The sequence below is a fragment of the Passer montanus genome, unplaced genomic scaffold, assembly GCF_014805655.1.
Source record: "Passer montanus isolate IOZ18808 unplaced genomic scaffold, ASM1480565v1 scaffold6, whole genome shotgun sequence".
In the NCBI taxonomy this organism is placed as follows: Eukaryota; Metazoa; Chordata; class Aves; order Passeriformes; family Passeridae; genus Passer; species Passer montanus.
Window position 1 is genome coordinate 394,715 of NW_024371037.1, and position 143,791 is coordinate 538,505.

The 143,791-nt window shown below is 42.1% G+C and overlaps 2 protein-coding genes across 5 annotated transcripts; one reads left to right on the forward strand and one right to left on the reverse strand.

Annotated features, from left to right (window-relative positions):
* Positions 1-3,850: 3,850 nt before the first annotated feature.
* Positions 3,851-23,156, reverse strand: LOC120510673 (histone H2B 5-like). Of its 3 annotated transcripts, none has more exons than XM_039726683.1 (2): positions 22,745-23,156; positions 3,851-8,439 (listed from the first exon to the last, which is right to left on the reverse strand). In XM_039726683.1, the coding sequence occupies exon 2, from the start codon at positions 8,405-8,407 to the stop codon at positions 8,027-8,029; it is 381 nt and encodes a 126-aa protein (XP_039582617.1). In that variant the 5' UTR covers positions 8,408-8,439; positions 22,745-23,156; the 3' UTR covers positions 3,851-8,026. The 3 variants fall into 3 exon arrangements, with proteins under 3 accessions (XP_039582617.1, XP_039582615.1, XP_039582616.1); XM_039726681.1 differs by having other exon boundaries at positions 3,851-8,436; positions 22,745-22,876; XM_039726682.1 differs by lacking the exon at positions 22,745-23,156 and adding an exon at positions 22,119-22,135 and having other exon boundaries at positions 3,851-8,436.
* On the forward strand, positions 22,504-97,663 carry GRAMD4 (GRAM domain containing 4). 2 transcript variants are annotated; one of them, XM_039726679.1, is made up of 19 exons: positions 22,504-22,653; positions 46,404-46,614; positions 54,996-55,116; positions 68,339-68,459; positions 75,879-75,940; positions 77,843-77,975; positions 78,478-78,503; positions 80,308-80,399; positions 81,922-82,013; positions 82,943-82,991; positions 83,822-83,893; positions 85,187-85,230; positions 85,329-85,438; positions 86,669-86,823; positions 89,651-89,798; positions 90,271-90,364; positions 91,434-91,518; positions 93,147-93,215; positions 93,759-97,663. In XM_039726679.1, the coding sequence occupies exons 1-19, from the start codon at positions 22,625-22,627 to the stop codon at positions 93,858-93,860; spliced, it is 1,815 nt and encodes a 604-aa protein (XP_039582613.1). In that variant the 5' UTR covers positions 22,504-22,624; the 3' UTR covers positions 93,861-97,663. The 2 variants fall into 2 exon arrangements, with proteins under 2 accessions (XP_039582613.1, XP_039582614.1); XM_039726680.1 differs by having other exon boundaries at positions 22,636-22,692.
* Positions 97,664-143,791: the final 46,128 nt, after the last annotated feature.

Below are 143,791 nucleotides of genomic sequence, written 5' to 3' on the forward strand. Positions count from 1 at the left end.
CTGTCTAATCCCTTCAAAACACGGCTGAGCTTCCTGGGGCAGGGAGGCCCCTGCTCACCCTGCATGCACACAGCTGCTGGCCCTGGCTCTGCTGCAGCTCAGGGCTCAGCATCCTCCTGCAGCCAGCAGGTACCACAAGAGGGGACCCATCAGCCAAGCAGGCTCTGAAAGAGATGGTGGATGGTGCATGCAGTCCTGAGCTCTCTCTTTTCCATCTAAAGACACTGAAATGCCAGAAAGAGCATTTCAGGCCTATGTTCAGGGCATTGACAGAATCAGGGGTTTGTAAGGAATTTTTCCCCCTTGTATTTAAAACCTGAGGAGATCCGTGATGCCAGAGGAGCTGAGCTGGGAACGCTTCTTTGTGCCGAACCGTCCGCGCCCGGGGAGCTCGGGCTCTCTCCTGCTGAGTGAGGGCCAGTGCCTGCTGGCAGACCCGCTGAGACAGCTTCTGTCAGCCAAGATCAGCTGCAGCGTGAGGTGTCTCCGTCCTTTCACTACAAAACAAGCTGCAAGAGGCACTGGGGGGTGAATTCTGATTTTATGCTTTTGCTCTACCGTGGAGTTTTCCATTTCAAGCTGCAGTTGTTTGGCTCTAACCCAGGGCCAGAGTGCAAGTCAGCACGGGAGCAGTGTGGACTCAGTGTGAGCACAGTGGATGCAGCATTTGCAGGGTGTTTGGGGAAGAGATGGGAGGATCCTGCATCTCTGAAGTCAATAGTCAGATATGACTTTTTATTACCTTGATGACAGGAGAAATTAGTTGTGAGATACATGCTCGTCCCAAAAAAGCAACCTCCCAATAAAGCAACCATCTTCCTCTCAGCATGCTCAGGCAGCCCTTACTGTCACAGGCTTCCCACTTTGCTATAACTTAGTCATGCCTCAGAAAGCTTTGTGCAAGGGCAGGTTTTATTGGGATGGAGCAGTTCAATAGCTTCTTTCCATCTCTGCCTGCAAGACCAGGTTTCCTTGAATCCCTTGAATACTATGGCAACCCAAACAAACCAAAAGCCTACCAAAAAAAAAAAAAAGTTTTCAATACCCTTACATTTCCTTCACTTTAGTGAAATTCAGTGTGGTGCACTTACGTTCCCTCCTTTTTTTGTTTTTTACTTCCAGGCAGTGTCAGGCAAAGATTGGACACTGGGTGCTTGTATCAGCTGCACTCGTAGCTCTCCTGCCCAGAGCAAGTTTTTCAGAGGCAGGCATGGTATTCATCAGAATGTGTGGAGTCCATGGGGCAGATCAGGTCAGAAACACCTCCTGGTTTATTTGAAAAGTGGTACTGGACATTTTTCTGAGTCTTGGCAAATAGGGCTGTACTTTGTATAAAGAATGCTCTCCACATCTTATCAGGAGGAGGTTTAATGGCCCGTAAATGGGAGCGGTGCCCAGAGGATGAGAAAGTTTTCCTGCCCCAAGGCTGGATGTACCCAAAAGATTGATGAGCAGCTGGAGTGTAGCAAACTGATCACAAATCCCTGCAGGAGGTGACTTTGTCTCCATAGAGGCAGACACAGTTATTTTACAGCAGCAGCACCCTCCTGAGATGGCTGTATCCAAGCTGTCTGACCAGCACACAGGATACCTGTGCCCAACTTTGCAATCTGAGCATGAGGGATGATGCCCTCATGTCTCTCATGTCTGCATCACATTTCCTGTGTTGCTCTTGAATTGGTGACATGTGCTGGCTCTGGATGTGCCTTTTGTACCTTTTGTACCTTTTCTACCTTGAAGGAGACCAGCTACACTGTCCATCCTGCTCCAGCCCTGGGAGTTACCAGGATTACTCCCTGTCCTTCATTTCCTGCCTCCAAACAGCAGCACACACAGCATCTGCCAATCCTGCAGCATTCACTTACAGTCTCCTGCCTTTGGTCCCTTCTGGTGCCTCACATCCACCCATTGCCACTCCTTTCTCATTCCCACCAATCTTCCCATTTCTATTGCTATTGGAATATTCTTCTTTTATTAGAAGACAGTTAAATCTGTAGGAATTTTTTTTCTGAATGTATTCCTGTAAGAGATTTTTTTTTTTTTGACAGGGGATGGAATTAGCATTATGGACATTAAAAAGCAGGAAATGGTGTATTTTTTGTTAAAAATCAGCTGCTTCAAGGGAGAAAATGAGAAATGTTTTTGAGAACAGCTTTCCATTATATGAGAAAGCAGAAGCTCCATTCCTCATTCCCACAAATCTGTGTTTATTAACCCTAACTATTTTAGAAACAAAACATCTCTTACATCTTTTATGTAAGCCAGGGTAACAGAATCACATAACTATCAAAGCAAGTGCAGGAGCCACACAGAAAATTGAGATTAAAAACTTTCTTTCATGCTTAGATCTAAGCTCCATAGACCTAAGAAAACTGCCTGAAACTCTTTACAGTTCACGTGTGTACAGACCAGCCCTTTGGTGCATCCAACTCAAAATCTTGTTTCCAAAAATCTTGTCACAGCTGTAGCTGTGACAGGATAGGAAAGACAGACTGTGGGAATAGGACAGACACACACACAGTCTCTTCCTTTCTATATTCTCTTAGCCTATAACATTTTTCAGCACAGTTTATGTATTTAGCAAGACTTAAAAGACTTTTTCTCACGGTAGTTTGTCCTTGAGCCAATTCTAGCATCTTCAACAGCTGTTGACAAAGGCTCTACAGGTGGACTACTCATGGCATGACGGGCTGCTCAATTCAAACCTCATCCTCTCATCACTTCTTTTGATGTTCCTGAGTTCTTCTACTTGGTTCTGCCAACATTCATCTGGCACCTGAGTTCTCTTAATGGTCTTTGAATAACCAGTTAGTAATTATTAGATAATAACTGGATAATTAAAAAAAAAAAGCTATCTCCCAACATCCTGGAGAAGCATGACCATAGAGTTATACTCTACCTTTTATAACCTGGTTTGGGTCTTTGTGATACCTTGGTGTCAGCTCTGCTTTGAAAGTGTGCTGTGGGTGTGTCTCTGGAAAGGAGTATGAAAATAGAAATCACTACAAGCAGCAAAATTTATTTCCTTGGAAATAAATACTTCAGATCAGCTAGTTATAAGTTGGGGGTTTTTTTCTCTAAAAACTGATTTTCTCAATTACGTTATGCTTGTATTTCTTTAGAGACACCAGAAACATTTTTAGCTCTGTTATATGCCATATCTGAAGCCTTGTTTCTCCAGCAGACAGTGTCCAGCATGGCAGACACATTTCCCACTCCAGTGGATGCATTATGATGCTGATGTCCAGCAGGTAAGTGTTTCACTGGAGTGTATTCACCAATCATTCTTTAAAGGGAAGGTATTTTTTTTTTCTAGTGTTTTCAGATGCTATATCTCATGCCATGGCTGTTACCTATCTCAGAGTCCAAGAAAAGATGTTTCTAGTGTTAGCAATTGTTAATTCAGACCAACAGAAATTCTGAATGTGCATAAAACACTTCAGCCCCAGAATCTCACATTGCTCAATCCAGACTGTTCCTGCTTGCGGGTAAATGATGGGTGCCAGGCAGGGTACACCCCAAGCAGGAGTGTGGCAAGGACAGATTGCAGGCTCTGCTCTGCCGGGACAAGACCATTGGAAGGGCTTGAGAAGAACAGATGTTTATGTTGCACTCGTGTTTGGGTTGAGTGACACCCCATGAGGACTCCAGGGGCAGCCTGTGATACCCCTTCAGTGAGGGGCTCCTCTGGTTTTTGTCTGACCCTCTGTCAGGATCAGCTATGCTCCATCTCTGCTGGAAGGGTGGCTGCTGTCACCCCAGCTCTGGAGGAAATATCATGGAGAAGGAGAAATGCAGGGCTTGGGCGAACACTAGTGATAAGGCAGAAGCAAAGACACCCCAAGAGCTGGGTACCATTGACTTCCAGGTTGGAAGTTACATTTTATTTAGACACTTAACAGAAAGCAGGTAATTAGCACTAAAGTCATAACCCAGCAGCAATATAACATGGATCATACTTGATGTAACACTCATTGTCAGAAAAACTCTGTGTACATAAGCCCAAGAGATACCATGCATGGAGTAAGCATGAAAGATTGCTCCCCAGGTGGTGGTCCCAGGAAACTCTCCAAATTCTGTCAGTAAGTGATTTTTATTATTCGGTTCCCATTCTTCCTTTCCCTGTAAACAATTGGATCTGGATGTAAACTGTCAGGAAATGCTATGATGGAACAGATGCTCCGGGCTATGCAGAGGCCATGCCAAAATCTTCTCCAGGGGTTGGCAGGACTTGGGGCTACCCATAGGGCTGCCTCTTACAGAGTGAAGAGTGCACAGACCACACAGCCCCACTGGGCAGGACTCTTTAGTGTCCCCTTGAGGGGCACACACTTGTGTCCAGGACAGGCACTCATCCTCCACACTTCTTTTTGCTCGTTTCCCCCATGCTTGACTAAAAACCTGTCTGTCCTGAGCAGGAGCAAGCCTCCCTGCAGGTGGCCACTCAGCTCCTCTATAGGCTGAACTCTGCTGTGAAAGGCAGATGGACTTTAGGCCCTTCTGGGGAAGCAGGGTGGAAAATCAGAAGGTCTATAGCAGCTTGTTTTCTCTTTTAAATTGTACATTAAAACAAATAGCAAATAACAAATACAGTGATATCCTTGGGGTTAATATGAGGTTAGTATCAAGGCTGTATTACCTTTTTCATCTTCCTTTCCAACTTTCGATCTGTAGTTGATTTACTTTAATTGGCAAAACACAGGCACGGCCCAGAAATGCTTTTGGGACTGCGGTAGGAATCAGATAGGGACAGTGGGGCTTGGTATAGTATCTTCAGTTTTAAAACATTTTCTCAATTCCAGAGCTGGAAATATGTATTCTTTAAAAACACTGATCCTGTAGTGCAGAATCCATCTTCTGCAGCAAACCTCCTTACCAGGAAACTGTGAAGTATGTCACACCTCAGATTACTTAGTGGACAATCAATCCTTGAACTTTTAGACCACCTTCTGTTGCCTCTAATATTAAGGCTCAGCCCAAGCTGAGCACCACATGCAAACTAATTCCCATTTAACTGCTGTGGATGGTGTCCTGTACATTAACTTCCCAAATGCTTTCTGTGTCAGTCCTAGCTTATACCAGCCTTGCCTTTCCTGGATCATCCCTTCCCTTTGCTGGCACAACTGTCTGTACAACAGAGCAGCCACCAGAACAGGGTTAAAACAAAGCTTGAAAGAAAGGAAAAAAATAAAAAAGGTTTGTTTTAAAATGGATCAGTTCTTCAATCCTGTGCTTCACATTGTCAGGAGTGAGTGAAAAAAAACCAAACAAACAAATGGACAGTAAAGAGCAAATGATGCATAAAAAGACAACCTAAACTATAAATGCATGGACATGATCAGTCTCAGTCACTTGGCTTTAGACAATATAAAAATCTTCTTTAAGCCTTCAAGTATTTTTGTAGCTCTAAATCACTGGTTCTCCTCTCTGAAACAATCTCCAAAAATGGAGAATGACAATAGTGGCAGAAGAAAATGGACCAGTACTCTGAGTATGGAGTGAGCAGCTCTCATCTGAGTGCCCAGCTCATTCCTGGCTCCCTGAGCTGCTCAGGAGACCCTGGAGGGCCAATACCTCATTTTATTTTCCTGATTTCTTGCAGCCTGTGGAGACTCAAGTGGGCCTCTGCTCTGCTCAAAAGAGAGAGAGTTTAGAGGCTGTGCCAGGTGATCCTGGGAGATGTGTGTCCTGGCTCAAACACACTGCTTGGACTGCAGTGGGTTCATTCCACGCTGAATTCCTGACTTCAGGAGAGCTCCCCACAGGGATGAATTCTGGCCTGCAGCTCATAGGGACAGAAGAAAGCTCCAGCAATGCCATCCAGGCCTTCACTCCCAACAGTGCCCCGATGCACCATCCACTGCCCGCATTTCTTGAGGCAGAGGTGTCAAGGATGGTGGATCTAGGCCCACTGCAGGCCCAAGTTAATCTTTGGTATCTGATTTTGACTATTTGATGGGAAACAAAAGGAAGGACTGAGCTGTCACCTGCAAAGTGTCCTGGCCAAGAGGCCCCGGTTACCAATGCTACTGATACTGAATACAGGGGCTGCTGCTGCGACCTGCTCCCTGTGGGTGCTGGCACCCAGGGAGCTGGGCTTTGTCCTCTCTGAGAGCTGTCAGCAGAGATTCCTGCTGGCACCAGGCTGTGAAACAGCTGTGTGGAATCTCAGGGAGGAAAGCCCCCTCTCCAGCCCAGAGCAGGGGTGTGTGAGCAGCCCATGAACAAACTGACCTTCACTCCTGCACACAGACCACACCAGAGCCAGGCTGCTCTCAGGCTTCTGAGCAGGGCTATGCCTCAGACCAACTGGAAAAATGATTGCAATGCCAATCTTCTGGAGCTGCAGAATCCCACAGCTCCAAAAGCAACATAAATTTGCCAAAGGTCCCAATCACTCTCAAAGCGTAAAGAAACAGGACAGAGATAAATGCAGGGGAAAGACAGAAATGTACTACATGACTGCTATTTTGGCGTATGAATTTACCTTTTAATTAAAAACAAGGTAGGGAGAATCTGCACTTAGTTCTAGATCCTATTTCCTTGCTGCTCCTTTTATTTACAGAGTAAGTTGCAGAAAGCTGTTGTTATTTTAGACATGAATCTTTTTTATTTGAGTGTTACTGCCTACCAGAGGCTTTGATTTTTTTTAATGTTGGCTAATTTTGTGTTTTGAGTAGGAAGCTTCAACTTCACACCAGTTCTACACAGGCCCTTCTGCTATCCAGCAGTCTGGGCAAGATATCCCTGTAACTAAGACATTCCTCCCTTAACCTCTATGGCTTTATCATGATTTTATTATTGCTCACCTTACTGTGGACTTTGAAAAGATATGGGGAGTATCTGAAGTAGTTTAAAACTATTTAATATTTTAAATATCTGGGATGCAGGTAAGTGTCCCTATATATCCACCCAGCCCCCAATTTTGCTTTTGATTTCTAACTGCTGAATGAATTAGGGAGGGCAGAGCCAGGCAAGATGCCTGCAGTGGTCTGTGTGGGGAGCCAGCTTCCTCCCACCCCTCAAAATGCACTAACCACTGTGCTCCCACACCAGATGCCTTCCCAAATCCTCAGTCCCTGCCCAAAACTTCTGTGCTGTTTGTCCTGCACCACCCTATTGCTCACAGGAGAGGGGACCCCCTTGGGCACCACCCCATCTTGCCCACACTTATGGTGGAAGGGAAAAGCCAGGCATCAAGGCAGGAAAAGTCTCTGAAAAGCAGCAGAATTAGCAATGTCTTGCATGCCAAAGCAAGTCCTAAGGCAGGCAAAGCAGCAGCTAGGCAAGACAGAGACCCACTCCCAACATCCCACCTTGTCCATCCCTCCACCTCAGCACAAGGTGGGAGGTAGTGGGCAGCTCCAGCACCAGCACCCTCATCCTGCTCCATGGCTCATCCATCAGGAGCAAGGAGGAGGATTAGTGCTTGCTATCAACGTGGGCATCTGCCTGCCTGCCAGGCTTGCTCTTTAAAACAGGCTGTCAAGCACAGATAGCTGTTGAATCAATATGTGCCTGTAGCTGTTGATGCCACTTCTGCCAGCACAGGGTGGGCTGAGCCACTGCACACCAGGAGGGATTCAGGCTCTGAGAGAGAGGATGCAGCGCTGACTCTTCAGTACCCACATCAGATGACTGTGAGAAGCAGTCAAACAGGAAGACTTCAGTGATGGTGTCTCTGTGTTGCCGCTGCCAATCCCCCCTCCCAGTGCCAAACGTGAATGTTTGCCAAGCACAGAGGAGACTGGATATACCACGGCTGGTCAGTCCTTTGAATGAGATGTAAAAGCAGGGGCCTCCACTACCAGCCTCGGCAAATCCTTCCCACATCCTGAACAGATGATGAAAATCAGCTGACATCCAGATCGCTGTCTCCTCTTCCCCTGGGCAGCTTCTCATGCCCACGCCCAGGCTGCGAATTGCTGTGGATAATAGCTGGGACCATTCACCCAGACCATGGCTGCCTACCCGTGCTGGTGCGCAGGGCCCGGTGCTGGGTGTCCCGCTGCACAGGGGACGCTGGCTATTTGGAGCTGGTGTACTTGGTGACAGCCTTGGTGCCCTCTGAGACCGCGTGCTTGGCCAGCTCCCCGGGCAGCAGCAGGCGCACGGCGGTCTGAATCTCCCGGGACGTGATGGTGGAACGCTTGTTGTAATGGGCCAGGCGGGAGGCTTCCCCAGCAATGCGCTCAAAGATGTCATTGACGAAGGAGTTCATGATGCCCATGGCCTTGGAGGAGATGCCCGTGTCAGGGTGGACCTGCTTCAGCACCTTGTAGACATAGATGGAGTAGCTCTCTTTCCTGCTTTTGTGACGCTTCTTATCACCCTTCTTCTGGGTCTTTGTCACGGCTTTCTTGGAGCCCTTTTTGGGAGCTGAGGTTGACTTTGCTGGCTCTGGCATCCTGAGAGCTCTTTCGCTGCGTCTTGGAGCTGCTTGGAAAGAACATAAAAAAAAAAAATCTAATTATTTTTTGACCTTCTACAGAGTAATTGTACTGCAAGATGACAGAGTCTGAGTTGAAGGCAAGTAACAGCTCAGAATCTGAGACAAACACCCCACGACCCTGAGCGAGCATTTCTGAACTGCCAGCAAGAATTTCTCTGGGTTGTGTATGGCTTTTTTGTTGTTTTCTATTTAAATATCTACAACACTGGCCTTGTCAACATCTCTGGACAAAAGCCTAATTGGCATCTACTCAGAAAATATGAGATGGAGCCTGAACATCTTTCTGAGAAGAACACTGCAGTTACAAGGAATACACTAACTGCAGCATGGATTAAATCAAATCTTGCTGGAATGGGCCCAAGACTGTTGCAAGGTATCACTCCAGGCACCTGTACGTGAGACTGGTCAAAATTATTTTATGTAGTTTGCAATCTCCAATAAACTGTTTTTATTTGCATATAGACAGAAGTTCATTTTGAGGGCGCTTGCATTTCTGTGGCTATTGTTTGACACCATGTTTTCAGTGAAATACAGAAAATAATACAGTTTTAAGCTAGATGGCTGAGCTACAGGAATATATCAGTATTCACATTTGCTGTCAAAAAATACTAGAGAGTAGAACAGCTTAGAGGAGGTGGCAGGAATCACCTGGCTGAGAAACAGAAATGTGGATAGGAGTCAAAAAGCAAAGTGTTTTCAGGCTACATGTTGATGGAAAAAAATTATTTCCTGTTATTTGATGCTTTTTGCTTTCGAGAGAGCAAGCCTTTGCTGGACAGTTTACACCAAAGATGCCTCATCCTCCCTCTGAGTTTTTCTTCATTAGGTCACAACGTGCAGAGCCATGACAGGCAGCTGACTGCTCTCATCCACAAGTGCAGAAACAAAAAACCAGTATGTTAACCCATGAAAAAACTGTGCCTCTCCTACACTACAAATTTACATGTGTTTTACTTCATGGAGCAAGGGGAATAACTGTGTTGCAACCTGGTAAATGGTTTTGTGTTTCAGAGAACACTTCAAATGCTGCCTTGAAAGACAAGGCTCCTCCAGGTTTTGTGAGAGGAAAAGCTTACAGCATCACCCCAGGGCTTGGGTTTTACTGCTCTGCATCTCCTTTGAAGATGACCCAGGAATTACAGTTTGCTGGCCAAGAGAGACTAGTAGAGAAAAAAGAGCTTCAGGGCGATGGCACATGGGAAAATGGATAGAAGTAAACAGAAGAGAGAAAGCTGGGATGTAACATATGGTCTGCACACTCTGAGTATCAGAGAAGGACCTAAACAGTGCCTGTGCCAAGGCAATGGCTGCATGCTCAGCCCTGCCTCTCCTCCTTGGGAAAAGTGAGGGAGATGTCTGATTTCTCCATCTGCAATCACAGCCAGATGCAGCAGCACTGCTGCAAACAAACAAGCCTACACGAAGTTCCCGGTTGCTCCCTGTGGGAGGAGACACCTTTGATCCTGAGGCTGGATTTATGCGCCCACCCACACCTCAGTGGGTACCAGCTCCTGCTTCCAAATCACCTCCATGGCTCCAAATCAGCCTGTGGATGCTCCCGATGCTGTGGAGTGGGGAAGAGAGGTCTCCACCACAGCCCTCCAAAACTCCCTCCTGTCTAGAAGCTGAAGTCAGCACCAGTGTCCTTAGAGCTGGGTTTCTGCTCCAGAAAAGCAGCTCCTTCTCCAAAGATATGATTTTCACGTGCTAAGTTTTTGACTCTGCCACCTCATGTCCTTTCTTAATTTTTTCTGGCATTCTTCCCACTGGTGGCATTTGGGATGGCAAGTGCTGGACTGCCCCAAAAGTTTTGGATATCTTTCAAAACTGACACCTGCCTCCTTAAACACAACATTTTCTTCCTCTGGTGAAATCACAAGTTTTCTTCCTTTTTTTATCTACTTGGGGAACAGTATTGGGAAAAGAAATCCCCTGTTTGTAGACTTGAAAATATGCCTTTCAATGGAAAATGATTTTTCTACAGGAACAAATAACTGTGCACTTGCTCCTTTTTCTTTTTAGCTCACTTCCTGGCTGAAAAACACCACAACTGAAAAATGCAAATGAGTATTTCTTAAGCATTTTGAAAAGTATGTCCTTCTAAAATAAATATTAATTCTTAAGTGCACTTCTACTGCAGCTTGAAAAAAAAGAACAGAGAGCCCAACAGGGAGCAGAGTGATTTCACAGGGCTCCAGAACAGGTCACATCTACAGGACATCTCTGTCCATTTGATCAGCCAATACCCTCGGGTAGCACAGCCCAGCTCTCACTCCCCTCCCCTGTATGGGGGAAGCAATGATGCTGAAGTTCAGAGATCAGCACAAAAGCTTGTGCTCCTCTCTACCCATTTCTTTGCAGCTGACTGTTTTACAGGTGAATAACAGCTTCTTTGAAAACAGGTTGTGTTCTTGTGGTTTATTTGGGCAGTGCCTAGCAGGCAGAGCCTGAGTGCATTTGCCAGGTGCTAAATAAACAATGTTAATAATGGTCAACAGTATCACCAATCCTTCTGTCAACAGTGCAATGCAACCCACAGCAGGTGCTGCACTGGCACAAAGACAGAAGCAGTGGGCCTTATTCCCAAAGTGTCCTTGTAGAGAGTTTGTGGAGGAAAACAAAAATTGACCTTTAAAAGAATGGTTTCTTTTTATAAAATGAAGTTGCATATCTTTGTTTCCTCAAGGAAAAAAAAAATAAAAAGAAAAAAAAAGAAAGAGAGAGAGAGAGAGAGAGAGGTTTGGAGAGATGGAGAGAGAACCTGAAGAGGTTAATAATTATTGGTTTTTATTTTAGAAGTGTTGCCAGCATGACTGACTTCTCTACTGTGAGGCAGACCAAGCATTGGATACAGGTTGCTCAGAGAGTTTGTAGGATCTCCATCCTTAGAGATACTCAAAATCTAACTGGACACAGCTCTGAGAAACTCACAGTGCCTGACCCTGCTCTGAGCATGAACTGGACTTAGAAGTTTGCCAGAGGCACCTCCAACTTCATCCATTCTGTGACTTTTGGAGACTGAAACTGGGCAGAACAACTTCAAGAGCTGCGTTCCCTTGACTGACATCTCCCATGGGATACCGCAGCCCAAGATTCCCACATGGACCTCTAAGAAGAGATGGTGTTCATGTCCAGGCCACTGAGGTCCCTGGGATGCAGGGTATGGCCATGCAAGAGAAGGCACTTTAAAGCAGCACATTTAGAAAGTTTCAGGTTTTTGAGAAAAATTTCTGGGAACATTTTTTTCTTTATGGCTTTGTATGCTCTGAGTTAAATCAGTTATCAGTGCTGGCAGTTTTTTGCTTCCTCAGAAAACCAACAACAAAATCAACCACAGTAATTTTTCCAGCCAGCTCCAAGCAGCAGCCTGACTGCTGCCAGAAAGCAGTGCGGTGCTGAGTGACAGATACATCTTCCTTTGTGTTGACACTCCCTTCTTCAGCATCATTAAAAGGAAAGTGAACGGAAAAACACATTCAAAGATACAAATCACCACAGTCTCTCAGATCTGAAATGGGAGAGGAGCCCAGCTGAGAAATCCCACGTGGAACCTGATGCTGTCTCTTATCTCCAGGCTTGATACATCAGTGGAGAGAGACAAGCAGGGAAGCTCCTGCAAGATTTTTGTTCATTTTTGGCGTTGCTGCTGAGTCTGTAGGACCAGTGCCAAGCTGCTGCCAGCAGTGTGCATAGGTAATGGTGGGTGGACTACAAGCTGGCCTTTTGGACCTCTCCTCATGCAGGGTTGGAAACAGCACTTGGATTTTTTAAACTTTTTTTTTTTTTCTTTTTGAAAGCTGTCCTTGCTATGATGAGCTCTGGGGCGTCCACTGTATATCCCCATGCCCTTTCTGGAATTTCCTGGTCAACCATAAAAGTTACATTTCTAGAATCAGCATTTTGTTCTTAGAAGGTTTTGGTATCAAGTTAAACATTTGTAGGAAAAACTCAAGCTCTCATCTTTTGCACATCTGAAATTCTGATATTTGTTAATCTTCTGATGTTCTACTCTAATCCTTGCTAGAGCACATGAGAGCCAACAGGCACCTTCTGGTAATTCTGCCCCTTAAATAAGAATGTTCTGTCCATTCTGTCCAATTATTGCCCCTTTCCTTATTTTCTCCTACTATATAAAGGAAAGAATGCTTGGCTTTATTGCTGCATGACAAGAAATACTAAATGAAATTTGCTGTTGTTTTTTGTTTAATTTTCTTTGAGACACAAAGGGTAAAAAACTAGGGAATATTTCCACCAAAAGGAAAAGGCTTTCTAATGGATTCACCTGCTCTGAAATACTTCTGATATCTGGTAAATATAGGTAACAAATTACAATGTGTCAACAAATGACTGTTATTGAAAAAGATAATTTCTGCAAACTGCAAATCCTCTTCCTTTTATTGTGTATGGCCATCTACCATTATACAAGAACTTTTTCATCTGTCAGGTGTCAGTATATAGACATAGTTGAGAAAACAAACAATATTTGTGATTATTTGGTAGCAAGCTCTGCCTCAGGTATAAAGCGGATCAGCAGCATGATGAGTCATTGTGAGACATTGGTGATGTTGCCTCGTGCAAAAACTGATAGTTGTATTTTGGTCTGAAAAGAATTTTTCCCTTGGTATGTTGTCTAGCATGTGATGATGAGGTAATATTTGCTTTGAAGTAAGGAGGAGGAGAATTACCCAGAATAAGGTAAACTAATCTGAAATGTCTGATTTCTTCCAATGGTGGAGGGGTGCAGAAAACAGTTTTGAGATCCTAGGTTTTCTCCCAAGTAATCCAGTAACTACTAAGACCTCATCCTCAGTTCCACATGCTCTGCTGCACTTTATATCTCTGTTCTTGTAAGGTTTTCATTTCAATGGCTACCTTTCAAAGTTGGATATACACATGCAGTTTTCTAGTGAACAGAGGACTGTGACTATAAGTTAAAACTGAAGATGACCTCTACTCACTGACAAAGAAAGAAATGCCACAAACTCAGTCCCAGCCACAGCCCCATGATGCTCACAGAGATCTTCAGATTTCCTTAGAAAAAATACAAGCAGAACAGAGCACTGTGTCCAAGATCTTTGCCTGATACTTATCTTGCTTGTGTTACCCCATTGTTTGGGAGTCCTGCTCAGAATACTACAGGAATCTTTTCAGTTCTTTTCTGCAATTCCAATTTATGATTTTTAGAAAGCACATTTTTAATCACTAGTAACAGCTGTAATTTCTTGTGCTACTTCTGCCCAAGTTGCAAGTACTTCTCAGGGCTGCAGGGGTATCCACCAGAGATTTTGTATTATTACCTACAAAGTAAGGAGCAGGACCCTACATCAGAGTTCTCTGCAGAGAAGATACACTGAAATTTTAAAGAAAATAAAATCTTACCCATGAGTCAAGTAGAGCAATAGAGAGACAATGTTGCAAGAAGAACAACTGTCACGAGACTAAATACTGCAGTCCTTGTGCTGATTAAAAGAGTGTCTGAAGGCAATGGGGATTTAACACAGGTCTGAAAGCATATGTGAAATGTTCAGAGATGTTTAGCACCAGCAGCTGACATTGATTTCCACTGGAATCCAAAAGGCTCATTACTTCACAAAAATCAGACCTCATATTTTATCAAGGTTTTGTTACTCTTAATAAAGGAGTACTTAAAACGCTTTATTATCTGCTCTTTGAGTACTTGCTTTGGGATAGCTCCAATCCACACGCTTGAGCAAATATCCAATAAATACAAAAAGGAGAACGATGTTTTCTGTGGATCCATACCTGTTAAATGTATGTGGGGTGTTAATAAAGGAGTACTTAAAAAAACTTTATTATCTGCTCTTTGTAAGTGTACTCATTGTATACTTGCTTTGGAATAGCTCCAATCCACACGCTTGAGCAAGTATCCAATAAATACAAAAAGGAGAACGATGTTTTCTGTGGATCCATACCTGTTAAATGTATGTGGGGTACACCCAGTACCAGCACCTGCTACAATTACACTCCAGTCAGCTTTTCCACAGAGGGTCAGGGTTTCAGAGAAACCTGTGGGAGTTAGATTTGATGATCCTTGTAGGTCCCTTCCAACTTGGACCATCCTGTGATTCTGTATTATCACAACCATCCTCAGGAAGCCCCACAGACAACACAAGCATGCTCACTTCCTTCCTGATGTTTTATCAATAACTCAAACCTCACACATAAAATGCAGCATGAGCTTCCTCTCCAAGTTTTAGAATCATCAGGATGTTCTGCTTCTGCCATGAATTCTTTCCTCAAGCAACAGCCTTCTTTTCCCTTCATATCCCACTTCAAGTCAACTGGATCCACTGGGAGCCAACCTGTCAGCAGCAACCCCGTGTCCAGTTGCAGGGTTGAGCTCCCATCCTCAGACTAACTCAGAAAAACTGCTCTGGAGGTAGGGAGAGGTCAGAGCCTGCTAACCATGTAGGGGCAGCTGATGTCCAACTGACCTGGGGCAATCCTGCTGGGCAGAAGGAGCAAGACGTCACAGCAGCTCCACTGCTCAGAAGCATCACAAGCTCTACGTATCTTTTTGGTGGTGTGCAATGTAAACACTGGTGGAGATGGGTGTGAGAACCAAAATCACAGATGACTGGGGTCTGTAATAACAATGGAAGAAAGGTGCTTTAGTTATTCCATAACACTTTATGCTATTGAAAAGAAAAACTGCAGATTTGAAATAAATTGCTCTGTGCTGTATCAAAATAAAATCACTTGCTTTTTATCCACATAATTTCAATTTCTCTGGAAAAGGAGAAAAGCAAAAACTAAGGCTGCTATATCTAAATAACTCCTACAGTGGAACCATGGTCTCTAAACTAGTAATGACAACAAGCCTAAAGAACTGCTACCACATTTAAGCAAACTATTTTTATGCATTTTATGGAGTAATGGAGAATTATCTCCATTACTGGAAATTCTAGACTATTTTCATAAGTGCTGAAAAAGGCATCCATTAAAAATGTGCTAATTCAGCCATTCAGCCAAAAATAGGAGAGAAGCTACAGCCCAACACCTGCAGGCCATAGGGAGAGAGTGGGCGGAAGAGGGAGAAAAAGCTTCACCAAGAAATGAGAGCTGCTCTGAGTTAAGGTAGGAGTTACGTGGGAACCAATGCAGACACATGCAGCACCTCTTCCTCCTACACACCCCACACCCAGGCTGTAGCAGGTTCCTGTAACCTTTTTCCAGCACCACAGATAACTGGTGTGGCAAAAAAGAAACAAAAGCTGAGATTGTACCCCAAAATGTGTACTTTGGCCAAATCACACTGACTGAGAACAATAATTTGGACATAAACCCATGCTGGAGTGGAAAACTACGTGCCCATATTAGGCTGAAGACCAGACCAAGGTCATTAAGGGTTTTATGAGTGATGTGATAGGTACATCACAATGTAGTGATGTACCTGTGTAGTTACCACATATTCTCAATGCCATGGATAAAATAAACCCAGCAAAACCTTTTAACAACCTTCAAGGTATATATATGGGTCTAAGGCATGTATGCTCAACAGACCTGGACGTTACCACCACCAAATCTCCCCCTTCTTGGGAGAAAGTGTCAGGCAAGGGCATGATGTGTGCAGCTGTAATCAGTCATGACCGAATTCCTTCTAAATGAGTCTCTCACTTCAATCATCACTTCCCAGTTACATTACCCACATTTCAGCAAGTCCTGAAAATGGTTTTAGAAAAAATAGCAGAAAGCATGCAATCAGAAAAGTCAGGGATATGTGAAAGCTGCTTTATAATGGTGGTACAGCCTGGGAACACAGACTGTAAACACAGGAGGTGGGGTACCAGACAGGTATATCCAAAAGGACTGCATGCCATGCCACAAGCTAAAGGACAGCAAGTGGCACAGCATCTGATTTCATTTCTACAGGATACTGAAAATACTGTAATGTGTGTATTAATAATTAATTTGTCATGGTAAAAGCAATTTTACTGTAAATCGGAGATGTGTGACTATTACTGAAGCCTGCAGGGAAACAAAGATAAATGTCCTTCTCCAGATCTCGCATCATTCAATAACCAGATTGGGAACATGATCCAAACACTTTTTTCTGCTGCTGCCACCAGATCACATTACCACAGGCAGAGAGTCCTCTGAGCATTAGAGGTCATCTTCTGTAGGAAACAGGAAAATTGAGAGTCTGTTAGATGGAAGGAGAGGAGAGAAGTAGGGCTGGGACAGCCAGGTCTGGCAAAGGTCCCCTGAAGAGGCATGCTGGCTTTTCTCCAGAAACAGATAGGGGCAAGCAGTAAAGACACAAGAGATATTGAAGGTAAACTCTGAAACAAGAACTGACAATAAACCATTTTAAAATGTTCATGAATAAATTTACACTGGAGATGAAAGGGAACCTCACATCCTTACTTGGAAGTGGGGGGATAAAGGCAAGGGAGGAGGGGAGAAAGACAAAGAAATCCATTCCTTCCATATTTCAAAGACAAAACTTGATATTAAAAAAATTCTAGGAAACGGTTCCAGCATACCAAGTAACTGCTCTATATTAACCAGGCAACATTTTCTATGGTGCTGTGCTGAAGAATTGTTATCAAAATGCACAGATGTCCTTCACTTTGTACTTTTCTTTCCTTTATTCTTTTATTTATTGTTCCTTCCTCCTTTTTCTCACATCCACCACAAGTGCCAGGAGGTTCAAAGCCCCAGCAGGTCTGCTGCCACTTGGTGCTGTTTCACATGTGGTATTTGTACAGAGACTACCACAGTACTTTTGAACAGCCACAGGGTTGAAAAACTGGCAGCTCTCCAGAAACTTTAAAAGAAATGGCTGTCAGGTTAGCCTATGCCCAAATTCCACACCGTACAAATTGCTTGTGAACAGTGTTTTGATTTACCTCTAATTTGTGATAGCACCATTATTGCATGAATTCAGTGTGCTAGTCACTATGCTGATGCAAGCTAAAAAACACCATCTCCCTTTCAGAGAAATCAAGGTATAATTCAGGATGCACCAATATTTGCATCAGGCAAGGATGCAAAGAGCAATATGCTGAAGACTTGGTTGCAACCACTAGAACAGCAGTGAAGAAAATGGGGGCTGCTGGACAAAATGACAATGGTCCTGGATGGTCAGTAGCAATTAGAACAATTAAATGTAAAGTTCACTTTTCAAAACTCAGAAAGGCAGCAGGTTTAAAATGCCAGTGGAATGCCATATTAGCAGTACAAGACTCTTATCTTTAACCATCCTTGGCTCCATCCCCCCACATCCACTTTCCTCCTGAGCTTTCCATGCCCTTAGTTTCCCCACTGCTTTAGTCCAACAGTTTCCCAAGCTGTTTCTTCCTCAGATGAAGTGCTCACCCTGTGCTCTTCTCCCTCCCTGCTGGTGCCTCTCCCAGCAAATTCCTTCCACAGGGCTCATTAGTGCCTCTGCTTCCAGAAGAATATCTTTGCAGGTGACTGCTAAGTCCTTTTCTTGAGCTGTGTCCCAGTTATCAGGCAGCTGCAGTCGATAAGGAGGATGACTGGAGCTGGGCTGAGGACCCACAGTGCAGGAGAAGAGACAATATGGGGTTAATTCTGGCAAAAGGAGGGTGGTACTGGAAGGTCCAGACAGCTGCAGCCTCCCTACCTTCAGAGCAGAGCTGCTGCACCTGCAGTGCATTTTAGGACAAACAGATCCAGAATGAAAACAGCCTATATTTATATTAGGTATGGTCAGACAGCTCCTTCCCAACAGGATGTTCTCTGTCACCCATCTTGTAGAACCCACTTGTGACTCAGTCAATTTCCAGGTTCCCCAGAGGACCCAAAGAGGACTTCTGCCTTTGTGTCAACGTGGAAGCAACCTCCCTTCCGTACACTTCCTTCTTTGATATTTACCAATGGTTCACTTCAGTCCTTTCAATTTTCCCCCTTCCTTCCTGTTCCTTGATTCTGCCTGCTTTTGAGATAGAGAAATGAGGAGACTCTTACCAAATGCCTTCCCTGGCCTCTCTTCACACTAGATTTTATCTTTAAGTGCTGAGCTTCAGAATACCTGCCTTTCTGCCCTTCCCCCACATCATTTCAAGAATTTCTTCAGAAAAAATGTCACATGCTTTCTGCCCCAGCTTTCTAGTGTAACTCACGTCCTCTTTTTAACTCCCAACAACCTGGGGTGGCTCTGTTCTCCTACCCCTTCTTCCACTGCCTCCTGTACCCATTGCATCGCCACCAGTGTGTTTTATTTTCATTTCCACCTTGCAGTCTTCTCCCATGCAGTATTTTCTGCTTGACAAGTACAGTCTACTTCATATGATCTCTCTCCCCTCAAGAGACAGTCAGAGGTTACAGAAACAGGTTATAAGGAAAGATCTGATGTTCCCAAAGGCATGTCTGTCTTCCCTGACTCTGTCTAATACAGCCACTGCCTCTGACAAACTTTGCCCACTCACATCCTTGATCACTGTGGCTAAGAGCCCCCAGTTCACCCCTCAGCACACACCATCTGCAGTGAGAACCTGGGGGATGGTCCTCTACCTTCAGCTGATGGATTTCAACTCTCCAGGTGATGCATCTCATGTCAGAGTTATGTCCTTAGCAAATGGAAACTCTCTCTTCCATGGTCCTCAGGTAAAGGTTATCTTTTAAATAATAACACTGAAAACCTTGCTGCATTGGACCACCTATGTACTTTCACCAAATTCAGGAAAAAACCCTCACCCTGTTTTATAAGAACTTTTAAGGCTGGTTTGAAAGGGTCGATGAAATAATATGCCAAGGGTGGTGATTAAGTCTCACCACAAAGGAAAATGTTGAGTTGATGTAGGTGGCACAAAACCCCCCACTCTCTTTATGAGTCAGGTAAGCTGCCAGAAAGCAGAGGTGGAATCCGTGGGATGGAGCTGTTTTCATTCCAGGCAGTTAGTAGTAAGCTCTTTGAACGACAACAAAAAAAAGTAGTTTAAATAATAAATTATATTTTTTAAAACTGAGACTCTTATCTAAATAGCAAAATCTAACAATTGCCTTTGATTCCCAATGATGGTGTTTGTAGTCAGAGACAGTCAAAGGAAAAAAATATTAAACAACTCTTCCCCCCATCCTCTGAGGTTAATGTAGCATTTTTGGATTATGCATCTATTCTTCCATCTCCCACCCAATGCATATGATACTGCAGTCACAGCTCTCTTCTCTCCCTCTGGCTCCAGAAAAAAGGAAAGCTGACAAGCTGAAATCCCAGTCTCACCCCACACAGAACCCTTTTCAGAGGAAGAGCTTAGCTCTGCTGAGGAGAAAGCATTTCTCCACTTTTTGCATTTGTTAAGCCACTTTTGCGCAGCTATTTCTTCTAATAGCAGCACAAAAATGGCTTAACACATGCATAAAGCAAAACAATTGGGGGAAAAAAAAGAAAAACTTTTTGTGAGGTCTTATTTTGGGTCAGTCCAGCATCCAAGACATATTTCAAGGATATGGCAGTGTCCTTCACTTAAAATTTAAGTATTTTTATTTACAAAAAAACCCCAACCCTGAAAATGAGAAACATAAAAAGAATGTCATTAGGTTCTTGAGTTCAAGGGGCTTGAAGTCCTCCTCTGCTACTGTCAGTGGGAACACAACATCTGCTCTGTTCACAGTGCAGCCTCAGCAAGATGCTTTCTCAAGTACACATCTGAATTTAGGAACATTTCCCACACACTTAATTCTTCAGTCTACACAATACAGATGTTTGAGGATGGGCAGGAGCAGTGCACTTCAGGTGCTAAGAAAGGGATGAAATAGGACCAGACTATCAGCATGAGTAATTTCTTGTTTTCAGCTCGAGAGCAAAAGATGTGGAGTGGAAATATATGTATACCTATATATGCATAATATTAAAGTAAAATATATGTAAATGTAAGGGAGGAAAAGGGCAGTGACCAAAGGAACAGAAGAAATGGCAAGAGGAAGGTTGAGTTAGGCAGTGGACAGAAGTGAGATGTCAGAAAGAGAGACAGAAGGACAGGGTTTAAAAAGAATGACACAGAGGGGAAAAAAGATGTAAGAAGAAGATATATGAAAGGGAACAAAAATGAGAGAAAATATATGACTGGACAAAAAACAGAGAGGAGGAAGGTAAAGTAATGAGCACAATGTTTGGTAAGGCAGAAATACTTAAGTATAAATAAGACACAGAAAGGAGAAACTCATAGGAAGGGTCACAAGAAGAAAAAAAGAGCTTGTGCAGCAGAGATGGGAAATGAGCAGCGGGGGAAAAAAAAAAATCACCTGCTAGCACAGCACTTCTCAGTCACGGGTGAGAGGTGCTGCTGTCCCAACAAGGGACAGAGGCAAACCCTAGGAAGTGACAGGCTAAACCCAAGGAGAACAAAGGACAACGCTGAGAGAAGATAATGATAGCCTTGTACTAGGCCTTTTGTCTGAAACAGAAATCACAAAGGTCATTGAAATTGCTGCTTAAATCTTACATCTGATACTTGAAAAAAACCTCTTTCCCAATACAATGATTCTTCCTTCTCTCTCAACACTGGATTAAATTAATTACTCTACAGTTGTACCTCCCTGCTGGGGAAGTAAACCCCAGACACCATTCTGCTCAAAGCAGACCTTTGTCTCTGGCTCCCTTTGCCTATAAAGGCTTCTGCAGAAATGTTTCAGTAGACAAAGGTAAATTTCCTGCAGCTTCAAAATCACCAGCTGGATTTGGCTATCATTAGTAAAATGAGGAAAGAAAGAGGAAGAAAACAGGGGTAAGCATTCAGGAAAAAAAGCTTTTTTTTTTTTTTTTTGTTATTATAATTAGGAAATTTACCCAGTAGAGAGGGAAAGAAAGTGCTGCCTGTAAATAAACTGTCACTCCTTTGAACATCAAATAATAGGAACAAGAGGGAGTGTGTGGGAAGTACATTCATATTATCAAATTCTTTCTGACATTAACCTATTCAGTATAATGAAAACATAATCAAGAAAATAACATATTGTAACACAAATACTATGGTGGCTATAGAGAAAAAACACCAGGAAGATCAGTGTTCCCAGGGTAGCTCCAGTCTGAGAAACCAGAGCTTTATTAGTAGTAACAGGAGCAACATATGGAGATGAATGAAACCATGTTTGTAAATGTGATATGCAATTGCACACTCTCATTTGGCTTTCCTTTTCCACGATCTGACTCAGCCTCCACACTCCCCCATCTTTTGATTCATAAATTCTTGATATCAAAAAATGAAAGAGTTACAAAGCCAGCATGCAAAGGGCATGAGATGACGCGAGATCCAAGGATGCTGGTGAGCACAGAACGTGCCATCAATCACCACCCTGCAAAGGGACAAATCTGCTGGAGATAAGCAGTGGAGACAGGGCCACCCTGTCCAGGGGCTGGCTGGAGGATGCCGCACAGCAAACCCCAGCTCATCTCCACTGCGCTAGAGGCGCATGCTGAGGTAGACAAATCTATTACAAAATTGTATAATATTGCTTGTGCTGCACAGCAGCCACTCGGTTAGGCAGCCCCTGCATCACCAAACCCGTGAGACTGGAGGTGAGAGGAATGAGAAATAAAAGGGTTTCCTATGGCATATACTCCCTGCATTTTTTATAGCTATGGAAAAAACATCAGGGTTAACCACAAGCAACACAAAACACAACAAACAGTGCATGAGCAATGGTTTACAGCCCTATACACTCAACAATTAACAACCTCACAGAGTGTTGACACAGTGGGGGTCTGTACACAGGATATTCCCTTCCTTCCCTGGGGCCCGGGCTCCTCAGCATGTGTGCGGGCAGGCTGCAGGCGGCCAGCCCAGCCCGCGGGCAGCGCTGGCCCGCTGCAGGCGGTGCCGGCCGCGGCCCCCAGCCCTGCCTCGGCCGTGCCCCGGCCCAGGCTTCGCCTTCGGCCCCCGGATCAGCGGAGCGCACTGAGCTCCGGCGATACCATTCCCACCATCGCAGCAAAGCACTGGCAAGGCTGACACCGCTTCAGTGCGTTCGCCAAGCCCAGAGAACGAAGAAGCCCCGGCTGTGCGGGGCTCAGGGTCGAGCAGAAGGCAGGGCAGGGCAGGGCAGGGCAGGGCTGGGCGCGCGCTTTGTCCGGGCTGAGCGGGCGCGCCCGGCCCCGGCGGCGCCCGGCCCCGCTCAGCACAGCCGCGGCGGCTCTCGGGGCGTCGCCTGGCTCCGGCGGCCTGGGCACGGCGGGGAGCGTGAATGAGAGTTTGCTCCGATTTCCGAGCAGGGTGAGTGCCTCGCTGGCCGTCTCCGAGGAATAATAACAAGTAATAATAATAATAATAATAATATAAAAATAATATTTTTTGGTGTCCATACCTTTACCTACTAGCCCGGCGCCACCTCCCTGGGGCAGGGTTGCGTGCGGGACGCGGTGCCTCTCGCCACCCCCGGACGGGGACCCTTGGGAGGGGGTCGCTGTCCTTCGGTCCCTCCGCTCCCTTTTGTTCTGCTCTCCCGGGGCTGGGGGGAAGGGGCGGACCGGGAGGTTGCGGGGCAGCCAACGGAGGTCTCGGCCGGTGGCCCGGCTGTCCGGGCGGTTGCGGCACACGGGACGCTGTGCCCGTGCCCGCAGCGGGTGTCCGGCTGTTCCCTCCCCGCTTCCCCGGCGGAACAGTGGCCTTCTCCTCCCCCCCGCGCCCCTCCGGCACGGAGGAGCCGCCCTGGGCTGCGGGGACAGGCGGTGGCATCGCCGCCACCAGCCAGAAGGCAGCGGCTGTAGTAAACACAGCGCATGGGGCGGCGGTGAACCCGGTAAAGGTCACATCCTTGTGTGCACACGCAGCCCGACCTATGTGGGCTCCCCGGCTGCCGTCTCGGGCCGCTGTGGCGGCTGTCGCTGGCAGAGCCGCGCTCCCGGCCCTTGGCCGCGCTCGGCGGTGTTCCCCGGCTGCGAGCAGGGATCTCCCTTGGCGAGGCAGCAGCAGCCAGAGCTGCGTCACACCCTCCTTTGCCTCCTCCCGCCCCCGGCCGGGGTGGCAGCTGGGTGGCATCCGATTTAGCAATAAGAGCTGGGAGTGCAGGTTCTGCTGCGAGCTTTGATTCCTGAGCGGTGGCTGTGCCTAGCCGCGTTCAGGGCTAGGCACGCGTTGATGTTAAAGAGCAGCCGGCAATGTACTGATTCCTCAGAGCATGCAGTGTCTGGATGCATCTTGGTGTGGAGCAGTAGAAGCAGAGGAATGCTGCTGGAGAGCTTACTCGCGAGGAGACGGGGAGGATGGCATGGTAAATGGCTGTTTTGCAGTTCAGGCTGTCAGCCTGGACTCCTGCAGACAGGTCAATAGGTATGCGTAGATTTTGTGGCCTTCTGTGTGCTCCTGTGGATCATCGCTGGGCTTGTGTGCATAAATGGGAAATGACAGCTTTTTGTCATGTTTTTGTGTCTTGCCTTGTTGCTGCAGCTCAGGAGTTTTAGATTAGTAGATGTGGTACTGTTAAGCTTGTGTGATTATGGAATGAATGATGGACAAGTTCTCGGTATTACATTTCCAGTGGTGGTTGAGATGTGGGTGGGGAGAGGAAATATTTAATAAAGTAGGGCTCTCAGGTCCCTGTGCTTTGCATTATCTGGCAGTATCCTGCCTTTACTTTTAACATGTGATAGTTTCATTCCACAGAATTAGAAGTGTGAGCTGGGTCCCTGTGCTTTGCATTATTTGGCAGTATCCTGCCTTTACTTTTACCATGTGATAAATAGTTTCATTCCACAGAATTAGAAGTGTGAGATTAACTACTTTTTTTAATGCCATGTTTAGTTATCAAATACCACATCTAGTTGTTCAGAAAGGGAAGGCTTTTTTTAGTCCTAGTCTGTGCTCTTCAGAAGCTGACAGTTAAGCTACCAGCTCTGAAACTGATAAAATACAAAATTGGTGTTGTTATGGCACTGAATTGTGCAAAATTCCATGAAAGCCTGAGTTATGTTTCACTATTTTTCATATGGTGGCCACAAGAATGTTTGGCTCATCCCTCTGCCCTAATAAAGGTGGTTTTGGGCTGAGATGCCAGACTGAACTGAAATGAGCCATGTCGTGCATCCTGCTCTGCAGGTAAGCTCTTGGAGCTGGTTTCGGTGGTTGGTGGGACTAACCTGAGTTCAGGTATCAGACTGACAGGTTTGGTGTTGGGTTTTTTTCTCATATAACTGTGGCACTGTTGAGATGTGATCTGCTCAGCATGTCCTTGTTTGGGGGTGGCTCTCGAGCAGCCTGGGGTTGGCTGCTGCTCTTTGGATGTGCGTGTGCCACTCCTTGGCATGGCATGGCTTCTGCTCTGGGTGGAGGCATCACCCAGGCTTTGACCTGATGCCTTGCCAGCATTGCTGTGTCCTGGTGACCTGACATCAGTATCTGGGGGGGGCAAGGAATTAAGGGCAGCAGCTGGGAAAAGCCTGTCCCAGCTCTGCTCTTTCATGGGACCCGGTTTCAAAGAGACTGGTAGAAGGGGAAATGAAGAGGCAAAATCAGAGGGCTGACTGGCAGCCCTGCTGTCTTTCCAGCTGGAAACTAATTCCCAGTGATTTACAGCAGAAACTGTTCCCTGCCCCTACCCCTTCTCTTCCCATGAGTGATATTGAAAGGTTATAGGAATAGAAGTTCATTATAAGAATGAATGGCTGGAGCAGTATTATGTGCCAAAGAGATTCAGTGTTTGAGACCTGGGGGAAAAGCCCCAGCTGGAATACTTTATTTTGGCAAGGGAAACCTTTTAATGTCTGAGAAGTGATTAGTGCTTCCGTTAAAGGTCAGGTTTAGGTACTGTGTGTGAAACATTGTCTGTGGATACATACAAATACTAAGTACATACATGTGGTACTGCGTGTATGTGGTATGTTTTCAGCATCATTCTGGTACTTGAGTGTTTAATCCTTAATACAGAGACTTCAAAACTAGGGAGAGGCATTAGCTATTTAACCCCCACAGTTATGACAAATCTATTGGAAGAATAACAAAGATCCCGTTTCTCCTTATTTGTCTGCTGAAAATTCACATTTTATTTTTTGACTGTATCACCACCAAATGTATAAGGACTCTTGAACACCAGTCTGTGTTTTGTGTAACATATGATCCCATTAACAATTTTATAGTGAATAATTTTTTATTTAAGGAGTAGTGGATCACATTTCCTGATGTTTTGGTTTTTATAGGTCTGGGTAGTAAATACTGTTCAGGAAGGCTTGAGTCAAGGGCAATGTATACCTCACTGGTTTTTTTGGGTTAAAGTTATGTAGCTATTCAATGGTCTCTTCCTCCCTCTCTTACCCCCAGTATTTATCAGCCTCAGCAGAAATGCTCTCTAACTTCCAAGTCTTGAAAGCCCTGGCTATAACTAAAATACTCCAGTATTATGTTCAGAGAATTCTGTCATCTTGAATTGGAGGCTCTCTTGTCCAAACCTGTGTCAGGCCCGAATAAAGTACGCAATTTTCTAGCTTTGTCCTGTAACACTGGTTCTGTTTCTTTCCTACACAGACTTTTGCAGCATCCATGCTAGGAGGAGAGATCACTTTCTCTGATGTGTTATTTTTGTGACACAGAGTTTGATCAGAGGGAAAGCTTTTGACAGTAAGTGCTGAATCAGGGTTTTTCAAAACAGATTTTCTCTCTGCCCACTGCCCTTAACCTGGCAGGTTAATCCATGTAATAATCTGTGCACAGAAATACAGGCAACAAATGCAGTGCTTCAGTTGTAATCTTGGGTGCTTTGAGGTTTTCATGTTTTGGTCTTGGAAGTTTCTGAACCTGCAAGTTTCTTCTCTGCACCTTGTGTTCATTGCCGTTGCTATGGGACACACACTCCCAAACCAAAGAAATCAGGCCTTTTCCTAGAGGTCAGAATTTACTAAAAGAGTTATAGTTTAGTTGTGAAGTCCCCTTAAAATTTAATGACTTAGCACTGCTTTTTGTTATGACATAAGAAAAATGAAGTAAAGAGTCTTTGAAGCTACTTCAGACTTCATAAATATTAACAGGCTCTGCTGTCTTCAGAGAGAGTAGGTTCTGGATGTTTTTCTTCACCTTAATAGTATGGTTTCATTTGCACAGTAAATCTTCTTGTCTTGACTAAACTGAAAGAGCAGTTATCAGATGCAAATCAGAAATGCTGTATTTGTGGGTGGAAGCCTCTTGCTGTGTTTCACCTTCTCTCTTGAACACCCAGTCTTTCTCCTGGTGCATGCTCTGGGAGCAGTAAATTTAATTCCATGGCTTACAAGACCAGATCTTCAGAGGTACTTAAATGATTGAAAATGCAGATTTTTTTGCTTAGGAGGGTAATGGAATGTAAAGATTCACAGCTTGCATTGAAAAAAATACGTTCTATTTGCATCCTGGGTCACTATATGTGCCTAATATTTGCCTATGTTAATGAGGAAAAAAAACCCACAGGAAGTGTTCTCTAAACATGCCTTGAGTATACTCAAAATTGTCTTTAAGTTTAAAAACTAATTTGCATTTTAATAAAAAACTGAAATTCTCTTTGGTTGCAGCTTCCTATAAATCCCAGGTTAATACAGAAAACTTTCTGTGGTGGTCCATAAAGAACACTTCACCTGTAGATACGCTTTAGATGAAGTTTGATGTATTCTTTTAAAACTTGCTCTAGGTGTCTCATCAGTAATTGAAAAGAATTAGTCTTTTTATTTCACATCATCATGGAATGACTGAGGTTAGAAGGGACCTCTGGGGATGCCTGATCCAACCCTTGGCTCAAGCAGAGCCAGCTAAAGCAGGTTGCTCAGGGAAAAGTCCAGATGCTTTTGAGTGTCTCCAAGGATGGAGACTCCACAACCTTCCTGGGCAGCCTGTGCAAATTCTCAGTCACCCCCACAGTAAAAAAAGTGTTTCCTGATGTTCAGAGAGAACTTCCTTCGTTTCAGTTTGTGCCCCTTAGATGTGCTTCTGTCACAGCACCACCAAACAGAGCCCAGCTCTGTCACCTCTACACCCTCCCTCCAGCTTTTTATCTACATTTATAAAATCCTCCCCTTCAGCCTTTTCTTCTCCAAGCTGAACAGTCCCAGCTCTCCAGCCTCTCCTCACGGGAGAGATGCTCCAGTTCCTTTGCTGGACTGTCTCCAGTATGATCATTTATCTCTTGTGCTGGGGCCCTCTACTACAGTTGTGGCCTCATGTTTCCCAGTATGCTTTAAAAATAAGAAACTTCTAAAGTAAACTGTGCATTTTTTTTTGGATGCAGGTCACTTTGGTGCTGTAAATCACTGATGATTTGCTCTCTGAGTACACTCTGAGTACTTCTGCCGTTCCATAGGAGCTAATGTTCCTGGTTTAAAACACTTCAGCATTTTCCTGATCCAGGCTTTGACAACTCTTTTGACCTGTGATTAAGGGATTTGTGACTAGGTTTGCTGGCTGCACATGCCTAATAAGCGTAACCATTGGCTGCTGAGTCACATGGGGACATGTGTTTTTGGGGTGTGTTGGTGCAGACTCCTGTCTGAAACAGAGCTCATCACAGCTTGTAATGAACGTGTGCTTACATTTGTGAGGGCACATTCCTGCTGTGGGCTGGTTTGGTTCTCCAGCAGCCACCCTCTTGCTGCCCTGCCCAGCCCTGGGCACTTCTGCATGGCTGCATTTCCCCAGGGATGAGCCTGCAGGGGAGCAGCTGTCTGTAGTCTAAACCCAGGGAAGTTTGGATGCTGTGTGCGTATATGGGTGATTCTGTAGTTGATGTTAAATACAGAATTTATAAACAGGGGCTTTATTTTTAGGTCAGCAGGGTTTCTATTTTTAGGTGAACACTTCTAGGTGGAGAATAAAGATGTTGGTGTAATGCTGCTAACAGTGGTAATGGACAGGAGGGAGAGAGAAGAGCAAGAAAAATGCATAAAGCACAAAATACCACTTTATCCTTGGGTTTTGCATCAAGCTCCTTGAGAGGGGATGCTCATTTCGTTACCATTAAGTGTCCCTTCCTGTTAATGTTAGTATGTGTGGTTGGTTAAGATAGGATTTTTTGAAGGTTCTTAAAGAATATAGCAAAATCATGTGGAAGAACCAGTTGGTAGTTGCTTGCCTTCTCTATGTCTAAATACAATGGTTAATAGGCACCTTTCAAATTTTCTTAGTATCCCCGCAAAAGTAACTTCACAATATGAGAGGTCTGTACCTACCTTAATTGGAAAGAACAAAACCATACACTTCAGGCTGGCCTGATGCATGCAATTAATTGCTGAGTGCATTAGTTTCCAGCTGCTAAAACTGTTTTACCAGATCTCTTGACAGGACTATCAGCAGTTTGTATTGGTATCTAGCATTACTAATGCTTGGCATTTTACCATGTTGTAAAAGCCACTCGTTCCTTCAATATTCATGTCAGGTATCAGGGTTACTGACACACGAAACGCATCAGATTCACTGGTTTGGAAACTGACCAATATTCAGAGATCAACAATTAGTACCAGGTTTTTGAGTGAAGGATACACAAGCATCTTTAGATGCTCTCAAGGCAGGGTTTAATTCATAAACTAAAATTTATCATTAATGTAAATTTTGAAAACTGACTTCTTAAATTAGAAATGTGTATGAAAAAGATGACTTCTTGAGAGAATTTTAGCTTCAGAAGTACCTTCAGAAAAAAGTCCTCCAGCCTCTCACTATGTATTTTTACTATCTGAGGCTCTACATTCCTTCTACATTCGGAAAATGGTTTGCATATTTTCCTTTCTTTCTCTCTGGATCTCTTCTCTGCATTCCCAGATGTGCGCAAAAAACTGCTTTAAAATACCTTGCTGCACTTCCCAAGGTCAGAAGTGTGTTGTAATTCCTGGGGAAGTGTCACGGGGCTCCAGAGAGGTGTGCAGATTTCTAGCTGTCAGCAGTTTTCAGGAGTGTCACAGCCACACGGGTGGGGAGACATGAGGTGTCTGGGGAAGGATCTCTTAAAATCTCTTAAAATGCTTGAATTTTTTGCACTTCACCTTGAGTAGTCCCTGCTGCTGTGTTAGAAGCCTGATGAGGATATCTTTTTTTTCCTTGTTGTTTTTTAGAGCCAGGTGATGTCTGTAGCTGAACAGCTTCAGGGACCCGCCTAGTTATGTTAGGACTGACGAAGGTGTCTAAACCCTGTAATTTACTGTAATTTGCTCCAGATCACAATCCAGAGAACTGTATGGTTGTGTGCTTTGGGTAAAGCTGCTTCCCATGGCACTTCCCTAGTAGTGGGACCACTACCAGTGTCAGATTTTGTTCCAGGGATAACCCAGAAAATGGGTGAGTTTATGTTTTCTGTGTTGTCTGGAGAGAATGGGATGTCCAGTTTGAGCCTTAGAAATCTTTGCAGTAGAGACCAGTCTGAAAATACCTATAACTCCATTGTGGGAGTGCAGGGAACAATAGCCTGGGCTCTTGAGTGTTTTGTGAAATGCACAAGTATTTCAATGAGATACCAGGTTGGAACAGGAAAAAACAATGGCATTTTAACCACCCAAAGATGAAATGCTGTGTACCTTCAATGTGATATTCCTTGCAGTTACATGGCCCTTGATGAACACGACCTTGTCCTGCTTGAAGTCAAGTGCAAGATGATCTGTGATCCATGATCCTCTGAACTCATTTTTGTGTTGGGGGCTTTTGTGAGAGAGGGAGTAGTGCCAAAGCAGTTGCCTTCATGCCCCTTGCTGTGATGTTCATGCACCTTGCTGTCTTTAGCTGTGGTGTTTGATTCCCAGCAGCTGCCATCCCGTTTGTGTGGAACAAAGATAGCTGTGAAGTGTGGAACTTGGGAGCAGCAAAACATTCAAAGCATCCTCATGGGATTTACACTAGGGTGTCTTTGGACTGACTGGATCATCAGATAATAGTAAAAACCATCTCTGAAGACTACTAAGTCTTGCATTGCCCTGCAAGGATTGATTATGTCATTGGAAGGAGTAGGAAAAAGGGCAATCTGTCTGAATAGAGTCTTTATGTAGTCTGACTTTTCAAAGCATTTAAACCACTTGCAGGTGTTATTACAATTAGATTAAGTTTAAAATTCTTTGTACTGCTGCAGTTCTTTTATCCAGTATCTCATGCTTCTTTAAAAGTTAATCTGCAGAGTAACCCAGAGGATACCTCCAAGTGTTTGAGATCACTTTTTGTACAAAAATGTGGTGTGACTTGGTTTTGTGTGAAACCCTGCATGGTGTCAGCAGCTCTGTGGGATTACCTGTGGTTGTGCAGTGGGGAATGCCCTTCCCAACAAGCCATGAACAGTGTGGTTGAGCACGTTGATCCTTTAGGAGAACTTCCAGCTGCTACAAGGTGCTGCGCTTGCAAGATTTTCCTCAGATGTAAGAGCTTCCTGGAAACTTGCAGTAAGTAAAGCTAATGTCAAGAGTTTTCAAAACACTGCAGAAATGAGAGCTCTGTTCTCGTCCAGATTATCTGGAATAATAAGCAAGCCCTTTTCTATTTGGAAAAAATTGTTCTGAAAACAAAAGCTTTTCATACTTAAGAAGGGTTTTGCCCTATTTTGAGAAATTTTGTCTTCCCTCCCTGGCAGAGTTGTTTATGGGACTGGTGATTGTACATGCATTCAACAGCTCTTTACTTTCAGTCATGGGAGTAACCAGCCGAGGTAGAATACTTCTGACTTCCCCAGAAAACTATATTAGGCAATATTTTCACAGCAAATACACATTTTGTGAAGCTACTTCTGCTTCTTTCCTGTTTCTTCCAGTAGCAGTTCTTCCCCAGTTTGAGGGTTCTGCCAACAAAGATTCTCATGCTGGATCACTTATCCCTGTTGAAAATAAATGAGGCACAAGTACCATTTCTTGGAATATTATCCAGGAGGAATGTGGAGCTTACTTTGTTAGCAGTTGGAATGTGCTTGGTGAAGCTCTCTGGCCCTTGCAGTCCCCAGTTAAAGGAGAGCAAGGACAGTATATCTTTTTGAGTACAAAACAATGGCTGACATTTCCAGTCTGGTTTTCCTGGTGCAATGCAAGCCTGCCTGTGTCCAGTGTCCACTCTGAGTTTCACTTGGGTGGTTACAGCTAACCTGGTTTGAGACACTGCAGGGATCTATTCAAAACTCAGTTTGTGTTTTCTTGTTAATACTTCGAAATCACATAATATTTTTTTCTTTAGCAATAAGCTCTAAGTATTAAGCTGTTATCTGTGACTCATTAGTCTGTTGTTGGTGACAGTTAAATCATGGAAAATCCTTCCATGCAGTTTGTATTCCTTATTGTCTGAAGCAAACTACAGCTGTTTGTTTTACCCTGAAGGAGGCTTTCTTTTCATCTGGCTAAAAGTTCATAATAACATCTGAGAGCTAATATGAAAGTAAAGCAGACCTCATTCATTGAACAGAGTATTTCGTGTGGATATTTAACTGTTGAACATCTGTGTTAGATGAGTTTTGAAAACACTACATAGACTGACACAAAAACCAGTGTCTGTTTCCTTGGATTTTTTTACTTCTTCTCATTTCAAAAGCTCCTGCAGAACTAAGTGTTGGTGGTTACACAGAGTGATGTTTTCTAGAACTTTTTAAATCAGTAGTTTAGTTGCTATGGGTTAACACTGCATTCTTGCAAAAGTCATGTGAAAAGTCAGTTAAAGACCCATTTACTTACTGGAAATACTGTGAAGGGGTTTGACCTTGAAGATGACTGAACGACCACAGGTTGCTCATTATCTGACATGAGACATGGGAAACTGTTTAGGAAACAGATGCATTGCTGATGTTTCTGAACCACAGAGGAAGCACCAGACACGAGCTCTGGAGGTAGATTAGCTACAAGCATGCAGGTTTTCTTTCAGATGAGTTGATATTTGGAACAGCTTATTTTTATTCTTAAATAAGGACTTGCTAGTATTGAAAAATGCAGTCATAACTAGCAATGTGATCACAGTCCAGTGTGCACCCTTGTGTAAGAAGTGGTCTGACCTCTTCTGTATGTTTGTTAACTATATACCAAATCCAAAGACTTTCCATGTGCATATGTGAGCTCCTGGTCAAAGTTCTTAATGCTGGTTGTATACAAATCAGACCCAGCTTTCTCATCCCAGTGTCAGTTGTCATTCTTGGGCACTCAAAAGTCTTCACACTTACTAGAAAACAGTCTTCTCATTTGGAAAAAACTTGCTTTCATGTCTCTGGGTTGTGTGTCTCCCTCTTGTGAAGGAAGGTTTTTAGTAAGAAGAGGTTTTTATTTCGCTTGTTGCAATGCATCTTTTGAAAAGCCTGATGCCCCTGGTATGCTGTGGGGCATCAAAGTTGAGTGCAGCAATTGAAAGCTAGAATAGTCCCTGATTAAAACTCCTGTTTAGTTTCTGAAGCTTTTGTACTATCCAACAAATAGAATGGCTTGGCAGGGGTATCCACAGGAAAAGAACTATCCCTTCATTGTGTATTTACAGCTTTTCTTTTCACCCTAAAGACAGCCAGTCCCTGTTACTCATCAACTCTTCTTCCAAGACTAAGGTGTTGTTTAGAGCAGACTCCCATTTCCAGCCATCCAAGTCCCTGCTCAAGTTTAGTCTGCCTGCCTAGATCCTGCAGCTGGATGGAAGCTCCAGGTGTCTACAACAAAGAAATCTAAAGATATCATCTTCTTTTCCTTTTTCTTTCTCTTCACTAAATTTGATGTTTTGTAATTTGCTTTTGGACATATTTTGCTCTGGAGTTCCCTAATATATTCAAGAATAATATTGTGTAGCTTTTACTTTTTTCTTTTTTTTTAAACTTTTATGCCAATCATGTAAGCAAATCAGAGGCTAGTGGGATTTCAGTACTAGCTGGTGGTTCCATCATATTCTGCAGTCTTGAGTATACTTCTGACATTTATGCAGAAAGTCTCAGAATTCCGAGTTTCCATGAATTGGAGAGACTGTATCTGTTAAAACATTTGTGTAGTATAAACAAAAGGCTTGATATCCCTATACTGGAATTTGAGCCTGACTTGTAATTCAACTTTTGGAATCCTTCTTGAAAAGTGAAATCTATGGTTCATGTTTTAAAAATACAAGATTTAAATATGTGAATATTATTTAAGTAATTAGGAATAAGTTGGAGCTGTAAGAAATCCCAGTTAAGAAAGTGACAGAAGTGCCAAAAATGTCGCTCTCTGCTTTCCTTTATATCCATCCCCACATTCTTTAGAGAATTTTCTTGAGGTCTTTGGAGGTCTGTGGGTGGTCTGGGCTTCAGCTGGTGACGTGGCCTCTCAGTTTTAAAATGAGGCACCACTGGCTTCTCTCTGGCTTTGGCTTGGAAAAACACACTATTTTGTAGGAGTGGTTGTATGGAGAAAGGTGGGATCTCTCCAGAAATCTCCTGTGTGGACTGAGGAAGCTTTGAAATGGGCACTGCTGCAGTGGTTTTATGGTGGCAGGTGGTTTTATGGTGGCGAGGGCTGTGGCTCCCGGCTCCTTCCTTCCCCACTCCAGACGGGACTGCTTGGAGAGACACACTGTGTGTGTGTACATGGCTCTGAGCCTCACAGGACTTCAACCTCTGGACCTTTATCGCTGCCAGCTGAAGTGGCAGCATGGCATAAATAAGTCAGATCAAGGAGTGTAATTCTGGCCCTCATCCCAGCCTTGGAGGCAGACGTAAATGCCATCCTCCAGCTGCCTTTTAACTTGTTTGGGCTGATTGAAATGATGACTGATATAATCTTATTTCTTTTCCCTTGGTTTCTTCACTTTGTTACTAAACTCTCTCCTGCTATCTTTGTGTTAATTTAAATCTATTTTGAGTCTGAAGGCTCAACATGTGCCAGGTTGCTATTTGCTGTCATTGGCTTTGGATTATTTTAGCAGCCTGACAGGCTTTGCGTTGTATCTGTGACATTTTGAGACAAGAAAGTACTGGGGTTTTTTTTAATAATAGAGCATGCAAAAAGTATGGTAATTTAGAGTGCTTTTACAGGCTTGGTTATTAAACCAAAAAGCTGATCCATGAAGTGCAGACACCATTGGATTCATGTGTTAACCCGTGTTTGGGATCAAATGGACCAATCTGGCAGAGATTTTTTTTTTTCTTTTTCCAAATGTTCAGTACTTCTCATGTTGAAATCTGGTGGAAAACTTGCTAATGCTGCTGTTTTGAGAGAGCAGCTGGTTCTCTTGGGAGAAATGCCACTTAGCCTATGGATGGTGGTATATGGTGATGCTAACAGCAGGCTCCCTCTTTGCAGAGAAGTGGAGCTGGTTTGTTGACATGCCCTGCTTTATTTAAAGACTTGCTCTAAGATAATCTTGTTCCAGTTGTTTCAAGCAGCTTCAGAAATATTGTTGTTAACTCCTATGCATAACTTTTTGTCATCTGCAGTTATGAGGCAGTAGAATCTACGAGGCACCATTAAAACGTTAATTTTTTACAAATATGACCAAATTAGTATGAACTGGGCAAGCTTATGGTAATTACCTCTGCTGTTTGGTTTATTGTTAGGAGGAAGAGGCTTTGTATCTTCCTTACAGACTTAAGTAAAGCATAATTTCTGTTTCCTTGAAATTATGGAATTTTTTCTTTAGTTTTCCTTGGCTCTATTCTTGCTTTAAGGAAGCCTCAAAATTGCTCATAGAATGTGGCCATGCATCTCCATGTTTTGTCCCTGTTCCTGTGTCAGCCACGTGTGTGCCAGGCTGCTGGAGGTAGGGAGCTGAGCTGCCCTGTGTGTGTGTGTGTGTGTGTGTGTGTGGATGTGTTGGTTATGATCACTGCTGGAGCTCATTTCCAGCAGCGTTGAGTGTCTTGAGTGATGTGTTATTTTGGCTTTGTTTGCAAAATGAAATGGGTTTTGTCAATTAATAAAATTTGGGAGAAAATACAAGCATGCATAGGAAACCTGAGTAATGTCTTTTTTTTTTTCTTTCCCTCCCTGACTTCTCCATCATTCTTTCCAAGGTTATCCTACTTCCTCATAGGCTATGGTCCCCATCTGTAACTGTTGGTGGGGTGAGGGAATGTACTTTGCTCAGCCTCACCTTCATACTTCTCCATCAGTTGCCTGTTTATCTCTCACTAGTGCTCAGCATGTATGGCAGCCTTTTCCTGGGCTGCACTGGTGTCCGTCTTCAATCCTCTTCTTAGAGCAGTTAGTGGTATCACCAAATTGGCTTTTTTGACAGCAGTTGATATTACAGGCAGAGGTTGTTGGGAAAGAGCATGGAGGAGATACCCAGACAATAGCTGCTTCTTGGAAAAATCAGATTTAATAGCAAAGATTTCTACTGAGTTTTGCTGTCCAGAGCATGTTAAAATCAACACATGAAATGAAAGATCTGCAGTTATGGCAGAAGACCTAAGCAGTTTGCTGAGCAAAAGAATTAACTTGCAGGATTGTGGTTCTGTTCCTTAGGGATCTGGTTTCTCACAGGATTGTACCCTCTGCTCCCTGGTATGGCTTTACTAACTGGGGGTTTTGTTTAGGTTTTGTTTCTTTAAAAATTTAGGGTTTCTGCTGTAAGCATGGGGACAAAGAGCAGATATTCTGGCTGCTGTGGGAATGATGCAGTTTGAAATGTGAGAGAATAGAGGTTTGCTCCTGTAGGGAAGATTACCTTGAGCAGCAGGGCTTTTCAATCTGGAGCCTGCCATTTCACTAGGTTAATTATTTAAACAAGGAATTGTAGTTCAGATATCAAACCCATATTTCAGGTACAGTGATTTCTTTCTTTTTCCAGCAAATGTAACAGCAGTGCAGCTGGACTTAGATAAAGGGTTGCAGTCAGAAGAAATGCAGGAGGGTCTGTAATAACCAGAGATGAGGTTCGGTGCTTTCCTGTGTCACACAACTTCCTCTGCTATTTCCTAACTCTTCTACGTGGAGTAAAATATCTCTCTCATCTTTTGACAAGCTGCGTGGGTGGAATGAAGGAGGCTCTTTTCCAGAGTGCTGCTTTCCAGCAGAGCTGCTGTCAGTCTGGTGGGAACTTGACCTTGACTTTTTACTCCGTGGTAAGATTTCAAGGAATAGTTTACACGGCTTTTACAAGTGGCTGTGTAGTACAGACAGTGCCAGAAATTAAGCTGGTGTGTGAAGCCAGACTTATTGTATAAAACTTGGTCTTTCTGTGTTACTTCTTCATTTAACTTACTCTGATAAACCCTGTCTTTGTGTGTTGTGCCTGTCCTTTTATGCATTATTTATGCAAGTTTTTACACAATATGTTATGCCCCTTCATTTAGAGGTCGACATGATAAGTAATTATAATTCTGCAAATTTGTGTAATTCTGTGGTGTGTTTAAACTTTTTTTCCCCCCTTCCCTCTCTGTGTACTTTAGCACCAACTTCAGAAGCATTTTCAGGTTTTTGTTGGGAGAAAGAGACAGGGAATAGAGTGAGCAGCAGCTCTGCTTCTTGCGTGGAAATGTCCGTGATTTGGCGATTATACACATTCATTGCCAACTCAGGGCCAGTATATAGGAAGGAAATAAAAGATGCTGAATTACAGTGGTGGTTGTAATTGCCATGTGCTAGCTATGTCTTTATAGTTCTTCATGGAGCTGCAATGTTATATTTAACCACAAGGGGAGAAGTTAAAAATCTGTAATGGATTACCATTTTTTTATAACTGTGTGGCAGTTGGAGAGCTACTGGTATTTGGTAAAATGCTCAGTTCTTTTCCTCAGCCATGTCTGTCTTTTGATTTTTGTAGTCAGCATAACTGGAACACTTGATTTTTTTTTTTTGCAACATTCACATTTCAGAAGGTTAATGAATTCTCAGATCAGCAGTAGGATAGTTAAAACTTGGAGAAACAAGTTACAAAGTGTTGTACACAAAGTTACTGCATCTTCAGAATCTTTCACTGAAAACTTGCATGCGGATGGTTTCATGTTAACTGGATACTCACTAAGTTCTAGTGTTGGCTGCTACTGAATTGTCTCCCTAAATTGAGGGAAGACCCTCAAAGTAGACCATCTTGCTGTACTCTGGCCCTTGCTCTTGTTCTCAGTGAGGTACCTTGGCAGGTATGTGATGTGGGAGGTATGGACCTGAGCCTGTGGTTCCCTGTCAGCAAGGTCGGGGGCTCATTTTATCACTGCCCGTGTAACACAGCAGTTGCAGGCCTGTGGTCTTTTGCCCATTAGCTTGAGTAATTCTTTCTGTAGGACCTTGCCGTAAGTGAAATCGCAGTGCAGGGGAGGCTTGGCAGGGTGGCTCGGGAAGTGTCTCTCAGATGTGTGAGGTGCAGGGGTGGTGAGGGCTGGGGCAGGCTTCTCTTCAGCCCTGGCTTGTGCTCTCAGCCGTGCACGGCGCACATTGTTCATCCTTAGCTGTCAGCTGTGTCCTGCCTGGGTACATCCTTGTTTATACACACAGCAAACAGAAAGGAATGCACAGACATTCTTCAAAACTAGACAATGCTATGTACCTTTGCTCTGTTTTCATAGATTGCTGAGAGCTGTGATCAGACACCCCGAGCTGATGAGGTACTTGCTTCTGAGAGTCTTCTCTAAGAAATACCTGCTAGGGCCAAGGCAGTCTGTGTAGACCTTGGAAAGCTGCTCTCAAAGAATCTTTTTTTTAAGCTTGGATTGCACCTCATTTCTACAGTGTCTTTTTTTCTTAGCAGTACCTTCATTCTCTGATTTATCTGTAGTTCCTCTCTGAAGATGAACAGGCAGTTGAGATGATGAAAAACTTGGCATCAAAGAGGTGTCAATAACTTGCTCTTTTTTACCTTGAAGGGATATAATCAAAATTCTTCAAGGCTGGCAGGGCTCACAGTTTTTATAAACAGTCAGTGATTACCTTCTTAATAAACTTATTAGTCTGCATAAGATACTTCTGCCAGTATATGTACTTCTGAGTTTAAATATTTATTTTAAAGTAGGTTGCAAAAGACCAGCATTATTCTGAGTGTTGTGTCAAGTTAGACTTCTTACAGTTTCCATTTGAACAGCGGAAGAGGAGATAAATACAGTGATGACTTAATCTTGCCCTGTGTTAGTTGTGTCCTGTCCTTCTGCCCCATTTGTCACCCCCATGTCTCTGTTTTTATAGGCAGAAGCTGTGCTTGCTTAGGGCAGCACTTGTTGTGTGCCCCAGCTTCTTACCTGTTGGAAGTCCGTCCAGTTCTGAATTTTCTTTTATGCAGAGGCTCTTGCTAAGCTGCTGTTGCTCATTTTCCTGTCTTCACCCTCAGCTCTGCCCTGACTAGTAGACAAAATTCAGAGCAAGGAAGCAGAAAAAAGCCTTTGTCAGTGCCAAGCTGTGACAAACTCTTCCCTGTCCTTCAGAGTAGGGAATGAAGCTCTTGAGTCCAGTTTCTGAAATGCGCCTTGTGGTGGCTTCATAAACACTGTCTTTAGGGTGAAGCTTTGCAGTTGTTTAACCTCATTTAAGTGCAGGTGGCTCCTTTAAAAGGATGCTTTCTCCCTCTGCCCACCACCACAATCGTTTTCTGTGTGGGAGTAGCAGAATCTCCAATAGTCTGTGCTTCCCTGAGTGAGACTGCATGCCTGTCTGCTCTGATTAAACTGACCTTGCCAGAAAACAAACACAAAAATTAGTTGCTCAGCAATGAGCTGATAAACTGCATGAGTGATCAAATGACATAAAGGCTGTGGCAGAAATTAATGGGGTTGCTCCCTTTGGTGTCAGTCTGTGATCTAGTGGGCTTCAGGCTTGGCTGGGCTCCTCTGGGATTGGGAGGGGAGCACAGCAGGGGAGAAAGGAGGACCCAGTGGGTGACCTGGAAGGAAGAAGTTCATGTCAGCAATAGCCTTTGTCACGACATGCTAACCCTTCCACAGGCTATCTGCCATGGCTTGAACTGGTGGCTCCTCCAGTCCATGCATGCTGCTGGAGATGCTCTCTGCTGGCAAAGTCTTTATGCAGGGTTTTTTTGTGCAGCTTTTCTGGTGGTAAAATCATTGTCTCACTTTTATTGTCTCCCACACAGGTATCCTGAGGAAGAATGTGTTTTATTTTCCTGTTCAGGAGTTAAAATTCTCAGTTTACAGACAAATTAATTTAACAAAGTTTGTTAATTTTAGGTTTCACAGTGAGAGACAGAGGTCTCATGATGACAGACAGAAGAAGTGTATGTGGTGGCTCTCTGTTAGCAGAGCAGAAGAGATGTTAGGGTAAGTGGGGAGTTAAGGTTAAAGTACAACTCCCACAGATACTCAGTGGAAACAATTACCGCCTTTTGTTCTTTGACACAGTGGGGTGCAACGTGGATAGGTACATGTATGTGGTTGGGATTTTTATTTTTTTTTTGTGAACAGGTCCACCCACAATTTTCTAGTGGTGGTCAAGTCAAGGGCCCCAGTTTGAGCTGTCTTGGACATGGAGCAGCAGCTCCCCTTTCTCCATCCTTCTGTGGAGGGTCACTGGTGCTGCTGAAGGGCTGGTCCCCAGGTGCTTGAGGGATTAAGGTCTGCAACTCTGCAGGAGCTGAGCAGCTCATTTTGGGAATGTCTGCCTTAACATTTTTGCCAAATATGTATGAAGTACTGTCTGAGGAAGGTACAGAAGAGAGCCCTACAGCCCCAAGCCATCATGTTCTGGGTCTCCCCTCTTCCTCCAACCCTTTTGTTTGCAGCAGCCAAGCTGAAGGTTTTGAAGACAAGTTACTTTTACTGTGCAGTCCTGATTTGTCTCCCAGGGAGCTTCATGTTGTGAGCTGAATGACACGTTACTCCCTTTTGGGGAAAAAAAGATAGATTTTAGCATAATGCATATTCATGAAGCTGCATTATGGTTGCTGTGACAACCTCACCAGTGGTAGTCGAGATCTGTATGTTGAACTTCATCTCCAGTCCCCATATTGAACCATTGAAAATGTTACACAGCTTTCCACTTTTTTCTTCCTCCCCTCCTCCTCCCAGTGGACAATATAAATTGTTTGTGTTGATGCTTAATTAATAGCTGCATCTGTTTAAGTCTGCAACACCAAAGCACAGCTTCCTGTTGGTTTCCAAACTGTGTTAACTGAGTGTTGCTTCTGTTGGGAGTGTGTCACACAGAGGAAGTGATTCTGGTGGGATTTTTTTTGTTCATCTCCCTTCAAACTTACAGGCATAATAATCCTGATTTACTAAGCATAATGTTTCTTCAAAGGTAGCCTGATAATTTCATCTATTATGAAAAGAAACAATCCACCAGAGTCTATCCCCCGAGTCTATCCCTGTCTAGTCTAGTCTGTTCCTAGAGTTTTAAGGGCTCCTGACCCTGAAAGGAGCTTTTAATAGATGCTACTCAAAACCAGAAAGGAGTTTGTTCTGGATGTGTTATGGCCCTGAAGCCAAGGGTGATGTAATTCTAAGAAGACTTGACCAGACTGTGATGCTGAGGCAGTGAGTGTTATTTCAGGATGAACCTGTTGTGGTGAGTGTGGAGAGAGCTCAGTTGGAAGATATTTTTTCGTGTTTGTTGATGTCAGAAATTGAGGGCACTTGCACAATGCTTGTAATTTTCAGAGAGTGTTTGTAAGCTGCTCTTGGCCAATCCAACTGAATGTTTCGCCCAAAGTATTGCAGTCTTGGTTTCCAATGACAAGTGATGACATCCTATACTGAGAACCTAAAATGTTGTATTGTCCTGGATGAGCTGAATCTCATGTTGGGGCTGTTCATGAAAAGGCTGTGTTGAGTGTGAGTTGTGCCCCTTCTGTGTGCTAAATGTCTTTGTTGAGTCGAGCTTAATGCAAAGTTTTCTTGGAAGGTGCAGACTTCACCTTTACAAAACCACTCTCTGTTGTTCAAGAAGAACTGTGGATAAAGTTTGGCTTTCTTCACTGATGTGAGCGTTCTGGAGAGTAGTCTGGGAGAAGTCTATACACAGGGGGAAGAAAAGTGTCCTTTTCTTTTATCCTGTGCTCTAGGATGACCCTGCTTGAGTAGGGAGGTTGGACCAGATGACCCACTGTAGTTCCTTCCACTCTGACCCATTCTGGTTCTGTGAAAAGCTGAGCAGACAAGGAGCTCTAGTGCAATTGATCTTTCTCTGGTTAGTTTCTTAAATATTAATAAGTACAAAATGTTCGGAAAGTGACTTGAAATGAGATTCTGTTCATTAAAATGAAAAATTGGGGGGAATAATCATGTAGCAGGAGAGAACTTTTTGCACAGAACATTACACAGAGGACTCTGAATCTGTATTAGGCTTCGATAGTCTCACTGTTCCTTCTAGTTTTAGTTAGACATGTCTAGAAAAGAATACACCAAGCTTAATTTTCAGTGTATGTGGATGGATTGAGTTTGTCTTGTGTTGCTACTCTTCTGTCAACTCTCAGGGTATTACTAAGGAGCATTTCAGTGTAGAAGTAATGAATACCAAATGCAATCTTGATGCTTTCCGCTTGCTCAGTTTGCACATCCCTTCCTCATGATAAAGCCAAAATGCCCTGGTGTTGACAACAATGTCTGTATTTGTTCATCCACACACAGCCTGGCTTTTCTGAAGTACCAGGGCTCTTACATTGGACTTCTGCAGAAATGTATTTTGAGAATGAAAAGACAATATGAAGGAGATGCAATGTAAAGATGAGAACTAGGGGTATGCTAGATTTGCAGGTCATCTTCAGTTTCTGAAAAGCTATTTTTCTAGCAAAAGGAAGGAAGATTACTGTACTATGTCATAGTCTTGTAGGGCCTTTTTGACCTGGAATGAAATTCATCCATGATGTTTTAAGTGGTTTCTTTGTTTGTTTTCCCTCAGGCTCCAGACTAACACTTGCTGAGGCAATGCTGTTTGACTTTGTGTAGCAGGTTTGTGTTTTGTTAACAGCTAAGGAAAACTGACTGAACCCTCTGTTGAGAAGCAGAGTCCTTTCTCTGAAAAGTGCACATGAAGATTTAGCTGTTCAATCCCTGCTGGGTCTACCAGGCCACAGACTGTATATGTGTAAAAACTAAATGCAAAACAGAAAACCAAAACCTATGAACTTCTTGTAGGAGACTCTGGGGTGAGTTAAGGCAGGTTTCAGACAGCAGCGGTGCATTGGGTACTGCGCTTCCCGGAGTTCCCTCTGCCTCCCAACCTCTGCCACCTCCATGCAGGAGTAGAAATGGGGTAGCAGTGGCACGAAGGGGTGGGAGAGTTGTCCATTGAAACACGTCTCATGAATAAGTCCCTCCAGATGGCAGGGGTGGCTGTCAATGTTCCCTGGAAGCTGACTGTCTCCTTATTGAAGCGTCTCTGAAAGGGACATAGGCTGAAAGATTTCTTGCAGATCTCCTTATGATTTTCATGTGGAAGTTTGGGAAAACTTGATTTTCCTGTTCTTAGTATAAATTGTCTCCTTATTGAAGTGAAAGAGACGTAGGCTGAAGGATTTCTTGTAGATCTCCTTACGATTTTCATGTGGAAGTTTGGGAAAACTTGATTTTTCTGTTCTTAGTATAAATTTGGAATGTGAGTGTATGTTGTTTTTCGGTCTGATATATTCATTTGAAATAAAAGTCTGACAGTTGTTTGAGGGTTTTACATATTAGGTCAAAATAAAGGCATCTCTTCCCTGGCCCTCTCTAAAAGGGATAAAATAAAGGGCTTGAAGAATTTGTGTTAGCTGGTAGATATTAATGGCAATTAACAAGAAAATCTTTAAAGATTATTTTAGCTAGGAGGTTTTTTAAGCATAGAAAAAATGGACCTTTTTCACTTGGTTATTGTCACATGTATGACGGTGTTGGGAAATGCATGTTTGGCAGTGTTTAAAATGCATGGAGTTAAAATACTTGTATTTTTATTAGAGTGTTATAGTATTTGTTACTGCACTCTGAGCTCCTCATGTGCAGAGTTGCATGGTGGTTTTGAGGTAGTGGGTATGGGGAGTTAGTAGAAACAGCCTGAAACTCACAGCTGAACCAGCTGAGCTCAGAATGGGTGTGTGGGTAGGGATGGGTCTAGGATAGGTAGTTGGGAGAAGGTGAGGGATGAATAGCTATGATGGTGAAGAAAGTGTTTTGATATTTAGTTGCTGTATTTTACAGTAAATCTAATTCTAGATCAATTTCTGGTCTTTGATTTTGTAAAAGCTTCCCCAAGCTTGTCTAAATTTGACTCAAGTCAGTTGGAATACAGAATCTCCAAGAATCTTTTTTCCTAGTGAAACTGCTGAAATGTCAGCATAAAAAAAAAAAAAAGTTGCTGGTTGCAGGAACAGGCTGCTGACATAAAAAGCCTGTCTTAGATCCAGCATTTGGCTGGAGGCCAGATAATGAGTTTTCATAGGAGCTTGTTGGCAAGCTTACATCTCTGCTTAGGTTAATGTAATGTAACTGTAAGTAATTTGGGAACCTGGTACATGCAAAACAATTTTTAGACAAAAAGATCTTATAATTTTTAAATTTTAACTGAGAAGATACTTTTATAAACCAGCTTCTTGTACTTCAAGCACTTCAGAAATGCATTGGAGTGTGGTTCTTTACTATGTCCTCTTTTAATGATTAACCTACTGAATAATTCTTTAAAAATATTGACCCTCGTGACATACCTGTCAAATCAGAATTTGTGCTGACTTCATTCAGTGGAGTGATTTAAAGAACGGTTTGCATTTTTAAAAGGCTAGGTGGTAACATACATAGGGGTAAATAATCAGTTTTGTGAGTAAAAAAACACTGAAAATATGGTACTGGGTAATCTGTTGGCCAGGTTATTCTGTGACCTTGGACTGAAATGGATGAACCGTCCCAGGATGAGAAAGGAGCTCAGTTTCCCAAAATGATGCCCATCCCTGGCAGTTATGCCAGTGGGCCTCTTCACTGTCCTTGTGGCTTTTTTCAGTCTTCATTCGAAGGGTTGGAGATTTCTTTGTCTCAAGATGTTTTTGATGCTTCGAACATTTCTTACGCATGCAAGTGAATGTGCATTTGTGCTAAGGGGAAAGAAAGATGAATTCTGAACCATCTGTGGAAGTGTTGGATATACTAGACTATAAAAGATGTCCAGATCCAGCCCTGTCCTTTGAGGAGCAGTGGATAAATGTGATTTTAACAGGAGAATGCTGAGGACTGTTTCTGTCCAGGACAGCAATGCTCATCCGCAGTAACTGCTCCATCTCTAAGAGGGATAGAGAAGGCATGGGATGCATGCTTGTCCTCCATCGTTATGGGCTGCCAGCCACTCCAGAAAAGGAATATCACTCTTCCATGCTCTGTTATTTCCATGCACTGCTGTATCATTAGCAGTGACAGTGTGGATGATGAACAGACAGCTGTTTACAGCTGCTTTGCTGTAGGTCTGGTACATGGTATGTAAATCTGGTTCAACGTAGATGGAGATCATTGTGATGGGAGAGAGAACAATACAATTGCTGGTGCTTATCAGAGGTTTAAACCTCCCTCATACCATTTGTTCCCTAGATGCTATTAATAGTAGGGCCTAGAGATATTTCTGGTTGTGATAGCTGACAAGTTTCTTCATCAAATAGTCAATGAATGAGCAAGAAGTGTTTCTATTTTTAACACAGCTCTGACAAGTAAAAGAACTTCAAAGAAAAGCTGTTCTTAGAAAATAACCTTGGTGTGAGTTACCACAAGTGTTTCTCTATAAGTGATAGATTAAATGCAGGGTTGAAACTTTAAGTATCTCTGATGAAGGAAGAGTTTTGTGGGGTTTCTTTTGCCAGCTGTACTGTAAGGGGTTTGCATTGGTTTAAAACTTCTGTGTTTAATTGAAAGGGGCTAATAAACTTTGGCAGAGGTACAAACTAAGATATATTTGAAGGGAATGATCTGGTTTGAACTTGATGTGAATAGTCAATGCCAAAGTGTTAGGGTAAGTGGAGAATCCATAGGGAAAGTTGAGGAGCTCTGTTGAAAAGTGGTTTGTCCTAGGAGGTGAGAATTGCCTTAGGTACAAAGGCTGTGGTAGCAAAAGGTTTTCTATTTTGCTCTTTATTTTTACTCCTGAAGTGACATGTGTCTGAATTTACCTTTGTATTTTCATCTCACACCAGTGTCTGGGATGATGTGCCTTGAAGCTGAGCATGACTTCTAATGCAGAGGATGGTAGTGCTGACCAGAGAGGACAAAAGGGTAGTACCAGGAACAAATGCCTCAAACCAGATCTTTAAAAATCCATTTGTTAGAGCATGGCATCATCCTGCAGATGAATCTCTGTGTGCTGAGATAATTGTGGCTGTCTTGTTATAAACTGACAGAGCAGGAGCTTGCTGGAGTGACAGGATCAATGAACTAACTGTTGGGTTTGGCTTTTTTTAAAAAAAGATGAAGCTTGGCACCTGTGGTACAGAGTGTGATTCCTTGAATGGGACCAGTTTGGCAAGTCTGGATTAAATCAGAAACTATACAGTGCAGTGTCTTGAAAAGCTGCCATTACAATGAGTTTATGCACATAAAGTAAGCTTTCTTCTGTTGTCTTTTTAAAAGGAAAATGCTTCTCCTACTATAATTTCAGGGGTATACAAGATTGTCAAGTTGTGGTAATTTTAAGGATTTTGGCAGTATGTTTGAATATGATTTATGCTTTGTTTCAGCTGTCTAATTTTTGATGAAGTCTTCTTCATGGATCTGTCTGTGGCTTTTTTCAGTAAACCCTTGGCACTTTCTGTTTTGTTAGCCTGAGGTTGTAGTGAGATATGATTGCATCCTTACTCCTTTGTTCTAGTTTGTCTGGGAATTTAAAACTTGGTTGTGAAGCTTGGTGGATTTTCCTGTCTTTGATTAGAAGCATCACAAATTGAAGAATATTGACTTTTCAGCTAAACTTTTTTTTTTGTTTCAAGTAAGCTGTTAGGGACTGGCTTCCTAATCTTTCTTTGGAGTGCAGGTTGTTGCTTTCTGCCTATTCTGACTTGCTTTAAAAACTGCCAGGAGAGAGGGGCCATGATAGTCTGGGAAGAAGGTAAATGATCAACTACTGCAAACTAAATGATGCATGTTACCCTGTGCAAAAAACTCCTCTTAAGAAGCTAAGTGTGCTTTTCCTCCAGTGGCAGGAAGGCACTTGAAAGACGGTTGGGAGTAGTTAGTGATAAGAATGTGTGTATTTAGATTTATTGCAAGCTTTCTAAAATACTGTTGATTTCTTATCTTGCAGAGACTCCAACCGTCATGTTAAGGTAAAGCAGAAAAGTGCAGTGCTGAACATGCTAAAGAAGTTGGACAAAATAAGGTTCAGAGGTCACAAGAGAGATGAGTTCCTTGATTTAGCAGAGTCTCCAAATGCTTCAGACACTGAATGTGGAGATGAAATCCCGGTGAAGATACCTCGAACGTCAGCTCGAGACAATGAAGAGTTGAGAGACCCTGTAAGTACTCAATTCAGGTATCATTATATTATGTTATTTAGTTTTCAGGCAGAAAAATAATAGAAATTACTAATTCTTTATCCTTATATTATGGTTGTAAAACTTGAAGATTGTGGGCTAGGAAGTAACTTTCTAGTAATAGGCCTTCATTTTGTGGAAAGGTCAATTAATTTCTCAATACTAGAGTTTCCTGTCCCTACTTCTAATTTTAGATATTGTGAGTTGACAGGTTTGTTAACTTTGGATGTGCTTCTGAATGCTCTCTGGTTTTTATTTGTTTGGTTGAATTACTAGTGAACATGTGAAAGAGAAGAGGTAACTTTTCAGTTTGACTAGCTCAGATGTGCTCAAATGACATTGTCCAGGACTTCAAGGATAAGACTTCTGGTTGTTTCATGAGTTAGAGGGTCACACCAGCTCCTCCTCTACTGCAGTGTTACAAGCAGTAGTTCTTCCATGCAATTAGAGATGGTTTCAACCTTTGAAGGTGGTGCTAAAACATTTTGGTGCTTGTAAGCAGAAGCACCAAAGCAAAGCACACCTACCTTTTTCAAAGACACTGGTTCAGGAAAAGTTAACTATTTGTTAAAAAAGTAAAATGAAATTCTTCTTTAAGTGTTAAAAAATAGCTGTGGATCCATGAGCTTGGAGTGCTACAGTATTAGTTTAGATTTGTCTATATAATTGTATTGTGGAAGTGACTTGGAATTCAGAACTTGTATCACCCTATGAAAACTTCCTGTGTAGTTTTATCCCCAAAATGTAATCAGACTGTTGTCTAAAGGCTCATTTCTAGGAGCATGGAACTTGCTCACAGGAAGCTGTAAACTAAAAGATTTTAAACTGTATATGCTTATGCATCTCCTTTGGGGTTGGCAGTTTGTATCTAGTTCTGTAGCTCTTAGCTTTTTCTAATTGAAGTGGGCTTTCATGGTACTACATACAGTCCTGCTTATAGAGCGCTTTTTTACCAGAATGTTTTTCCTATGATCATGGAACCAACAGGTGGTAATGACAGAGCATGTTTTGGTCACAAAAAGTCTGTTACATGTAAATCCTCAAGCTTGTCAGACAAGGAAGTCTGTTAAATGCTATTCCTTTGCTCTTATTCTACTGAAGACATTTGTCATTTGTTAAGATGTAAGTATTGTGCATACTGGGACTAATCTCTGATGCTGCCCTTCCAGTGTGGTATTTTGTGAGTTATTCATAGGTAAATAGTGGCTTATTGTCATTAAACTTCAGGTTTTGTTTAGTGTTGGTATATATTAGATGCCTTTTGTATTTAATCAGTAGTATCTGGATGGCAGAGCTAGAGGCTACAGAAAGATCTGTCTTAAACTCCAGGTACCATTTTCTGTATTTCTTCAGGGAAATAGTAGCTTCTGGGTGCTATGGAGGGTAGCCAAGGGCTCAGCAAGGTAAACTTGTAGTTTTGAATAGTAATAAAGCCTTAACAGCTACACATCTGCAGTGGTGTCTGTTTTCTCAAAATGTTGAGCTCTGCATGCTGAGAAGGGAGCTCGGAGAAGCATTTGCTTTCTGGCTGATTACATGTTGCACTAGGCTGTTGTGGTCTAAGACCTTGGGATACAGTTGAGGGCAGTGCTTTAAAATCAGGGAGAAAGAAAGAGAGGAAAGCAGAAATGGCATCAGACGTGTTTTGCCCCACTCTTGATGTTTGGGAGCTCCAAGCCCAGTGTGATGCTGGACCAGCCTAAGAGCAGTAGCTGTGTTACAGATATGAGCAAAACAAGCAAATTGGTATGAGGAAAAAGGTCTGACATATAAGGGATAAATTTCAGATGGGAATTTTGAGAATTTTAACAGTTGGCCCTCACAGGCATCTGCGTACTCAGCGCTGTAGCCCATCTGTAAAATGAAGGAAGAAGAAATAATCCCCTGTGCTGCAGGGGTGGCAAGAGTAAAGAAAGTAATGCTTGTATATTTAAATCAATATTAAAGTAGTGGTATCTGAGGGTGTGGGAATAGTGAAATTCTGAATTATTTGTCTCTTTCTTATTGAGATTATATAGTTGAGTTGTGCCTGAATTGGTTTTAATTCAGTGTCTAAAACACATAATTTAAATTGCTTGTACAGGGTATTTTTCTTTTATAGGCTCTGTAAGCAATTTAGTATTATACTTATATTACACTGATCATGGGAAAACCAAGTCTTATGGTTTCTTCCTGTTTCATGCCTTTGGGAAGCTGTTGAAAACACACAAAAACCAATGCAAGTCTTCTGTGTAAATGGAAGTTAGGCTACATGTCTTTTCAGATAGATGTGGGCTGTACTGTGCTTCCAGTTCTGTTCCTTCATTGTTTCTATTGAAATCTGGGTACAGAAGTCATGGTCTTGAAAGAGCAAGGTTGGAACTTGGAACTGAGCATAGGCACCCAAAATTGGTGTCCTGGTCCCCTTATCTGCATCTTCACTGTCAGCCATTCCCTAGATAAAGACTGAATGTCTGCCCCTCTCTACTTCCCTCCCTCTGCCCCTGTCTGGTGTATTAAGCACTATGGAGGCATTAAGGAAAGATCTCTGTCTATAAGAACAGCACAGTGCAGTCATGCTGTCAGCCATTCCCTAGACTCAATCTCTGCCCCCTCTACTTCCCTCCCCCTGCCCCTGTCTGGTGTATGAAGCATTATGGAGGCATTAAGGAAAGATCTCTGTCTATAAGAACAGCACAGTGCAGTCATATGAATGAAGAACCCTTCTGTGCTTCTTGGGTTTACAGTGCTCTTAAAAATGTACTCTTCTTTAGGTATGTATCTGAACTTGACAAATGGGTGCAAAAGCTTGATACAAATGGAGGTTGCAGAGTAAAAAGCCTTGTCATAAAAGCTTGTGATTGCAAAGCCCTGACCATCTGCCAGCAAGAGCATCATCCTCTGTTGCACTTCCAGCAGATGAAGTGAATGTTCAGTCCCAGGCCACAGATTGTGCAGTGGCACTTAGTCCCAATGCTTCACATGCCTTACTGAAATCACACATGTAAAATTCATACCCTGTGAAAAAACAGAAAGGATGGCCAGATGAGGTAATTTCCTATTCTTTATCTTTAAATTGAGCTTTACCTATTTAGTTCAATAATAAACATTCTCACCTGTGTTTGGGTAAAGCACACAGCTAGCTCCTGGTCCGAGGACTCTAGAGGTGGAAGGATTTATATTTTCCTTTGAATTCTCAGTGGTTTCTGAGAGTTTTTGTTCAAAAGGTGTCTTTATTTGAGCTAGTTTGGATTCAGCTTACAGGCAGGCTGCTTGCTTGTGTGGGTTTCCCCCTCTCATGAAAGTGGCCCAGCTACCAGATATGCCTTGAATAGGAGATACTTTCTTAGGTCCCTGTGGGTGTTTGGATGCTGTGATCAGATCATTGCCAAGACAGCAGTACTGGCTAACAAATTTAACTCTCTGCTAAACATGTCTTTCAATTCCTGAATGCCTTCCTAGATTTCTTCCTTTGTTCCCTCTTTATCATAGCTGGTAGTTTTGTTTTTTTTAAGGCAAGGGTATTAGACACTCCATGCAGCACTGCTCTTTCTGCATAGTTTTGTAAAATCACCACAATTGCAAAATAGGTAGAGGGAGGAACCTGGTCCATTCCAAATCAATTAGCATGTGGTTTGTTGTGACATGAGAAATTGAGGTAATGTTGCTTGCTCAGTAATTAAAGTCCCCTTTATTCATTCCCCTTCCTGTTTGTACAGAAGGGGAGACAAGATCCAGTTCTACATGCAGGTGTATGAATGAACGTGTTGCAGAGATCTCACATCCCCTTCACAGAGCAGAGAAAGAACAAACTGTTTAAACCTGTAGAGGCTGGCACTAACCTGGCAGTGAGAATTACTAGTAAAGCCCTCTTGTATCTGGCATATTGTACTGAAAGCAGTCTAATCTACTTATGCAAGTTCCCTGCCAGTATGCTAGGATTAAATCTGAGTTATTGTGGTACAGAAAACATTACTTTAATTGCTCTTGTAGTACACCTTGGTTTTCCTGCCACATGTCAATTAAAACCTTAAATGCTTCTCTGTTGGTCATCTCATTTACAGTGATTGGAAGTTATAAAGCATGATGCAAACATTACAGTTAAGAAGTTAAAGTCTCTAAACCTGGCTAGCTCTAGATTTTTGAAAATGTATGTAGAATATAGCTGTGGTTTAGGAGCATGCCAGTATGGGTATGCTTCCATGAATAGCTACTAAGGATTAACTATTCATGCAGATGCTTTCATTCTTAAGCAATGTTGTTGAGTTTTTCCTTTTCTTACAGCAGGTAATTGCAGCATTCATGGGGAGCTCTTTCATAATTTGAAATAAGAAAATGCACATAAAGTGTCAGATGAAAAACTCAGGAGGCTAGAACTTCACCAGACAAGCTGTGTAGTTTGTTGTATTGCTGAAGACTTCCCCCCTCCTCTTTTTTCCTCAAATGAACACAAGTTAAAAAATTTTATTTTAAACTACCTCTTCCCTGTGTTGTGTCCCAGCCACATTCTGGGCTCTGAGGAGTGACTTGAGTGGATATTTTTCCCCTGGCATTGGCATGTTGTGTCCTTACTGCTCCCCATCCTTTGTGTTTTGAGAACTGCTCCTCTCCAAGGAAACGTGGAGATTAGGCCACCATTTTGTTAGATATTCCTAGACAAAAATCATCCACATACATATGATGCTGTGGAAGGAAATTAGAAGCATGGAGTTGGGCAGTTGTGTTTCTGTGTGATACTGCAGATGTGCTGTGCTGCAGGTGGAGAGGACAGATCCACATCCACTTAGCTGGGAGGTGACAGGGACCCTTCCTGTGGCTGTACAGCAGCAGTGGCAGAACAAAATCCCAGGGCTCGCAGGATGAAGGGGTTTTGGAGAGGGAGGGCAGAGAAGTCCTGGGCTGGAATTGCTGTTATGAAAAGCCTGAACTGCAGATGGCTTGAAAAACACTTTTGTGGGGAGATGTGAGTTTTAGATCTGGAGCTGGATGTGGCTTGGACAAGCAACCCTGAGCTCTGTTAAAGGATTTCAGGCAGTCTGTCATCATCAGAGATGTTCCTTTAACCCCTCTGTCTCTGTGTTCACCTCAGGCATTTCTCTGCCTTCCTAGGCACTGCCAGGCCTTCTTGCTCGTGGTCTGGGCTAAGTAATAACGATTGCCAGCCTTTTAAGAGGGCTCCTGTGTCAAATACTGTCAAAGCTAGAGAGGCAGAAGGAAAAGCAGAAATCTGTGGAAGCCTTCAAGGCTTTTACTGTGAGTCAGAAGCTAGAAAGGACATCTGTACAGTGCAGTAGGTTATCCAGCCTGAGTGCTAGTGCTGTCCTACAGAGGCAGCAGAGAGGAGAAACCTTTACCCAGAAAAAACTGGAATTAATAGAAGGATTTTGTTAACTTGTGAATTGAGCCAGATATGCTGGCTTCAGACAGAGGGACTTTTTTGAATTCAGAGGCAGGCAGTTGACTGTCAGCAAATGTAGAGGCCTTATTTCTTGTTTTCTTAGGTGTGTTGTTGTGGGGAAAAGCTTCGGTGACAGAGACATCTGCTTAAATGTTTCCCATATCACTGTCCTGGGTATCCTCAGTTTTTCTGAGTGTTTCTGAATGGTATTCATAAAATGTTGTGGTGATGCTAATTTTGGAAATTGGGTGCACCACCAAACTTGTGTCATTATGTATCTTAATAAACCATTTTACTATTACATTTTAATTACATTATCTTGCTCCTAGTATTCTAGTGAGCAGCCTTATGTTTCAACTCAGTGGATTTATTTATCTTCTTTTCTCCTCTCTAAGTTAGAAGGTAATTTTAACCATTTGTAGCTCGTTTAAAGATGTGTACCTTCTGATTTTTAACCTGTCTGTGCATGTCAGGCTGCTTGGGTCCAATGCTTTAGCAGATAAACATATTTGGAAACTCTAAGAATGAGGGTATCACTCTCCTCAGTGTTTCGCACCTCTTGCTCTTTCCTTCTTCCTTAGAGGTACAGTTAAGGTATCCTGGGCTTTAATTATTGACTCAACAGCTCTGAAGAAGCAAAAGCAGAGCTGGTTCTCTAGGCATATTTCTGAAATGTAGCACATCTTTGGGTAAAATATCATGAGTACCTTCAATGAGGATGAAAACTTAAATATGCTTGGGTGCTTGGCAGCCCTTTTCATTTTCCTGTCCTCCCTCACCTGGGTGGGGACCGGCTGCTGTCCAAGGTTGGGGCTGATGCCCAGAGTTCAGGCATGTTCCTTTTGAGTACAGCACCTTGCTCTTTGTCCTGTATGTGATTTTATTTATTTATCAATAAAATATTTAAGCAGTGGCACTGCTTCTTTGGACAGGTCCCTGTGAAATCCTGCATGCTGGGAGCAGAGATTTTTCCCGTGTGCTGGATGTGGATGTATATATCTATACAATACAGAAAGCCATGCATTAACACCTGGGCAGCAGTCTGTATTTTAATAACACTTCCCTTGTGCTGCCCATGGAGTGTGTTGTAAGGGTGCTGCTTTTCAGCTTCAGCCACGCCATCCTCCTTGGGGCTCTCCAAATATCTGGCAAGTGATAGCACTAAATCTTGCGGCGTAAATAAATACAGCCCAGCCCTGTAGATAAGAGATCAACACAGAGGTTCATTTGCATCCTGTGCTCATCTGAAAAGAGTCTCTGATAATCTGCAGTGGCTGGAGCAGTTGCAAATGGCATCTCTCCCTGCACCTCGATGGCTGAAGGCAGGAGTGCTGGGGAGCTGTGGGCACGGCGAGGAGGATGCTGTGCTGCAGCTCCGGGTGTGAGGACTGCCCTGGGGCCTGTCCCTCTCTGCTGTGGCGTGATTCGTGCCAGCTCCAAAATGGGAAGTAGCCCAAGGCTGCTGCTGAGCTAACAGCTTCTGCTCCTCATCAGGGCCAGCAGCGTTGACAGAGTGCTGTGTGGGTGGGTGCTGCTAGGGGACTGGAAATAGCATCTCTGCTTGGCACTGTATTGAGCAAGCCCAGGTGGGGAGTTGGTGCTAGGTAAATGCTGGGCAGAAACTGCCTACAGATTGCTAATATGCCTGTACAGACAAATTCTGAGGCTTAAACTCAGGATCTGTTCTTAAACTCAGGTTCAAACAAGAAAACAGATGTTTAATAGGCATTTCAACAGTGTTTGATCTTGAAAGTGCAAATCAATCCCAACTGTGAAAGTACTTTGCTGTCAGTAAGCTTTCTGCACATCTTTCCTAAGACACAGAAAATGTCTTAATTTAATGTCTCCTATGGATTACTTGAATTCATATCTGTATGTAATTTCAGCTGTCATGGTTAAATGTATACAGATGTTTGAAAGGAATATACTTCCTGTATGTTTTCAGGGCTCAAACAAGGAGTGGGGAATAGTCAGAATATGTAAATAAATTCCTTTTTGTCTTGAGATAATTTTTGATACGTAGGTGTCTGTAATCTATCCCTTTGGTTTTGAGTATCAGCTGCTAGAGAAACACCTGTAATTCTCATTGACAGATTTTTTCATACCTGGTGGGGACTGTACACAAGCAATGAGCAACCATTACCCAGGAGATGCCCTCATCCACCCTTTTCCCTACTGTCTGAAAATGCCCACTTTATGAGAGAAAGAAGGCATCACCTGCCTTCTGCTCTGTAGGCTTGGGGTTTTTCTGTGTTTACTTCATGGAGGTGGTGATTGTCAGTGGTCTCACTAATCAAATTGCTTTTTAATTCCTGCTTTCTACAGTATTTTCTATTCTGCTGAGTTCATTCAAGGGGTGCTGGTAAATCTGTTGAGGCATGCAATCTTCTGATTTCCCACTCTCCTAGCCTGCCAGGATGAGCTCCTGGACACCAAAATCCTTCTGCAGTAACTGGGCTGTGGGGGAGTGGGGAACCCCTTCCTTGCTGAGAGACTGTGATCTTGAAAATTACATTCCATAGGTGGATATTAAAATATACAATATGTGTTTCCCAGTATCTCAGTAATTATCTAGAAAAGTATTACTTTTGCCAGCTTCACAATTTTATGTTTAAAGTGTGTAGCGTTGACCATTCATTCTATGGGAAGAGGAGAGGGGTAGTATGAATATGGCTTTTCAGTCAGCAGAAGGAGGCATTAGTTGATGATGCAGTAGAACTGAGGTGAGGGTGGTGGTGGGAAATAATTGTTTTCTGTAGCTTCCCAAGGTTTGCAGAAGTGTGTTCTGTAAACTCACATTTGATTACTTTCATTCACTTATTTTGGTAATCTGATGCTGAAAGAGGCATGTCGAGTTGTTGATACTTGCATGTTTCTCACATACTTATTTCTTTACTGCCCCAGAAACCAATTGATGTACTTAAATGACATACCAAAAAAAAAAAAAGTCCTTCTGAACTTTGAGTATGTTCTGGCTTTCTTACAGGCTGGTCCAGGGACCATCATCATGGCTTCAGGAGTCCAGGATTTTAACAGAACGGAATCTGACAGACTGAATGAGATCAAAGGTCACCTGGAAATAGCCTTACTGGAAAAACACTTTTTACGTAAGTATGGAATGCTCTGTGGAGAGGAATAGTTTAGGACTTCTGAAATAGTGTTTCTCTAACTGTAGGAGTTGGCATCAGAATTTTGAGGTGTGCTGATGTGCAGATAGTACGTGGGTTTATGCTTCCCTAAGAAGAACTTAAAAGCATTCCCAGGGTTTCTGGGTCACTTGGGTATTTTTTCCTCATTGCATTCCTCACAACATACTCACTGTGTGACAAAAGCTGCATAGTTGAAGTCTTGATGTTGACATCTGCAGGTTGTCTTAGAACTAACAAAGTCAACCTTAATGTGCCTGCAATAGATGTTTTTCTTTCTAGTAGTAATTGCTAAGAAGAGATTTATGAAGGGGAGACCAGTTCATTTTCATGGCAGCTGTTTCAAGAAATAATGCACCTTAAAACACGTGTCTCTTAACATTATGTGTGTTATTGGTAAGTGGTGTAAGAAATACAGAGAACAGTGTCTGGAGATTTAAAGTGCTGGTTTTTTGGGTTTATGCTTATATATGTGTGCATATGTGTGTATAATAAGAAAAAGTTGTCATTCATGGCTGGAGGCAGCTGCAAGAATTTGGGGATTTTATCTCAGCAGGTCTGAAATTTTGGTTTTTAAGATGGGATAGTTAGAAACAGAAAAACAGAAAACAAAATAACTTGATAGAAGTAGAGATCTCTGTAATAAACCAATGAGAATTCTTGCTCAGTTGCTTCCCAGAATGGCCATTTAATTATTTTGGTTTTGAACTTCAGAGTATGAGGGCTGTTTTTATGTGTATGAGGGTTGTTTTTGTGTGTTCAAAGCTTGTCAGATACTTTCTAAGGAGTGGAAATAACAAGACTATAGATTCTGTTCAATTTCTAGGCTATAATCCAATGACAAGACTTAAGTTTTTATCTTCAGCATGTTTTCAAGGATTTGTCATTAATTTTCTGTGACTTGTTTTTCACTTGGCAATACTTCTTTGATATGTTTTTCCCCTGATGTGCGTAAGCGGGGGGCCTGATAAAGGAGATTGGGCAGGAATTTATAACAAGCTGCTGTCAACTTCCACCTGAAAGAGGTATCATGGTTGGAATGTCAGGCAAAAGCTGAAAGATCTGTTTGACTTGCCTTGTTGGTTTCGGTGATTTACTTGATTTTTATTTAACTATTTGTTACAGAGTTACCATGCACTCCTTCCATCCCCAAAGACACATTGCTTAAGCTCCTGTAATACAACTGTTTTTTAGGCTAGGTTGGGCACATGTCATTTCTCGATGCAATCCAATGTGCCACAGAAACAGTAGCACTTAGCAGAACTGATTTCTGATTTGAAGTAGGATGTGCTTTTTGATGTAAAAACATGATAAGGCTCCCAGGCACATCCGTGGCTGGTGAATTCATTCTCCTTCTTAGTATGTTCTTACAGTAACTAAATGGGGCACACAGGTTTGTGAATATTGGTAGTATTCAGGTTCCTACTGTAATTTGAAATCCTTCTGATCAACTGTTACTTGTAGCTGAATAATTTTTCTTTTGCACAGAGCTTTGTAGTGAACTACAAGGTGAAGGATAAGGAGGTAAAGTTTACCCTTTGTGTAAACTTTGAGCAGACATTTGGGGGCTCAGGCCAATGGGGTGGTTCAGCTGGGTGGCTTCAGTCAGCCAGGGGTGTCTCCAGCCCTCACCTCTTCACCACAGCCTGATGTATTTAGCTGTAGCTGAAATTACAGTATTGTCCTGACAAATTGGTTGCAACTCTGTTCATAAAAACAAGAGTAAGAATGATAAACTGGTTGAGAAATAAGTGAGATAAAGTTTATCCCTTATTTGGCCACTTTCCATTCAAAATTTTGGGATGAAATAGGTCACCATGTTTGGAGTGAAGGAGTAGTTCAGCTTTTGCATATGGCTGGAGTTCTTACCTTTCCTTTTTCCTCCTCTTTTGAGTTAGTTTGAGATTTTTTGATACTGGAAATGCTGCATTATTGTTTTCTTCCCAAAAGTGAACTAATGGTGTGCAGAAGAACATTCTTGAAATGTGCAGTTTGTTCACTTCAGTTTGCCCTTGAAAGAAAGCCTTGTCATTATTTTGTTTTAATCCTATTGCTGCAGTAGGTGTTTTTTAGGAAGCCTAGTTGCTCTGCAGTATTTCCATACTATTTTTAACTATGGAATCCCTTAAGGACACCTTGCTATGATTGTGGTTTTGCATAAACTCTTTGCCATGTCCACATACTCCATTTCCTCCAGCTGGGCATGCAAAAATCAGAGCAATTGCTAGTTGATGACGGAAATAACTAAATTTTCATGCATTTGCTTTTTAATGTGCTGTAGTTCTGTTTGTTATCAGCTTGATTCTGACTTTTTTTGATCTCTTCTATGCTTTTATTTACATTGGTGTCATCAGCCAGGAGGTTTAAGGAGAGATTTCCTCTCAGTTCTATGTTGTGTGTAATGTGCACACACAGTACACAGCTGCAGGTCAATCTGGGTCTGTAATCTGAGGTGCCTGGCTAAAGTTTTTCTCTAAACTCCATGCAACTCTTTGTGCCCATTGCTGGTGCCTACTGTTTGGCTGGGTAGTACATTCAGTGAAGCACATCCCAAACCTACCTGTAGCCTCTACAAGCTGCAGGGGAAATCCAGAGCAAGTAGGTATGGAGACAAGCTGTTGTCTCTAAGGGCAAAATATCTTCATCTGAGATGCCAGATGAATGTCTTGTTTAGAAAAGAGGTAATCTAAACACCCGGAGATGTGAAGATGGAGAGGAATTGCTTAGCATGTGCAGAGCTGTAAATGCAAATCAAATGTGTCTGGAAATGCAAGGGATTTAAGCTGCAGATTGACAGGAGGGTGAGGCACGCAGAGAATGGGATCTTGGATAATGTCTTAAGCAAAGGGGAGAGATCATCTGATTCTCCCAGCTAAAGGGGCTAAAGTTGCTTTTCCTGTCTCTGTGGGAATGGTCTTAATCTCTTTGATCTAATGGCTCATTCTGAGCCTTATTATAGGAATGCTGAAAATGTGCCTGTTGGGTTTGTGGTATTGGTGTGGGTTCCTTCAGAAAAAGTCTTGGAACAGCTGAATGAAGAGTGCAAAGGGCTTAGTCTGCTGGAGTTTCCAGTGCATGTGGTTGGAAAAAGCTTTGTCTTGGAGCTGGGACAATCAGAATCATTTATTTCTAAAGGACTTCCTGTTATTATAACCTAGATTTTAATACAAGTGAACACTGCTTTGGGCTAGTTGAGGGCTTGGTTTGGGAAGGCAAGTGCTGACCCAGGGCAGTTAGATTGATATGCTAAGATTAGTACTGATTTTAGTGTTTCCATTTCAAAACCTGGTTGTATCTTAACCAAAAATAAATTGTATTTGCTGCTGTTGCATTTGAAAGACAAAACAACCAACAAAACAATCTTTCTGCTTTTGCAGCTTTTTTGTTTGAGGTAAACACCTTGCTTCCTGTTACTTCCTGTGCCTGCTAATAGAGGGCAGTTTTAGAGATATCAGTGCTCTTGTCCTGGTGCCACAAGGTGCTTTGTAAGCACACATGCATCCTGTGGTTTACATGCAGTATTAGCTAATTCTGATTCAAGGGCGTTCAAGCCTTGTGCAATGCAGAATTCAGCAGCTCAGGAAAGAGGAGTTGGTAGCAGCAGCTGAGAGTGAATAATCCAGGTGACTCTTAGAGAAGAGGGTTAGTCATGAACTGGTAAATCAAAGGAACCTCACATGAGGATGAGGAGTACTAGAAGGAAATATAATCCTCTCCCACAAGGGTTTTTACATTCCACTCCATACAGCAGTCTGTGGCAGGAGGAGTCTTTAAGGTCTTACCAAATCAGTGGTCTCAGTCATGATGTTTGTACCACATGACAGAAGAAGTTGGGATTATATTGCTTTCCCATCGAAATTTCTGCTCTGGCACACTGTTCATCCTCCTGCCTTTTTGAACCATTTATGTGACTAACTCCACAGTATTTTCTCTGTCTCCCACTTCTTGATACGAATGGCTTGATGATTTTTTCTAAGAACAACCTAGAAGAATACTGACCTCATGGAAATAGAGCTCTAGAAAACTATACATCATTCTCAGGCAGAACTGGCATGTTAGAAAGTGTTAAACCTCAGAGGCCAAACATGTACTGACCAGCAAAAGACCTATGCTGAAAAGTCCAGTTCTGTGCAGAAATGCTAATACCTCCTCACACAGTCCTAGTCATTCTATGCAACAAAGAGACAGTGAAGCTGGGCCAGAGTCCAATAACCAACTGTGTCAGAATACCTTTGGTTTAATTTCTCCTGATATGAGGGTCACACCAGCTGCAGCAGCAGAGCTAGAGAAGAGCAGAAGAACAGATTCACTGCATTGGTTTTGCTGTTTTCCTACTGACCTAGCAGCCTGTAATCTGAACCTTATGTTCAGAAATCTTGAAGCAGAATCTAGAGCTGATTTGAGCTGATTTACATAGCAGGTGAAGACCCTGGCAAGAGACTAAGCAGCTGCTGTGTTTGTCTGAGAAACCCAAATACCAGCTGTGGGCCATAACAGCCATTCCTTGCTACATGGTCAACCCTTGGCCAAATGATCCTGATGCTGCACCGTAGGCTCTGAAATAAAGTGTGCCAGTGGTGGTGAGTGCTGAGGGTGCAGTGCTTACCTGTGTTTCTCACATCCTTTACTCCTTCCTCTAAACTTCCTTTCAGTTTAAAATGCGGGACTCCCTAGCACTGAAAATGTATCCCTGGAAGGTGTACGTGTCTCTTTTGAGATTGTGGCGTTCCTATGATGAAGACTGGTTTGCCTGTGCTTACTTTTGGGAAATCTTTAATGTTTATCCTGGGCACCCAGAGATGACACAGTAAAAATATGTGAGTCCAGGCTTAGCTATAGTGCTGTCTCTTTACTAGAGCTGCTCTTATTTGCTTACTAACAATTTGCCTACTAACATTTGCTTACTAGGTCTGACTTCTGACTGGGAGACTTTTCAAAAACTACGGAAAGTTTCTTAAGAGGTGTAGGAAAGGTTTTGCTTATACCCAAAGATACTTATATAGCGTGTTTGTCGAGTTCATTTCTAGTCTTTCTGGGCAAAAAACTGCAAACCCTCCAAAGCTCTGACTTAATTTTCCTGGAAATGCTGTTGGAGGATGCAGTTGTGAGCAGTGTAGAGCATTTGTTTGGGGGTCAAGAGGCCTCAATACAGACTAATGAACATTCAGATCTCCATTTCTCATTTTCAGGGACTCTGCTTAACTGGTGGAAGATTGGGCTTTTCCTCACTCTCAACTTGGCTTCCAAGAGCATGAGGTTACTGGGACCAGGGGAGAGGGAAAGGATGTGACTCCATCCCAGGGCAGCAGCAGGCAGGAGTCCTGGGCTGATTCTTGGTCTGAGCCTGGTTGTGCAGTCTGCCCTTGTCATTGTACAGAGCATGTACTTGATGATGTAGGTGATGGTGCTGTATGTGAAGATGCCCAAATGCTGCAGGCTCTCATATTGTCACACTGCCTTTTCATGAGACTGATGGACCACAAAAATGCAGCACAGTGCTCAGAGAGATGAATTGTTTGAGCTCCTGTGGAGCCTTGAGCAGATCCCACCTACACACTGTGTTATGTGTGTGGGCTGTGCCTGTTTCTGCCTTTTTTTGTGTGCCCAGCTTGGCAGAGATGGTGTGAAAACCCAGGAGGGCAATGGTCAGCACTGTTGTGCCTCTCCCTTTTGTATAACTGGGACAGAGATTTTGGGAACCCCATGTGGAACCTGCATTTCCCTGCTCAGCTTAGTAACACAAAAGCCTTGGAAGAGCCTGCTGCTATTCCTAAGCCAGACGTTATTTCAACATTTATAGACTGTTTCACTTCTGCCAAAACCACAGAGTGAAAACCATTCCTGCAATAATGACAACATTTTTGCAGCTCTGTTTATTTTAGGTGCGTTTTGCAACACTTCTGGCATTTTTATTCTCTGAAATTTCTGAAAATTCATAGAGGAGCAATATTTTTCATTACTTTTAAGCTGACCTTTTAAGTGTATCTAGCAATTGAAAACTTTCCACTTGATGTTTTGAGAAAGGGGTCTGTCTCAGTAAGCTATATTTTCAGGAAGTGTAATTTAAAATCCTTCCCTAATGAATGGGTAATGATCCAGGTCTGTGTCTATTACAACATGATAAAGCTCCCCTGAAAGCACTAGATGTAAATGTGAAGTTACTAATTGGTAGTTAGCATAATGATTTTGTACAAACCTTAGCAATGGCATCTTAGTTCTTTCTAACCTCACCCACTCCAAGTAGGACATACCAGGAATGGTGAGAGAGGAGGCTGGAAGCATCTGCACGGAGGAAGAAGACTTTGTCAAATATGATGTGTTTTGTCAGTCAATCTTCCTCGTCACATGGAAGAGAACACTTTACATGAAACTCTTGCTGTTCAGGTGAGGAGAAGAGTACCAGTGAATATTAACTGACTGAGAGAGGATGGTGGGAGAGGAGGCTGGAAGCATCTGCACGGAGGAAGAAGACTTTGTCAAATATGATGTGTTTTGTCAATCAGTCTTCCTCATCACATGGAAGAGAACACTTTATAGAAACTCTTGCTATTCAGGTGAGGAGAAGAGTACCAGTGAATATTAACTGACTGAGAGCGGATGGTGGTTCAGGCTCTGCCTTCCCTCCACTGTCTCTGGATCAGAGTTGGCTTATTTCTTTCCAGCAGAGCAGGACCCTGTCAGCATGCCGCTCCCCATCCTGTAGGCATATGCAGAGAGGCTCAAAAACTGCTCCTCTAGAGCTAGGCTTGATGTAAGTGCTGAGGCAGGAGCTCTGTCTGTGGAAGAGCAAAGGGAAGCACAAAGGAATGATGGAAACAAAACAAAGCAAAAAGCGATTGCTTAACTGCCAAACCTGTGTTAAAAGTTTTTAAAGGGAAATTGGCATGACTGGTTCTGAAAATGGCAGGTCACTTCTTTGTTTTGATGTGTGCAGACGTAGCTGGAGAAAGGTCATATTGACAGTGTGGGGTTTATATTTATCCATTTCGCTTTTCCACTCTACCAAAATGCCTATATAAAACAGGGTAGAGAGGAGGGAAGGATATACACTCAGTAAAGATACTTAATCTTTAATGAGTCTGTCTGCCTTTTGGCTTTTTATGACACCAGTATTCCTATTAGAAAATATTTTTTTCTGTATGAAAGATTCATGCAAACAAGCAAGAGGCCTGACCACAAGGGAAAGCCATTAAATTGACAAATCAAGGTGTTCACAAATGCCTAAAACAATAAAACCCCACAAAACAAAATGACAACACCGCCCCCCCCAAAAAAACCCAACAAACCCGAACCAAAAAAGAGGAGTTCTTCCAGACCAGTTGTTGTTCATCTCTGGAAGAGCTATGGAGAACAAGAATATTGGTATCCATTTTGACAAAGGACATTTTTAGGCTCTTCCTTCATAAAATCCTTGGAGTAATCCTCCTAAGCAGTGAGCTTTGGGATTCCCAAGTGAAGTGTAGAAATCCAAGCATGAAAGATGACATGACCTTAAGAGGTGACTTTAAAAAGAAAGGACAGTAAATAAAGTGGAGCTGCTAGAGTAATGGCTTAAATAAGCACTTTGCCAAGTATCTGGCATGCAGAGAAGTAGAATATCTCACAATGTCTGGGATCAAAAAGTAATGTTTTATCTGAAATCTTTTGGGTAGATTTATGATAAGTTCTTTGGCAGTCTCCATGGTTCTCAAATCACTGATGGAAAAAACATATGCCCTGGAGAAGGAGAATCATGGATTAGAAGAAGAACACATAACAAATAATGCACAATTAAGCTGTATCTAGTTATAGCTATGAATTGTGAACAGATATTCAGAGGAGTATGTAAATTGCAGAGTAAGTGCAAGCAGGAAAAAAACAGATTAGGGAATTCCATTGCAGATTCTTCCTCCATCACTGCTTGTTGGTCAGGCAATCTTTGTTTGTCTTTGCTTTATCAGAAATGATGGAGCTGCTCCGTGTCTTTCACAGCACTGCTATTTGCTGCTGGTTTTTACAGCAAAGACTAAAAGCTCTTCAGTGTCTGTGATGATAAAAATATCTGATGTTTTCAGACTCCTGACATTTTGTTAGTAGTGTCATATAGTGGTTTTACTTGGGACAAAGTTAACATATTAGCTCTCTGTAGGAGCTGGGAGTCTGGCAAGGGTGGAAGCTGCCTGCCCTGGAGGGAACTCCCAGTGTGTAGGTAGCTCCATCAGCACAACTGGTGAGATCCAGATTGAAAGTGTGTGCTTGGGATTTAATGTGTTTAGTAACAATTAAATAACATACTTGAACTCCAGTAATGTTCAAAGGGTTTTAAGGAGATTTACCATGATTAACATAGATGTAGAAGGGTTATTTTTGTCCTGTTAAGTACTGGTGTTTCCCCATGTAAATATGACAGGGTTGCACACATGCTATTTGCTGTTTCTAGTTTTTAACTCAGATTAAATTCCTTAGGTTTAACACTAGACTGAATGCAGGTAGCTAGAAACAGTGACTGTTGATCTCTAGCTCTGCTCTGAAATGGTCACTTTGTCCCAGAGGGGGATTTTGCAACATACCCGTAGGTCTAGGAAGAAATGGTATTATATAAAACAGCTACAAGGAGGCTCCCTAATCTACCTCCAATCCTGGGATTAAGGGAAACATCCGCTTTACTGCACAAGCAGTTTTGAATTAGAAATCCAGCATTCTGCCACGCCTTTCTAGCCTGATGTCTCATCCTTCTTTTCTAAACACTACTCACATTCTGTTCAGTCTCACCAGAACTAAATACTGAATACTAAATACTTGGGTGTTAAAGTGCTTTTTATCAGAACATTTCTTAGGTGTGAGTATTCTGAGGAGCAAAGTGAATTTTTTCACTTGCTGTAGTGGCTGATGCTGTAAAATGATGCAACAAAACACTGGGTGCTGCTGTCTTTTAGCAGTTGCCTGGTATCAGCTAAGCTTTTTGAAATGCTCAGTCTTTCAATTTCAGTTGTCAAATCCTAAGAGTTCAGGTCCCATTACACTTCATAGAGGATAAAATGCTGTAGAAAAACTAAAATTGATAAATTTTTTTTGTAACCTGTGAGATACATCACTGATGATGGTCTTTACTATTGGGTCAATTCTCCTAGGGTTTACAGTGCAGTAAGAAGTGTAATGATTACTGTCATTGAAACACCACTGTTGCCTTGTCTCACAGACTTTCATAGCTCATTTTAAAGGAGCAATAGCATCCAGATATTGTCCTGCTTTTCTACACAAGCTGACTTTGCTGGAGAGCTTCTAAAGCATTTTTTTCAGAGTCACACTTGCTGTCACAACCCAAACCCAGTGTGTAGGTATTTTAGCAGGTTGTGACTGGGTTTACAGGCTTCCCTAAGACTCAAGGGCATGGAGGTTTTTTTACTCTAAATTGTCTACTTTATTACAAAAAGATTATTTTGTAATAATATTTATTATGACAAAAATCATGGCTAGCAACTATACCTATGATTTGTAACGCAAATATACATATGTATAAATATATATTGAGCTGTTACAAATTCCTGGGAGCAGTCAGTAGTGTGGCAGCAACCGAGTAGGTATATACTATTACTGGCTTTTCACTAATGAAGCAAACTTTCCAGTAAAACCACAGAAAATGTAAGTATGATGGATTATTTATATGCACATAGACAAATGTTTGCATTAATACCAGTATCCATCTTATTGGACAGATGGCAGAATGGACCAAACCATCCCAGATGTTGGAGGAAACTGTCCTGGGTGAGGGTCCAAGATCTCTTAGAAAGTTTGTGTGAAGGGTTCATCCTGTTTAGGAAAGGAAAAGTATGTGCAGCATGCAAAGTTCTTGGAGAGAGAAGTTTTGTTTTGGATAAAAATTAAGTCACATCAGACAGAAATAAGGACGTGTAGGACCTTACCACTTCAGCAGCCAATAGATGCTCTCAGGCCAATTATTATTTTTCTTTTTCCTGCAGATAAAACAGCTAATGGCAATTACCAAGTCTTACTTCCTCAGCATGTTTTACCTGTTTTTGGACTACTTTTCACCTTTTCAGATCATAAGTGGCCACTGTGGTTCCTTGTTTTTGTGCTTATCAATGGTGTCTCAGGGTGTCTCAGGTTTCTAGGTACCAGGCTGTGCCTTTCAGAGAGGCCAGCTACACTTCTCAAGAATGCTTCTGGTTCCCAGGTCTAGTTCCCAGGCATACCAGCATTTTCTCTGTCAGTATTTCATCAGACACTTTCTTCTTTTAGTAATTTCCCCCCTCTAACCAGGTACCTTTATGGCTGCTCACTTCACCTGAGTGTCCAGCTAAGACATGCACTGAGCCACCAGCAATATTTTAATGTTTCTTGCCCTGGAGGAGGTAGTGAGCCATGATGGATGTGCCTGGGAAGGAAATTAGGGAAACTGATTAATCTGCAACCTTGAAGCTTGACATTTTATGTTTTATCCTTTTGTATGTGTGCAGACTGGGGAGGATGTTTGAATTTTGACTGACTGAAGATGAAATCCCAGGAGCCCTCCATTCTCATCCTCATGGAGGGTACTCATCTGTAAAGCTCAGCAGATAGATACCATAGTGAAATATTCTTATGTATTCTTCTCAGGGGTCAGTGACCTCTGCTCTCTGTAGACAACTTCAGTCATTCTGCAGGAGGGCTCTTCAGGGACAGAGAAATTTGCTTTAAAAGTGTAGTTCAGCTTGGCCAAGTGGTAGATTATTTCAGGGGAGAGAGCAAGGAAGAACTTCCCCCCCTTCCCCTCTCTGTGGCTTCTGTTACTTAGCAGACTTAGCAGTATTTAACTAACTGAACACGAAGGTTTTACACTGCCAGACCACACTGCTGCCAAAGTAGCAACAAATACTGCTTTAAGGACTTGATGAGGTGGATTTGAATTGCAGTCATGTATGGGAAAGTTAGGAAATGCTCTGAAATGTGAAGCTATGACAGTCCTTAAGGATTGGATGTTGTATTTTTTTTGTTTGTTTTATAGGAGTTCTACCTCTTTCACTGTGCACCATTTAACTCTGCCTCTTTCCATAAAGAATATTTGGCACTGCTTGTCCTCTTTGGAGGACAAGAGGTAAAAATTCTGGAGGTTTTGTTTTGGTTTTAGTAGTACAAGATGTAGCGCAATCAGAACAACTGGAATTTAGGAAGCTGGAAAATCTGACTTTCAAGGACACTGAGGTTAATTTATAATGTGTGTGGTTTTCTTATGTACACAAAATGCATAGTCACTTCCTCTTTAATAAAACAAAAAATGCGTAATGAAGACATGACAAATTTTTTCCCTTTAATGGTCTTGAGAAGATAACGTCTGTGTCAAGCTTTGGAACTTTCTGTGATATCTTCATGATATTGCACAAGCTCCAGTGCATTTGAAGTGCAACAGATGTTTCCCCTCAGCTGTGTGCAGGCTCTCGTTCTGGAACAAGGCAAGTCCTTTAAAGTAGGGTAAACTAATTATAAATGTAGTTTTCTTGTTGGATTTAAAATTCCTTGTGGATGCGTAATTAGGAACAGCTCCATGAAGAAGTCTACCCTTACATCCATACCTTTCCCTTTATTTACAGGAGAGACAATACCTTCTGCACCGGTGACATTTGCCTACCCCACCCTTGGGGATTCTCGGTTTTAGTTGCTGGGGGATAACGTGGTGGTTTCTGTGCTCCAGCTCTTCTTCCCAGGGTCACTGTCTCTCAGTGGGGAGATGGGTAACAGCATTCCTTTCTTTTTGGTGGAGTTCAGTCTGCAGCCTCACAGTGGCAGCCATAGTGCTGTCCCCTTGGCTCATGTATCTTCTTCCCATCTCTCCTAATTCCGTGCTCTGAAGCTCCTGCTCTGCTGCAGGAGTGCAGATGAAGTGACTGGACACCGTGCTCAGGGCTTCCTGCAGGGCACGGAGAGTGTCCAGTTCCTCTGGACATTTGCACTGTGGCTTCAGACCTTCTCAAGAAGCATGGTAATTGGAGTCAGTGAGGCTCAGATACCAAAATTCTCTGATTATCAAAGATTTAGAAGGCAATATGTGAGAAGAAACAGAAGACATTGTGTAACAACTCTCTGGAGGGTATAACATAGTATTCTAGTCTTTTAAAACAATGTAAAAAGCCTGAACCAGCTGTGTTTGTGATGGTAGTGGAAATAGGAAGTAGTTTCTGTTCTGTTTGCTGTAAACTTGAAATACACCTGCAGTTCTGCTCTTGATTGTTGTGGTTGAGCTTAAAAACCATCCCAGAGGGGAAAAAAAAAGTAAAGTAAATTTTGGTTTAAAAAGAAAAAGGAAAAAAAAAAAAAAAAGGGATGCCCAATCTTTATTTTTGCCATGTCTCATGTATGCCTATCTGGGAAAAGTTGTCAGTAATAGTGACCCCATTTTAGCTCTAGAGTAAAATAAGGTCATGAGCAAGGACACTGCCAGTGACAAAAAGCAGGGCTAATTAGCCACTAGAAAGCCTTATGCATACTTGATACTAACTTCTTGTGAAAAATACTGTGAGAGTGTGTATGTGTTTGTATAAGTAAATATGTGAGTATATTTATGTATTATAATTATTACATAGACTTAAGTAGGGTGCACAATAACCTTGGAAAAGTGTAAAAATTTTAACTTAGTGTCTTGTTTCACAACCCTTTCTTAAAATTAAAAGGTGCTGAGGCTCATAGAGGGACCATCTGGCTTGGTGCCAGAAATTGATGGGCATGGGTTTATATGGCATCATATAACTTCTTTTGAGTTTGTGGTTTTGTGTTTTCCCACCCACAGACATGAGGGAAGAAAGCAGATACTTTTTTTTTGTTGTTTCTTTGTTTTGTTATGACCACTGGATTTAGCAAGACAGCCTTTTCTGCTGATAATTTCTTTGGGGTATGAAGAGTATGTCATGTTTAAGTAAAGATAGCTTGTACCAAGGGCTTATTTTGCATCTAGAAAGGAAAACTTTGGAGTTGTTTTCCTCCTTGTTTAACAGTTGTAATGAAACATTTTGTACTTGATACAGCTGTGTGCTTTTTATGAAGTCTGTCCAGCCCTTGAATGCTTGTTTTTTTTTTCTGGTGAACATATTTGATATAGCACAGCTAAAAAAATCCCCCCTTACCCCCCACTGAATCTGTCATAATTAATTTTAAATTTCATATAGAAATACTTCAGGGTAACTAAATCTTTATCTTCTTCTTTAATTAACAGAGGAGGAGCTCAGGAAGCTGAGAGAAGAAACAAACGCTGAAACATTAAGGCAGGAGCTAGAAAAGGAACGGCAGAGGAGATTAGAACTAGAACAAAGAGTCAATGAAGTACTTAAAGCAAGGTAAGAGAAACATCCTCACTGTAGAGCTGAAAGCCACTTGAGATCTCTGACTGTCTCTGCAAGTGCTGGTAAAAGCATATGTTTGTAGCCCAGGTGCTCTTAAAATAAATTACTGGTCACAGAGAGGGCAGCTGTCTATGTTGTCCTGTAAAATGACATAATTAACATCCATGGCCATTCATGCTGCTGTAGCTACAGAAGTGCCATGACACTTTCTTGTTGAGATATTTTTCATTTCACCTCTTTTGGTGCTCTCCCTCTGGGATCTTACCTTCCTGGAGCTGCTGAATGCCAGAGCCTTTGCCAAGCCATTGCATATGCTTGCCCTTCTCAAAACCCGTGTCTTCTCCAGACTGCCCAGTCTTTGTTACTCTTACTCTAACAGCAGCAAGGATGTCCCAGTGCCACAGCAAAACCCTAAATGCATATGAGTAGCTGGAATTTGAGCCTTTCTTGCCACTGCAGTGACAGATGGAAACACCTCTCCATGCTCCTAGGTCCTTTCAGCCTCAAGGGCATCCATCTTGATATGCAAAGCATCACATTTGATGTTGTCTCTCCTTACTCTGCTTAACTACTGTTAAGTAGCTCTTAAGACCACAGCAGTTGCTTGGGGGCCTGGTTGTTCTAGACCCCTTGTGTAGCTGCCTGTTTTATCTTCCCCAGCTGAGATTACTCGGCTGAGAAGCAGGATCTGTGGCTTGCCACCAAGTGCTGTCATCAGGAGACAGTGCAGGCTGAGTTGGTGATCACATGCTAAGCACTGCCACTTTCTTAGAGGTGACAAGCAAGAGCAGACAGGCAAAATGTTTTGCTCAGATATGTGGTTTCCCGGTGCCATGCAAATTCTTCCCAGCCTCCCCCTTTATTCTGTACTCAGGTGTAAAAATACCTTCTTTCTCAGGCCAGTCCACATCCACTGGTAGCAATGGAAGAGCTATTTGTAGGAAACATGTGGGCCTAGTTTCTTTCTGTTACCTGTCTACCCTGCTCCCATGGAATCATAGAATTATTTAGTTTGGAGAAGACCTTTAAGACCATCAAGTCCACCCATTAACCCAGCACTGCTGAGGGCACCACTAAACCATGCAGTCCAGAGCCAAATCTACATGTCTCTTAAACACCTTCAGGGATGGTGACTCAACCACATCCCTTGCTAGCCTGTTCCAGTGCTGGAGAGCCTTTTTGGTGAAGGAATTTTTCCTAATACCAAGTCTAAAACTCTGTGGTGCAATTTGAGGTCATTTCTTCTTGTCCTATAGCTTGTTACCTGGGAGAAGAGGCTGACCCCCACCTGGCTACAGCCTCCTTTCAGGCAACTGTAGACAGCAATGAGATCTCCCCTGAGCCTCCTTTTTTCCAGGCTAAACAGCCCCTGTTCCCTCAACCACTCATTGTAAGCATACACACATACTTTATTTACGGGTGTCAGAAGGTGTATTGCTGTCTTTCACTTCACTCTCTGTTGGCAGACCTGTTATCCATGAATTTAACACTATGAATTGCTGGAGCTGTCTTCATCTGGAAACTAAGGAGACAACACATTACAGAAGTCCCCTCCTAACTCTAAAGAAGCATTTTATTTGCTTTCCTTTTTAACAGATGTTATAGTGCTTTCAAAAAGTGCCTCATAGTTACAGAATTGTAAGATTTGGTGAATTACTGTTCAGCATTCAGTTTATTTGCCATCCTTAATGAGTCCTTTCTTCTCTTACATTCTCTCCCGGCTAAAGAGTTTCCACTGTCTCTTTAAGAGTACTCCATCCCCTTCATCAATTCAGTTGCCATTCTTTAACTGTTTTGAGAGTTTGAACAGTATTCAGAGTATTGATGCACCAAGGCTTTAGATAATAAAAGATAGGTTAGGCCTTCCATCTTATTCTCAGTACCCCCTACAGTGGGATTTTTTTAGGTGATATTTCAGTGATGGCTTTCCAAAATCACTGGTTCTGTACAGAGTTGGTCTATGTGAAGTCTTTGGCCTGTGCTGCCAAGTCAGCTTAGAAGGGGCTCTCAAAGGTCCTTGTGGAAGAGTCTGGTTCTCAAGCCAGCACCACAACTGTGCAGTGGGAAGGTGTCCCAGACTGCTCTGACCTGGACTTCTTTTGAGTGGCATTTTAAAGTTGCTCTTACAGCTGGGATGTGAGAGTGCATTTTCACTGCCTGTGCTGGTTGCTCTGGCTGTGTGTCTGGGCTGCTGTTGCCTGTCAGAGTGGCCAGCTGAAGAGGAGAAGCTGGGGCCGGTTGGGTGCTGAGAGTATCAGCTGGCACAGTAGCAGCTGTACAAAGCACTGGGCATTGTTTCCTGCTCCTGGGAGATGAAACTGATGCTTAAGGAGAGGATACTTTCTCACCTGTGACTTGCTGCCTTGAAGAAGTTGCTTGAGATGCAAATTGCACATTCTTGTCTTTAGAGCTGGCACAGGCCTTCAGCTTTGACTCTAGGTCATGCACAGAGGAGGGGGAGAGGGATCTCCGCATGGCTGAGAGTCCTGGAGGAGGATGAGGAGCTCTCTTCTTCTGCAGGATAGCACTCATCATCCTGCAATGTTTCAGAATAATAAGGCTGACTCGGAGTCTGATCTGGCCCGCTGCAGCTTATCAGCACAGGTTTTACAGAGAATGGAAGGTCTTTGTTTAGCAATATTTGTGTTTGACATCTGTACCTTGTTGGGTTGTGAGCAACAGCAAGTCTCTAGCAGGAGTGACATGGCTAAATTAAGGTAGGATGACATGGCTCCCTGAGTGCTATTTAGACATCCTAAGGATTACATTAGTCCTGTCAGCTTGGGTATTGCACTTGGGGATTACATTCAGCCAATTATCCTCTCTACCAAAGTGTTTCTGTAACTGGTCTTACTACTATTTCAACCTCTTTGTGACAGACAGGATGCGTAAGGTGACAACAAAATAAGACTTTGAAATTTTTTTGGTTTCTACCCAGGAGGAGAATAATTTGTTTGTCCATGATTTTTCCTTAACTTGTGCTTCATTGTGTGAAATCTTCTCTGCTTACTATTTTGCACGTCATTGTGGACATTTAAAAATACTTTTATTAGGACTGTAGGGGAAATGTTGGCTTACACAGTCAGATACGTAATAGGCCATATTTATGCCTGATGGAAATTTAATTTTATTAAGCAAAGTAACTGCAGCAAGTTCTGTCTGGTTATATCAAATTCACCCCGCTTCTGAGGTAATTGTTTGCAGTTTTAAAATAGATAGTCATATGTCCCCTGGTAGGGGAGGGAGCAGCTTTGTGGTACGTAGTTGAAGGCTGGGGTTTGCATGTACAGTTCTTTTTGCTTGCAGAGGTAAACTGCTAATAAAAATCAAACTATGCCATGGTTTAAAAAAGAAATTATTTTAAAAGTTGCAGTATTCAAAAGTGTTTATGAGACAGATAATACATGTATCAATATAAAACATGATGAAAGATATTTGGCAAGGAGAAAACAAGTTCAAAATCTTAATTATTTTTTTTCTAGTGAAGAACATGGGCTTCCTTCATTGAGGTCACATTTGTGCACAGAAAAGAGGGTAGAGTGGAAGAGGAGGATTTTTGGTGCTTTCATTTGTCTTGGTGTTTATTGTTTGTATATCTGATTATTCAGAAATACAGTGGCCTCAGCTGAAGTTTTCCACAGATACAGTTCAGAACATCCCAGCATTTGGTATGGCAGCTGAAGCTTATGACATATTGTGAGCAGAATGATGCATAAATAATCTGGAATAGTTTGTGTGAGCTGTAACTGCCATATTTTGCAAATTGTGAGCTACAGTCATGCAGAAAAGAAAAATAACAAAAAGTTTTGCAACAACACTTACCAGCAGCTTCTGACTTACGCAGCACACCCTGTTATTATTGTGAACTATTGTATTATATTATATTATTAGTGTCATTGTGAACTATTTTTACAGGGACCAAATAGACAATGCTTCTGCATAAATCACGGTCCTTCATTGTAGATGAGAATAGCAAGGGCTTCTGAAATGCCTGGTGTATTTTAATGGAAAGAGTTGGAAAGCATGAAAATTATTTAACTTGGTTTTTTAACAGCTCTTCAGGGTAAGAAGCCATACATACCTGAGAGATATGTTTTTAAACTAGACTAAGAAAATACCTGCTTATTTTTGCATGTTTGAGGTTGGAATGTGCTTTTGATGGAAGTACACACGTATTCAGGTTGCTTTTAGCAGTAGGAAAAGTGTTAGCAGCCTTGAGTGTCTTCTACAGCAGTGGTTGAAAAACTAGTGGTGGGTTGCTTGTGAACTTGGAGTTAGCCTGTGGGAAAATTGCTTTGAATATATCTCAGAACATCGTGGCAGGGACTGCACCTGTTGTGTCCAGCAATTCTGGTCTGCATCCAGTTTTTTGGGGCAGTCTGTTGATTCACAGACATCTTTACTTGCAGCTGTATCCAGGGCCTAATATGCACAAACAAACATGTTTATTTTAGGGAAATGGTTTTCAGTGTCAAGGTTCCCTTAACTTTTGTGTTATGCTTGCAACTAAATAATTAAATAACACCTGGGAGCTGTTCTGTGGGGCAGCACTGAATGGGCACTGCATCAGAGTGTGCTAGTTGCTTTTGAGAGAGACGTGTCCTGGTCATGAACAGCTCTAATATTCATTAATATTGATGCTTCCCTGACATTGGTATATTAAAATAAAAGGGAGATAAACAAAACAGACAGTTTGTGTTTGTCTCCTGCACTGTCTGAGTTTGCTCTTATCTGTTTCAAGCAGCCTGTGCTTTAAATGGCTGCAATCTCTAGTTGCATAAAGATGACCCAGCTTCATGTTGGGGATGTGTTGGTGTTACCAGTTACACCCTTTTTCTGGGTGGAAAGTGTGTCCAAGAGGAATTAATGCAGCTTGTTATCTTAGGTTCAGGCTGCGGTTAGGAAGCCCACATAGGAACACAGTGTTGTTCTGGGGACTGTTTATGTTTTTCAGCCTTTTAAATCATCTCTGGCATAAAGGCTGGTTCAGAAACTTGGAAAGATAATTTCTTCCCTCTGTCAGTGGTCTTGATGAACTGGATGCTTTAACATGACCTGGTTTTGGAATTGAACTTCCCAGTAGGTGTGCAAGCCCAAACAATGAATTCTGAGCTTCCTGTCACAGATCTGTCTGAAGTGGCTAATTATAACCTGATTCACAGGTGCAGTAATGAGCTGTCATTAACCTGATGATTCGTAAAGGTCAGGTTCTTCATGGGGAAGAAGTAACAGGCAGATGGCAAGTAAGGCATTGCCAGAAGAATGAAACAAAAGCACCAAGAAGGGCCAAAGCTCACTGTCATGTGCTCCTGATGGAGCCCAGTAAAGCTGCTCTACAGAGCTACTTCTTGATGAGGTTTTCTTGATTTTTTGCCTAAGAAACGTGGGGAGTAATGACGCTGTGCTTTGACATGCTGGGATGTATTTTGAAAATACACCCCAGCATGTCAAAGGAAGACCCAGGCTGAAGGCTCTGACAGCTGACAGTGGTGGGATCTTGTCTTGGCTCTGTCCCAGGAGTTCTGGTGTGACACCACCCCAGTCAGTGCCTCTACACAGCTGGAACTGGCTCCTGCCTGATTTTAATGACCACCTCCTTTCCACCTAAATGTGGCTGCAGCTTCAATGAAGCACAGTCCCAATGACAGATTTCAGTTGAAAATGCTCAGTATATGGTGTAGCCATCTGGTGTGTGGCTGGTAGAGGAAAACAAGACACCACTGGATAAGAGTTGGTGCAAATTTGATCATGTTTATTGCTGTCTGTCTTGAGAGCTGGAAATGGAGGAGATGCAATGGTATGGGAGAAGAAGCAAGGATAGGGGGTGTTTTTAGGCAAGGAACCTGTGGCTTATATAGACACTGGGGTAAAATGGCATGGAAACCAAAGTCAAAGTTTAGCTGAAGAAAATAAACTGATGACATTTCAGATGACTTTTGAAAGGAAGAGTTGCTGCAAATACAGAAGCCATGGGGAAAAGTCCTGACGAATCATGAAAGCAAGTGTCTTCCAAAGTAAAAACCATTGATTTCATCTCTTTAATACCAGTAAATGTTGGGCTGTAATTCATAAATCAGTAAATTACTTCTAAATGTTCTTTTAGAAATGAACAAGGATGTGGAAAGCTCATTAAGGATCAAGAATGCTTAGGAAGGAAGGGAGGTAACAAGTTCTGTAGTTTCTCCATCATGTTCATTGATGTGTGGTAATGTTGAGCAGCACACAGCAGTAATGACCTTTTCCATGTGCAGGCAGTACAGTGACATCTTTTCCTAATGTCCTTTCTAGAGGAACAGCAGGAGAGAGCTGTATGTCCAGCTGTATTGCTGCAATCTGCCCAGTGCAGTGGGATTCCTCTTCTTGCTCTTCATTTGCTGACCATGTTTCACTTGGTTCCCTTTCTGAGGAGCAAAAGATGAAAGGAATATTTGAAAATGCTTACATTGCCTGATAAATGAGTGATCATGAAATTGCACAACTGACACATTTATTTCAAGAAATAATCTTTTCAATCATACAACTCCCTGTCAAGTAAAGTTTGCTGTGGCTGGTGTTATGTTGTCAAAGCTCCTGCTTGATTAGAAAAATCTTTCTGTATGATATCTGCATGGATGACTGAAGACTTTGGGACTGAAGCCTGAAGTATTCTCAACTCAGGCTGGCAGTTGGAGGCTGTGTACAAATGTAATTTGAAGCCTTGCACATGTACAGAAAGCCAAAAGCATTTGTGTTTCAAAAAATCTGTTAATTTTTAATGGATGAGAATATTCTTGAGTCATTTTGAAAGGTGAGACCAATGATGCCAGCTACTTGACATATATTTTTAGAACATTTTCGTTGCAGTTTCTCAGGCTATTTCAATTTCTCAAGTTATTTTTCAAATTGGTTGTGATCTGTGTATTTTGAGAATTTACAACATAACATTTTAAATAATTCTGAACACCTGTTCCTCTTGTGAACTTGTTTGACCCTAGTAGCAAATTCAAGATTTGTGTGTTAAATTGTGGTTTTGTTCTCATGCTGTGGTTATCAATTTGTGATATGGAATCCCTTTTAATATATTGCTGTGGGAAAAGTCGTGGCTCTGAAGAATTTTCCTGGCAGGCACTGCAATGAATATATCACACAAAGGCATAAATAATGCAAGAAATTTAATACTACATTGTTGAGCAGTTGTAAGATGAAATGGAGCTGTTGGTGACAGCAATGGCCAAACCCCACCTCGCTGTGGGTGGTGTTTCCCAGGATCCCAGTGCAATGAGTATTTTGAGTTTTGTGAAAGGGCGTAAGCTGGGTTTCTTTTGTCATGATTGTATAATCTCAGCTATGGAAACCGTGGAGGTTCTGGTGCTTCCTTTACCTAAAAAGGAATAAATTCTACCTCTGTAACATTTCAAATTGTTTTCTTTGTAGGGCAGAAGATGTGCCTGCAGCTCAGCAACCTGCAAAGCCACAGGCACAAGCCAATGGAACAGGTGAGCTTGGTCAGATCTCTAACAGCACTTCAATTGGATTTTTTACTCCTTTGTTTTTTTTTAGATCCTTAGAAGATCAAATCTTGCCTCTGAAGAAGCTGATTACAAATGACAATGCAAGGAACTTCTCTCTCTGTACATGGTTCTGCATTTACTTTTTGTAGTTAGCTTAGCATACCTGAGCAAGGAATTTATTGTGCATTGTAAGGCCTTTAGGTAGAGTTAAGTAATGAAACCTGTTGGCTCACTTCATCATTCTGGCATGCTTTGCTGATCCTTGACTTACCAGAAAACAGGTATAATACTTAGAAAAAATGTGCTCAATTGCAGAAGGTCTGTTATGCCACTAACCATATTACTATTTCCTTTGTCTAAAAGAAGAGACATTCTGGAGAAGGAGTAAGATTAAGAATTATTAATTTGTTGGGCGCCTACACGGCCATGTACATTTCTCAAGCTGATGCTAATTATGAATTCAATAATGTACTGATGTCTGAAAGAGCTAAGGCAGCAGTCAAATTCTCAGTTTTTCAGTACACTTTTACTTCCCTTCTTACAACTTGTGATTGAGACTTAGGCTTTAAAATCTGTGGACTAAATCTGAAATTTCCCTCCTGTACTTCCATAGTGTCAATGCTTTCTGTTATGTGAGCGACAACCTGACAGCTTTTTCCTCTTGTCAAAATTTCTTTCTCAGTATTTTCTGAAGTATTAGCGTGTGGGAAGCTTCATATTTTTATTCTCAAATGGAAATGTTGTCCCAGCTGTAAACAGTCACTAGATTCCTTGTTTTTCTAGATTTCATTGGAAATCATTAATAAATGGTTTGATTCTATTTCTGAGCACCACTGGATTTTTCTCATGAACTTAAATGCATAATTTTGACTGTTGTGATTGGCTGATGAATCTTCCATGCCTCTGTTTAATCATATATTAATTTAATGGAATTCTATACTGAATTTGGTCATGGAGTAATTATGACCAGTATCCTCTTGGTGCCATTGCTGTATTGAGCTATGTTTCCAAATAGTCTGTCTGTTCCTTCTAGACCACAATTTTGTGAGTTAAAGGTGATTGTTTTGTTCTCACTTGCAGTGGCTTAAGGCTTTTAGCCTGATTTTATTTCCATGTACCCCTATATTATGTTATATTTTTCCACTGAAACTGATGTACAGAAAGTGTGTATCACTTCATTATTTTGCTGTATAAGACTTCCCACGTAGTATTATGACTGTATATTCCACATACAGAAAGTGGTATATGCAGCATAGTTTCTGAAGGTTGACTTTAGAAGAAAAGAAACTGTGTGGTTTTTTTTTTGTATTGCTCTATAAAGATGCTCACTCACAATCTTGATGAACTATCAGTGGTTGGAAAGTGGAAGTAAAAATGCCTCTAGCAGAATCTTGCTTATGTTTCCACCTCCCTTTCCTGTCAAATCCCTGTGGCTGCAAGGTGGCTGTCCAGCTCTCTGCTCAGGAGTGTTTTGCTTTGCACTTGCTTTTCCCAAGGTGACCCTTCAGCACAACAGGGAGCACTGAGATTTACGTCAGTCTTGCATTTACAGGAGTCTCTTAACCAGAAAATGGTTTTATGTGTTTGCTAAATATTACTGTTTGTTAGGATGTTTTACTTTTTGTACTTTGGGTAATAAGATGCTTCCATGTGCTGTCCTAAGAGCAATGCAGGAGTCTCCTTTAGTCATATTTTACCAAATTAATGCAGTTGGGTTCCTGTGCAATGGCAGAAGTAAGTTGCAAGTTTCCACAAGGAGTGTTGGTGAAGGATGGGGAAGCTGTGCAAAGTGTGCTTCCCAGCAAAGCACAGTGTGTGGGAATGGGCTGGCATTGGAAAAAGATGTCTTCTAGCATTATCCTGATACCTAGTGCTTCCTTTTTATAGATAAGAGCTGTCACACAGTCTCCTCAAGACTCCAAAAGTGGTTTTGTGATAAATTTGGGGAGTATGTTGAGGACTTCAGATTTCAGCCAGAAGAGAATACAGTGGAAACAGAAGAGCCGCTTAGTGCTAGAAGGTAAATCCCTAATGTCATTTTGAGAAATTCTTGGTGCCTTTACAAGTTACTTTTCTCCTCCTTTTTTTTTTCTTCTTTTTTAACTAACCTTTTGTATGGTTTGAGCAAGTGTTTCAATAACAAATAATAACGCAGAATAGTGTTAGTACAGAGTAGTACAGAACTACCTCAACTACTACTGCTTTGGACAAAACAAAAGATTTTAAGTTTATCTGCTGCCTGAAATAAAATAAGATTTGTATTGTCTATCATGTTTTGTCATATGCCTCCCAGAAACAGTGAACAATGTCTTAGTTAGGCTGGAGAGCTTTTAAACTTCATTTTTCAGTCTGGTGCAAGGTAGACTGTATTAGTTACTGGAAACAAATTTTGTAACAGGCAAGAATGAAGCTTTATACACATATAGTTTATAACTGTGAAGAGTATTTCTAGGATCAAATGTGCACAAGTGTGCACTTATAGTTGTCTATTTAACAAGTTGCTTTTATCTATTATTTTTCAGGTTGACTGAAAATATGAGAAGATTAAGTAAGTACTTAGCAGTATTTTATTCATTGTGTTTGTTCTGGTTTCATTTGGGAGAATACTTGTGACTTGTTGTCAGTGGTGTACATGCATTGCCTTCAGAATACCTTTTAAAAAATAGTATTAAAGTTAAATTTTGGGTGGTTCCTAACTTTCACTAGGTTAGCCACAAAATCTAGATCCCTGTTGTCCGAGGAGCCTGACTCAGAGCTCTCCAGAAAGTTGTCACCAGTGATTTCCAGTCTTTCAGGTCTCAATCTTCTCTGTGTGCTTGGTGTGGGCTGCTGCAGCAGAGCAGATGGAAGGAGTCCATGAGCTCTTCCAGTGCCTTGGGTGTGCCCTTCCACTTACTTCATCTGCTGCTTTGCTTGTGCTGCTGATGCTTAAGAAATCTAAGTGCTAGTTGTTTAATTACTTCACCTAGGAAGTGTGTTCAGGATACCTCGGTGTCAAGCCAAACAAACTGGGACAGCAAGTCAGAGGCTGTCTTGAAGAAAGACTTAGAATGTTGTGAGTTCCCCTGCAAAAGAGAGTGAGAGCTTCTGAGACTCTCTGTGCAGGAGGTATCATCATTCTTCTCATCAGGAAAGGCAAAACTGGTGTGGTCCAACAGGGATCTTGGTGATCTTGCAGCAGCCCTCTCCTGTTTCCTTGTGTTCCCTAGCTAGTTTGCCCAAGAAGTGAAAGAGGGTAAAGGATAAGAGGGTTTTAGGGAGCAGAGGAAGAGCTCCTCATGCTCTTGCTGGCTGGATGTGTCTGTGTGTGGGCCTCTCCCAGCACAGTCAGTCTCCCATGCAGTGACAGCAGGAGCACAGGTCTGCAGAGGTGGCAGACAGAGTCATCTGCTGGATTGCTTGTCTTAGGAAGCATGAGCAGCAAAGTGCTACCAATGGGTAGAGTCCTGCCAAGAGATCTAGCCTGGCTTTAATGTGGCTGGTGAAGCAGCAGCAAGGGAGGGAAGGGCTCTGGATGTTGTCTGCCTAGAGTGTAGTGAAGCCTTTGATGCTGTTTCCCAGAGCATTTTCCTGCAGAAGGTGGCTGATTGTGGCTTGGAGAGGTGTGTGCTTTGTTGGGTAGAAAACTGGCTGATGGCCAGGCCTAGAGAGTGGTGGGGGATGGAGCTGCATCCACCTGGTCAAAAGTGGTGTTCCCCAGGGCACATTATTGGGGTCTGTCCTGTTCAGTATCTTTGTCTGCACAGCAGGATGGAGTGCTCTCTGTCAGTTTGCAGATGACACCAGCTTGGACAGGAGTGTTGATCTGATGGTGGGTAGGAAGGCTCTGCAGAGGAAATCATTTAGGGGCGTGGTTTAGTGGTGGATTTGGCAATGCTGGGTTAATGGTCAAATGCAATGATGGTCATAAAGGTCTTTTCCCACCTAAATGATTCTGTGGTTCTAAGTTGTTGCTTGGTGGCTTGTAATTCAGTCAGGTTAATGTACATTGTTTTACAGGGAGACAAACTGACCTTTACAGTGGTCTTTGGGGTCGTGTGAACATGGCTGAGAACAGGCTGCTTTTAGCATCTCGGGTACCCTTATAAATGATATTGATAGTTTTCCTTTGTCTATACTTAAAAGCCGAGACGTAATCTTTGTCTTGGGTAACACTTCAGTTTTTGGAAATGCATTCTTTAATTTTTCAGTTACATTGGTGGGTTTAATTCTTTTTCATTTGGATATGCCTTTTTATCATTACATGTCATGAATATTCCTGTAGTTTTCTAATTTGGTTGTTTGTAATTTACAAGTGATTTAACCACTACCAGCTAATTCTAATACTGTGGTTTTTCTCAACTTCCATTTAGAGAGAGGTGCCAAACCTGTTACAAATTTTGTGAAGAATCTTTCTGCCTTATTAGACTGGTATTCTATCTACACTTCTGCTATTGCCTTTATTGTAAGTTATCCTACTCCTCCAGGAGCAGTAAGAACTTGAAAAAATACATTGTTTGCTGAAATTCTTTGAAACTGCCATACCTGAGTAAGGGTTGTGCTACAGTTCAAGTCCATTCAAAAAGTGTAATTTCATTTGACACAAAATACCAGTAGTGGTGACTTCTGTAATATACAAAACCAGTTAAATTGTGTTTCCTGGGTCTCTTGTAGCGTAGCTTTGTAATTGTTAAAATAACTTAGAACTCTCTGGGTATTGTTCACTCCTTTCTTGTCTCCCAAACCTGGTAATTCAATGGTTACTTCAGCCCCTGTGACATTTCTTCTTGTCTAGGGCTGAAATGCTGATAGTGGTTACATTTGATGAGAAGCTATTGTCCCCATCAGGGCTCTTTGCCATTTGTTAGGATCATACTGATGAGAGGCAAAATGCCTTGATTTCAGTAGTGCAAACATCAGGTCTGTGAGCTAAGTTCAAGCACTTCTATGCTATCTTCATGAGGTTTGGATGCTGCAAAGAGACATAAGTATCTAGTGGAGTTTTGATTTGTTTTCCTTCCTCCTATTGTTAATTAAATTATCTAAATTCTTTTGGTCATAGTGTATATGAAATGAATTTCTGTCAGAGGAATTGGCAGTAGCTGTGTGGTGAAAATGTCACACACCTTTTTGTTAAATAATATCTCCCTGTAAGTTATAGACCTTGTGCTATTTTGCATGGCACAGCTGAATGAATATTGAGGAGGAGACTTCCCTCCCAGTGCCCTCTGTCTGTCCCTTTTCCATATCTGCTGATTTTTCTCTTGCCTCACCTGGTAAGCCCATATTTCAGATAAAAACTGAAAGAAGAAACTTGAGCTGTTTTTTTTTTTTTTTGAAAGCTCTGGGACCTGGGAGCCAGAGCAATGTTTCACTTTGGGGTTGTCAGTAAAAACCGTAGTGTCTCTCACAGAGAGACTGTAGTCTCTTTTTAGAAGCTGGATACAGAATACCTCTTGAAACTTTTTGTGTTTGTACTTTTTACATAAAATAAAACCTGTTTTCCTGCAATATTTTTAGTCTTGATAAAAATTTGGGATTTAATTGACCTGAAATAATAGAGTGAGAGTTTATCCTTTTGCCCAGTATGGGGCTAATTGCTGTAACCACTTCTATACCATGGCTTCTGTGCCATCCATATAATGGTCATGGAGCAGATTCACAGACTTGAGGATTTACCTCTTTTTTTTTTTCCTCCAGCCCCTTCAAGTAATTGTAGTGTTGAAAATACCCAGTACTCCCTCTGAGGCAGCTGAGAACTAGTTAAGTGTCATCTCTGGAGATCTGGTGCATTCTTAGTTTTGATTTTGCATTCCTGAGTGTGGGGCCATTGTCAATTACAGCGTGGCTAAAATTTATTAATTTTTTAAAATATGAATTGCATGGTTCTGAGCCCAACAACACAGTGGGAAGTGGTGTTTCATGTAACTCACTGTACCCCAGTTTGTAATCCGCATCTCTCTTTGTTTTTTCTTCTTAATCTGCAGATTTACATCAATGCTGTATGGCATGGCTGGGCCATTCCTATGTTCTTATTTTTAGCAATTTTGAGGTTATCCCTAAATTACCTCATAGCCAGGTATTTGCATAAATACTAGCTTACTCTCTTAAGTAATGTTTTGTTTGAAAGATGTTTTGTTCTCCTTGCACTGAGTTGTAAACTGCTACCTTTTCCAATATTGTGAGTTACATTTAACTCAGGGAAATTCAAACTCAAATATCCTAAGTGTCATTGCTCAGTTTCTGTAATCTTTTACTATTATTGGGAATTATCTTAGTATCCTGTGTCTTGGATTGTCATAAACAATGTTGCATGCTCCCAGACAAATCCCTCAGCACACTAAAATTCTAATATTTCTAATTCTGTGATGTTGAGAGTACTCCAAGAACATCACCTTCAATAGTGAAGCTTGCTGTTTTTCCCAGCCGAGAATGTTCACCTAGGCCTAAAATGGCAGTTTTGCCTTTTTCCATAGCTCTTGAAATACTTTATCCAAAGTAACTTGCAGTTGTAAAGTCAGTCTCTTCTAAAAATTAAAGCTGGGTTGTTTTTTTTTAATGCACCTTAAAATGGTGTAGAGGACCTTAACGTGCATATTGTAAACTACTTTTCTGACTTGTTAATTGATACTTTCTGTTTGACATTGTATTCCCTGGAAATTGCTGGTAGCAAATAGGCTTCTGAATAAGTTGAATGTAATTTTCTTCACATGGAAAAATAAGAGAAAAATATCCCTAATCCTTTACTCCATGCACACCATTAAGTTTTCTTGTAAAACCCACAAGTAGTGATTCTGTGTAGTATCTACTTAGCTAATATTATTAACTAGCTGTTGTTAGCCACTTGTGCTTCTGTTATGTTGTGGGTTCTTCATTAATTTGGGGATTATATTATTTGCTTTTAAGCCGTAAGTGCTTATTGCAGAAAACTGCTTTTTAACCTTTTACAAATAATCCGTGTTGATGGATGGAGTTCTTGCTCTCTTTAACTATTTCCATCATTCCTAGGGGTTGGAGAATACAGTGGAGCATTGTGCCTGAAGTTTCTGAACCAATGGTAGGTCTTTGATGAGCTTCACCTGTATCCCTGCAGAAAAAATTGCACCTTTAAACCCTCCCCTGTGTTTGTGTGGGTGGCTGGAAAGAAAGGGAAGAGCAAGCTGCAAGTGAAGACACCACATTTTTTTCTTTCTCTTGTAATTTAGAAGTCTTTAGTAGCAGCACTTTTGGGTTCAGATGCTTCACTCTAAAATATTCCAAACTTTAAACACATTTCTGAAATTAATTTTAATTTATCAGCTTGTGACAAATCAGGTCCTGTGGGATCTTCAAGAAGTCTTGCATTCTGTTTTCTTTAGGAACATAAAGTCCATCTGTTAGTTCAGCATTGCCAGCCCCATCACTGGGTCTGGGTACACATCCCTAAGTGACAGATCTAAGTGTCAATTAAATACGTCAAGGGATAGTGACTCCACTTTCCTGGGCAGCCTGTTTCAAGGCTTGACAGCCCTTTTAATGAACATTTTTTTCTGAATAGCTGATCTACATCTCCCCTGGCAAAGTTTGAGGCCATTTCTTCTTGGTCTGTCACTTGATACCTGGGAGAGAAGACTGACCCCCCACCTCATTACAACCTCCTTTCAGGTAGTTGTAGAGAATGATAAAGTCTCCCCTGAGCCCCCCAAAGCATTGAAAACTAAAAATAATCAGCACTGAAAGACATAAAAAATAGCTCTGAAACAAGGGAGGAAAATGGTAAATGCAGAGACTATTAAAAGTGAGATGAGTTTTGCTAAGAATGTTGAGGGGTCACCTTGTTCTGACAGGTTTTGTAAAATACATTTTATCTGAGCTGCAAATCAATGGATTGTCTCTTTCTTGCCTAAGGAGCACCCAAAAGAGGACCTGACCGTGTCTGAAAAGTTCCAGCTTGTTCTAGACGTGGCTCAGAAGGCTCAGGTACTGTGCTGCTCTCTGGCTCCTCCTTAGGAACAAGGGGGTTCATGCTCCAGTGGTCAAAGGAGGTTGTTAGGCAGCATGTGAAAACAAATGCTTAAAGAAGAAATACTTTTCTTGCAAAGAGAACTTTACCCGTGAGCAGTGGAGATCTCAGTAAGATTCCTGGAGTTTCTGAAGTGGCATGATGCTTCAGAGAAGGGGTTGAAGTTCTCTGACTGCAGCTCTGAGCAAGCTCTGGAGAGGAACAGAAGCAACTTCTCACAGTTTCCTACCTTATGTATCATATAAGCTTCTGATAATGTAGATTGGGTGGTGAATCTTCAAAATGTACTGGAGTGTGGATCCATATCACAAATCTAGTCATAAAACTGATGTAGGAGACTCTGTTCCTTTAAGATTTAGCTGAAGGCTGTGGTCTGTTTAGCTGTGTTAATTCAAGAGTTTGCACTTCATCTCTAAAACAGCATGTTTTAAAAACTCCACCCCCTCCAAGCCTTGAAATCTGCTGGTGATGGAGAGGCTGAAGGAAGGTTTTCTCCCCACTCTGAGTTGGATGAGGTAGCAGCTGAGTGACTGCAGCACCCAGTTGAGCTGCAGCCTTGTGCCATGCTTGGTGATGTGCTGCTGTCAGAAGGGGTTTAACCTTCCCTGCTAACTGGGACTGCTCAGCTCCTTCCTTCTGCTGGGGTGGTGCAGGTTTATTTATGTGAACACCTTTGGAAATTCATTGGGAAGGTGAAATTTTCAGGATTGGTCAGAGAATATGGCCTGAGTCCTGAGCAGGGATCAGTTGCCTCCCCATTTGTTGGAATTAGTTTAGATTTGCTGTCTCCAGTGGTTTATCATAAAACCTGATAATGTCTGTTTCCAAGAAGCTAGTAGTCCTTTTGATGAGCTAGTTACCACTTCCTGAAATTTCAGCACTCAAATTGTCTGAAGAGACCTTCAGTTTTGTTACCTACTAACAGAAGCTCTTTACTCTTAGATTGACAGCTTAATTTAAAATATTTGCAGTAATGTAAATGTTTTCCAGTCATGACAGTGGGATCAAATAGTTTCTTCACTTGTAAGGATCAATCACAAGTTACAGAACAAGGTTAAATGAGATGGAAATCGTCATGTATTTACTCAGTTGTGAAGTATATAAATGGCTAAAAATTAGTTTAAAAAAAAAATCAGTTCTGGGAATTGCTTACCAACAAAGTCAGAAAGCTGTTTGTTTCATTATGTGGACAAAAACCCCCAAAACAATGCAGAACTTAGTTTTAATTCTCTTGCTTGCTTCTTATGCAGAATCTTTTTGGCAAGATGGCAGACATACTGGAAAAATTTAAAAAGTAAGTTATCAGATGTGAGATATTCTTGCCTTTTAAAACAAGACCTGACCAATATCTGTAACACTGGTAATAAAATTTTGCCTCTTTTTTGTTTTCAGTTTGTTCATGTGGGTCCAGCCAGAAATAACACAGAAGCTCTACATTGCTCTATGGGCAGCTTTTATTGCATCCTGCTTTTTGCCCTACAGGATTCTTGGGCTTGCATTGGGTAAACACAATAAATAATTCACCTGTTACAGTCTAGACTTAATGGTTAAAACTTGCATGATCTTTAGAGGGAGAATTTTCAAGTTTAAGAGAGAAAACCTGCATTAATAAATCATGCAGTGTTTTAAAGTATTTTTATTGTGCTTGGCATCATTTGTCATGACCATTTTGAAAACCATCTCAGTGTATAATAGGAAAAGACTGGATAATGCTTTTGCTTCTTGAAGAGGAGAAGTCTAGATGAGCTGTTAGCAGAACTTCTCAGACTGTCAGCTCCAAGGCTTGTGGAAAATCCTGTATGTTGAGAGTTTTTTGCTCCTACATCCTTGTAGATGAAATATGTAGCATGACACAGGAGGTATGAAAATGACAATTTAGGAAAAAATAAAAATATTAGTGGGATTTCTGGTAAAACTTGGAGGATGGGATGGACAAAACGAACAGACTACTGTGGGTCTGTTACAGATACTCAGTCTCAGCTGGAAATTGAGAAAAGGGTTCTCACTACATCATGAGACTCTTTTTGCTAAGGTATGAAGCTCTGTACTGTGAATGAAGAACTCTCATTTTTTTCATTAAAGCAATGATGTAATCAAATGAGTATTACTTTTAGTGGCACTGATCTTCAAATTTTGTTAGCTTGAACATAAATGTAGGTATGCTTGACACAGCAATTGAATTTAGATGCATGAGGAGTAATTGTTTGACTCTTAGGAGATCTGAATTGCACTCAGTAAAGTTTTGAGAGGGTATTTTAAGCCCATTTTGAATGGCAGAATGCAAGGAAATAACTTGTGTAAGATAGGAGTTGGGACTGGAAGATAGAGTTTTATGTAGTACGTGAGAGCCCTCTGTTGCCATTAAAATTCTTGCAGGAGCTGCATAGTTGAATGCTCTGGTGTGTTTTTTGTTTTGGTAGTATATAATGTTTTCAGAATGCTTCTGGTAATAAGGAACATATGCTTGAATTATTCAAATGTTCTTCTGCATAATAGTGGCCATGTAGATGTTTAAAAGAAATGTTTAAAAGAACTGGGGATGGGAAGGAAAGAAAAATAATTTTCTGGTGTTGGAAGAAGAATAATAAAATAGTAAACCTAGGAGAATGATTTTAACACTGTGGCTGAATATACAGAATTCTGTTTCATTTGTGAACTTTTGAAAATATGATCAAAACAGTGATATTCTTAATTCCTCTTCAGCATTCAAACTGAAGTGACCTTTTTTTCAGGACTCTATGCTGGAGTCAAGTTTTTCCTTATTGATTTTATCTTCAAACGATGCCCCAGACTAAGAGCTAAGTATGATACTCCTTATATCATCTGGATAAGTCTCCTGACAGATCCTCAGCTCAAAGAAAGATCTAATGCTACAGTGTCGAGACGGGTAAGGGTAATGAATCTTTTTGTCCCTGTGTTCTCAGCCTCTGACAATCAGATCCCTTTCTCCCTTTTCCTTTTCTCCAGTGACTAGAGCACATTAAAGAGAAGGTTAATTAAATCCTTACAATCAATGTTAGTTGATTGTAATATCCCTTTTTTATTGTTTTCAAGATTTACAGTTCTATGGATTCTGTTTCTTGTGTGAAAGCAATCAGTTATCAAGAATGTGTATGTATATATAGATATACTGTGAATCATGAAGCTAAACACAAATATAACACCATCCATATTCATATCAATTTCTTTAATCTACATTCTGTGTAATTCTGTTGTCAAATAAAATCTTTTTGTATCCACCATCTCTATTCTTAGACATCCTTTTATCAGTGGAAATTTACATACTTACTTAAATTGAAGTGCAGTTCAAAAAATAGATAAAGGCTTGAGTATAATACGCAGTTTTCTAATGGGATAATCACTAACGAAGGTAGTAAGGTAGTTTACATATTTAGACATGATGTCTCATGGTTATTTATATTAGGTGACCTTTTCGCATAGTGGTGATAAATGACTTCATGTTCGTACTCCAGCCGTACATTTTTTAAAAAAATGTCATAGTTTAATCACTAAGTATTGTGTTTTGTGCATTGTGGTAAATTCTTTTGGGGCCTGACATGGTAACTGAGTCAGGGTTTTCCATATCCCTGGATTTGTTAATGTTTATTAGTTTAAAAATTAAAATAGTGTACAAGACAGAGTAAACTTAGACACCATGCAATATTAATTGCCTTTGCCACCACTCTGACCTTGTGTCCTCAGAGAACAGTCCTGACAGCAATATCTGATGGGTAAAGGTTGTATGTCAAAAGCTGATGACAGATCAGGTGAAAAGGAATACCTCCAGGTTGTTGGTGACGTTTTTAGACAATCAGGACTCTTCCAGCATTACAAATCCAATCCCTTCCAGTTAGATTTAAGGCTTATGGAAATGCTTTTCTCTTAGTAATTGACCACTGGTTGTCTCAAGCCTGAGTGGTAAGAGGAAACATTTGCATGTGTTAGGCAGGACTAGAAGTAAGGGCAGAACTACTCACATTTTCAGCCACCAGATGGGTAATGGTACTGAAGTTTCAACTCCATTTTTAAAATCTCTTTATATAACAGGTAGGTAGGAAGCAGTGTAGCAGAGAGCAGAAATAGTCCTTATTCCAGCACAAAAAGCGTTAGACCTCTTTCTTTGATAATTTTTATATTTTGGGGCATGGTGCTTCACCTGATTGTGTGCATGTGCAGCCGAATAGCTTGTCTAAGAAGGCCTTCAGAAAATTCTTTCATCTTCAGTTGCATACAGATTGTTGAAGAAGCTGTTATTTTCCTTGGTTCCAGAGACTCAGCACCGCAGAAGTGATATTAGTTACCATGAGCCATTTGCTTTCCATGTTAACTTTATTTTTTTCCCCTGAGGCATCATTGTCTTACAGATACCCTAAAAAGGCGGATGGCAAATGCCCTCTGCTGTGCTGTTTTGTCAGTCTGGTTTCTAGTTAGCAATTGCAGTTCACAAGTTTTCATTTGCTTTGGATTTCTTTTCCTGGTGTGTAAATCCTGTGAGGTGTTGAGTGCTGCCAGTTCAGTGCAAAGTAACAAAAAAGCAGCTGAAGGTTGCTTGGCCTTCAGCAGCATTGGGCCTTTACAGAGGAAGTCCTGAGCTTGGTGTTGTCATTTTGCCACTTGTTCAACTGCATGTGCATGGCAGGGCAAAGAGCAGAGCTGCTAGTGCCAGCTCTTGGAGTGATGTGGGGCCCCACCAAGATGAAAATGAAAGTGCAGGCGAGCTGTCCAAAGGAAACTGCCTGCTGTCCTTCCAGAAGCAAGGCTTGTTGCCAGAGCAGTCTCCAGTGACTTTTAATCTCTGTTTAAAGTAGATTTTACTCAAGTACTATGGTTTTAGGAGCTCCATACTATTTTTTTTCCTTCCCAAGGGTGCCAGCAACCATTCAGATTTTGTTTTATGTGTCAACACTCTCAAAATTCAGTGCAACTTCAAAGCACAGAAAAGATCACTGCTTCTAATGCAACCTGAATAAATTGAACTGGTGTGCTCTAACCACTCGTAACTCTTTTTTAATTGCATTCATTGTGTGTAGTCTCTTGGTTTGTGAGCAAAATCTTGCACTGCCAGTTCATGTTTTATTCTGTGTATTATACTGTTAAATAGATTTCACTTTTTTTCTTTTGTCACTGTCACATTTGTGTTTATTTCTTTTCCTGCTAGCTGTCAGGGCATGAAAAGGTATGGATCATAGTGTGGAAAACTTCCTTTCATTTCCAGCATCTGTATTCATAATGAGTTTATGTAGTTCTGTGTGGCTTTTTTCCCCTCTTTTTCTTTCTAAACTTCTTTTGTGCGGTAATACTTTGTTTATCTCTTGAAAACAACCCAAGTACTGATAATATATTGTCTGTTAGTAATCCCACTAGTTACAATCATTTGAGCTATTTGCAGTGACTTAGCTGTATCTAATGAGACATAGCCTTTACTGTGGAAAATGGTATTTTAAAGGTACATTTAGCACCATGTGCTTAACCCCAGCAAAGTGTGTCCATCAAAGGGCAGCACTTTGAAAGGTTATGTTCAGGTACCATATAAAGGCTTGTGCTCTAGCAGAAGCATAGTGCACTAGTCCAAAGTTAATGTATGGAAGTAGTTAATGAAAATTGTTGCATTATAGATTTTTTTTTTTTAGAAGGAGTAGTTAGCTAAATTATTTTTGAGAATGTAGCTTAAATGTTGCTGCTAAGATTTTGGAATTGTGTTTCTTTTTCTGTAGCTTCAAACAGCAGCTGCCAGGAGTTACGTGGGCTCGAGTGCCCCAACTGGAATAAGCAAAGATGAAGACACAAGTCGTTTTCATACCACCAAGAGAGGCAATTTCCATGAAGTTTTTAACCTGTCAGAGAATGAACGTCCTTTGCCAGGTATGATGCCACAGGAAGTCTACATTAGTAGAATATTTTATAAAAAGCCAGTGATAGTTTAAAGTTGAATTCCTTTTCTGTGCATTGTATAGGTGTAAGCTTTTGATTTAAAGGTCTTGCTTTAAATTAGGATGAATGGAGAAGGTCTCTTTCATTCCATACCCTTGCAGCTCTTGGAAAGAGTTCACAGCCTGGTGTTCCTTTTATGGTTATGCAAATCCAATAGTCAAAGAGCACAGTTGTGTGGGTGGTTTTATTTTGTTTTTGCTTTTTTGTTTTTCAAAATGAGTGTTAAAACAGATGTTATGGTGTCTGGAACACCTGATTTAGGCTTTTCTTTCTAAGCACTTTTGGTTTTAAGTATCTAAAGTTTAATATTCAGTGTTTTCTAATGTATAAGGAGACTGTTGGGGATAGTGCCAGTCTCTCTTTCTATTTTTTAAAGTCAGATTTCTTGTTATGACTTTTTCAGTGTGTGAAAATGGCTGGCGCTGTTGCTTGATTAACAGGGATCGGAAGATGCCCACAGACTACATCAGGAATGGAGTTCTCTATGTCACAGAAAAGTGAGTCATTGCACTCCACACCTTCCTTAGGAGGGAGATGCAAGACATTGAAGTGTTTGAATCTGAAAAGGGTCCTTTAATAATGCTTTGAAACAAAAATGCCATTTCAAGGTGCTGTGCAACCTCAAGGAAGCATCATAGGAGAGGGGAAGCTGAACCTGGTGTGTGACTATGCTTAACAGATGAGATTTTGCCTTGGAAAGCCTTCATAGGAATGCAAAGTAGCTCTGTACACACAGCTGTTAGAAGCTGCACTTCTTGATGTGGATAACATGCTAACTGTATAGATACTAGAAAAGAAACCTAAAACCTAAGTGGATGTTGAAAATTGTGATCAACATCTATTTGACAAATTTTCTAAGTTTGGAATTTTTTTCAAGCAAGCTGAATGCGTAGCTTCCTTGAAATAACAGCAACAAAAAAGAAAAGTAAAAAATAAGCCTTGGATTCAAATTGTTATGGGTGAGTGGTTGTTTTTTAAAATTTCCTTGCTTACCTCCCAGCCTCCCAGGACTGAATAGCTATGGTCATTACTGTTTGGGTCGTGCACTGAAATTCCTTTGGAGTGTAATGAAAGGAAGTAAAGCTCATCTGTATGCAATGTCACCTAGTGATGGAGGCTGCTCTCCAGTGTTTAGAAATCTGAGCTTTTGTCTGCAGCACAATAACATGAAACTAACACAGTGTTTCTCATTAATCTTCTTTTAGGATGGTGAAAGATGTATAAGCCTTTTGACATTTGGTATTTCAACTGTTTAAAGGATATATGTCCCTTGTGTGTCTTTAAAATGCTTGTCAGGTTTAACCATTCAATGCAATAATATAAATAAAGAATTCCTGTGTGTGTATGCATACTGTATGTTCTGGGCTTTCAGACACACCAGCCAGCTGCTAGAATTTATAAATATTTGTGCTAAATTAGAAGCCTTAACTGAACTGAATGTCTTTTTTTTTATTTTAAAAGTTGTTTTAAATTGTGAGATTTCAAACTCCAGAAGAGACAAGAGGATATTTGAGAAATTTATTTTAAAACACTGTCAAAATGAGCACTTTCTTCTCTTGTTTTCAGTTACTTGTGCTTTGAAAGTTCAAAATCTGGTTCATCAAAAAGAAATAAAGTTATAAAGCTGTCGGACATAACAGATATCCAGAAGGTATGTCTTGTTGGTGTTGTAAACAGGGGAGAAAACTGATTTTCTGTTCAGCTAGTCATGTTTTGCATTTGTGCTTTCGTTGTCTTGGAAAAGCATGCCACTGATAATTTGTATAAGTGAAATGTAATTCTTTGATTATGAATGTTTCACAGAACTGCTTTTTCAGACTCAGCACAAACAAACTTGCTATGAGCATGAAGACAAACTAGTTTACTAACCCCTTACAATCCTGCATTTTTTTTTTAGAAATTTAAGTTATGTTTTTTACAAACTCCAGTGTTGACCAGAGCTATGTAGGCCTTAAGATCTATTGGTAGCAGGAATTGTGTAATACTAACTTCAGTTTGGGTGTGGATATTGATAGATGTACAAAACTATATCTAAAAAGTAGGTGCCTCAGAGGGAGGCAGGATTGTTGTCAGTGGAGAAAGGTAGATCATTAGAATAGCCAGACTGGGATGGGCTGGAGTTCCATTCAGCTGGGACCCATCAGTAACAGAGGCAAGAAGTGGAAGGTTGGAAGCATAACAAGGGCAGTGTTGTCCTTCCTCTGGTTGAGGTTTATCAGCCTGTGGTTACTAATGGCTTTACTGGTGCCTTGCACCACTCTCTATGGCCTTTAACATCACTTTTTGTTACCATTTCTGAACTTGTCCCTGTCTTGAACGCAGATACCCTTGCTTTCTGCTACATCCTTACCACAGATTAAATCATGTTGAGCAAAGAAACACCTCAGCCTGGTGTCTATTACTGCATAAGTACCTCCAGATTTTCAAATTAATTCCTTCTATTTCTGTGACATGTCTATAAAGCAGACAGCTTATTCTCAAATTGAACATTCCTTCTGGAATTAATAATTCATATTAATGGATTTCAAACATCATACTTCAACTTACTTTGCTGTTCAGTAGGCCTTTACTGCCATAAAGTTTCTTTTGCATCTGTGTAGTGTTTTTAATGAAGATGAGACAGAGATCTTGCAGTCAAGCATAAAAAAATACTGTGATTTTATTTGGGAGGTAGGAAACCCAGGTCTGACTTGAATGTCACTTTCTCCCTGTGAATACTCCTAAGTTCAGCCAACTGTAGTCCTTCTTATCATTATGGACTTTGTAAAAAAACAAGCAAGCAGTCCATGTGTGGCACTGGGTGCTGTGGTTTAGTTGAGGTGATGGTGTTCAGTCAACACCTGTTTTCTATCTAATTTTGAAAAAGAAACCTTTTCTGGTCTGCTTGCTGTTCCTTAAAGAGTGGGTGGATGTCACCTGTGGGTGATGCGCTCAGGCCCATCTCACACGTGCCCTGCCCGCCCCATCTGGCTGCCCGCGTTCCCCGGGGGCTGGGGCAGGACTGGTGCTCACGGGGGGCTGGGGCTGCTTCCAGCAGCTCGGGAGGAAGTGGAGAGGAGGGTCCTGGCTGTCCAGGTGAGGCTGTGCCCAGCCTCAGAGAATGAGCCTCCAGAGATTGGCAGCTGGCTTCATCCTGGTTTTACTAGAGGTCTCTTAGTTGTGGCTGGGAGGACATGCCAGTGATGGATTGTGTAACCTCTGCAGCATCTTTTGCACTTGTTCAGTACAGAAGGTATCTTATGTCTTTGTGTGTGGCTTTTTTTTTTTTGCTTTTTTTAGTATAAAGTGCTCTCTGTTCTCCCGGGATCAGGGATGGGTATTGCTGTATCAACACCATCTACACAGAAAGTAAGTAGCTGGCTGTGTCTGTATTGCTGTGTTGGATTTCTTACCTTCTTTTCCTCCTCTGGTTAGCAACAGCATAAAGGCTTTTTTATCCCCTTATGCCAGTGGCTGGCTTTTTTTCTTTAAAAAAAAAAATTCACTTGTCTATTATTCAGTATGTCTGTCTTCAGAATTTTAATGATTTAAATATTCAGCTTGGTCTAGTGCATCTGGAGTGTTTTACTGTAACACTTCAGAAATCTTTTCCCCAGCAGTCTGCTATGCAGTCTGAAACAAAAAGCTGTTGGCTTGAGAGTATCCACGGGGGAGGAGGCTTTCAGGTGGGAGGGCCTGACCCTCAGATGAAGTTTTTAAGGAAGTGAAAAATATTAGAAAATATTAGAAAATACGTCACGTGGTCAGGGATTTAATAGAGAAAATTATTATTTTGTCTTTATCAATGCATTTCTACTACAATTAATCTGTTCCTAGTGACTTGACAAAAAATACACCTAGAGGAAACTCTTTTTCTGTGTGTGACATGATGTGTTTTTTTCTGTCATTTAGCCTTTGGTGTTTGGTGCCATGGTACACAGAGATGAAGCTTTTGAGGCAATTTTCAGCCAATACATGAAAATAACATCTGCATCATCCAACACTGAAAGCTAGTGTCTTATCTTGGAGGAGCTAAAGGAAACTTCCTTCTTGTATGACTTGGTAGTGAAATAATGAACATCCTCATCTATTTTGCAATAATTTTTCCTGTCTGGTGGTTTATATTCTATCTGTTACATAAACCAAGTGTATTTTATATATGCCTTCATGTTTGTTTTTAAGGTTTTTGTAAAAAAAAGACAAAAAACCAAATGAAAACAGTGAAAGTGCTATCATCACTATTAGCCTTGCACATTAAGCACTTTTAATGTTTATTTACTGACATTAAAAGCTGGGAAGATGCTCGGAGACCTGACTATATAACAGATTGATCCCTTTATTTCCAGTGATGTCACTAGGGATTCATTTGTCCCTTTATCTTAGTTGTTTTTCCCTGAGATGTGAGAATGATGACTGCAGCAGCCTGAAGTCACCTTCTTCAGCTTGGAGTTTTTAATTGGGTCCTTTATTAAAACTGATGGCAATACCAAGGAAGTATTAGCTTATTAGTATTTACATACATGTATATACATACAACTGCATTTAAAATAACTCCTCCTTGATAATTTTTGCATTGCAGAAGGATGTTTTACTGGTTTGGTTAACTTCAATTTTTCCTGCGTAGAGATGTTTAAATTACTTGTACAGTGAATTGGAGGAGAAAGTTTGTAACTATATCTTCCTTTCCTCATTAACAAAAGCAAGAGGAAGGAAGGCAGGCAGATACTTTTTATAAAAGAGGGCACCAAAATGTTGTTCCTAAAATGTTAGGCATCTTATAATTATATTTCTATAGGTACTTGTCCTAGAAGGGCTCAGCTGTTGTACATGTTGCATGTACAAGGCATTTGTATGTTAATGCATTAAGACTTGAAGGCTTTTTGTGCTGGGGAGGTGGGAACAATTAAGCTAAACTCAGATGTGATCTTTTTTAATTTGGCTCTTTTCTTGAGTTACCTTGTGATAAAATTATGCTACAATATAGCAACTGAAGGCACAAGTTCCTCTCAAAGCATAATTTGAGGAGCGTTGGTGTGCTTCTGTCTTCCCCCTTGCAGAACTAAATTTTAGTAACAATTAAACCCAACTGCCAGGTAAAACAGGAAGGCTGCACTCCTCTAAACTCTCTCAGGCCTGTCTAGCAGCAAAGCACATATTGACCTTTGTCTTTAATATTAGAGAGCTTTTATACTCTATATAATAGCACCCATCTGAGAGGTTTAGAGTTTTATTTGCATTTTCATGAAAGCACAGTAGGAGTTATGCCAAGCCTTCCAGAATGTCTTTTCCTTTGCTATGTCTTTTGAGTTGAGTAGTATAGATGTCTCCAGACATTATATGAATGGCCCTAAAAAAAAGCAATGGTGATGCAAATTCTTATGTAAAATGAGACTTAATTTCATGGGTTTTTTTCTCTGCTTTTTGAACAGGAATTTCCTTTCTTTGTAAGGAAAGGGGTAAAATGAAGGAAGGAGAGGGGTGTAGCAAACACCAAAGGGTGTTTATCTCTTAGCACAGTTTTAAATTGAAGTGTGTCAATAAGTGCAGAAGTAATGAAGAAGATGGAGGTCAAACTTATAAACCTTATTTTAGTCTGGCCATGAAAAGATAGGCTATGAGAACTTAATACAAATTTTATGTGAAGCAGTAGTGTTGAATATCATAATTTGAGTATTGTAAAGTGAAGCACTGATGGGGTATGCCCTGGGTGGAGATGCAAGCAAGAATAGGGAAGAAGCCACTGTAATGGTTAAAATGCAATTTTCAAGTTCTCACTTTAGAGTAGCACTGGAACATGTCTGTACATGACCTGAAAAATGGGTGCATTTCTAAGACCACCTTTGGCATGCTGAAACTCAGGGCCTGGAAAATTGAAATACAAGTGAACTGGTGGGAAATCCATTTTGCCACAGTTTTATAAAGTGGATGTAGCTTGACAGTTTATGGTATCATAACTTTACACATTCAGGTTATATGTTTAAGAAAAAATTATTGATCTTAAATATTTCTCATCAAAACTACTTTAAAATCAGTAATTTTCCTTTTTGTAATTGCTACATATTATAATTTGGCTTTTCTTTCTAGAATCTTCCTTGAATAGCAAGAGCAGCTAAAAAATAGGCATTAAAATAGCTTAATGTTATATAAATCTTAATCAGATTCATTCATTTTGTCTTAAGAAAAAAATCCCTTGGGTGTGTTTTAAGGTTATCCTTTTTTTTTTTTTGAAGAAACAGAAAACTATATTTTTTACAGAGAGCATGCTCTTTTTCTTATTTTTGTATCATTTTTCAAGTGTAATTTATACCTTCACTCTGATCATAACAGCAGTTTCAGTAGGAGATCAGTTGACTTGCACTTATTACCTCCTCCCCTCCCACCCTTCACTGGTGACCCTCGTGTACAGGGTTGTCCTGGATTCTGGTTCCTGGAGGAGCTGTAGGATCCATACTCCTGGTGCCAGGACAATTAACCATACCTAGGCTTCCGAGAGGGAGAAAAGAGCATTATCCTTTTCCCAGACTGAAATGCCTCATGTGTACAATATACTCTTAAAATTTATTTTCTGAATGAAGAAATTAGAAATGTCTTACGAAATCTAATGTGCTGATGTTTGAAATGAATCCACGCTTTAACAGTGTGAACTTAGAAGTTAGCAATCCTTAAAGCAGCAAACCTAGTGCAAACTGCAATGCAACATTGGTTCTAGTGTAGAGAAAACAGACTGGATTTCTTTGTTTTGGGGTTTTTTTTTAAATAGAGTTGTAATATAATTGACGGACATCTGTGTACATACTTTGCAAATTTCACTTTACATTGGGTTATCCGGTTTCCCTGCTGCACAGCTGCTCCTGTGGTGTCCCTGACTTCAGAGACTGAAGGTGACCTTTGGGTGTTTACTTGTGCTTTTCTCCCCTGCACCCTCCAGGGTCTGGAGGGCAGGAGGGGACAGGCAGTGAGTGAATGTATCCTTGACTTGTGTGATCACACTGAAGCTCCCACCTTAAATTCCAATCTTCCCACTTAGTTTTGCAGTACAGCCTGGTGCACTTCGGAAACAGGCTGGGTCGGAACACTTAATGTAAAGTGCTTCTAAATAGCTGAAAGTGATGTTCTTGTCATTCTGTCTGTCTGATGCTGTTTATATTTGCAGTTCTGTTCATGTCTGTGGATGTCTGGATCATTCACGTGTAATTGGATTTAACTTCTAAAGAAGTTCATTGGTTAGTTTGAGTCCCTTTTAAAGACAATAAAAAAGGGAGATGAAAACTGACTAATTCTTTATCACTGACCATTTAAATTCAAAAGCGAAACAAGCTGAAATATGAAATCATGCCTTTCTGTGCACTGTAGCTTTTGTGAGGCAAGATTGAATGAAACAAGCTATTTATTAGTAGCAACATCACACAGGATGCCAGCAGCAAAACTCTACCCTCATTCTGCAAAGAGAAAAGGAATTTTACCCGACTGTGAAGAGATGAAAGGATGTACCTGTTTTTTGGCTACTTAAACCTGTTTGAAAACATTGGTAGTTTTTATTGAACTCTGTACATTTTGGCAGATGTTTAATTTCTACTAATCATTGAAATATAATGGATGTTAAAATTTTTATGTCTGAAGTTTGAGTCTATATTTTGAAATTGTAAATAATTCATTATCAGTGTAACTTTTGTTCGACAGAAGACTTATACTGTATGAATAATTGAAATAATGAAATTATTTGCCCTGTACATTTTTTAAGAAAATCTTGTTTGTTTAAAAAGTCTTGTATAAATTATAATTTTTATTTAAATAAACCTAAAAATGCTTTGTGCTAATGCTTCTTGCAAACCTCATTTATTTATCTATCAAAAGTACATCTGATTTCTTGGAACAAAGTGAGTTAGTGCTTTTTGGCAGATTCACAGCCATCTCTGGGGGGAGGCGGGTGGGTATCATTGCTTTTGAAACCCAAGGAACTTGAATTTTATTTGAAATAACTCTATTACTTTATTGGAGAGTGTATGTATCTTTTTGGTTAGGTCTTTTCTGTGAGTACATCAGTCACTTGTAGTTACATGGTTGATTTAGTGAATGAAAAAGCAAGCAGTGATTTCTAAGATTCCACTGCGCTGCCAGTGGGCACCGGCGGTAGGGATCGACCTTTCCATCCCAAGGGTGTGCAGGAGGCGTGCTCAGCAGCAGCATTCCCTACTCAGGAGCAGCTGTTCTGCAGCCCCTGTGTCCCCTCAGCTCCCTGGTCACAGCAGCCCACCCTGCAGTGCTGTGCCTGCGTGTCCCCTGTGCCCCTGCTGGGGGTCAGTGGGCAGGCTCCCCCATCCCTGCTGTGTTCCAGGGAAGCTGTCCTGCTGCATTCTCAGACCTCTGTCTGCCCTCAGGAATGTAATCCTGGCACTGACCTGCCAGATCATCTAATCCAGACCTGCTTGTTCATCTCTACAATGCTCCAAGTGTTTGGCTTGGCTGAAATAGCTCAGTCTGGGACGGATCCTCCACACCTGAATGTGTGCTGCTCTCCTTATTTCAATATTTAGTTTTCTCCTGGTGGCAGCAATGCAGCTGGGGATATAATGTATTTTAGGCTGGTATTTTAAGTGTTCTGACAATACTTAACTTGTTCAGAGAATACTTAACTTCCCTGTTGTACTGGTTTAATGTGTTATTTGTTAAATGTTTGTACAAATGAGTTGTACCTGCAGCAGTACTCACACAGAGGCTGGATTCAATCCCACCTGCTGTGGAAGGAAAGTGTGGAGCCTGGGAGTCTGGTTTTGGCTATAGACAACATGGGGTGTGTGAGGGGACTTGGTCTTCCTGAAAACAGTGCTTGCTGTGTCAAGGTCACTTCAGCAGTCCATGAAAAACAGAATTGAGTTGAACGAGCTGTTCTGCTCTCCATGTAACTCCAGTTCCTACTGCAGAAAGGCATTCCAGCCACAGTCTGCAGTGTCACCCACACACGGTGACTTAGTGCATGTGAGCAAGGCATGGCCTTGGCCAGTCCTGGATCAGTGATAAAGTGCAGTTACAGCATTCAGCTTGGAGAACCTGAGGGGATTTTTGCTGCTACTTTCAAGTAATTTTCAAGTTAAGTCTGAGTTCTTCTACTGAATCCCTGAATTCGCTAAATTGCTCTTCTTAGTTTTAGGTTAGGCTAAGTGTTTAGTACATTAATTACTGGCTCATCTTAGACTTTTGAGTATTTTTATTTCAAAAGTAAGAAATACAGAAGATGTGAAAAGTTAATTTTGTTTGTCTTAGAGAGGTTGGAATACTGCAAAGGGATCAGTCCCTTGCAGCAACAGTGTCCTCACTGGGCTGTGGATGCTCCAGAAGTTAGGTGGGCGTAATGCAGTGCCTGAAGGGTGTAGTTATGAACATGTCTTTAATATTAGATTTAGCTTGAACTGATGCTGTATTTAGTCAAGTTGGCTTTGACTGGGAAGCAGAGAGATGAGGGGTAGATAAATACCTTTTTCTGTTTTTTAAATAGCTAGCACTTTACCTTGAAAGCTGGAAAGCCTAGTTGAGATGCGCATTAGGCAAAATTTCTGCTTTTATATTCTCTCTGAAGTTCCTTCCATCTTTGCCAATTTCTGTGACATATAGTTGCATATGGATAATGACCTCCTTCAGCTTTCCTTTTTTCACTATCCTTCCCTACTCAATAGCAAATATTGATAAAAGTTGCTCTTTTTTAATTCCTAATTTTCCCAAATTTCTCCTTTGCTGTCTGTGACAGTTTTGAATTCAGAACTTTTCCACTGGTTCCTCTGACCTTTGTTTTTCTCCTTCAGTGTCTTTCCAGTTTTCTTCCTCTCACAAAAATAACTCTGTAATTTCAGTTCTGATTATTTAGAGATACTGATGGACCATGTCCCGATGAACATGTCACAAGTTCACTAAAGCTGCCTTCACCTCTTACATCTTCCATTTAGTATAAATTGGAGCTAAATTGCTATATCTGCTGGTTTGGATTACTCAGTGGCTTCCCTTCTCTCAAGCTAATTTGTCATGTCTTTGCCCCTGATCATATACATGACTGGGAAAGAAGATGCTTCTTTAACTTGTTGAGTGAGCTCTTCAAAGCAAGCAATCTCTTCTTGAAAAAGCCAGTTTTACTGCTTGCAAGCATTGGTTGAGCAAAATGTGTATCTGCAGAGGAGCAAATATAGATATAGATGATTTTGCCTACTGCAAAATGGTTTTTGGGAAGGAATGTTTGAGCCTAAGCCATTTGCTGAGGCATCTTCATGCCATCTCTTGAGCACAGGGCATGAGGTTTTAACCCATCGTGGCTAAGTCAGTAAGAAATTCTGCAAATCCTCTCCCTAGGTTGTTTATGTCAGATGAGTATTTGGGAAGGATTCCTAGTATAAAGTCTGTAAACAAAGCAACTGTATTCAGTGTTGGTTTTGCTTTGTGAAAAAACGTTGCCCCTGACCAGAAATGTCTTTGATCAGTCACAAATATTAACCAGCCACTCAACAGGAATAAGAGTCATGAGTTGATTCTAAACCTAACAATCCTTGAAAATATAATGCAAATTACATATTTGTAGAAATGGGAACTCTACAAGAAGTATTTGGGTTGAAAAGAAGCTCTTTGCTAAAAAAGAAAAAAATGGAAAAAGGATTAAATCTTCTATATGTTATTTGGGAAAAAACTGTTGATGGGTCCTGGAGTGTGAGCTGACAGCAGCCTCATTTAGACATTTCTCATGAAGTGTGAAAACTTATATATCTTTACTCTCATAATGCAAGGCTTTCCTGTGTTTCAGATGCGTTTTTCTTGCAATACCCTGCATTTTGGATGCCTGCAGGAAGTATGTTGGTTAGTGGACATGCTCTAGAAGTTTCCAAAGCTACACAGGATGTCACCATTACTCCCAGCACTCGCCTGGCAGGGGAGATGCTTTAAAAAGCCCTTTTCAAGCTCATAGAGGAGCTTCACATTGCTCTCATGGGGTGCTGACCCCTATGGCTTACCAAAATAAGCAGTCCTGATGCACAGCTCATGGAGTGGTGGCAGCTGTGTCTGTGCTCAAATCCTTCTGCAAGATGAGTGGTGCTGGGCACTTTCCAAGGAAAGCAGAGCACAGCTAAGCCCTGAACTTTACCTGTGTGGTGCAGGGCTGAAATGCTGAAGGGAAGACAGATGGGATATGGGGGAGAGGCAGCTTTGAGTCCAAAACTGGACTTGTAATGACTGTGGGTGCCCCTCACACCATCTGTGGCTGAGCAGGGTTCAGGAGGGTTTTTGGAAAAAGGGGAGATACTGTCTTCAAAGCTGTAGAAATATGTTGAGACTCTTCATTTAAATATGCCAAAAAGTATATAAAGAGTGGCTATATGAAAAATCTAGCTTTACTGTATTGCTCTAATACAGACGTTTTCAAATATGACCACTGTGGTCATCATGCAAGGTCACTGTGTGGCAAATCCCAGTTGTATTTGGTGACTTCTCGGGAAAATAAACACAAAATAATCTAAACCTCAGCAAACATACTGAACTTGCTGCTCTACTAACTCCTGCTTAAGATTTATTTCTACTGTATGAGTAATTTTACTGTTTTATATTCCTGACAATGTGGACAGCTTAGTGAAGACTTACTGTGCATCTCCTGACTTGGACATGACAGGATACTGTCAACACTTGCTTACAAGTGTGCCAGGCTCCATGTCCAGCTGGGTAAACACCTTGAAAAACCTGAGCTCTGCTCAAGCAAACATTTTAAGGTGGCTGTAGTGTCATGCCAAACTAAGAGCTCCCTGCCTCCTGCTTCCCATCTTATGCCAATGCTGGCGCTCACCAAACCTTCCTGAAATGGCAGGAGCCCAGCACAGGATGAGAGCACTGAAAAGAGCAGTGCATTCCCACTTTTCCAGAAAGCACAGGAAGCTGTTACAGGCTGGCTTGGCTGCCCTGGATCTGTAGCCCAGGTATGGTTTTAGTGGCCATAAGGGATCTGACATACAATTACCTCTGTGTTCCCCTTTTCAAATTTGCAATGTCCCTCAGATTTCAGAGGTAACTTGAATAAGTGTTAAGGTCTAATCCTGAGCATATAGTATGAAAGAATAATGCAAAGAATCTGAGCTAAAATGTCTGTGTGTGCAATCTGCACAAAACCTGATTGTGCAAATATTTAAAGAGTTGAAATGCTGTTGTTAGAAGTATGTTTAATCTGCTAAATCCACTTCCTTCAAGCACTGGCTTTTGCCCCACTCCTTCCCTCAAAACTTCAACTACAGCAGGCAAAAAAAAAAACAAACGTGAGGGAGTGGCTGTTGCTCATCAAATTTTTGGGGCCATTGCAATAAGAGCAGGGATGGTTAGAGAGGAGGCAGGAAATATAGCCAGGAGAGGTCGTGGGCTTTTTTGTTTCAGCATGTTGTCTCGGGGCCTGTGTTGGGTTAGTCTCATCCCTCTTGGAAGCAGGAGCAAAGAGGGGATGGCTGTTTCACAGCCTCCATGCAGAAGAAGCAGAAGGCATGTTATCTGATGTGTGGCATGTTTTCATCCCAAAACTATTAATAAGGATCTTGGATGATGTTAAATTTAAATTTAAAAAGGTTTTGATTTAATTTGCATTTTTAGCCCATGTTACTCTTCAGTTTTACCACCTTTCTGCATGTGTGCCTGTGGACATGTAGCTGTGTACACTGAAAATATGGGCCAAAAGCTTAACCTCTCTGTGCACAGCAGATATGTTCACATGAAGGCTGGCAAAGCTTAGCCCTCTTTTTTGCAGACCCTTAGCCCCACCAGCCTGCTCCTGCTCCCTACCCAGTCCATCCTGCTCCTGCAGCTTTCCCACTTCAGCTCCCAAAGCTGCCTCCAGCCACATCATGCTCCCAGAAGCCAAGGGCCACTGTCTGCCTTGGTAGGTGGTGGCATAGCTGAGGTGGTATAAAATGCAGGTATATACAGGATTGTGTTGTTCAGCCATGTAAAAAAGTGCTGCTGTCCTGTATCTTTGCAAAAAAATCTCATCTTTAAGTTGTAAGATGTGCAGTGGGTTGTAGCAGCAGCAGTGGCTGCTGGGAGAGAGCTCAGGCTTCCCAGATCCCAGTCAACAAATGCTGAGTATAAATTTTTTGCAGGTATACAGAGTTTCTAACACTTGCTATTTTTAAAACCAAGATCGGACTAACTCACATTAGATGGGGGATGTCCTGCTCCTGCTACACCCCATATCCTCAGCCTGTAAAGAATGCTATCTTGCACTTAAACACTCCCCAATCTGCATCCTTGCACTGGTGCCAGAGATCCCAGCATCTGCTGTGTTTATCTGTCTTTATGATTTTGTCCCCTTGCTTTTTGAGAGCATGGGCTGCCCGAGCTGTGGAGCCCACCAGCACCAGACCAGGGTGGGGAATTTTGGGCTGACTTGTCTCTCAGTGCTGCTGAGGTTGAGGGGTTCCTCTGACAGCTCTGGGAACCTGATGTGTAAGCCCCACATGGAAACACATCACACTAAGTCCTTTCTAAGCTATTTCTATGGCTGAAATACTTTGTAACACTGTATTTTAATCCTCCTTGCTGCTAACATTTTTGGTGGGGAATATATTATCAAAATATAGGTGCCAGGTTTCAGTTACTTCTAAGTTTTTGTTCTTATATTTAGGAATTATGGTGTTTGGTTTCTTTGTTACTGCCAAGAAAGCCCTAATGCGAGACACTTTTCTCCTGCTTTCAGGAGTGTTATTTTGATGATTGCATCGGGTTGCTCAGGGTGGATGAGTTGATGAACAAAGACCTGAGCACCTGACAGGAGAAGACTCTCCTTGTGTGGAGATCGTGAGAGCAGCCATGGTGAAGAGAGAGGGACACCATTGTGAGGAGTGTCTCCCCTGTCCCATGTCTTTTATCCTCTTCTATTAGGTTAACTTTCTGTCTGGTTTCACACTGGTTTGTGTAGTTCCTGAAGTGCAGGCTCTCCTTTTGGGACCTAAGCTTGCAGATCTGAATTATGGCTGTCAGAGCCAGGGGACTGTGCTATCTGAGCCAGTCTGGGCTCAGGGGACCCTTGCTCTCCACTTGCTCTTACTATTGATGTGGTTGAGGTAATTTAAATGCCCTTTCCCTTTGCTAGTTTTTTTTTTTTTTTTTTTTCTGAAATAAGCTGCTGAGTGAGGTTTCTAACCAATTTAAAAGGAAGCCCCTGTGGGAAATGAAGCGTATTTATCAGATGTTGGTTTTGATGCTCTCTTTAGGAAAAGCAACATTGTGGTCTGTCTAATTTTACGTTTTTAATAAGCAGAGGCACTGTTGTCTGCTGTGGTGCGTAACATGCAGGAGCCTGCTGAGCTGTGGGGTGACGTGAATGGGGAAGAGCTGCTCATCCCCGTGGGGTGCAAGGATTGCACTGTGCTGAAGCTGGAGGTCTCCATCACCCACAATATTGCTCACCTGGGCACTTCTGAGGCTTCTGGGGTGGGTTTTTAAAGAATGTGTTTTCTTGTGACCTCTTCTGGTGGAAAGCATTCAGCTCATAGTTGAAGATAGACTGCATCCTCCCTGAGCCCTGGGCTGGTTCCCTCTGCTAGTATTTAAAAATGAAGGGAAGGAGCTTGGAGTAAGTGTGCTGCTTTAGATCTTTTTGGCAGTTTCTACTTGCTCATCAGCAATGAGGTGAAAATAGCATCTGGCTACAGATCAGTGTGCAGGTCTTGGAAAAGGTCAATCACTGTGCCTAGTGATTGCAGTGGCATTGAGATACAAGTTTTTGGCATGCACCTAAGTTCTTTATAAGCAGAAAATTCTGCATATTCCAAGAAAAGAAGCAATGTTGTTAATCCAACAATGTTGCTCTCTAACACTGGAATGCTTTTGTACCGAGGTGGAGGCTAAAGGCTGAAGTAAGCTGTTATCCCACACCCCCCAGCACAGCAGTCTGGGACAGGTGTAGGCAGGAGAGGGACGGAGAGGCCTCAGCTCCAGATGGATGTGTGCTGGTTCTTTAGGCTCCAACAAGGAAAACAAGTGGAAAATGTCTTGGAAAATGTCTTTACCCTCAAGAGTGCAATATCTGTTGTCTTTAATAGATAAGTTGATCAGCCCACGGGCTGGCCAGTGTGGCTGGAGGTAGCTGCCTGCTGCTACCCACAGCTCATCCTGGCTCTGAACCCCACCGGGGCTGCCTTGTGCTCTGGCTGGCAGGACATGGCTCTGAGCTGTGTGCCACCGTGGCACACCAAGGGGCAGCCCCTCCTGAGCAGAAAACACTGTGTTTTATAGGGCTGGAAGGAGCTGTGCACTGCCCAACCCTGTCCCCTAAGGCTGCTAAATGAGGCCTGCATGCAGGCAGGAGTGTTGCCTGGACCTGCTGTCTGTATTGCCTGTTTACTGATGTCAGGCATTCTGGGGAGGAAGAGCAAAATAAGGTAAGTAAGGGTAAATATCTGCCCAAGCAGAAACTGGCCTCTGGCTTCCCTCCTGCTTGCCAGTCCTGCTGCCATGCGCTGGTGAAGGGTGCATGGAACACCCCAGCACTCCAGCCTCAGGGGCAGGTGGGTTGATTTTCACAGAAGGGATTTTTATTGAGAGGGTTTGTCAGACATATATGCAGATCCGATTCAATATTTAAAAAAAAAATACAGTAACAATTTTGTTATATCTCTGACTCAATTTGCTTTTTCCTGAGACACATCACATCTTCCAGAAAACAGGAAAAGATAGGAAAGAGACAACAGATAATGTCATTATTGATCTAAAAATTTTTAGCCAGGCAGTAGCAAACATTTAAAAAAAATTATATCTTGTCTCTAATATAATTAGCTGTTGCTGTCAGTATCTAAGGAACAACTGAAATAACCATGTTAGACTGTGCTGTATACTGTAACAAGTAATTTTAAGAGTCTTTGAATGTTTAGCAATGGAAGGAAGAGGTAGAAGCAGGAAAGGTTATTTTTAAAAACTCTCTGAAGGCTGAGGCACAGCAAGACACTGTGGTCTTCTTGCAGACCTCAGTTATTTGCTTTCCCAGGTATGCTGTCTTTCTGCAACTGTAATGCATTTTTTATCCCAACACATACTTAAATCCTTCCCGGTGGACTAATTCCTACTTGCTTCCCTGTTCATGCCCCCTAAACTTTCCATCAATAAATAAGAATTGTAGATTTGGGGATATTCAGTGCTATTATGAGAATGTGCATATTTTCTTCCTGGTTGTTTCAGGTCTGTTGTCTGGTTCAAAGTCAGAAAAATCCTCCAGATTTCATTGAAAATATGTAAAAAAACCACATACCCTTTTAAGACATCAAATTCTCTTGGTAGTAGTCCCCCTGAGTGCTGCTTTGTTGCTATGGTGATTACTAGTCCATTTAAGCCATTTTAAAATTGTAATGATGAGCAAGAAAACCAAATTCATAGCAATGTCATTAGCATAGCTATTTTTGTGTGTTCCATGAGATGGGGAAATGACCAAAGTCTGGGGAATAGTAGCCTGATTTATTTTCAATTTTTATGGGCTGCTAATGATTTAATGGCAAACAGATCTGAGGCAAGCTGCTATCAAAGACATCAGCTCAGAGCTCTGAGATGATAAAGCTACAGGGCCTTTGTGATCCACTATGGCAGAATAGGCCAGCCTGAACTGATTAAAATCCCTTCAGGGGCATCCTCCACCATGGTGTGACATCAGACTCGTGCCCTGTGAGGAATCTGGTCCCGCTGAGGCGGTGCCAGGGAAGGGAAATCCAAACTTAACTTGGTTCCCAAACTTTCTGGGCTCTCAGGTCCTCCGAGGCAGTCAGCTGAATGGTGGTTCCATGAGCCAGCCACCAATTCCATGGTGATTCCATGCCCCTGGCACTTCAGCTGAAGAACAGCCGCGGTGATGGTGCCTGTGGGGCAGTGACTGAGCTGGAAGCCAGCTGGATCATCTGCAGGGGGCTGAGGGAGGCCTCGGCTCCGTGTGTGCTCTGAAGGGACAGGGAGCAAACCCCAGCACCCACCACAGGATGCCTCTCTGCCTGCCAGGACCTGCTTGGGCTGGGGGACTTTGGATGAATGAGTGACAGGCTCACCCATGCCGGCCTGTGAAGGGCCTGGGCAGCTTCCCTGGCGGTGGCTGTGGGGACATGGAGGAGGGCCCTGTGCAGGGGCTGGGGCAGCAGCACGACAGGGACCTTCAGGCAGCACTGATGAGGCTGTCCAGGCACACCTGCACTTCCTTCAGTCTTTTGGAGACTGTTTCACATTATGATTCACTGAAGTGTATTTAACTCTTCTGTGAATAAAGTCAATGTGTTTCTTATCCTTATATCCTTCTTATTCTTATCTCTAAGTATCATTGAGCAGGGCTATTTTGGTTTTTGGTGCCAGCAGGAGTTGTGATGCCCTCCAGCAGCAGGAAGGATGCTCCCACCCAGCTGACAGGTCGTGTGTGAAGAAAAAGGACACTGGATGCCATGCCAGAGAGGCACACAGGCAGGTGACATCACCCCTTGGCCAGCAGCAAGGTCTGATCCAGGGATGGGGGCACCTCCTTGCAAACTGGGTCGTTAAATATTTGTGCTTGCTAAAGTTATACATCAAGGGTGTAACTCCAAAATCTCCTGTTTAATGAAATATGCTCTGAAAGATATTTTAGTGATTGAAAACCTCAAAAATATTGGCCAGCTGGCAGAGGAGGGGAAGAGCTCAGATGAAATAATAAAAGAGATGAAATGGCAGACTCTGTGCTGCTGGTGTCGCTGATGCTCCTTTGGTTTAACACTTGTATGAGGCAAGAGGAGTCTGAAGTCCCAGATATGACAGACAGGACTTATCAAAGTAAAGTTACTGTGACTATTTTTATAAGGCTCCCAGAAAATTAAAAGCCTCTCCTTTCCCTGTTAAGAAAAAAAGTTCGAGCTGAAATACAAAAATATCACCTGCTGTTCAAGGCCGAATTCTTTTTCTCTTCTGAAAATGTGGAACTTGTTATATCCTTAGTCACCCAACAAGTGATGAAACTCTAATTTCAGAGGCAAGAGGCTGGTGCTTACAGGCAGGAGGCACAACAGGCACAACTGGAAATAGTCTTGTCTCAGCACCTGGCTTTAGAGTCTCTCTGCCACTGGTTCCAGCTACAAGGAGTTGTAAAATAAAATAAAATTACATTAAATTTAGAAAAATTGAGGTATTGATTTTATGATATTTTTGCCTGATCTTCCCTTTACCTAGGGGTAACTGTGTTACTTGTTGATTCACATACAGTGCTGAGAGCCTGTGTCAGTGTGTGATGTGTAGTGAGCAGTCCCTCTCCAGAACACTGGCTCTGAGAAGCTGGGAGGTGGGCAGCATGTTCCTGAAAAACTCTCTGGTGTCATCATGGCCCAGCCTTGCCTTGCTAGTGCAACACTTGCTCCTTGGTCCACCTTCTGTGAGAAAGATGCTTGAAGTAAATCCAAAATTTTAGTAAATCCAAAATTGAGACTGCCACTCTTTCCTTATTTTATACATATACACATATATGCATTATTTTTATATAACACCTAGTTTGACTGGTTTGAAGAAGGTAAGCAAAGGTACCCAAAAAATGCTGAACCTAATATATGCTTATAATTTGGTATCAGTTTCTGCCTACTGCAGCAGGCTGCTGATGACCCTGGTGAACCAGAGATCTCTGTTCTGGCTCCCACTTGTTGGTGTCGTGGAGATGTCCCTTGCAGTGGCTCAGGATCTGGAGCTGCCATTTGGAAATTGCCATCACCAGGGTCACGGTGGCAGGCTCATGTGGAGGGGGTGTGTTTAGATAAGAAGTTTCCTTTGTAAACAACAAGAGATACTAAAATTATCAAACCTGTTCCACTCCAAAATTGTTGCTGCTTTCACTGACAAATATGAACTCACTGTGTAATCCCTCTTAGAAAAGGGGAAGAAATGTAAGATCTTTCAAATATTTTGCTCCATGAAAAAAACTGTGATGCAAGAACTTTATTTTAATTCAAAACCTGCACAATGTGACATTTTCCTTTATCTCTTCCATCCATATGTGGCTTCCATGTGAATAGCAACGCAAGAAAAACATCAAAATTAAAAAGAAAACCATAATATTTTTGGCCTGCAGAAATTTCATCAAACAATTAATCACAGAAGGGACTGAGTGAAGGCAGACTCAGCTTGTCATTTTGGATGCAGGCAAATGGAAAGGTAAATGAAAGGCGAAAAATGAAGGTGTTGGGTCACTATCTCTAATAACACATCTAATTCTGTTGTTATTCCATCTCTAGGTTGATCTGGGGAATTTGTTGAACTATGAATTTCTGTACACATATAGGGTTCATGCTTCAGTGCACAGTGCTGATTGCTCATCAGAAGCCTGTGAGCAAAGGCAGCTACTGCAGAAATTCAGTTCTCCTTCTGTAATGAGCTTGTCCAAAAGAAAGGAGAAAAAGGATTAAAGTCAGTTATAAATTGTGTGTGTTTTATTTTCCATTACGACCTTTCTTTGCAAATATATTTGGTTTTCCCCATATGACTTCTGTATAAATGAATATATATATATATGTTTTTTTTCATTTAAATATAACACCAGATGAATTATCTTTTGTCAGAGTCATAGAGCAATGAAGAGAACAAACAAAAACCCACTGAGTTGTTATTTATTGCCTGTGATGTTTCAGTGAGGAAAGATTTCCTGTTACCAAATTAACCAGCTTCCCTCTCTGTTTATTTGACTAACAGATGAACAAGACTGAAAGGATTTGCTATTGCATCTTCTCCCTAGTAATGCATCAGTGTGGAGCCAGAATGCAGCAGGAAGGAGCCCTGTGCTTGCAGGGGGTCTCTGGCTGTGGCACTACTGTAAATGTCACTCTGGCTCTCTAGGAGGGAGATTTAGCCCAGCAAAAATGGAGTTTTAAATAAGTGGGCTGTTTAGAAACCATTCACACAAATGGAATGAGCCTCAGAGTGTGTTTTAGAGCAGCAGCAAGGATAAGAGTTTCACAGAAACTGTTTCCTGTTCATCTGCTGTCCTGTTGGAGGCTGTTAATGGATTCTTATTGGAAAGTGCATTGCTGACTAGCACTGAGCTCTGCAAGGACAGCTTTCATTGCACTTGTGAGCCAGGCTTAGAGCAAGAGAGGGTCTTCCTTGGAAGGTTCACAGCAAATGTTCCTTTAAAAGAAACTTGAACTCTGCAGGTTTTAGTGTAATTTGTGTGATCTCTGCTGAGCTTTACTGCATTTCCCATGGGGTGTTCAGCTGCATTCCTGCACACCAAGTGCTGAGGGGCTGTCTCAGATCCCTTGGCTGTTCTACCAGAGGTGGCAATACATTTTGTTTCCACCATTTCAGAAGCACTTCTACTTCTCTTTTTCATGAGTTCTTAGTTGCAAGCTGGTAGTAAAAACACACCGCTCTATAAAACACATCTTGTTAGGGTAACTTTTTCTGTCCTGTGCATCACTCAAGTGCTTGTCTAAGTTGTGCTTATCTCCAAGAGTTCCATCAGTAAAGGTTGTGTTCCCAAAGCCTGGCTGCTCTTCAGAATTGCTTTTCTCTTTGTACTGTCAAGTCAAGTAGGTTTGAATTTTGGTCTTTTTTTTTCCCTTTGAATTGCCCACAGAAGCCATTGAAAAGTCGATGTTTGCCAGTTTTTACCACAGGTATAGCTGGCTTTTAATTAAGCCTCTAAGCTACTGCAGATTGTTTGTTTTCTACTGCCAAATACGTATTAAGTTTTATATCCCAGGGGGGAAATGAGTTCTTCAATATTTGTTGTTTGGCCTGATGCAAGTTGGAATATTCACATGAGCACACATAAAAATGTGAACAAATCGTTCAAAAAACACCATCTAATTTGAAAACATCTTGATGTTTTTGTTTCAAGCTTCAATCTACAGCACATACCTGTTCCTGAAGCTGCAGTACTCGGGGCCATGAGTTTATATTCCCTTCATGCCCATTTCACCCTGTAGCATTAATCTTCAGGCTTAGCTAACTCATAGACAAAAATCCTGGGGCAGAAATGCCAATTAGACAGCAACCTACTTTGCTTTCTCTCAACCCATCTTCTCATGGATTCTCGTCAGCCTCCTGGGAGCACATGAAGGTCTGGGAGTCTGAGGATCCTCTCTTTGGTGTAACTACATCCATCATTTACCCACAGTAATGCTGAATCAAAACCTTCTTTTGATAGAAAGCTCTTGCTGGAGCATTGCAAAATATTTTGGTAATGGCACCAAATTCCCATCTTGAAAAATGAGACTAAAACAACCCACCACATTTCTATGTGGTGAATTTACCTGTGCTGTGTTGCCTTTAGAAGTGTGTTGACTTCCAGATTGTTCTCACATTAGACAGGACCTAATTGATGTCTTAGGTTTGGTGGGATTTCTGCCAAATCAGGCCCTGTGAAATGACTAAAGAGATTTCTGGGTGCAATCACGCAGGAAGCAGGCAAATGTTCTCTATGGCTAAACTCAAAGCAAGTTTTCTTTCCCTTTCCTTCACTTGTTTTAGTGCCCAGGTCTGCCAAGGCTCTGGAGCATCCATCACATATTTATGCGCATTTCAGATCCAGAAACAAAATTAAAAATGCAGGGAGAGGCATTAACATGACTCACGGAGTTTCTAAAAGCATGAAGAAAGCATAAACCAAAGAGAATTTAAAATCTGAGTGACATGAGGAGCTCCTGAAGAAACGGAGTCTGATGCAGTACATGAGAGATGTTGATGGGATTGCCTTTAAATATTTTCATGTCAGCAGACCTAGAAGGTCAAGAGTTCTTCAGAGGTGGTAAAGCATAAAAACAGATAGGTTACACACTGTGACAAACCTCAGAGTATGAGTAACAGACTAAGGCATGGTGAAATAGGCAGCTGAGACACTGGAAATGCAGGCACCTAGTTAGATGAAACTTTGAAGAAATGAAGGATGAAATGATCTTGTAAAATTATCACTGACAACAAGGGCAAAGTAGTGTCTTTTGCCAATTTTAAGACACTTGTTGGAGAAAACAAACCCATTCCTTTGACACTTCAAAAGCAAACCTTTGGTTTTTTTGTTTTGTTACAATTTCAGCATTCAGTGTGCTACAGATTAAAAAAAAAGTAAAAACAAATAAAGATTTTAAAATAAACTTTGAAATTATCAGTTTTTCATTTAGAGTCATGGATAAAACACTATCACAGCTCATTTGGATCTCAGTGCTCCCATGTTGGACAAGCTTGAGCCAGGCTAAAATTAAGAGCATCATTTTAATATACATGGGCTCATATGAGTGGTAAAGCTGCTGGTGGGTTCAGCCATAGGATCAGACTTTAACTTTCCTTTAAAAAAAGTGAGACCAACAAACAAGCTCACTCCTACACTTGTGAATCACAAAACTCGAGCAATTTCTTGGTGTCTGAGATTTTTTTTAAGGCATAAAGGGGTAATTAAAAAAATCAATAATAATTTGTTTTGTTTCCCACTAAATATTAAGAAAAGACAGTTTGCTCCCCTAGGGTTCAGGTCTTCTATACAGATTTTCAGCAAAATCCTGGCTGAATTTTTTATTATTTTTTTGTGTTTAGCTTTAGATTAGGGTAGAAGTCTTTGGGACAGGTTTAGTTTTGATCCATTAGAATGGATCAGCATTCCCATGCCATCACTGTGTGAGGCATCTGAAGGGTGTAAAACTATTTGGAATTGGAATCTATTATAAAACCAGGTGAGTCCAATTAAACCTCTTTGAATCACAGCTGTGTAAGAAATGCAGAATTAAAAACAATAATAAAGAGGAAAATAATTTTTGTAAACTTCAGTTGAAATTCTCTACATCATGGAGATAAACTGAGGCAAAAAATTTTAGTTACTATTATCTTAAAATAAAATGTAACACAGCAGCACAAAATCTAATACTGAAACATTGCACTCAGCAGCTCCTTGTAGCCTCCAGCTGCAGTGGGACAGCAGCAAAGGACAGAGCATTCAGGTGCAGTAGGGCATCCCTGCTCAGGTGCGTGTGGTGATGTGAGTGCTCATCAGGCAAGCACAGATTTGTGGAATAATTTGGGCTGGAAGGGACCTTTAAAGGCCATCTGGTCCAACCTTCCTGCAGTGACACCTGCAAGTAGATCAAGTTGCTCAGAGCCCCATCCAGCGTGGCCTAGAGTGTCTCCAGGGATGGGGCATCCACGACCCCTCTGGGAAACCTGTACCAGTGTGCCACCACTCGCATCATAAAACATTTCTTCATTATACATAGTTTCAATCTGTCCTCCTTTAGTTTAAAACCACCACCTCTTTTCCTATCGTGCAGTTGAGCTTTGTGGAGGAGTTTTGATTCTACTCCAGGAGAAAGGGAAAGCTGGGGGATGTGTACATGTAGGGGGGATTTGTGGTAAGGCTTTGATGACCACTGAGGTGCTGTGCCAGGCAAGGAAAGATGATCAGGAAAACTGGATCAGGATAGCTGAGAGGCTTCCCATATGCCAACTTTCCTGGTTAAACACAGGTGTAGAAGAAAAAGAATCCCCTATGTTTCCATTCTGAGGCCAAACTCAGCTGGGATATGTGGAGTAGCTCAGCTGCATGTGCTAGAAGTTTTACATGAGGAATTTATATTTGTATCAGAAAGTGTTTTCTCGGTCAGCTTTTCCCTTTTTTGGGCTCTCATTTTCCCAGTTCACTTCTATCTCACCTGGACACACACCAACTTCTAGTATATATAACTTTCCTTTTGCCCTTTCCTACCCAGCTCTGTGGTCTGGAATACAGATACCAGAGCAATGAATGTGTTAAAAGAGGTAAAATTTATGTGTTCATCTAACACATGCTTAGTCTAAATCTGAGTATTGATCACAGTAGGCTTATTCCAATACCTGAAGCATGTGCTTGAACATTTTTAGATGTAGGAAATATAATTACGTGATATTTATGAATGCTGTTATGAGTTTCTGTGTCATTAGAGATTCATTATCTTACTGGAAAGTGAAAGGTGGTTAGCTCATGACCACAATTAAAGTGTTTGGCTATAATTTTATTGTGTACAACTTTTTCCTGTGTCTATCTAACATGTTTTTTCAGGACAAAGCTATGTATTGTCCCACACAAAACCAACTTGCTGAAGCTGGAAGCATCTCAGAAGACCATCTAGTCCATCCCCTGCTCAGAACAGGGTCAGTCACAGCAGGGTGCTCAGGACCATGTCCAATCAGCCAAGGGTGGACACCCTACAGTCTCTCAGGGCAGCCTTTCCAGTATTAGATCTCTCACAATAAAAATAGTGGTTAAGTGTTGTATTCTACAAATTCTGGCTTCCTTAAATCACCATACAAAGCAAAATAGAAATCAGTTTAAATAAACAAACACATATTTCATCCTAAGTAGGTTTTTACCACAATGTATTATCTTATTGCAGCAAGGAAAATGCCACTAACTGGTACCAATAAGATGGCTGGATACATAAAGCTATTTGGGTATCTCATACCCTACCAAAACAAGGAGTGTGTACAGAGCTTCCAAAACATGGTCTGAGTAACTTGGCCAGGATCAAGGTTGAGTCTGACTCCCTGGCTCACTACCCTAAACTTGTTGTTGCACTTGGTCTGTCTTCTCTGTCTCTCCCCATGATATCTGAAGTAACAGTTTTGGCCTTTCCAAAGCCTGACACAGTTTATTCTTTGTGGAATTAAGACATTATATCTTATTAAAAGGAGTATAATATTGAAGTAGCATTAGGTTCTTGCTAAATGGATAGTCCATTATGAATGTTACTCAACATTTCATGAAAATATTAAAAGAATGGATATTGTGCAATTAAAATCTTTACTATTTTAACCTTCTTACACATTGCATAAACATGAGCAGCTCTTATGTGGATTTGGTCCAAAAATTAAAAAAACACCAAAATCAAAAAAAAACCCCAACCCAATAAGATGAATGCTTTTCAAGAATAGAGCTTTATCTTTCAGGCAAGCAGAAGCAGTGAACACTGAATACTTGCAGGCTACAAAACACAAAAGCAAATTGTATGCGGTGAATTAAAAAAAAAAAATCACAGAAGGTGAATATCTTAAAAACAAAGCAAACCTTTATTTAAATTTCTTATCATGAAACATTTTCTCTCTGACAGCTGTGAAGCAGCAGCTCAAATCAGCCCCCTTGGATGTCGGGCAGCCAGGGTCTGACTGCAGGGTTTGGCAGCCCAGTCCCACCAGGATGAAGCTGCCAGCACACCCAGGAACTGCATTTCAGCACTGCTGCAGCACAGCGATGGCTTATTGCTGTAAAATACCTGTAGCACTTCTCCAAATGAGGTCAGTCAGTGCCTTAAGAGCCAAATATTCTTGCTTTGTGTTAGCTCTTAATAGTGGATGGTGGAGTCATATCTCAGAGAAGCACTGGATGGCAGTAAATGCCCAACAAAAAGCAGGCAGACAAAGGCAATTAAATAAAGCAAGGCAGGGAGAAGCTGAAAAGTTCAGCTGCTTCAATGATCAGTTCTTTACAAATGGCTATTATATAATATAATAAGTAACTGTAGTTTTACTTATTCATTAGAGAGTTTTGTGCATGGCTACAATCCATCTGCTTTAAATGGCTTGAGAGTGAAATTGGCTGTCTCAGACTTTATAGGAGTTGCTGAATATCAGGAAGGAGAAAAAACCTTTCTGTTTTCAGGTGCATTGCAAACTGGATGAACAAAAGACTTCTTTGAAAATTTAAATAACTGAATATATTTTCTTATTTGCCAAGGTTTTGCAGATTGATTGCTTTTTTGTATGTATAGGCAAATGAGCAGAGCAGTATTTCTGTTGAACTTGATATTGCTTTTTCTTTGAGATGCAGTTTGACTGATAAAAGGAATGGCATTGCCAAGCTTGACACTGTAAGGCATTTCATTTGATAATGGATTACATTCTGCTGGAAAAACCCAGCATTTCTGTACATAAAGCATTACAAATCCTTACAAACAAGCTCAGAAATCAGCTGATGGACAGATCTCAGAAGGTAATTATAACTAAGAACCCAGTGTCCCAGCAGGGTGTGCTCACTGGGATTTCACAAGGTCCTGCTCTCATCAACATTCTCCACAGCCAGGGTGCAAATACACCCCAGTGGACTTGACTGCAAAAGGCTTTTGTGGGGGAGAGGGACAGAATGCAGCCCTTCAGAGCTATCCATTGGCACAGCAGCTTGGGCTCCCTTGGGTAGCACACATTTTAACTGAATTGGGCTGAATTGCTGGAGATGGAGCTGCACCGCTGGAATATTTTTATGCAGGTACCAGTGGCAGGACTTAGGAGTGTGTTTCAGCAAGCAGTGGCCAGGAAATGTTTTCACGGTGGATAGCTGGCTGCTGATGGGCTCCCAGACTATCCAAGTGGTTAAAGTGCTAAAGTAATCCATGGCTGCATGGAAAGGAAATACTCATGAGATGTGGGAAGGGAAATTATCACTCTGTGAGGCATTAGCAACAGCTTTACTGGAACAAACTGACCACTTCTTGGATCCCCAGTTTAAAAAATATGCTGATAAATTGGAGAGGATACACCGAAATACTGCAAGAATGATTTGAAATCTGGAAAAGCTTAGAGCATGCCAAGAGCTCAATATAATTTATCCAGAAGAGCTTAAGTGCCTTGGTCATGGCCTGTAAGCCCCTGTCCAGGGAAAAGGTTTCTGAAGTTTCTGAGTCTCTAACACAGCAGAGAAAGGCTGAAGTCAGGGTCAGAGGAAGGCTGAAGATCTAGGATGGAGAAAAATGACTTTTTCAAAATCTTTGTGCATTATCCATCAGGACCCTGGGCTCAGCCATGCAGGGACAGCCATTATTAGAAAAAATGAGCATTCAGTGGAGGAGTTTCTCCTCTGATACAGCAGTGGGTATCTAGATTAGCAGCTTAAGTCAACACTTGTTTTAGATTTGTTCAAGTGTAAATAATAGCAGATTTTTGTCTGCCCTTCACCAGATAAACAGTAACATTCCTGATTTTTCACAGCAATATTAACACAGAGAACTATGTTGCCATGAAATAAATTATATAGGGCTCAGAAACAACATACTGTAGACAACAAGGTCTTTAGGATAAACAGATATTTTTGTTGCAAATGCAACAGAGTTCTTTTTCTATAAAGAACACCATAGATATGTCAGATAAAAGCCTTGATACATAGCTAGATAACAGACCGTATTCAATAAGTTTTCCAAACATCTTGTTCTGTCTGTCAGATCTAATGATGACTGGTGACTAGACACTTCAGCAAAATGCTGCTTTGCTATTTATTTCTCATTTATTCTCTTGAGAAATTGCAAAACATTTCCAATTTGATTTAAGGAGGTTTCCCAAAGTCAATTGGACATGCTACAGAAAGCAGTTCACTTTCATGGTCAATATGTGGTCTATAAAGAACAATAAGGAGAAGGTAATTTCATTTTGATCATGCTAACCTTGTATGTTTATGCTCTGCTTAGATTTTAGTACTCCTGTCACTTGCTCTGAAACTTGTGTTATGTTGAATCCTTTTGTCACATCCAAATTTCACTTGGATGGAGTATAAGGATGCAGCCACATGAAGGCCAAGCTAGTCAGCAGCCTGGGAGGCATGAAATGGGAGAGCCCACAGCCATGAGTGGTGGTAGAGAGCTGTGCTTTCAGGCCATCCTGCCACAGTCACAAAGGTGGATGTCCTTTTTAAGCCTTACCTGGGCTGACTGAGAATATCTCCAGGGAAATTAACTATTTTTGCCAAAATAATTGTATAGTAAATCATTCTCTTCCTCATGTATCAAAGACCCTCAAGCCATAAGGTTACTTTTGCACTGACAAGATTGACCTTCTAGACCACCTTCAAATCCATACCCATCCTCTGGACAGCAAACATGCAGGTCTGATAATCCAGCAGGGATACCTGCAAAGCCCAGTCATTGCTGTGGCTGTCTGTGGAAAGGAAAATCTGCCATTCAAGAGGCAGCAAAGGGTCTGTGTTTAGCCTAGGAAAACATGGAAAGAGAGAGAATATATTCAATATTCAGGGAATGGTCCTCAGGGATATTTGATCTGAAGGGCAGCTTAGATATGGGCTATAAACTACATAAACATAAGCTGGAAATTACCAGAAGTGTCCCAGTCTATTAGAAGAATAAGAACCATAGTGTTGTAGTGGTGGAAATGTATTTACCTTAATAACTTTAAGGTGGATCTAGGTCAGTTTATGAGGGTTATATTACATGCCTGCTGAAATGCACAAGGCTGACTGCTTGACCAGGGAGGTCCTCCCAGCCTTGTGCCAGGTTTATTCCTGTTCTCCCAAAAGTCTCATGCCAAATGGCAGCCTGGTTTTCTGATTTCTCCCTCCCACACAGTGTTTTTATTTACAACAATTATAATACATTTTCAGTCTGTGGTTTCCAGACATTGTGGGTCGAGTGAAAAAAAAACCACAGAAAAACCCCCTAACCCAGCAAACAAGCTATAGTTTTGCTGTGAATTTCAGGCCTGTGGTATCTTTTTTTTGTGGTTTGTTGCCATATTAACTTTTTTTCTAACATCATTAAGTGCTAAAATTCCATGATTTAACACTAGAAAATTTGTGTGTGTGGACAAGCCAGCTCTGTGCTTTAATGATTCTTATGTATATGGAATTTTAATGAATATTGCCTTCAGTGGGCCATTTGTCTAATCAAGATTATGTAAAATGCTTCTTTTCCTGTAGCATCTGAAGAGCAGTGAAAGACAAGAATTTGACCTGCCCCCATGCAATTAATGGCTTGACATTTTCCATCTACAACAAGACAGGGGAAATGGGGACAGACCCACGCAGCTGAGCATCCTGAGGAGCAGGAGAGAGTGGCTTGGGAAAGCTGCTGTGGCCTGAGGGTCAGGAAAGGCTGTTAGTGCTTCAGGCATGCCTCTGTGAGAAGATGAAAGATGCTGAGCCCTGAAGATTGCTGGGGTAGAGTTTCTTTACTTACCATAGACAGAAATGCAGCTCGTGGTGTTATGTTCCTAACTCCCCATTCCACTCCCTCCACCTCAGGTCCTAAATAAATGAAAGTAATTTCATAATGACATTCACGAGGCATTCAGCTCTTTGCAGATAAATGAAATTTGTAGTCTTTCCTGGTGCTGCTGCTCGTGGCAGTGCCTGTTCCCTGGGGACCCCTCTGTCCTGTGTGACAGTAGAGCTGTGGGTCTGGGGGACCCTGGCAGCAGAGGGTCCTTTCCCCAGCCGGACCTCTGGGGAAGCAGAGAGCCTGCTTTTCCTGGGCAGGGAGCAGAGATTCTCCCTGCCTCCCACCATGCTAAATTCCTTAGGGTGACAGGGTTAGCAAACACATCTGCTCCCATCTGGCTTCTCTCAGGTACCTTCTGTCTCACTTCTGTAGAGCTGGCCACCTCCATGTGTGTCTCCCAAGCATCCCTCCCATGTGCTTTCCTGGCTGACTGTCCCACTCCCATTCAGCTGAGGGCTCTTGCAAGGCTGCCTGCACCTCCACAGTGGTAGACCAAGATTTTTTCTGCAGGTGCACAATGCACCTTTTTTTTTTTTTTTTTCATATTTCTGAGATTGACCATTCCTAAGAAAGCTTAAAGTACCTTTATGTGAGGAGAGAGCTTCTTCAGCTGTAAGTGAAACCACTTTCCAAGTCACCTTCCTGGGTCTTTCTCTGCTTTCTCCTGGTTTCAAGCACAGTTTAAGTGTCAAGTTGCAAGAAGATGTAAAAAGAAAAAATATTGGCCCTAATGCTTGTTTAGTTTGAATAACGTTTCCCTTGCATTTTCTGGCAGTTAGTGGAAGGCTGACATATAAATGTTTTGAAGAGATGTATTTTCTTGTTAACTCCTCATATTAAATTCTTCTGCAAATCCAAAATTTGGTGGTTTTATCTTCAGGATGCTGAGCCTACACCCTCATTCCCTCAGAGTACTGCAGTTTCCTAATACATTGTATGGGGAGCACTTTCTGCCATTTGGCATGGAAATGGTGTATCATGGAAAAAGTGGGGCTGAGTGATCAGGCAGACAAGTACCTTGCTGTCTCTGAACAGATTTTAAGCTGTGACAGACTGTTCACTGTCCTGGTGCCTACTGGGTTTGGAACTGAAGGAGTTAACAGTGTCAGCCCTCCATGCCCATGGCAGGGGGCTGGAAAACACACTTTTTAGCATAACAGTGCCTTGCCTCCTGAGCAGCATTTGGAGATCTATCATATTTCTGTTTAAAATTCACGTCCTTTCTTCAACAATACGCAATGCCTCCATCTCCATGGAAATGCTGGTGTTGTTCAGCATTCACAGCTGACGAGGACAAAACACAGAAGATGCATTTTTGTCCTATAAAGAACAGGTCCAGATTCTGCTGCAGCTGCCAGGGGGTCCCCACTGCTCTTTGCTTATGCAGTACCACAGCTCACCTTAAAATGTTTTTAAGCATCAGCTCTAGAGCCTTTCACTGCCTCGAAGCACCTTTAAGGAATCCGTCTGTGTGGAAGACCTGCAGGCAGTACAAAACTCACTGCAATATGACTGCCCCTCTCCTGGCAGTGCTTCAACACCCCACAAGTTTATGCAGTTGCTGAAGGGATGAATGCAAGAGGGTTCTGAGAGTATTCCTTGCTCCCCATATAGAAAAAAAGCAACTGGATTTGTTTCCCCTATGCTTTACCTTTGTGTATGCATATGATGCATTTATAAGAAAAGGCAAACAAACTGGAGGTGTGTTTTATCAACACAGCTCCTTTTTTACCAGCAGGAGAGAGAAACAGCTTTTCAGGCAGCCCACCTTGAGAAGCTGGGATGATGCCTTTGCCTGGAGAGAGCCCTTTACCTGCCCCATCCAGCATGGGATCCCTGGCAGCAGCCTCACACAAAGTTTGCTCTCTTCCACTTAGGGCTGATCCCTTTCTGCCAGGCACCTGGGGAGGAGGGTGATGAGAAGGAACCCAGTAGAGGTCAAGAACATCAGGACAAGACAAGTGGTGGGCAGGACAGCATGAGATCTGGCAACCATGGGAGGCTGGTGGGACATTCTGGTGAACTTGGTCACATCCCTTCTCCTTTCAGGAGAGCACAGAGAGTGACAGTAATGTCCTTTTGAGGAGGATTTTGAAACCTGCAGACGAAAAGCCTATAGAGAATGGCTAAGTACTATTATTGCCACTTCTATTCCCACAATATATGCTTATGCCTGGAGCACTCTACTGGTTCTGCTCTCATTTTTAACACAAACAGGAACAAAAAAAAAAGATACACCTAAGAGGATTTCTAGCCTATGGTGAGCTACCTTATATTAAATTGTGGTGGTTGGAAAGAGATATTGTTTTCTTGGCATCAGTCACAGTTTGTCCCCATCTGATGACTCCTCACTTGCAGTGTCTCTGTGCCATGTGGGATGGGCACCTGCAGCCTTGTACCTGGACAGGCTGTAGAGGAGAGAGCACTTTTCCCTTCCATTAAGCTACTGGTTTAAGAAGTGATTTCTATTAAAATACAGTTTGTAATAAGTAAGACTGGATAAGACATTGGACCAACCGTAAACATCAGTAATGTCAGATTAAAACTAAGACAAAACCACTTGGAGTTTAGAGGGGGTTTAGTATGTGACCAAGAATAAAACAGGCAAGAAGCCCCCCATGCTGGTTTTGTTGCAGTGGCTGTCACCACCCTTGGCAATATAGATTCTGATGTAAATTTGCATGCTTTTAAGTACAGACCCTTTCTACACTTTTGAGGCCAGCCCCAGAGGTGCCTCTGGAGTATCACATACTGTGAGCAACACTGCACAGCATCCTTTCCCCTCACAAAAGAAAACATTTTTAAGCAACTTCCTTTTGCTGTGTAGAATGATGGCAGTTCCCAGAAAAGGCCAAGCCTGCAGAACAAGCTGAGAAAAAAGCCAAGCCAGAGCAGAGTAATCAGCAGTAATGAGCTAGAAGGATGCTTGCCTTGCATTTACCTGACTGTCCAGCAAATACTGCAGTGGAAAAGGCTTTAAAGGCTGATAGACAGAAAGAAGCCAGGCTTTCTAAAATTGCTACGCAAATACAAGCTAATGCTTAGTGAGAAAAGCTGCTTATATGAGGATGAATATGGTATCACGTATAACAAGGAATTACTTGGTTTATTTTAAGCTGATTTATTTTAAAATTATTTCTGAGCTCCTGAGGAACTACATAAACATTTTTTCATTTTACAGCAAAAGCAAAAGATCTGGGTTTTAATAGAACTTCAAAGTTGTCTCCAGACCCCACTGGGTTTGTATATCTGCTGGGCAGCTAACACATCAACTTTTTCACAATCTCAGCCCAAAAGGGAGCCACTAATAAAAAAAGTTACCCTTAAATGCCTGTGGAATATTTTAACTGTGTTTAATTGGGTTCACCCCATAACACTGTCAGCCTTGGTTCTCCCCACTGGGAGGGGAGAGAGACAAGGACAGCTTCCTTCTACCCTGCTGAGGTTGTCTGCAATGCCAAGTGGCTGTATCTGAGCCAGCCCCAGTGGTTCCCTGGTCACAGGGAATATAAACTGGGATATAAGCTGGGTCATCCCAGCTGGCAGAAGACATTAGAAGTGATTCAGATGCCTTATGTGGCCTGAAGAACCTCCCATTGGTGGCACTGCAGTGGCCAGTGAAAATAGAGTCACTGTTACAAAGGATTGTCCTTGTGACTCTGCAGAGACCTCTCCAGGTGCTGAACGTGGCCCATCCAGCCGAGACATTCCTGCTGGGAAAAGGTCATCTACTGAACTTCATGGGAGGGGGTGAGCTCCAAGAGGGGGCCAAGAGTGTCTCTTGCTCTCTCAAGCTGCTCCCTTGGTTGTCAAATAGAAAGTTCTGCACCTACACTGTGCTGCAAATCTGGGGGGTAGTGACAGCTTTTGGAAAGTTTAAGGCAGCCAATTCACAGTGTGGCTACTCCAGTGACTTCTACAAGTGACAGTCTCAAAGTTATTTCAAATGCAGAAATTAGTACCTTTGTCTCCTTAGTCTCTGAAAACCTGATGGAGTTATTTTTATAAAGGGGTTGCATATTTTTATGGGCTTAACCTTTTATCCCGAAATTTCTCATAACTGTTTTATTAATGCTCAGGAGATCTGAAGTACAGATTGCTCAGCTTAAATAGGTAGGAAATTTAAATTACAGTTAAGACTTGTCAGGAAAATTAACCTGAGCCACAGCTCCAGCTTGGAATGAGTGGCTGGTGAGTTAGGTACGTGCCACTGAGCATCCACCAAGACAACCTGGGTTTTGTACATCCAGGCATAAATGAGGGATGATGTTGCAGAGGGTGAAAGACCTGCTGAGACCAAGATGCATTTAGGACCCCCATGTCCCACTTGCTGCTTTTCAATGGACTGTGCCCAGGGACACACAGGAGTGCGAGAACTGTGAATCCTTCCTGGGATTTCCCACATGCCATGTCCCCGGATCCTCAATAAAGACACTGTGTAAGCCCCAATCCCTCTGGAGCTGAGAAGGACACAGTGACCCAGCTCTGTACCAGGCTGAATTTTAGCACAGGCAGGAGTTGATTTTGCTCTGAAGGGGAAACTCTTTCTGTATTAAAAGGTGTAGCACCAAGAGAGCAAATTAAATCAGAGACGTTCCAACAGCATTTGATTATTAAATTAGAGTTGACTTCTAACTTGCAAGTTTTTCAAAGAGTTATTCAAATGCCATGTTAATACTGTAATTGTCATTTTCAAGAGAGCCACAAAGGTTCTCCTTACTCTCTTTCCTGAGAAAAGGAGATGACTTTGGGAAAAAATTAAACCTTGAGCTTCTCAAAAAGGATAAAGCCAAAGGATAAAGCCAGTAGTACACACTCCTGTATCTTGGGTGAGGACTAGAAGCAGAGAGCAGCAGTGTGGCTCAGAGTCACATGGTACATGCAAAGGCAAGGGACAAGGAGCCACCACACACAAGGCTGGACAGAGGAGAGTGATCAGTTCTTTTCCCTCTGTGAGTAGTGGAAAAGACTGGAGATGGACTGGGCCCAGCCAGAAAACTTGAACCCACCCAGCCAAAAGTCCCATACCAAGCCAGAAGCATACTGAGAACTTCAGAAAACTCTAGAAAAGTATAAATGAAAGGGTTATAACATGAAAGCAGAAAAGGACCCATCTTTCTTTGCTTGTGTGGATATAGAAATGAAAAAAACTTTCAGAGACCACAGGATTCAAATGTCAGTCTGGGAAAATTGTATGGGTTGATTCTACTAAAATCTTGGACCAGACAGGACTCACCAAGGGTTGCATTTGCATTATGGTCAGGTATCACAGAATCATAGAATGGTTTGGGTTTGAAGGGACCTTAAAGAACATCCAGTTCTAACTTAGAGATCATTCAGTTCTAACCTTAAAGATCAGTTCTAACCACCCTGCTATGGACAGGGACACCTTCCACTAGACCAGGTTGCCCCAAGTCTCATCCAGGCTGGCCTTGAAAACTGCCAGTTATGGGGCAGGTAGATAAAGAAGTACATAATTTGATTCCTTGGCTGCTGTTACAAATCCAGGTGAGAGGCTTGTGCCAGGTGAGTTTATGTGCACAGCACTAAGAGCTGGGGCTGACACCTGGAGACCTTGACAGGTCAGAGTGAGGGCTGGTTCCTTGGTATTGCATCTTCTCGCAGGTTGTGTGTCAGGCTTAAAGCTGAGGTCATCTTTAAAGCCAGGAATTAAGGGCCTGAGGGAGGGTTGTGCACTGGCATCTCTCTGAGGTGCCTGTGGGCTGGCACATATGTTGCTGGACTAACAAGATAAATGTAAATAAAAGCAAAAATAGATAGGTAAGCAAACTGTGAGTTGCACAGGACTGTGTGCCTCAAAAAAGAAAGTGGACAGGAGAGTGAGGCATGGTCTGCAAAGCGTGGAGCAGAGGGGAGCATGTCTGGGTGCTCTGTGTCCAGGTTTGACTTTTTCCTTAGGTGTCTCTGCTGCCAGAATATCAAATGCATCTAGGAAAGTAATGTCTTTTCCAAGCTGAAATTTCCAGTTCCAAGAGAAATGGTATGTTTTTGAAAAGGGGCCAGACATAAAGTGACTGACCTTTTGCTCTGAGTATCAGGCAGTGTATTTTTGTTGTGGGGAAGTGTCCATATACAGCCTTGATAAAAGCGTGAAATGGAAGCCTTCATACATCACCCACTGTAAGTTTCCTGACCACAGAGGGCAATGTTCTGTATTCGTGCTTTGGATGTATTAGAAGCTAAAATATGAATCAAATAGCATGACTTGAAGCTGATTTGTTTCAGAAGAAAGTAGAAGTTAAAACTTTTATACATCTGCACATCAAAGTGTTATTACTAGCTAAGGTTTCTTTTTATGATTTAACCCCATATCTGAATTGAATTTCAATGGCCGGTTGTGTGGTGCACTCCAATCAGTTGAGTTTGATGAACACCCCAAAGCTCAGTGGCTGAGAAAGAAAGAAGAAAAGCTTGCTTAGGAACATCAAATGGGACTGCAGGCCTGATATCTTTTGCCAGTAGAAAGATTGTTTTAATACCCTGTCGGTCACAGTAATAACCTTAAACAAATAGATCACTTGTATTTACTTTGTAATATCAGTGCTTTTACAAGATTGACTACCTAGTGGGATTGTCTGTACAAATTCCACAGTTGTCCCCAGGCAGCTCTGTGAAGAGGACACTTTAACTCCATATGCCATAGAAAGATGCCTTCAGTGATGCTCCATGAATTAATCATATCCCTGAGGGCTGTGGGAGGATAATGGTAGAAAAGCCCTGCCGGAATGACTTGGAGAGCTCCAGCGAGCTGTCACAGCACCTGGCCACTTTGTGCAGTGAGGAGCAGTTATATCAAACAGGCTGTACCTGCCTGAGCAGACAGTGCTGAGCCTCACCGGGCTGCCAGCAGGAGAGAGGGAAGCACCACTTACTTTACCTATTGGAATGGGCTCCCCACTGCCTGGGGCCACAGGGGTTACTGGAGAGAAAAGGAAGTAAACATTTATCTAGTGGATTACTCCTTTTTTTTCCTAATCCCTGCTCTTGAGTTGCAGAGGCACTGTAAGGATGAGCCCTGTGTATTCTTTTTGATGATAAAATTGCCTAGCAGTCAGCTGAAGGTTTTATGCACGAGTGTTCAGGTTTTGTTTTTTTTTTCTTTATTGGCTACCTATTTCTTCTTCCCAGCTTCTAGGTTCCTACTCTCAAGCCAATGGCCATCCACAGCCATTCCATGTATGCAGCATGTGCACCTCAGGGAAGGTAGGGATAATGGTTTGTGATGATAAAGTAAAATTATCACCAAGACCACCTTGTGTTCTCTATTCTTGCTATTTACAGCAGTCTATGTCAAATCTGGTTTAATACTTTTTCTTCTTTTCTGGGCAACAGGTTTCTCTTTGTATGAATATAAATAAAACCCTTTCAGAGTAATGATATTTTCATGGAGGGTGTGTTAACCTACAGGAGTGTGAAGTAGGTTTACATTCTGAGAACAACATGTGCATAAGGATTATTCCTTCTCCACTCCCCCTGAGCGAGACCTTTTGTTTCTATTTGAGCCAGGTGCCAGTTCATTACTCTCAGACATTTAAAATACATCAAATGCAAGTAACGTATCACATTTTTTCCTAAATGTTTTGCAGTTGATCTGTTTCTGCTATATTTTACACCTTTTTTTCCTTGTCAAGACAAATCTTGTCTGGATAAATATGAGCAAAGCTTTTGTTTTGTATTTCCTTGCACCTTGCTCTGTAGCCAGATCCTAGCTACAGGGTCTTATTAACCTCTCTGACCATGCCAGGTGACTCCCAGCAGACTGCTGGAGAAAACACTAATTTACAGTCACGGGAGAAAGCAGGAAATCAAATCTCTGCTTAAAACTTTATTCATGCCAGGCACGTATGATCTGACCACACAGACATTTGAACGGCCAGACAGGTGAGACAGATCTAGAAAGATCCAAATGCCACTCTACCCTAAATCTGTCTTTTCTCCCGGTTGTTAGGAAGGGAGACTTGGTGGGGTTAGTTTGGATGCTGCCCTCAGTCCTTCAGTCATTTCCATGAGGATGAATGAGCTTCCCATGCTCCCTTTTCCCAGGCTGTCACACTTGCCATTTGCCTTCATGCAGGGAATTGCCTTTTAAAGACTTCAGGGCTGAAAACCAAACTACATCATGTCCAAAGTGTAGCACAATAGGCACAAATTCCTCAAATGCTGTTGGCTGCTTATCTGGTTGATAGCTCCAGCCAAATGTTCTGGCTTGAAGAGACAAGGAAGAAATTCTTATTTCCCCAGGTCAAGCTCTCTGGCCAAGGAAGCAGCTAAACCTGCTCCAGAGACTTAAGAGAAGATTACAGAAAAAACTACTGCCAGTTGATCTCATCTCAGTTTTCTCATTTTGTGCCTTTTAGACAGGGCCAGGTTCATCCTATGAGGTGCTGAAGGGCTCTACACCCTAATTGAAGCTATTCTGCATTTTTCACCTGCTCTGACAGAAGAACTGGAGACATATTTTCTCCAGGTTGCACTGCAGGGATCTGTGTTGTACAGAATTTTACAACAGTTTTGATGAATCTTGATTTTTTTCTTTAAAGTTTTGATGGATTTAACCTTTTATCTCTAATGCCCTCTATGAGATTTCTGTCTCCTGTCCTTTTTGGATAGGGTAATGGTTTTTTATTTATGTTGAACTGGGATGGGCTCTGGACTGATCAGGTACACAACCCATTTTACTTCTAGTGTGAGTAAAACTCTTAAACTGTTTAGTCAAAACCTGTCTTCTCCAGAGAAACGCCTCATTGCCTGGCTGTTTCATTTTGAAGCCTTGTAGCCATGAAATCTGTTGGGAGAACACAAACAGCTGTGATTACCTGACAACTCTAGGAAATGGCATAGAGACAAGATATGTCTTTGAGATAAAAGTGCTGATTGCAGGTGGAGGCAGCAGGCAGATCTTTAAAACTTCTCTGTAACATTTGGGCTCTGGTGAGCAGCAAAGGGGGAGATGCCCTGCCAATCTGTATCAATGAGCAACAGCAATTTGAGCCTGCTCTTCTGCCCAGCTGAGAGTCATTAGTTTTGTTAGCATTGGATTGAGGGTGTCTGTAAATGTGATGCCATTATTCTTTCTTAATGTAACTACAGTTTGCCCAGAGGATCCTAGGGATAACAGAGCCTTTGGTCTTGTTCCTGCTGTACGTGTCCCACCTGAGAGGCAGGTCCTGACCTGCAGCCCACCCACTCTACAGGGGGAGCATGGAGAAGTGCACATGGGCAATTTTGCAACATTGTAAATAGAAAAGCCATCCAAAGGAGTCAAATTTTGGAGTGCTAAACCACAAATTCTCCCTCACAGCCGTGGCTGGGATTAGCTGCCTTTGTGCCTGGTTATTCTGCAGCACAGCTCACTGGGAACACAGGAGGCAAGGTTTAGCAGCAGGAGATGCAGGCAAGTGTTGCTTCTTGGGGGTCTGCTCACTATCTCACCAAATTCTCCTTAGAGTAGGTTTGGATGACAAAATTTATAAAATCCAGCGTTTCCCTCTTTTTTCTCTGATTCCTGTCTCTTTCTTGTGACTGTATTAGTCCTGTTTGCAAGGACTTTCACTGGCACCAAGCCAGGACTGGTGGGGTTTCTCAGCCACAGATACCATCTTCAGATCTGTTCATTTCCTTTTCTCCTGCAGCCTGTCTCCTTCCCTTCCTTGTGTTTTTCTACTCCCTGATCTTCCCTTTCCAATTATTTTTTGCAAAGATGTTTTACCAATCAATCTCTAAGCCATTTGTTACTGTACTGCAAAGGACCTTATGCACTCTCCCTTTTTTTTCCCTCTCTCTCCTATTTTTTTTCTTATTTTCTCCCCAAAACAACATTCCCCCTTCAAACTGATGTGCACTGCCAGCTACAAATCCTGCCTGCACACCTGTACCATGTGTGATGGTGCCCCAGCTCTCTTTGTGCCACAGGTGGGTGGGAGACAATTCGGCCCTGCAGGATATTCCCACACTGAAAACCCTGGCAATAGAAGCAAATCCCAGTGCCTTACTCCTGCCATGTAGCAGTGGTGGATCTCGTGATGGGGTAACTTAAAATGCTAAAATGCTTTTGTTGGTTTTGCTTTTGAAGAATGCCATAGTGGATCTGCAGTGAGACCCAAACAGGAAAGCCAGAGGTGTGTGACTGTCAGGTAGCCTGGTCAAAGCAGTCACAGATTCCAGGCCCTCTGTGCTCTCCTGCTGCTGTAGAGCAATGCCAGGCCAGCTTTTCACTAATTGCCTGTAATCACAGCCAGGCTGTGGAGCTGTGAAAAATCGGGACTGAATAAAGCCAGCATCTGAACTGCCCTTGTCCCACCATGTGTGGCTCAGGAAGAAGCCCTGTGCTGTGCTTGCCCTGCAGCTTACTTGAGTTCACCTGTGCCTAAATCTCCTGATAGCACAACACCAAGCAGAGACATTAGAGCAGGGAGCACTGCTCTCTTTCAGTAATCCAAGTCATTATTAAGAAGGAAGGGATAAAAAAAAAAATAATATGTGGACTCATATAGGATTTGACAACTAACCGAGGTTGCACTCAGCTTTAAATTCAACTGTCCTGGAAAATATCCTCATGAGATTTTTGGACAGGAGAGTCAGAGATATTACAAAATGGAGTTGTTTTCTTAAGATTTCTACCAATTCTGGGCAAAATCCCATGAGAATTGTTCTTGTGAGGTTTTTTCTGCATCCGAACAAGAAAAAAAAAGTTCTTGAAGCATTACATCTCTCACCATGGTGGAGTGGTGTATCTGGAAATTAAATTCTGACACTTCACGAAGACTGCAAAATGAAGTTGGCTGAATTGTGTGAGACTCTTTTTACCCCTTGTCGCATCCAAAATATCTTCTATGCCAGCTCTGCTGCCCAAGGAGCACCCCAGCCCAGAGGTGAGGTGGTGGGATATGCTTGTTGTGTGAGATGAGTGGCTCGTTGCAACCCCCATGCCTCTCATTGCCTCTCCGTGTGCTGCAGAGCTCCAAAGCCAAGAAAGAGACGACACCAAGCAGCTGGTTACTGGCAGGGAGGTGGCAGAGGTGGCCACAAGCAACAATTGGAGAGGAATAAACATTATTTTCATCTGATTCTGTAGAAAGAAGAGGGCTAAAAAAGACAGTCTTGTAGCTGCTGTGTGTGAAGTGTTCAGGTATGTTGGGTTCTTGTGATGGTGGACTTTTGGGTACCACCACCAGGTCCAGACTTTGGGGAAGGAGAGCTTCTCTGTGAGGGCTGGAGCCGTGAGGGACCCTGGTGGGGGACATGGTGCCACTGCAGGGATTGGCCCACAGCCCCTCAACAGGCAAGCAGAGCTGGGGGGTGGCAGCAGCAGGTTCCATCCATGAGCCAGGGACAGGGCTGGACACAGACAGCTCTACAGGAGGAGCTGAAGTGGGCTTGAGGGGGTGCAAGGATCCTGCTGAGAGATGTAGCAACCTAGGTCAGCAAGACAATGTGCAAGATCTCCCTTGTGACTAGAGGAGAGGAAATTCTGATGCCTGAAGTTCCTGCCTGAATTCTTTGATGGTAAGACTGCAAAGAGCACTAGTGCTGCTTTGGGCTGCAAGTGCAGGCCAAGAATTACATTGTGGCATCCAAGTAGTGTCCTTTTCTCCTATCCCATGCCTCTAAACCCTCTGCCTGGGTCTCCTGGCTGTGGATGTGGCCTGACAGATTGTTTATGCGCATTTGTGCTCCCTGGGCAGCTCACTGAAGCTGCACCTTTCTCCATATCCATTCCTAAGGTGTAGTAGGATCAAATTAAGAACTTCTAGTAACATTGGCTGCCTGTGAAGCTTAAACACGTGACTTTGGAATAGCACAAGGTGCAGGCAGCTCTATTGTGGCCAGGAATGGGGTCCACACTCCAATGCAAAGTGGGTGAGGATTTACACACAGCTCCACTCCTCAAACAAAGACTAGGAGCAGCTGGTCTCCAGCTCAGCTCAGTCCTCCCACTATCAGCATCGTGCACAAAGCAGCAGCTACCATCCTGGGATGTGGGTGCTGGTGATGGAGGGCATTGTCTGTGGTCATGATGCTGTGCCACATGGACTGCAGCTCAGAGTTAAGCTCCTGGAGCTGTGGTGACACCACGGCAGCAGGAGCTGCATACCTGCATGGCTGTGCTGCTCTGACATCTGAACATTGGCACTTGCTGGGCACTTTCACCCAAGGGCAAATCCCGAAATTTCTCACTGAATTTAGCCAGCAGCAATGGGGAGGGTGATGCTTCTGGCAGAGCTGCCATCCAAGGCACTTCCACAGGGTCTGTGACTGAGAGGATTGTTTGCAACCAGCTCAGATAACAGAAATTTCAGGCTGTTGATTCGTTACAAAACAAACAAGACATCGTTTACTTTTGGTTTTCATAAGGAGGCTAGATGTGGCCTGAGGTATGCAAATACCTTGTGATGAAGAGAAAAAGATTCCAGGACTGTGGAGGTGTAAGAGCTGACAAATTAGGCAGCATTATGGAATAATACTAGATCTTTCTGCCAATTGAGGAACAACAGCTTTTAAGCATGTCAGTATTTTGCAAGCAGAGGAATAGAAAGCACTGCTGACACACGGAGAGGAAAGGAAGTGAGTGCAGCAATGAACAGGTGAGAGAGCCTCACGTTGTTATCCATAGGAGGATAAAAGCACCAAATCCTTATTTAATCCTTGCCGAGCTATTTAAAATATTAAAAGTGGTGAGCCTCAAAGGGGATTAGGAATGGTTGCAGAGGGTGAGTTAAATTACAAAGTTAACATTTGAGGTTTTTGTACTTATTTGCAGGAGTAAAGGAAGTACTTATTTTTCACAATTCTTCCTCTTTTATTTTTGATTTATGAAACAGGCACACCACATAATTATCAGTATTTGTGTTCTTTAAATGCAGAGTGTGAACCTGGAACCTCATCCCTGCTCCCAGTGTTCCTCCTACAGAAGTCCCCAGCCCCACTTGCCTGACTTCTGTTTCTGCCACTGCTGAGAACCCACACCTCTCACAGGTTCTCAGTCAGGGTTAATCTCCTGCCTTCCCTGCTTTTTTCCTCCTGGGCTGTAAGCAGTGACCTGATTTTCCTTCCATAAAGGTGACATTGGTCTCCCCTGCTTTTTGACCCCACTTTTTTATACCCCTTTCTCTAGATTCAAGGAAGGAGTTGAGTCTTATCTTCTAACTTCATCCTTATTCCTCCTAGTCCTTCCTTTGTCTTCTGGGACTAGTATCACTCAAGTTGCTAATGATCCCTTGTGAGAAACTGAAAAATTAATGGTTAATGACTCAAACAATTGTCCATTTGCTAAATGAGTGCTTTGCTGATGCCGTGCAAAGTCACAGCCCCGCTGCAGAGGGGCTGCACACCCACTAACAGAGGCTACAAGCTGGATTTTCGCCCAGATAAGGGAAGAGGCCAATAAGAAGCACACCCTGCAGGGGTGGGATAGTGCTTTTTATAGTGCCATGTCCTCTCTTACACATCTGGCTCAGGTGTAAATCTCTCCCCCCTCCCAGTGGAGGTATCAGAACATTCACACACAGTCCTGAAGGTGTTCATCCCTTCAGGGTGCACTGAGCTGACAGTCAATAAGTGACAGGGGCATAACTGACTCAGCTACGCTGACCTGAGAGCAGCTGGCATGTCTCAGAAGGTGCCATAAACCATCAAACACTCTGAAGCACCCCAGACTCATTTTGAGACCTTCCACCAGAGGTGTGCATGTGATGCACAGCGTTACATCAGACAGTGCAAAACTCCCTGCCCTAGGAGGAGTATCTGGGCATTCCCACCTGACTCTGAACCTGCTGAACGTTGTGTTTCACAGGCTTCCCCTCCCCTGATCCATCAAGACCGTGACTGCCAGTTTGATCAATGGACAGCAAAATTGCAACAATAAAGTCTCACATTGGGTACATGGGTTGCAATATCCTTCTACTCTAACCCTTCTTTTTCTTCCTTTTCCCCATACATTTTCTTAATTGCTATTTTTGTGATTTTATATTGCTGTATTTCTACAGATAATAACAAAAACAGCTGCATACCTACTTTCCATTGCAAGCAGATTGTTCTGAAATAAACCTGCCTTATGTATATTTACAAACACTTGTCATTTGGTGGTGTTTCACTCTAATCTGCCCCAAGGGATCAACTAAGAAGAATCTCAGTTACTCTGCCTTCAGGGATGGGTCATAACATCCCTGAAAAGCTCTACTATTCCAGTTTAATTTACTTGCACTCATGCTGATGAATCTCAGACCTGTCCATCACAATCTTACAGTAACCTCATATTAAGGTGGACTTCAAGCAACTGGATCTGGATGGACTGCTTGAGCAGGAGGCTTGGACACTAAAGCACTTTAGCTTCAGCGTGACACTTCAGCAGCTGAAATACTTGTCTTCAGCACCAGGATGGAGTCAGTTTTCCCATGTAAGCTGGGATGAGAGGGCAGGTGCTGGAGGATGGTGTATTCTGGAGCATCTGACTCCAGTACTTGAAGATTAGTGAACTCTCTGAGACAAGATAGGGCTTGGGGAGTGCCATCCCCAGGACAGGCAGTGGAAGGAGCAATTTAAGTGCCTGTGTTAGGAGAGGACAGTTTGGAATGTTCTGTGTGTACAACTTCACCAGCCTGGCAGATACAGCACAGAGTGGCCATGTGCTGCTGGTGTGGAATTTGAGGAATGTATTTGAGGAATAAGATTCTTGAGCACCTCAAATATCACTAGAAGCCTCTGTTTAGGCAACTGAATTCAATAAGTTGGCCCCTGAGAGCAGGTTGTCCTCCCAGCTGTTGAGGGTGCCTGAACAGAGCCACTTGCATTATTCCAGATGTCCCAAGTTACTTGGAACTCTTGCTTAAGCTGGTGAGCATGGCAGCAAGCCTGGGAGGTCACTGCAGGAATGCCAGCAAGGTGCCTTCAGCATCTCAAATGGCTCTTGGTGTCTGTGAATCACTGTGGATGTGACTGTGATAGAGAAAGCTGAATCACTCTTTGTGCTCCACTGACTCTATTGACTAGGTTCCCCTTGAGTGTAGTACTAGCTTAAACATGCAGCTTAAATGGTGGCACCTTGATTTAGTCTGGGCCTGAATTCCGTCTTTAGAGATGACAGTCTAAATGTAGCCCTGTATTTTTTTTTCCTGTAGAGCATTTAGCAGGAGCTAGCATTAGCATTTAACTTCAGGGGTTGAAAGTCTTAATAATAATGGCAAAGTAATAATACCAGTGAAATAACATCATTATTCTTATTCTAATTTGCTAAAAAGAAAGTCCTATTCATTATTCTATTTCTATGGCTCTATAGTAAAAACGAGATAAAGTTCATTTGGTCTCAAAGTTTATCTGTAATTATATTATGTATATTTAAATGGCATTTAGAATACATGACATATTGCTCACATTAAGAAATAAAAAATACTCATTGGCAGAAGTAGAAGCAAGAAGATGCTGACTAAAGCCCCCTTGGAGCAATGAAAATTCAGGGGCTTCTTTGGATCAAAGTCAATTTGTTTTCTCCCCTCCACCTGGTGCCTTCAGACACACCGGGCAGACTCCTGCCCAATGCCATGTTACCCAACCTTGGCTGTCTCAGCCTCCCTGTTCTTGGCTGCTCAGCATTGTGCTTTGTTTCTGCTAAGGCTGGCTGGGTTTTGCAGAGCTGCCTCTGAAAGCCAGGGAGGGTGGAGAACCTGGCTCTGTCCATCCTCATGGTTAGTCTGACAAGTCGCTCCTGTAGGAGGACCAACTGAAATGTTGTTTCTCCAATTTAGCCTCTGCCAGCTCTAATTTTTCATGTTCTATCTATGCTACAACTTAGTTGATGCAGCAGGTGCTTTTTAAATAAAGAGAGAGAAATACTGCTTCCTGTTTATTTATATGTTTGATAACTTCTAGGAGGACTGATTCTGCCTATGCCATCCTTAATAGAAACTGGATTTGAGAGATCTGCTGTAATATAAGAGAACTAGGTGTTAGAGAAGGGCTTATCCTTCAGGCAGCCTTAAACTTTCTCCCATCAGGCAGGACTAAACTCCACATACAGGGTTCTGCTTTAGAACCAAGGTTCTGCTTTAAACCCAAGCAAATGATCAAATGGCAGGAAATGAGATCTTCCTTCCAAATTGTGGGTGGGGAGCAAATTAGTTTAATTTATAAGGAAACACTGGCACATACCAAAAAATGCCAAAACTTTGTACCTGACTGAGCTACAGCCAGTGCAGTTACCTGTTTAGGTTCCTTAGTGTTTTCCTTTTGGCTGTGGATTGGGAAGTGGATTATATTTACTCACCTACAAAATGGCAGAGTTTGTTGCTACACAGTAAACCCTTGCAGCTCAGGACATGAGAGTAAAAGGAGGACAAACTCATGTTTGCCTCTTTTAAAAAACAAAACTTTTCACAAATAAAGAGCAACCTCCAGTGTTTGGAGGTCTGTGTACCCAAGTAACTCTGGCCAGAGACCTCAGGCCACTGATATCCCTCCATAGTTGTCCATGGCCAGCTTGAGTTTCCTGGCAAATTTTGATTTTTAGTGGGATTTCAAGGGTCCTCGTGCAGCAGACTTCTCTGGTTACAGAGCTGATGGAGGCAGCAGGACAGGTCACTGGGCTCTGGTCCAGATTTGGCAAAGTGGCATTGAGCATGTGATGCGTCACAGAAGGCTTCCAGATAAGTTGGAAATGTCTGAGCAGATTTTACTCTCCTTTGCTGTAGTGGGAGACGCCTCCTGCTCCTCCAGTTCTGCCCTGAACAGAGGGACAGAGGGAGAGGTGCCTGGGTGGCAGAAGGGCTGCAGGAGGTGAGAAGGTGGCTCTGGGATGGTGGAGACACGTTATGCTCAGATGGGAACCGACTGCCAGGGATAAGAAGGTGTTGAAGGAGGTGAGGATATACAGAGCTGGAAAAGAGCAGAAGGGTTCAGTTGGTGGGTGAATGAGAGAATTGTTGAACTGTTTGCAGAAAGAGCAATTGCATTGTCTGCAGATTGTGTGGGGCAGGGCTGATTCTAAGGATGGCAGTGAACAAATGGTCCAGGCAGAGAAGAAGTCATGGAGAAAAGACAACAGGAGATGTGAAGACAGAGGTGCTGGGGGGGAGAGGGGAAGGCTGAAGTGGCACATGTGAAACAGGGAGCAATTTGGATATAAGAAGAAGGAAAGCAAGGAATTCAGAGAAAAGACAACAGGAGGTGTGAAGACAGAGGTGCTGGGAGGGAGAGGGGAAGGCTGAAGTGGCACGTGTGAAATGGGAGCAATTTGGATATAAGAAGAAGGAAAGCAAGGAATTGATAAGGAAAGACATAAAGAAGTTATAAAAAACTAAAACTGCATTTCACAATGGTTTTCAGCGGCTTCAGGAGGACTGTGGTGTGTCCCCTCCTGCATCCAGCACTGGCCACACTTCCAAAGCAGCAGACACACTGGGGACAAATAGCAGCCTGGCAGCAGGATGCACCTTTTCTTGGTGCAACATCTTCCAGTGTGTTTGTCTGGACACAAATAATTTGATCTCCACCAACATCCTATACTGCAGTTTCATCAGTCTCCCTGTCAGTTTTATGCTTATGCAGTATACAACACTCCCAAAACATCATCATCTCTATTTTAAGTATGTACTGGCACAAACATGGATCTAGTAAAGAGATTAGTGCAATATTTGATTTGCTAAAAAGGCTTAACAACTCTTAGTGTTTTCATATTGAGCTTCAGGGTCTGTATTTTAAACCAAAGAGGAACACCAGTATAGTTTTTATTAATAAAATACCGGCTTATAAGTGTTGCTGCTGGTAAGGAGAGAAATGCAGGAGATATGGTGAGTTTGCTTTTTTTTTTTAATATACTTATTCTAAAATTGACCTGACAGCTTCTAGCTATTCCTTGGTGACAGATTTCAAACTATTCAAACAGATAATTTTCAGCTCTGGCATTTCTCTTTGGAACTTTATGCAAAAAGTTTTCCACAATATTTAGCATGTCAAAGGCTGTCTAACAGCTCCAAGCCTTGCTTGTAAAATGCACACACACAAAAATGTAACAAGGATGTGTTTTGGCAATAAGCTTAAATCTCAAAGAAAAATTCCAGTACCTTGATTAATTAAAGACAACCCAAGTGTTACCTCCAGCCTGCACTGGTACATCATTAAGCAGCCTAATTAATACTAGGATATACTGAAACAAGAGAGGTATTTTGGAATTTCAGTTACTAAGGGAAACCTAAGTGCTGTCTGTTAAATGCTTTGGCCTCCTTTTCTTGTAGAAAATGTGCTTTATAACTTCCCCATATGCTCCTGCTGTTCTCTCCCTGATGGATGTTGCTATGGAAGCAAACTGGGGAAAAAAATCAAAGAGCTAATAATGTTTCTGCAAATGATTGCACAGGTGGAGATGAAAAGTACAGATGACACAAGTTAGTTAAGCAGGGGATTTGAGCTGCAGCAACAATTTAAGGACAAAAATCAAAACATACTTTCTTTCGTCTTTATACAGACGTAGTGAAATTCCAGATCTTTGCAGGCTGTTTGGGTTAATTTTAGCCTTACTGAGTAAACACATTCAGAAATTTTGCCCTAAAACACTGAATAAAATAATAAAATAATAAAATTATAGAGGTTTAGAAGAAGAGCAGGGTTGAGTACAAAGCTGTTGAATGGGATAGCCTAGGAGGACATAGGTCCCTTGAGTCTATAGGGTAAAGAACTTCTGTCTTTTACTCAAATTAAAAGTTTTCCTTCAGCTCTGTGTCATATTTGAATATCATCATAGCAACAGGGGAGGATGCATGTCAGACAGACAAACCTGTGGCATTACTTTTTTATATTCCTTCAAATGAGGATAAGCTTTCTGACGTAAAGCACATACCCGAGAAGTGTATGCACAAGGAAATGCACCAGCATGTTGATACAGAGCATCCAGTTAAGTACTGAAAATGAGGATACTGAGAGCCAAGGAGTGAGAGTGATACAGCTCACACCTGGCACCTCTCAGGCTGCTGGCCAAGGCCAGCCAGGTTGGCTGGTGTCTCCAGGGCACAGAATAGGCAGCGACTCCATTTATTGCTTGCTTGCTTTTCAATCATGCTGGCTGCTGCTCACCCTGACTCCGTGACACTGAACTTTTCTTTAGCTTCTCTGAGTCTTAGTTAAAGTCACACGTATGGATGCACTTCAGGCTTGTGCTTCTTGGTTCTGTGTCCAGGCATCCATTTCTCTCTGCTAACAGCTTATGGCTGTGGCTTCTTTCCCAGACCCCCTTAGACATGTTTTAAAGTGCTGCTGCACCCCCTGAATGCTCTGGGAAGGGGCAGACCTTGTCTGGCCTGGAGCTGGACCCACGAGGCCTCCTGGGCCCATGCTGCAGCCTGAGGATGGGCAGAGATGACACTGTCTGCAGACATCCAGCCAGAGGCCACTAGTCTCCATTATTTTAACTTTTTTTGGGTCCCGTTGCACATCCTGATATAACATGTATTAGTGATGGTGTATGCTGAGAGACTGAGTCCCCCTTCCTGGAAGAGGTCCATGCTGATCACCTTGCTCTACACTTTTCACTGCAGATGCTGCCAAGCAGAGGCTCATGTCTCACATCTCACATACTAAATCAGAGCCCCATCCATGTTTCATTTTAAGAAATACCCCTTTCTGCCAAATCTCCTTATGAAACTTTTAATGAAAGTCATACATCCTGTCAAAACTTTATGGTGTAAACTTTTAAACCACTTGTAATCAGGAGGTGGATTTCAAGCAAGGGAAAGGTCAACTTATCCACCCAGCTATGTGTGGGCCAAATGCTTAAGTGCCTGGATGACTCCATCACACCCACATGTGCTATCCCATGGTGCAATGATAAAGAGAAACAAGAATCAAAATATTCAATAATGCATTAAAGCCACCTGTAGCCCATACATACCTAGATGACACTGGAACACAAGCACAGGTGAAGATGCACAAGTGTGGTCCATAACCCAATCACATAAGTCCTGGTGCAAAATTTGACCAGCCATTTAGGGGATGGGAGATGAATCAACTAATTCAGGCAGCCTTACTTGTGTTAGCAGTCCAACAAGGGCAAAGTTCTGGGGAGAGGCTGGATCCAAACTCCTTAAATTTATAGCATTGGTGTTCCATCACCACTCTCTTGCATAACAAAGGCACATGCCCTGGTCTACGTACACATTCTTCTCTTGGTGTGTCTCACTTGCATACACTGTATATGTACAAAGACATAAATAGCTTTCTACTTCTAAAACTGGTTTAAAAATACATTTCCCAGCTCCTAGCAGGGGTTACAGACTCTGCTGTCCTGCTCCTGGATATCTGACAGCTCTGACTTGACTGCAGAAGAGACCTGATTTAGGCTATCCCATCCTCTCTCATTGTTCTTGAGAGAGAAGATTCCCCTTTTTCTCCAAATGGAAAAACTTTCCTACCACTCCCTTTGATTATTTTATCTTTTTCTGCTATGTCTGTGTTCTTGAAAGGAGGGACAGTGCCCTGCATGCAGCCATAGTCACTTGGTATTCAGGGGAAGTTCAGAGTTAGTGAGGCGCCTCTAGAGCAGCTGCAAAGGGCCTAATATAAATATGAAGAGCTGCCGAGATTCATGATTGCACCTGGCTGTCCTGCTGCTTTACAGCCATTGCAAATTAATTCTTTCTGCATGTGAGCAACTAAGTCAAGTCACTTAAACTGGTGGCCTCCTGCTGTACTCTTAGGAAAAGAAATAGATGTCTTGCACTGTAGAGACCTAGTCCAGCGCCAAGGGAGCCACCAGCTACTCTGCTGTGCCTTTCTATGATTGTTGGAGCAGGACAGGGAAGACATTTCAGTTTAAAGTTCAGCTCCTTGATAAGGTTCAGTTACAGTCTCTGGACCAGCATTCCTTGGGCACATGAAGGGAGCATGTGGATCTGCTCCCTCGTGCTGGTCGAGCTCCAAGCACAGCAGTGCAGAGGAAACAACTGTGTATTTTTCCATTGGCTCCACTGGAGCATGCTGGCTGCAGCTGGAATGCCAGGGAAAAGAGAGCAGACTCTTTTTGGGAAGGGACATTGCTCAAAATGGCAAAAGCTGCTGGAGAAGCTGCTGCTGAGTGCCTGGGCCACATCTCTGAGGCCCCAGTGCTGGAGGTGCAAACTCTGGCTCCCACAGGTAGCTCTGAGCTGCAGAGCCATGATGCCTTTGGGAGTGAACTGAGTCTCCCACTCTGTGGGATGCTGAAGGACAGATCACCCTCTTTTGCTTTCCAGAGTGTCTGATTTATGGACACATAGATCCCAAGCACTGCAGAGGCCCTGTGCAGCACAGCAGTGTTTGTGGTGCAGTATATCTAATTCCTGTAATGTATGCAAAGCTCTCAAAATGCTAACTTTTTATTTCAGTCTGTGAAAGAGAAATATATTCTCTCTTGGGCTGGTGACATTATTATCAGAGTTAATACTGTCAGAGAGAAATGTCTCATGTGTTTCTGTCCTGGGCATTCTGCTGTGGGGGAAGAGCCTCCATCTTCCTTGAGACCCGAGGGGGCCCTGATGCCCATGTGAAAATCACTAAAAATCAATCCCTCTTCAAAGTATGTCAAGAGTGCTGTGTCCTCTAGGTTAGTTTGCAGCAATTCACCATACACCTCTGCCCCTTCAAACACATCTGTAGAGAACATCAGTGGCAAGCAGCCAAAGGGAATTAGGAAAGAGGGAATAGGGTTGGATGGCTCTACTGAGGTCTAGGCTGCGGAGTCAGTCACTCCCTTGACATGATCTGTGATCTGAATACCACACTTTGAAACAGGGGCAGAGTCCAGGCTGACACCTTAGGCATTACCCAGCCCTTCTCCCTTGTCAAGGCAGAATCAGGTCCACCTGAGACATTCCTGGTTGATATTTTGAAGATTTTTTAGTGTGTCCTAATGCTTCATTAAATGACTGTCTAATATGCCTGAACAACCTACATCCCTCTAACAGGTGTTTGCTCTTTAGGACATATTATTGGCCCGTGGTTCAGTCATGTCAATTCTAGAGAGCTGAGAAGCCAGTACATCCCAGTTCCCAGGGAACACCAAACAGGGCTGTCACCTGAGCTCCATGTCCTGCCAAGGACAGGAATGGAGGGCCAGATGTGAGTCCTTCAAGCCTCACACTGGTTCCCCACATCCTTGGTAGAGGCCCAGGGTTAGGTGTCCTGCTTGTCCTCTTTGGGGTTGCTTTGTTCCCTACAAAAGCCAAGGAGAGACAGACAAATGTGTCAGTCAAGCAATTTGTTCATAAATGGCCCCAAATGGCCTGCAACCTTCCTCACCCAGTGCTGGGGCCTGGCTGCTCAGGGCAGCAGTGCCTTCACCTGGGAATCAGCAGAGCAGACCTCACCTGAAGGAAATGCATGTGAAATTCAATATTAGCAGAAGCTTTGATGATACATTCATCCAGGCGTTATAGACCTGATTGAGTACACAGTGCTACACATACACATATGTGCTTGTTGCTTTTTAATGCCTGTGGCAACCATATTTCTGCTTGACCCAAGTTTCCTTTATTTGCAAAAGTAAAAATGCTATTATTGCTGACCATAAAATCATTCAGCCCTTTTATACATAGCTATAGGAGTTGAAGTGCTCCAGTGATTTTAAAGCATGTAATCAAGGATTTGTGTGCAAACAGTGCATAAATATGTACTTTCGTTACTCAGATGTAGTTTGCCTGTCAAATATGAATGAATTTGCTGTTTTTGCAAATATGGTCACTGCAGAAGCTTTCCCAAGACTCCCCAGCAATACAAAAATCCACATTCTGTCTCTTGTCTGAATAAGCAATTTTTTCATCTCTTAATATTTTTTTTAACAGAAAAAAACAGGCTGTAGTGAATTTTGATGCAACATAAAGAAATTAGAAAATCATTAAAGAAATTCCCTATAATTTTCAAAGAAAAATCATCCTTTTTCAACTATTTCATCACAATAAGACCAGACTCTTCTATCTGCCTAACAATAGTTTCTATGTATTGATTTAATAAACATATTATGGAACAAAACTGAAAATAATTAGGATAAATACTAGGATATGTATATATTTATGCTAAGATCTATATATTGAAAGTACACCCCAAATCCACATATTTACAGTCTTCTTTGATTTTCCTGGCATCAGTATAGCTGTGAGGAAAAATTTAAACTGGAGCTCATGCTCCTTTTCAAGGATGGAGCATTGTAATAAAGCATGAATGCAGCATAGCAGAAAAATACACATTGTTAAGGTGCTGCACTTGTATTCTCACTTGCATTTTGGAAACAGGACAATAAAGAGCTGAGGAGATGGATCTTGTATGAATTTTCCAGTTGAGGTATATTTCATTTAAGGACAACTTGGTTGGATTTTTTTTTCTTTTCTGTGTTATTTACCAATAGGAACACTGCTAATGTTAACATGGTACAGCTACTTCTATCTCATGGAGGTATGCAGTTGGAGATTTTTCCTTACTTCTTACTTCTGACTTGGATGTAATGTTACTTTTCCATTTAAATTTGCTGTTCAATTTGTATGACTGTAGGGGGATTTAAAAAATCCTGTTAAGAAATGATTAATGGTCAAGTCACAGCAATGAAATAAAAAACTAAAACTAATTAATTCATTATCTTACTCTAACTCCCCAAATGACTGTATCAATTGCAGCCTAATTCCTAATGACTGGGAAAAAGAGGTGACATGTATCCTTGGAAGAGCTGAGGGAGAAAACTTTTTGTATACCACAAGATTACCCTGAGTATTCTTTCTCAGAAGGCAGAGCTCAGCAGTAAAAAGAACATAGTGCTTTTGAGCTGCAGCAATGAGATTTTTTCTGGAGTTAGATGATGACCTTACCTATTCATTCCATCTCTGAGCCTTCAGAGCACTAAAATGAGTTCAACAGACATGACATTTGTATAATACCTCTCACTGAATAAATGTGCTGTTAAGCATGTTGCTCAGGTTTCCACGTCTCTTTACAAAGCTATTCCCTGCCTGTGAAAAGCAGTCTGCCTTCATCCAGATGTGCAAGCCATGCCTTGAAAACATCACTCCTTTCCACCGGTGCCATTGATCTGATGTCTTGGACACACGGCAGGCTGGGCACCCTCCCATACCACAGCTCATCCCTCCCTCTCCTCTCCAGCCCAAGGAGCCCATTCTGGGACCTTGGGCTCACTCAATGCCTCTGAAGGGCAAGAAAGAAAAGTCTGACATTTTCCTGGAAGAAACCCAGCACAGAAAAGCTCCAATCACTGAAATTTGCAGCTAAGCAGGCAGAAGTAGGTCAGGCCTGATGCTATTTCAGACTGCTTTTCCAGGGAGTGGGGAACAGGCTAATCAGTGCCAGGGGTTAACCTGGATGGCTGTGATGTCATCTCACCCATTCCCAAGGAGAGGTTTGTGTTTGACCTCCTCCAGTGATGCCTGCATGCTCTTAGAGTGTATTCTAACACAAAGAGCTACTAATCCATTCTTCCCACATGTATTTCATCCAGGCTGCTGTTGCAAGACCTTGGTCTTTGGATTATTCCTTTTTGCCCTCTACACCCAAGGAAGACCTACATAGTCTGTATCTCTCTATTAGGAAATGGAACTTATGTTTTATATTTTACATTTGGCAGCCATGAAAAAGTCATGTTTGGGCTCAAGTTGGATTCGATTTAAGACTCAATTTATCTTCACAAAAGAGAGTTTACGGTTGTGCTTTTATATTTGGTGTATTATCAAAAGAGAGGCGTCCTGCCTGGCATTCTCAGGGCATTGCTTGTTTTCTGAGCATTTTCTGGAGCTGTGGCAGTGTTATATCACTGCTGTGCATTGGGATGTGTCATGGATATGGCAGTATCTTCCTGGGACACAGCTAACCCTGAACCACAGCTCACTCCTCTTTTCACAGGAAGCTCCTCTTGCCCTAGGAGGCAGGATTTTGATGAGTCTGGACCATATTTTGGCAGAATGAATTAAAATGGGTGATTCATAAACACATGGGTGCTGATTCAGGTGTTAAGAGGAGGTTATT

Excerpts from the sequence above, each read along its gene's own strand:
- GRAMD4 (XM_039726679.1), top strand. The coding sequence starts at position 22,625 with ATGAGAGTTTGCTCCGATTTCCGAGCAGG. Across the intron at positions 80,400-81,921 it reads CTTCTGCTATTGCCTTTATT|ATTTACATCAATGCTGTATG; the intron begins GTAAGTTATCCT and ends CTTAATCTGCAG. Across the intron at positions 93,216-93,758 it reads CAACACCATCTACACAGAAA|CCTTTGGTGTTTGGTGCCAT; the intron begins GTAAGTAGCTGG and ends TCTGTCATTTAG.
- LOC120510673 (XM_039726683.1), bottom strand. The coding sequence starts at position 8,407 with ATGCCAGAGCCAGCAAAGTCAACCTCAGCTCCCAAAAAGGGCTCCAAG.